Here is a 144,179-nt window from a genome sequence, read left to right on the forward strand (position 1 = left end):
AAACGTATCATCCATCCAAACTTACCTTAAAATGAATAAATTCATTGCACTAAAATTGGCATTGTATTCGAATTGAGATGTAAAATTAGTATAAGGCTTAAAAAGGTATCTAACTTCATGAGTCAAATTGAAGATTGTGACTAAAATTGTAGCTCTACGTGGGTGGATATTATCCCTAATCTTTTATAGATTTATGACGTGGTCCATTCCTGTCATGCATAACTAACTTGAGCTTATCAATGTTGAAGATGTCCAAACAATTACAATAGTTCATCATAGAACCGGAAATATTGCAACAATGCGGAGCACAGAAATGCGATAGTTGAAGCTCCCGATTCATCAAGACTACCTGTGAATAATTCCCCAACAATGCGTCATGAAGTTGAAATTCAAGAACCCCACATAGATATACCATCAACGTCTCAGAGGATATGATAGTGTGCGAGTTGAGTATCAATCTAAATGTACCTTTGGATGATCTATACGAGCCTATCACAGCATCAATATCTAGCACCATTCAGTATTCTGTATTCGACCATACTCGTTGAATGGTGATTCCTAATAATATGTATTAATATAGTGCACCTAATCTATATTTGGACGAGCACATGCAACTTTTTACTAAATTCATACGGGCATTATTTTCGTACATATATCATTACTAATCCCGATACATAATTTCTCATTTCATTTACAAGTTCTATAATCAATCAACTTTTACATTTTGCACGATGTATTGTTTCATAATAGTCAATATTCACATGACTTTTCAATTCAGTCCATTTTAAGCCACATGCCAAATTCACTAAATTCTACTTATAACTAAACATATAGATGAAACCAAATACAATTCACACATAATATAAAACAAGATGGCAACTTCTATATGAACTTACCTGTTTAAAATTTGAAAAGAGGATACTTTAGGGACTATTTTGTAATTTTAGTTTTTTCCCGATTAACTTCACTTGATCCATTCTTGATCTATACAATTACTTTATATCGTCAATGAATTCCAAATATTTTCATACTATGCTATGATATACATGATCTTATAGAAATTTATTTTTGATTTCCTCAAAATTTACATTTTATTCAATTTAGTCCTCGAACTCGGGATAAGCATAACTTCCAGCTTCCTAGCTTGGATTAAAATCGATTTCATATATTTTCATTAAGGACCTTATACTTTCTATTTCTAACATAATTTCATGACAAGTTTTACATTTATTCAATTTGATTCCTAATGTAACAAAGTTAACAATAAGCTAAATTAACTTTACAATCTAATCCTTTTCATATTCTAAGCTTAAAATCTATCAATTTCAAGCGTAATTCTTCAAGAATCAAAATGATAACTTTCTAAGTTACCATGACCTAGCTAAATTAAGTTCTCATTACCTCAAATCTATAAAAATTACAAGAAAAGGACTTGAAATCACTTACTAATTGATGGCCAAATATGGAAGCTTCAAAAATGGTTTCTTCTTTAGGTTTTCTATGCTTTTACGGTTAAGAGAAGTGAATAAGATGGTAACATTCCACTATCTTTTGTCTTTTACACCTTAATTAATCCTTAATTGCTTAACTTAGTTAATTTAATCATGTTTTAATTAACTTAATCCATCTTTAATCAAGTTTAATGGAATCTTTCATCATCATCCACCAATTCCTATAGCAAAATGGTTTAATTGTCATTTTAAACTTTTGGCTAATTTATATTTAACTCCCTAAGCTTTTGGCCAAATTAAAACCTATAGCGATTGAACTTTTACAATTTAGCCCCTGGGCCTTAATTAACTATTTAATTGACAAAATTGCTCAACCAATCTTTAATATATTTTTATATTAATATTTACGAACTCAATTTATGAAAATGGGGTCCCGAAATCATATTTTTTGATACCACTAAAAATCAAGTCGTTACATAAGCGGTGTTGTGAAAGGTGGTGATGAAAATAGTAACAAATATGATAAATAATTTTAAAGCTAAAAATAGTTACCACTTTCTCCAACTAGTCGCAAGTACATAAGATTGATGTCAAGTAATAAATTAACACAAAATGATTTTGTTGAAAAAAAGTATTCTGAAGATCGAACCCATAAAGAGATTTGTAACTCGAAATATAAAACTTACTTAACTAATTAAACTAAGTAAATATTAAATTTATATATTAACTAACTACCTACAAAAATAATAAAAGAGTAATACTAAAACTAATCTAACTAATAACACCGTAAAAATACTTTTGCAAGTAATTGCTAAAATAAATTGCAAAGAAGTAGTGGTTAAAAACTCTTTAGTTAATGGAGTTCAATAACCTATTTCAGTTGCCAATGGATCTAACGGCCACAGGTATTTTGAGTTGGTGTATGACTTACAGGCGTCTAGAAAATTCCTAAGTTGGTGTATAGCTTATAGAAATTAGCTAAACTGTCAATCCCCCACTATCCAGTGAAGTGCTTGATTAGGGTTTTATGGTTTATTTGATTAAAATAATTAATAATATTATTAGGTTTGAATTTTTTATATTTTTAATAGAATAAATTTAGTGTTAATTGTAACTTTATTTAATTTTATGTTTAATTTGTCAAATACAATCTAATGAATGTGATTTAATTTAGGTTTTAGGATTGATTTGATGAATTAAACACTAAAAGTTAACATTTTTATCTTCAAGTCTCAAAATTCTAGGAAAATGTCAACATCGCTATCTTATTTATCAAAGACTTTATAAAGAATTAATTGGTGAGTTAGATATTTGGGAATCAAAAACTCGTTAATTTAAAATTTTGAATTAGTCGATTTATTAGATTTTTGTTTTGAGTAATTAAATAAAAATAGTTAAGAGATTAAAATAGAATCAAGTCAATAATATAGTGGTCATTCTTATATTTTGCCCATTAATTATTATATGTATATTAAAATTTCAAATATTATTAATAATTAGACTTGTTCATGGCCAAGCCATCCGGCCCAAAGGTTCGTTCGAAAACTGGGAGAGTTTGAACAAAAGTATAAACTCAAAAAATGGGCTTAGGCAAAAAAATAAGGCCCGTTTAAAAGACAGGCTGGGCCTTGAGTAAGGTTTTTTGGCTCGGGCCTGGCCCGACCCGAATTTAAAAAAATGTTAATTTCTCACTATTTTGTTGCTGTTTTCCCACTGTTTTGTTGTCATTTCACTATTATGTTGCTACTATTTTGTTGTTATTATTTGAATATTGTATAACTCTTATTTTATTGTTAATTTTGCTACTATTTTAGAGGTATTTGTATATTAAGTTGCACATATCTTAGTTATTTAAGTATAAAGACTTTTTTTAAATTTATTTTCAATTTGTTGAGAAATATTTTTTAGTGTTTTTGATGTAATATATTTTTAAAATTTTTATATATAAAAAAATAATATAAAACTTTTTTATACTGATCGGACCCGAGTTTAATATCTATAATCCGAGCCAAGTTTGGGCAAAAAGTTGGGCCCATTTTTTGGGTTGAATCGGGCCTAGACCTATCAAACGAGCTTAAAATTTTATTAGGATCTAGTTCAATCCATGAACAGGCCTACTAATAATGATATATTAAACACTATTATTTTACTAAATTAAGGATATTTTATATTCATTATATAAAATTACAAATAAATTATCATACAAAATTATTAGTGAATGTTAATTATAATGTTTGATATGTTAAACATTATAATGTAATTATAATTTAGTAAAATAATAATTTTTAATATAGATAAATCTCAAAACTACAAATGAACTTGGTTTAACATGCAATATTATAGATGAATTTTAATTCTGTGTAATTTTATACATGACATTTTAATTTGATTCAAATTTCATAAATTACTAATATTATTATTGATATAACACCAATTTTTTTACTTATTATATACACAAATAATTATAATTTTCTAATATAAGAATAAGTTAATGTATTGTAACACCTATACCCGACTCAGTCGTCGAGCTCGAGTAACAAGACGCTACCACATCATCACACATTACACCACGTCTCATTCGCATACAAACATCATCATATTTAAACAATTATAGGAGTTTTACGTCCAAAATACCCTAGGTGATGTTAAAAATTACTAAACATACATTAAATGACCTTATAACGAGTTAGAAGCATGCTTTAAGACCACTTATGTAAAAGCTCATTTTTTAGTGGTGTTGGAAACAGTGGTTTTGGGGCCACCAAATCTGAGGAGTAAGTTTGTAAATATTATTATTTAATATTTACGATTCAAATATGATTTTTAAAAATTTTTTGATTGATAATTTATGTTTTATAAACGGTTTATTAAGTTCAAGTGGTAAGACCCTAAAGTCAAGTGGTGTTAGAAAATGAGGTATCGGAATTTCGTTTCTATAAAATGAGCTATAAATATTTTTATAAATATTTATGGAGTGTCATTAAGGCTGTATTAAATTTTTGTTAAGAAATTTTAACGTTTCGATAGTTAATTAATTAAAAAGGACTAAATCGTAAAAGATGTAAAATTTGATCACTATATGATTTGAGTGATTAAATAGCTTATTGAATAAAGGAAAAGAGACTTAAATGGTAATTAAACCATTCAAGGAGTGATTAAATAGCTTATTTGAACATCCATTTTACAACGCTCCCCCTTGGATGTCCATAAATGAAAGTGTGCCTCGTTAAAACCTCATTAGGAAAAATCTTGTGGGATAAAAACCTAATGAAGGAAAAAGAGTACACAATCTCCTATTACAAGTTGTCTCATTAAAAACCTTTACTAGAAAAACCCAGTGGGACAAAACCTTGGTTAAAGGAAAAGAGTGTAATGTGTATTTGACACAACCTAATGACAACATCATATTACATTTTTGAGTCAATGCATTTCAATGTCTATGTGTTGGAGAATAACTAAATCTTGCTAACAAGTTTATAGCGAAAGCTATATCAGGTCTTGTGTTGTTTGCAAGATGCATCAATGCCCTTATGGCATTTAGATATGGTACTTCAGGGTCAAGAAACTCTTCATCATTCTCACAAAGACAAAATTGATCTTTATTCACATCTAACGATCATACAACCATCAGGGTACTCAATGGATGTTCTTTATCCATGTAAAATTTCTTTAAGATTTTTTTCTTATAAGTTGACTGATGAACATGAATTCCATCTTTTAAATGTTCAATCTGCAAGAGAAGACAAAACTTTGTTTTTTCAAGATCTTTCATCTCAAATTCTTTTTTTTTAAATAATTTAATGCATTTTGAAGCTCTTTAGGAGTTCCAATAATATTTAGATCATCAACATAAATAGCAATTATCACAAAATCCGATCCGCACCTTTTATAAAAACACATGAACAAATTTGATCATTTTATAACCTTCTTTTAACAAATATTCATTACGATGATTGTACCACATACATCCGATTGTTTTAATCTATATAATTTTTCTTTAATCTAATTACCTGAGAAACTCTATATCTTTCTGGATTTTAAGTCCTTCAAGGATTTTCATATAAATTTCACTATCAATTGTACCATACAAATAGGCTGTAACAACATACATTAGATGCATGTCAAGTTTTTCACATACTTCCAGACTAATAAGGTATCTAAACGTGATTGCATCCACCACAGGAGAATATATCTCTTCATAATCAATGTAGGGCCTTTGCAAAAATAGATTTAAACTTAGAATCCTTATTTTCTTTTGCTATTTCAATAGCAACATTAAAAGTAAAATTATTATCAGCAACTATATTTTTCTGGTTCCATAATTTTCTTGAAGTAACATAACATATCAAGATCTCTTTGTTTTCACCATTTTCAGGTACTTGAACCTCTTCAGGGGTTATTATTTACATCTTTGGCCTCTTCTTGGGCACTTGCCTCCACAATATGGCTGTTTTGAATGTTTGCTCATTTTCTTTTACAAGGATTTTTATATTTGGAAATGATTGGTCTTCCACGCTTTAGGTGTGGATTACTTTCTTTTACACTAACATTTGGCCCTATTGGAACATCAATTTGTATTAGAGTATTTTTAGCTGGTATGTGAGATTTTGTAATTCTCTTTAGGTCAATAAATGAATCTGGCAGTTTATTTGTAAAATAAATTATCTATTGAACTTCTAGTTCACATTATTTTTACGAGGATCTTAGATAATGATAATTCATTCCAAGTATTTTATTCATCTAGCTTTACTCTCTCCCTCTAGTGTTGGGAAAAATTATCTTATAATAATTGACAAGTTATGTCATAACTAAATCTCCAATTAATATCTCAAGGATATTTTATTAATAGAAGGAGATTTATATCAATATACATTCCCAACCTCCTATGTGGACTCACTCATCATTGTGTGTTGTGGTGGAACAATTGGAACATATACCGCACATCCAAAAAATTCTAAGATGGAAATTATTTGGCTCCTAGCCAAAAGTCAATTGTAATGGGAAGTATTTATTATAAACTATTAGCCTGATACGCACAAGTGTTGTTGCATGCAAAATAACACATCCCCAAGCTGTAACAGGGAGTTTTGTTCTCATAAGTAATGACCTAGCTATTAGTTGGAGGCGTTTAATAAATGATTTAGCTAAACAATTTTGTGTGTAAAAATAAGCTACAGGATGTTCAATTTTTATCCCAATTGAAATACAATAATCATTAAAAACCTGGGATGTAAACTCACCAGCATTAGTAAAATGAATTGTCTTAATTGTATAATCTGAAATTAATTATTTAAACAAGTAACCTCACAAACGACAAGTTGCAAGTTGATATCGCATATGTAATTATTTTGCAGATGCATCTACCAAAATCATATAATATCAAAATCATCCACACGGTGGATGAATGGACCCATATTCATTTCAAAAATGCTAGACATTAAATCTAAACGTTAGCTAGTGAGTTTCTAATAATCAATTTTCATTGAGAACAAGCAACATAGGATAATTCTTTTAAATTAAAGAATCTTTTGGTTTTTTAATGAAAATCCATATGAATTCTCAATTAATTTTTGCATCATATATGATCTTAGATGGCTTAACTGGTCATGCCAAATAGTAAAAGTATGTGGTTCTACAAACATCTAGTTTGTAGTAACATGTGTCTTACTTTCACTAATATGTGTATAATCTAAATCGATGAAAAAGCGGTAGTCTTTCTAATACATATTTCTTTTCACATTCAATATATAGATATTCAATATTTTTCTCATTTATAGTCTCGATATGATATCCTTTTCGGTGAATATCTATAAAGCTAAATTTATGTGAGACTTAGATGAAAACAATGCATCATCTATAATATATTTTACCCTTGAAATAATATTATCATAGTTCTTTTGGAGCCTTATATTACTTTGGTGTTTACCTAATATGATATTAAATGATAATAATCTTTTACCTTTAAATATAGAATATGTAGTAGCAAAATCTACGTGACATATGTCTTTATTCTTAGGTTTAACGAAAAAACAAAAATTTTCATATTTTTCCTTAAAAATAAAACATTGTTTAAAAATATTGCAAATAGTCATAAGAATATATATATATATATATATATATAACTATTTCTTATGAAGGAAAATTAAAACATACAAATGAGCTATATCATTAAGACTTTTAAAAGCATCATCCTTGTATGCATGGTTAGCTTAATGCAAATTTTCATCTTTTGTCAAAAATTATCTTCCATTTTATTATTTTGGATAACGAAATTTGTCTCAATATTGTGTCCTTCTTCTTTTTAATAGATGCTTTGATAATTTTTTACTAGATGCTTAAATGTACGACATGTATGTGATCAATGATTTTCATACCACATCGGTATCTTGAATTTTCGATAACCTTCAAATATTTTGATCACCATTTTCTTGTTTTTTATTATTATTTTTTTTCTAGTGGTTAGAAGTACCATTATTAGAACCATCATGATACCAATTATTAGTATGTCTCCAACCACATCCTCAATTATAACGACAACCACAATTTCTATGTTTTCATTTTTCATAATTGTTATGTATAACATTCAACTTCAGGGAATGGAGCAGAACTAATGGAAAGAATTTCATGTTTTTTCATCAGTAACTTATTGTTTTGCTTAGCCACTAAAAGGTATGAGATCGTTTCAAAATACTTTTTAAAGTCTTTTTCACAATATTGCTACTGCAAGAGCACATTAGATATTTCAATCATATAAGTGTAATGTATTCTTTCAACATATATCTTCTTAATCTAAGAAATAATATTATATTTTACAAAATTCTGCATCACAAGGAGGTAAAATATTAGCTCTTAAAAAGCTTTTACAGTTTGATGTCATATTAGCTCTTCAAGAGCATGTAATCATTTTTTATATAACCTTAATGAATGTTTAATTTATTTTAAATAATGTACACTTTTGCACTTCTTTTCAACATGAATGATAAAAATTTTGATCTTTAAAAACTTTATTTATTCATATAAAATAAAATGAATAGGTATAAATAAAAACATATATTAAACATAACAAATAATAAATTTATAAAAATAAAATGAATAGGTACAAATAAAACATATATTAAGCATAACAAACTTATAAATTCATGTTATTAATAATCGCTATGGTTAGATAATATTTTTTATATACCATAACGCAGCAAAATATAAAATATTATAATGTCATATTAAAGTAACTTTACAAACTATAAAGGTTTAAACATAAACATTTTCTAACCAAAGTTCATTTCAAATTTTATAATAATCATGAAACTATCCAGACAAAGTGAATATCCAAAGTTCATGACAAGTACTTTTACTCTCATTCGCAATAATCATATATCTTAATCAAAATTAAAATTAAATCAATCACTTTTATTAAAATGAACCAAATAAAAATAAAAACATTTATCTCCACATAAAAATCTCAATAACTAAATGCGTGAAAGATTTTATAAATTCATAGAGATACGAATAGAGAATTATATAAATTGAATTTTTTAATAAAAATCAAATCAAATTTCAAAAGAAGTTGATTAGACTGACTTATGTTACCATGGATGAGAAGTAGTGATTATAAGCATCATTTGTAATGAAGAGAAAGTGATTATCCCAAGTAAATATCAAATAGCCATGATTCTAATGATTCTTAAACCAAACAATTAAATTTCAATGCTTGAATCCCAACAAAATTTTGACACCAACTAAAAACATATTATTCTTGAATAAAATCGTGCTAATATTGTATTATAAAACGAAAAAAAGAATACAAAGATTAAAAGAGAAAGAAAGACAAAGAAATAAAAGGATGATTCAACTTTCACTTGGGATATCAAAAAGCTTATACATGCCCTCTATTTATAGGGCCTCAATCACCATAGGTCACAAACATATAATTAAGGTACCCTATAATTTTTTAGGGATTACAAGAGCAACAAGAAAATGAATTCTTAGGGTTATGGGAGTTATATCGACATCCATTTTACAACAATGCTTTATATATTATGTGTCCAATGGTCCCCTATTTATTAAATGCTTCCCGAAGTGGAAAAATCCAACTTTCCAAAAAAAAAATTTAAAACTTTGAGAATATTTTAAAATTTTTTAAAAATTTATTAAGCTTTTTAAAATTAAAAAAATTAAATTAGACCTTTTATATTTTTTTGGAAATTATTATTAACTTCACAAATTTTTGAAAATTTTAATTAGACTCTCTAAAATTTAATGTCAAAAGCTATCAATGTTTAAGGAACACCAATGAAAGAGAGCAGTGATTTATGTTTTTAGTATGTGGATTTCTTTGTTCTAAGGACTTTCTCTTTAATATTGGGAATTTATTTTGGTAACAAAGCAAGGAACAATTAAAGGGTACATACAACTGCACAATTGTTGGATTGTGGGGTCTAAACAGATGGAATGAAATTTTAGTATTGGTATGGAAATTATAAATGGCTATGGACCCATTTTCCTGTATGTATGTGATCCTTATATTACAATGCAATTCCAAGATATCTTAGTTGTGATCAGAGTGGGGCATGCCGTATGCTATGCCTTGCAGTCTTCCAATAACAAAATTAATAGTTGGTAAAAGTCAAAAACTATAATAATTGGTTAAAATCTGTTGCTAGTCCCTATACTTGTATAGAATTTGAGGTTTGGTCTCTATATTTTAAAAGTTAAAAATCCAATCCTATTATTTTTCCAAATTAAAAATTCTAGTCCAATCATTATCGTTGGTGGTTTCTATAAAAAAATGTCAATTTAACATGTTTATTTTGTCAATAATATGTTACGTCATATGAGAATAGTCTAATCAAAATTTCAAGCTTACAAATTTTGATAGAAAATGCTTACACTTTTAATGACTGGACTGAGATTTTTAAATAAAAAAATAGGACAGGTAACTTTTTAAGTATAGGGACTAAATCTTAAATTTTATCAAAGTACAGGGACTAACAACATATTTTAACCTTTTACTTTTCCGTCTCTTACTTTCTCTTCTCTCTCTTGATGAAGTCTTCACAGGCATCAACCATCTAGCGATTCTAGCCATTGCCTTCTATTCTATTTCTAGGTATTTCACCCTTGTATCTAACTAGAGTCTATCAGATCTTTACTCTCAGGCTTGAAGGAACTACCCGTTAACTGGCAGTTCATTGGTCAATCATCACAAGCCTTTAGGCACTAGCTTTCTTGGCCAATTATGGTGTTTGACCACTTGGATCTCCAATTGGAGGTCCCAAGTGACACAATTTAGACTTGCTTAATAATAGGTCTGTAGGCCAAGTCTTTAGGGATTTTTAATTTTTTGTCACATGATTTTAGGAGTAAGTTAAGTGTTTGTGGCATGATTTTAGGAGTAAGTTTAACAGGTTTCTGTTTTTTTTCCTATATAATCTAAACAATACAATAGATTATAATGTACTTCCAATATATCTTTCTTTCACATTTTTTGTGTTTCATATTTTTTACTAAAATACCAACAATTGCTATCTAAGCTTTTATCTTAAGGGACCTATAAGTTGAGAAAAACGTATAAGCTTTAGACATGGAAGTTGACACAACATTTTCTCATATTGTTCCACCAATTTTTTATGGTGACAACTATCAAGCTTGGGTTGTTAGAATGACAGTCTATCTTGATGTGATGAATCTTTGGGAAGTAATAGAAGAAGACTATGATGTTTCGTCTTTGCCAGCAAATCCAACAATGAATCAACTGAAGACTCACAAAGAGAAGACAAGGAAGTCCAAAACTAAAGCATGCCTTTTCTCTACTGTTTCAAGCAAGATATTTACAAGAATCATGAATTTGGGGTCAGCAAAAGAAATTTGGGACTACTTCAAGAAAGAATACCAGGGCAATGAAAGAACAAAAAATATACAAGTGCTCAATCAGACAGAAAGTTTAAATTGATGAAAATGAATGAGATAGAAACCATTAAAGACTATTCTGACATGTTGGAAGGCATAGTAAACAAGGTAAGATTGTTAGGTAAGGATTTTTCCGATGATCAAATAGTGCAAAAATTCTTGTCACTTTGCCTGAAAAATATCAGTCTAAAATTTCTTCATTAGAATAATCTAAGGATTTTTCAAGTATATCCTGGGCAGAATTAATGAATGCATTCCAGGCTCCAAAACAAAGGAGAAAGATAAGACAAGAAGCATCAGTAGAGGGTGTTTTTCGGGCTAAAATTTAAAAATTCGGGAGGTAAAAACAAGAAAATTAAAAATAAGACCAACAAAAATAACAACAATGAGACAGGTCCACCATGTCCATATTGTAAGAAAGACTAATCACTTGCCAAAGAAGTGTTAGTGGAAGCCTGATATCAAATGTAGGAAATGTGGCAATATTGGGCACATAGAGCGTGTCTATAAGTCTCAACAACGTGAAGAGGAAAAAGCATCTATTGAGCAACAACAAGATGAGTTCCTTTTTGTGGCGACACGTTTCTCTACAAGTAATAGATCCAGTTATTCCTGGTTGATCAATAGCGGTTGCACAAATCGCATGACCAATGACCCAACACTTTACAAAGAACTTGATAAAACTATCATTTCCAAAATAAAAGTTGGAAATGGTGAGTTTATTCCAGTTAAGGGAAAAGGAACAGTGGCTATTGAAAGTTTAACAAGTTTGAAACACATAACTAATGTTCTATATGTGCCTAACATTGATCAAAATCTTCTTAGTGTTGGGAAATTAATTGAAAAATGTTTTAAGGTCATATTCACTACACCAAAACAGGCTTTTAGCAGTGTTTTTAGCGGCGTTTGGATAAAAAACGCCTCTAAAGATCGAGCATTAGTGGCGCTTTCTGGAAAATGCCGCTAACAATAAGCATTAGCGGCGTTTTTTAAAAAGCGTCGCAAAAAACCTAAGCCCAACGACGTCGTTTTGTGAGCTTTCGGGGATTTAACGGCGTTTTTGAGAAAGCGCCGCAAAAAACCTAAGCCAACGACGCCGTTTTGTGAGCTTTTGGGGATTTAGCGGCATTTTTAAGAAAGCGCTGCAAAAAACCTAAGCCAAAACAACGCCGTTTTGTGAGCTTTCGGGGATTTAGCAGCGCTTTTAAGAAAGCGCCGCTAATGCTCAGGGCTTTAGCGGCGTTTTTGAGAAAGCGCCTCAAAAAACCTAAGCCAAAAAGACGCTGTTTTGTGAGCTTTCGGGGATTTAGCGGCTTTTTTGAGAAAGCGCCGCAAAAAACCTAAGCCAAAACGACGCCGTTTTGTGAGCTTTCGGGGATTTAGCGGCGTTTTTAAGGAAGCGCCGCTAATGCTTAGGGCTTTAGCGGCGTTTTGGAGAAAGCGCCGCAAAAAACCTAAGCCAAAACTATGCCGTTTTGTGAGCTTTCGGGGATTTAGCGGCGTTTTTGAGAAAGCGCCGCAAAAAACCTAAGTTAAAACTACGTCGTTTTGTGAGCTTTTGGCGATTCAATGGCGTTTATAAGGAAGCGCTACTAATGATTAGGGCTTTAGCGGCGCTTTTGAGAAAGCGCCGCAAAAAACCTAAGCCTAACGACACCGTTTTCTGAGCTTTCGGGGATTTAGCATCGTTTTTAAGAAAACGCCACTAATGCTCAAGGATTTAAAATAATTTAAAATATTTGTTAAAAATGGAAAAATTAAAATACTATTATTTAAAATAATTTTAAAGTTTTTTGGATACATTACTGATTTTTTTAATTTATATATTAAATGATTTCTTATATAATCGTAAAAGAGATAGTATTAATTTTAAAATATTGAATTAATTATCACTATAGTTTAGGGTTTTTGGTTTAGGGTATATGGTTTAGAGTTTAAGGTTTAGGTGTTACCATTTTAAGGTTTATGGATTATGGGTTTAGGGGTTATGGTTTATGGTTTAAAGGCTGGGGTTTAAGGTTTAGAGGTTATGTGCATGTTAAGGGCTTATGGTTTTAGGGTTTAGGTTTATGGTTTAGGGTTTAGATTAACTAGTGTTTTCTAATTTATATATTAATTAATTTCTTATATAATTGTAAAAGAGAATATTAATTTGGTTCTTCAAAATCATGTGAAGATTTGGTTCTTCAAAATCGATATAAGCTATATCCAAGGATATCCCTATCTTATCCCATCCCGGTTCAGTATTTTTAGTGCTCGATTCAATTTTTTTATCCAGTTCAGTTTTTTTTTTGTTTTGCCTTGCCCCCGCCGTGACCAAATAATTATATATGGATTTAGGGATTATGGTTTAAGGGTTGGGATTTAAGGTTTAGGAGTTAGTAGTTAGGGGTTAGGGGTTAAGAGTTAGGGATTTATGGGTTAGGATTTAGGGATTTAAGGGTCAGGATAGGGTTTAGATTAATTAGTTTTTTAATTTTTATATTAAATATGTTTTTATATAATTGTAAAAGAGATAATAATAATTTTAATATATTAAAATTATGAGTATAGTTTATATTATTTAAGAGATATATAATAGATAGACTTTATGTATATTGAATGGCTAATTTAGGGTTTAAGGTTTATTTGAGATTTGTTAAATGATACAATATTTTTATACAATTAATTAATGCTTTTATATTTAAAAATATTTAATCTAAACCATTTGATATATTTGATATGGATATATAGGTAATTATTTAATTTGGATAGGACCAAATTATAAGAAAAAATACAAAAATAAAATGATATGGATATATAGGTAATTATTTAATTTAGATAATTCTAACTTAATAATTAATTACAACCATTTTATCATTTGTTTTCTTATTAAAATATATAGTATTTATTTTGAGAGTACTTGGTTTTTTTTATTTTATAAAAAATTAATTTATAAAAAATAAAATAAAAAATTTTTAACATAATAAAACGACGTCATTTTATTCAAAATAAAATAATTTTTTGTGGCGTTTTTTCATAAGCAATAGTAGCGTTTTAAAAAAAACGCCGCAAAAAATAATTTCACTTTTAAAAATGGCGCATTTTATCCCAAAATTCCCCTCTGAACCCCTAAACTTTCCCCCCTAAATTTGGTACCCTCAAAACACCCAAGTGTTTCTCTCTGCCACCACCGTCTTCATTATCATCTTCCCCTCTCTCCCTCTTTTTGCATAAATCTCAGAAGTGATACTGTTGTTTTTACTTGAAAGTAAGCATATCATAGCTTAAATGATCTATCATTTCCATCGTGCGTTAAGCTATCATAACTACCATTGATGTTAGATTGGATTGTCTTAAGCTTAGACCTTTTTCGAATTTTCCCTCTCAACTACTCTCTCTCAATCTCTCTTCTTCTTCAACTGTTTGGCTCTTTTATTGTTCCTCATTAGATCCAATTTCTAATTTCAAAGGACTTTCCTTTTTGTGAAACGCTTGCAAAACTCTACTTTTATCCACTCTTCTTCATTAATTTTTCTTTTTTTGTGTGCTTAATCTTGAAGAAGGGATAAAACCCTAGAAAAAAATTGGGGAATCCACGAGAATGATCGATGTGGAGAAGCTGATATCTTACAGTGACGACCTGGTGGACGTTTTGAACGACATTAACAACTTGACGCAGTGTTTTCAGCACTTTAACGATCTCCGCTCGCATTGCGACGCTGATTCCAACGAGGTTCATCGATTGCTTCGAGGTGTCTTTCCTTTTCTACTTATTCTTTTTTCCACTAGAAATTAAAAGGAGAACTAAGAAAGTAAAGCAAGATCTTTTATTCTTTTTTGAAAAAAAAAATGCAGAATATGAGGAAAAGATAGAAGCTTGCAAGAAGAAAACAGAACAGGCAAAATTTGAGGTTGCTGATGGTACTGAAATGGAGAGTATCTGCAGAAGGAATACCAAGAAGAGCTTGAAAAAGAACGTGGACTTGAAGAGGAGCTTAGATAAGTATATGACTTTTGATATATATATATTTAATGTTTTGGTGTTATGGTGTTTGATTGATTTGTTAACTCTTATTTTATAAGAACACAGCTGTTAGCAATGAGATAATTGAACTAGAGCGCCAGAGGGTTTCTATTGAAGAACGCAAGAAAAACCTAAGGAAATATGAGTAAGACAAACTCAAAGAACAGTAAGTATAGGAACTGATGTTTTTGTTAGCTTGAATGTGTTTTCTTGGACAAATAAGAGAAAGATCTTGACTTTGAGTTCCATGTCTTTAACATTGGTTATCTGAAATAACATCTGTAGTATCTTGGGATTTGTCGGAACTGTTTTTCGAGGAACTTGAGATCTTTTGCTATGTTCAACAACATTTTCTTATTCAAGAATGTGTTGCAATAGCTACCATACTTTCCCAAGTTGTCTTTTGCTTGGTTGATGTCTTGAAAACGGGGGAAACTTGTTATGTGTGTCTAGGACAGCGAAGAAACTTTGATTTCCATGTATATGCTCATTGCTCACACCATTGCTTTATGTTCTGTATGTGGTTAACAGAGGTTGTCTTTTGCTATATAATCAACAATATTTACTCATTCAAAAATGTGTTTTGACAATAAACATTTTAGCCTTATGTTCGGTCTCACTGTGGATAATGGCATGTGCATATAATATAAGACTAACATGCTTGTATAGAATATGACTAACATGCTAAAACTTAATGATCATGCATTCTGTCATTCAAAGAAAAATTGTCCCACGAGCACCTTTGATCTTTATTTTCTTTGTTACAATTCTCTTAGTATTATCAACTAATGCAGTCTTGTTGACTAATATTTCTTTTCAAATTCTCTTCTCTACTTCTTTTTTCCCTAATTGAAGATAATCTAATATTGATTTGTATTATTGTTTTCCAGCCAAGAGAAGGAAGAATCTCGGGTTTCAGATTTTAAGGTATGTTAAAATTAGAGTTACATGTTAAATTTTCTATTTTCTTATTATTATTGGCTTAGTTGATTAATACGTGAGGGTTTTGTTTGGTTCAACTGATGAACGTGGTGGAAAGTATTTTCATGTATATTTTTGTCCTTTAATTAAGACAGATTAATCTTTTCGGATTCTTTTTTCTTTTTAAATTGCATCGTTTCTTTTGCTATCATCCTTTACCATCTCGATATGGTGTGGGTGCTTGAAAGACGGTTATACCCTCGGCATGTATTTTTCAGGCTATCCATCTTTCACATTCACTGTTTTTCTCTTCCTCCTTTCTTTGCGGAATTATTATGTTCATGAAAATTTTGTATTATTTGAAACTGGATTAAACTTTTTTTTCTCTTGGAGAAAATCTATTCAGTTGTAAATACTTTTGAAAGTAGCCTATTTGTAATTATACGTTTATGTCATATTCCCCGAGCTTGCTAGTATAGGATTTAACTCATAAGATGAGCACCTGAGGTAACTAACAATTTCAAGTTTCAATTGTGCAATTAAAATCCATATTCTAAACTTTCCAACACAGTTTGGTGAAAGATGAATAAGTTAATATCAATGAAGCACCAAATATTTACGTCAGACTGCACTTGTTTTGATTTCTATAAAGTTGTTTATGATAAGCTGATTAGAATTAGATCAAACATGCTAAGCATCAGGAAGTAGAAATCTATGCAAACAAAATGGTTTAGGGTTTTGTGCAAACAAAATTTCCTGGATTGTTTGTACAGGAAATGAGAACTTGAACTCTTATTCTTTTCCTGCTTTGGCTTTATGCTCATTTTTCCAGTAGACTTGATGCAAATATGGCCGTGAGAATTTAGGCTCTTATTGGTTGTCACTTTTACTCCTTCGTTTCTCTAGTTGATTTTTACTTCCTAAAAGGTTGCTAAAAAATAAATCTAAAAGAGAGAAGCAAAGTCGTAATTGATTGAGAATATATAAATGACTAGAATACTATAAAATTTCTAGTATGATTGTCCACGACCAGCTTGTTGTGAAAGCATTTGTTTGCTATATCCCCGTTCATTTTTATTCTATAGTTAAGTTAAGTTGCTAATTTTATTTTCTTATCTACTTGTGTATCTGAATGATGTTTTATGAATACAGCCATGCTTCCAATAATGTGTTAGATGGGCTGAACATGTTTGATGGAACTGATGGTCATTACTTCTACACGGGGTTAAGGGGTCACCACTCGGTGTCGGATTCTCATCTTTTTAATTATGGAAGCTGAGAAGTATGTACTTCTACCTAAACATTTCTTAATGAATAGCTTGTTTAAAGATTTTGGCTTCCTCCCTTCCAGTTGTAAATATTATTTCTTAATTGTTGCTTTAGGTACTGAGGTATCTTCTTTCAAATGCAAGATGGTGGCCGGAGGAGTATAAGTTTGATGGGTACAAATTTGATGGTGTGACTTCAATGATGTACAAGATTTCCTTGATTAAGTAAATATATTATATCTTTTATTACCAAGATTTACTTGATTAAGAAAATGCATTGTATGTTTTATTATCTTGCATATGTATTATTTATTTTAGTTTTGATTCTAAATTTTTATTTTTACTTAAGAGTTCTAACTTTTGAATTTTAATTGTGTTATTAATTCATTATTTTAAATTCTAAATTTAAATTCATTAATTTTTATATTTAGTTTTAAAGTTAAAATTTTTGTAGAAAATTTAATTTAAATAATATTTTTTATTTATCCTTAAAACATAATATAATATTTATCATAGAAATAAATATTGTTTAAAAAAATTATTTTTTTAAAGATATGTTTTTAGCTGCGTTTGTGGGAAAAGCGCTGCTAAAAGTCATGACATATAGTGGTAAAAGTGCCGTTAAAAGTCATGATCTTTATCGGCGTTTGTGGGAAAAGTGCCGCTAAAGGTCTTGTTCTATAGCGGCGTTTGTGGGAAAAGCACCGCTAAAGGTCTTGTTCTATAGCGGCGTTTGTTTCTAAAAACGCCGCAAAAGTTAGCGGCTGTTTCAATAGCGGCATTTTTTACGACGCTGCTGAAAGCGCCGCTAAAAGTATTTGCGGCAAACGCCGCAAAAGTTAGCGGCTGTTTCAATAGCGGCATTTTTTACGACGCTGCTGAAAGCGCCGCTAAAAGTATTTGCGGCGTTAAAAAGCGCCACTAAAGGTCGAAAAAAATGTCGCTTAAAGCCTGTTTTGGTGTAGTGATTTGAAGATAAAAGGTGCTTGATCAAAGACTCAAAAGGTAGAGATGTATTCAAAGTAAAAATGAAAGCAAAAAACTTTGCTTTAAATCTAATGGAGGAGAAACCAACAATGAAGCAATTGCTAGAGACTCCTTAGTACTTTGATGACAACATAGATGATGTTCCAATTTGTGACACAAGATCTTTATCTAAAATTTATGAAAGGTGCAATGTTGTTGTATTTGAGTCTGCTAAGTTTAAAGAAGCTGAGAAAGATAACAAGCGGATTGAAGCAATGAGAGAAAATAAACTTGAGGCATTCCAAGTCAAGGAACAGGAGGAGAAGGTTAGCATGTTAAACAAGGCCTTATATAGTCTTAAACAAACTTCTAGGTCCTGGTACAGTAGGATTGATGAATATCATTTGGAAGAACAGAAGATTGGTGAAATCAAGTCTGTTTTTTGCAAGACTGAAGATCAAATAGCAAATATGTTAACCAAAGCCCTTCCAAAAGTTAGATTTAAAGTTTTAAAAAGTAAATTAGGCTTTTGCAATTACTAAGGCAATAAGGAGTGTTGAGAATGTGCCTTAGACTTGCTTAATAATAGGTCTGTATACCAAGTCTTTAGGGATTTTTAATTTTAATTTTTTTGTCACATGATTTTAGGAGTAAGTTTAACATGTTTCTGTTTTTTTTTTGGCTATATAATATGAACAATACAACAAATTATAATGTGCTTCCAATATATTTTTCTTTCACGTTTTCTGTGTTTCATATTTTTTTACTAAAATGCCAATATTTCCCTAGTTGTTTCATGATGGCTAGAAGTTTGATCATTGAATAGTTGGTCGCCATCACCTAACGATCCTAGCCATGTCTTGATGTCGATCTCCAGCCAATTTCTCGGCAAAAAGTACACATGTCGTCGGAATAATAACTTTGGTCCATGTGTTGGGTCGTGCTTAGGCTTCACTTGGTGATAGTTGTGGAGCTCGAGTCCCGTGATGGCTTGATTTCTCTAGTCATTAATGACTTGGTTTCTTGAGTTTCCAGTGAAACTCGTTTTTGGCTAGATTTTCATTGCATTTTTTGTTTCAAGTCAGAGATGTTCCCACTACTACAGCAATGATAATTTTCATAGAGACTCACCGCATCAAGGTTTTGATTCTTTGATCGATGAGAGGGTCATGAGTACGTGTCAGGGTTTCTCCTTGCTCCCACTTATCAACAGGGAGACTTGATTCACGTAATGTAGGCTCACTTGTATTAGGTTTTACATGCCTTTTGAGGCTTTCTCTTGTACAATGCTAAGGTCTCAACTGCTTTCTTCGTTGTGTAACCGGATTTGTGGAGTTGTTAGCCTTTGTTTATAAGAGCCAATTGTCCTCATTAATTTATTTGTAATTCATTTCTCTTTTTTATGGAATAAAATGAACATTTATTTTTTAAAAAGGAACAAATCTCAAAATTATACATGAACTTTAATTCTAATTCAATGTGTAATTTTATGCATAAACTTTAATTTGGTGCAATTATACACATGAAACTTTGATTGTAGTTCAAATGCATTAATTTCGATTCAATCATACACATTTAAAGAAATAAATACATCAATTTTTTAAAATTGGATGGATATAATTACTTGTGTATACAATATATAAACATAAAATGATGTTATATTAACAATTGCATTAATAATTTGTAAGAATTAGACCAAATCAAAATTTCATGTATAAAATTACACATTAAACTAAAACTCATATATAGTTTCGAGATTTATCCCATTAAAAAATAAAATTGATATCACAATATGTGAGATGCATATTGATTTGAGTGAGGATATGTTATGGTAGGCTAAAGAAATTTGGTGTTTGAGTACATGGCAATCAAAGCTGCCCCATTATCCAACAAGGCTGTTTGAGATAATTCCAAAGTTAAGGGATGGCTTGGTTAGTTCTTGTGCCATCTATATTGTGGCAACGCCAACCGGTGCTACAACAATTAAACATAGTTTGGTCTTTGTTTCCACTTTAAGATGCTTTAAAGCAGTTTGTGCCATTCCATTTAGGAGTAGAGAGTAGATTAAATTTGAAATTTATAAACAAAAAAATAGAATTAGTATAAAAAATATCATGTGATTTGGTAGTAGAGTATTGCATTCTTAAATTTATTGCTATTTTTCTGTAAATATGTGGAATCTTGAGAGAATTTTAGGATAATGGAGAATCTTATTTTATCTCTCTAATAAGTTTTTAAATTTGAGGTCCAATTTAGCATTATTTAAAAATGTTTTTAAAAATCCTGTAAAAGTTATATTTAAAAGTTTGATTTAATGTTGATAATCTCGTGACTCAGTGACAAGAGCAGTATGTTGTAAGTATGAGAGTTTGGGTTTGGTATCAAGCAACTTCATTTCCTCCCCAATTATAAAATTTTAATTTAACATTTAAGTGTTGAGTATTGTTATCAAAAAATGTTTTGAGAAATAAAATATTCATTAGAGATATAACGTTGTAAAGTAAAAAAAAATATATATTTAAATGATATTTAAATTTGTTAACATTGTAGTATTTTAATAAAATATAAAAATAATTTATTATAACTCATTATTAATATTTTAATATGTAAAATATAAATTTAAATATTTTTAAGCTATTAATGTTAATTGCTTGTAAAATTTAATTTGAATGTATAAACTATATTTTAAATATTAAAATATAATTATTACAAATTCAAGTATATAATATTATATATTTGAAACAAATTTTAATAAAAAATTGTATACCCATATAAATATTACATAAAATATATTGGATTCTAAACCAAGGTTAAAAATGTCGTTTGACTTCAAAAGTGTTTTTTTTTCAAATGCAAAAGCTAATAATTATATCTTTTGCATTTGAGTCCAAAACTATTTTGACTTCAAAAGTTATTTATTTAACGTTGCTTATGACTTCAAAAATACTTTTGAGGTTAGAATTTGCATAGGTCCATGTACTCTTCTAAATTTTAAAATTTAGTCCTTATACTTTTGTTTTTAGGAATTTATTTTCTACTTTTAAAATTTCAAAATTTAAGTTCAATTATTAACATTATTAACCTTTTCTTCTTCTTTTTTTTTGTTAATTTGTTAGTGAGACATTTTGAAATTTTAAAAAAATCACTTGGTAGCCTTGTAAAAAATAATTTTGTAATGAACATAAATTTAATAAAATAATTTTAACAGTGTTAACAATTAAATTTTAAATTTAAAAAAATAAAGGACTAAATTTCTAAAAAATGTATTTTTCAAAAGCAAGACTTAAGTTATATTTTAATTTGTGGAGAAGAGGATGAGATTTGGGGGATCTCCTTCTATTTCCAATCCAATCACTCATTGAGATATTTGAAGATCAAAATTTGTGAACTGGACAAGCCGGCAATTTCTATCACTCAATTTACACAAATACAATAGGACTCAACTAACCTTAGAGACACAACAACAAAGAGGTAGCAGCATTGGCAGTGCCGCATGACATGTTACATTTTACAAGTCATCAATTAATTGCCTTAACTATCAAATCACATCTACGTGGGACCCCCTTTTCACATGTTGCTGTTCCCCCTCGTGATCCTACCAAATTTTTGTTATTTTGAATTCCATCCCTATTTTATGAAAATTAATCATTTAGTCCCTTACAATTTGATCTTCATACTTTGGAAGTAGTCTAATTGAATAACATTGTTAATTCTTACTGTCAAATCATTGACCTAAAAATCAACAACTGAATTAACTTCTCAATTTTCAGATATAAAGGAAAATCAAAGGGCTAATTTCGTAATTAGACTCTCCAATGAAATCCTCACCCTCAGACCCCCAATCTCAGCCGTCCAATTCGGTCCACATTCTTCAATGTCATCGGGTGTGGTTGTCCCTCCTTTGTCCCCTTCATTTGGTGCACCCAAACTCGACACTGCCCCACATGTAACAGGCAGCCATATCTATAGTTGTCTGGGATCCCAATCCACGCGCTTTGCTCAACGTGTCCCCGAATCCCAAGTCATTGTGTCGTGGAGGAAGCGCGTAGTACACCGCGTTCGCGGGATACCATTTATCATTTCTCATCAATGAAATACATGCAGGAGAAAGCAAAGTCACCTACAGCTCAGAAATTGTCCCTTTCAAGCCCCCCTATAAAACTAGTTACCCTGCCCTCCCCATCTTCATCATCATCAACATACAGTTACAGCAACCACAAAAAAAGGAGAGTTAAAAGAGTTTTTAAAAAGGAATCTGCAAAAGAAAATTCATCAACTTGTACAAGATTTGGAGCAACATTGAAGGATATAGCAATGGAAAGGAGAGTGAATTACGAGAATGATCTCAATCTCATGGCAACTGAGCTAAGATTGGGATTGCCTGGTTGTGGTGATGATGAGCCCCAAAGAAAAACAAATCCCAGTATCAGAAATAATAAAAGAACTGCACCTGAGATTTCTGAGGTATCGAGTTCTGAGAGCAGTTCTAGCATTACAATGTCTGGGAGTGATGATCAAGACAGTCCCCCTCCTGCCAAGTAAGTATATATTTACCGGTGAATACTATAGGGTAAGGCTGATAACAGAATCTTAACGTAAAATTCCATGGATTAATGCAGGGAACATGTCGTAGGATGGCCACCAATCCGATCATACAGGAAAAATTGCTTACAAAGTTCCAAGAGAAATGAAGTTGAAGGGATGGGGATGTATGTGAAAGTAAGCGTTGATGGAGCTCCTTATCTCAGAAAGATTGATCTCAAGGTTTATAGGAGCTATCCTCAACTCCTCAAAGCTTTGGAAAATATGTTCAAGCTCACCATTGGTAAGATTTCCCTTGACAAATTAAATTAAATTAAATCAACCCTATGATAAAAAAGCTATAGTTCTGATTGGCTTATTGATCTGCAATTTTAAAGGTGCATACTCAAAGAGGGAAGGCTACAATGGATCTGACTATGCTCCTACTTATGAAGACAAAGATGGTGACTGGATGCTTGTTGGAGATGTTCCCTGGGAGTAAGTTTTTTTCTCCATACTTAAATATATATTGAATTCCTTTGGTTATAATTACCAATAAACTCATTTTTTTATTCTCTCATTTGTTTACAGGATGTTCATTTCCTCCTGCAAGAGGCTGAGAATCACGAAAGGATCAGAAGCTAGAGGGTTGGGCTGTGTATGAGCCACCAAATTATTTAACAAGAAGGAAAGTTTTCTTTGGCTTTGGATAATCCAAATTCTACAAGGAAGATCAATTTGGTCTTCCTGGAAAGTGAGGGGGCTATTTGCTAGAGCAAATTTTCTCAAAGATTTGACGACATGGCTGGCCTTTTTAGCCTCCTCTATGCATGTCAAATATCTATACTTGTTTTATAGCACAAAACCAAAAAGGCACGATATTAAAGAATAGTTAAGATCCAATCCAATTGTACAAAACGACATACACTATTGCTTTATCATTTTTTCCAGTATACGAAGAAGATTAAATAAAAAGGCAATAGAATACAGTTTATGCATTTACTGTTTTGATTAGAATTTTAGAGCAAACATACTATGGTTGTTTGTATGAAATCAAACTGGCTTAGTTCTTTTAACTCATGACATCCGCGTATTCTTTTTGTGGAGTAGAGAAACCATATCATCTAAAAGTAAGATTTACAGCAAAAAAAAAGCTGAAGGTTGAGAACAAGGACAAGGGCAGGTTCCATCTTGAATTCCTCATGTTTAAGTTGAAATTATCAATACTGTCAAATAATAAGGTTCAGTGCGAAAGCAACCTTTGAACAGTCGGCAGAATTTGGTTCTTTACCAACTGATGGCATAATTTAAAAAGTCGAGCAATTAAATAAAGGCATAATTTTGTGTCTAATAATGCAAAGCTTGGATGTTGCTGTAGGCTTCTCTAGAATGTATCTCGTTGTTGAAAACCTCATCATTTTCTGTATTTAATGCCAACATGGATGATGTTTAGTGGATTCCATACAATTTCAACTGTGGTATAAGTTATGAGATTGACCCAAGTTGCTTTGTACCGGATGATTAATGACCATTTTTTGGATTGTGACTTGCATGTAAGAAGGCCATAATTGTAGCATCGAAACGCCTATTGAAGCTGTGAGAAAAGGGTAAAAACATGTCTCACGCCTATTAATGCTTAGCATAACTAATACCATATCAACCCATAAATAGGAGGATAATACATTTCAGCGCACTCGAGCCCACATATTTCTGCACTGATAATAATGTTAATACCAATCAAACTAAAACTCAATTGGCAACTAAAACTTTTTTTATAAATATTTCGACTACTTTTGCTTTGACAGATATTTTTCTTGGAAAAAAACCTTAAAAGATTAGCTCTACCTTACTTTTTTTTGGAATAAAACTCTACTCATATCACCAAAAAAATATTATTTACTAAAGAGTTTTATCTATTAAGAGTATTTACTTCATTAATAAAATTAATATCTAATATATCCCATACTAGATTTTTTTGGTATAAAAAGTAGTCATCAGGTGACTACTACAGCCTATAAGGAACACTATCTAGCTCGATAAACCCATAACCTCGCTTCCACATACATACCGAGGGGGCTCAACGCATCAATACACTGCTGATGGCTGAACTGACACGATCGGCATGACTATACGCTGGAATAGCTGCTCTTCCCACTATTGAGAATATGTTGAAACTCCAGCCTTAAGAGGTTGCTGCTACTTCATACTTTGCCTCTGTTTTGAGAATTGGACCCTGTTTCGCTTCGGCAACTGCAATTATTTTGGTAAATTTATCTCCCCAATCCCTCTTAACTTTGAAATTAAGCAATTGTTTCCTTTCAAAAAATATTTAAAATTATTTAATCTTTGTCAATTTTGAAAGTGAGCAAACCAAGGCAATTTTGATTGGTATAATAATAACTTTAGCTCTCAAAATTTACACATTCTGTCAAGTTGGTCCTCATTTAACAAATTGCTACTGCAAGATTTATGTAACTATGTAAATGTTGAGGTTGAATTTGTTGAATTTTCTAAAATTAAGGTCAAAATGACAAAAATATGTAAACATCGAAGGCTAAATTTGTTACTATACCAATCAAAATTATGTTCAATTGACGGAAGATATTAATGTTGTCCTTAGTTGTTCACTTTCGAAATTAGTAGGGGTTAAATTACTCTATTTTTTTAAAAGACCAATTTGCTCAATTTCAAAATTGAGAGGGACAGAAAACATTTTTCACCAATTACTTTTTATGTTCTTTTCTAGATTAGTCTCGGGTTTTTTGGTTCGTTGTTTTGCTTGATGAACAATTGTAGGCCGCAGCATTTTGGACTTCTCTATTGAAGCCTTGAAGACAAGTTTACCATTGAAATTTAGAAGTGTTTTTAAAAAAAAATTTATAGTGTTTATCATTATTGTCCACAAATGCTTTTGAAAAGATAAAATGTCAATTTTAGACATAATATTGTAAAATAAAATATTTAACGAGAGGATAAAACGATAATTTTATTGAAAATACTTTTCCAAAAAAACTTTTAACATGACATAAAATCTCAGTTTAAAATTAAAATTTGATTTGAAAAGCTACTTGTTTATTTATTTATTTTTGTTGAGTATGCCTCATATTTCAGTCAAATAAGAGATTACTTGCAAATCAAGTTAAACAAAATATATTTTCTTTCTAGAAGATTTAGTATTTATTAGTATAATATATTTAGCATTTATTAGCATAATTTATTTGACCTACGAATTTAGCCTATAAATAGACTATTTTATAACCTTAGGAAATACACCTATTAGATATTAGAACTCATAACACTTTTGAAGAATTTTGTGTTTATGTTTTGAGGGTTCGTTGTTTTGGGTTCTTTGTTTTTGGGTTTCGGAGTTTAGTTTTTTCTTCATCTTTTGTACTCTTCGTTCTTTTGCCATTATAGTAAAATTATATTTGCTTGTGGTTTTTTATCCTCTTTGGAGAGTTTTTCCACATTAAATTTGTGTTCAATTTCTCAATTTCTTCGCTATTTTTACTTGTTTATTGCTTAATCGAGTCAATATCTAACAAGTGGTATCAGAGCTAATTTAATTTCTACAGATCAGCCCGTTCAAAGATGGCAACAAGGTTTGACATTGAGAAATTATGATGTCACAAATTTTAATTTGTGGAAAGTTCGAATGATGGCAATTCTAGTTCAGACTGAGCTAAAAAATATCGTTACCGAAAAAAAACTCGAGGATCTAGATCAGTCAAAATGGGAAGAGCTTGATGAAAATGCCTTGTCTGCAATCCAGTTGTGCCTCGCTAATAAGGTATTGCAAGAGGTATTGATGGAGAATACCTCATTCGCCTTGTGAAAAAGGTTAGAAACTCTTTATGCGACTAAGGGTCTGTTTGATAGGGGAAAATATTTTCCGGAATTGGTTTTCCACATTTTATGGTGTTTGTTTGTTAGAAAATGAATTCCCATAGGAAAACATTTTACAAACACGGGTAAAATCCAAAGCTTTTTTTTGGAAATTGTCTTACCCATTTCTCTAGCGTAAGACATTTTCCCTTTCTCCTTTCTCTTCTTCAACCTTCTTCAACCTTCTTCTATTATCTCTATCTGCTAAGGCCGGCATACCGCAAAAGATTCAGCCCTTTGCTAAGAGTGGTTCCAGTTGATTTACCTCCCCATTTTCGAGTTTTCTTCTATCCACTCTTTTCTTTTTTTCTCAATTTTCCTATGGTTGAATGGAAGCCTGGAAGGGAAGGAGTGGGAATTGAAATTTTTTAATTTAATCATTAAATTACAAATAATTGACTTCCAATGAATTTTTAATATGAGGTTAAGTCCATTTTGGTCTAATATATAATATTAAAAAAATTTCTTGTTTTCTCTTTTGAACTTCATTTTTAAAGTTCCAAAAGAAGCTTCGTTTTGAAGAAGGTTATATGTTAGACTAAGCTGGGTTTTATTTATTTATTTATTTATTACTGAGTTTTCGTTCTTTTTTCTTCTGTTAATTACGCGTTTAACTTTTTTTAAATTAATTTCGGTTTTTATTTTAATTGTTTAGTTACTTGAGTTTAAAAAAATCGTTTTCAGGCGTTTGATTTTGTCGATGGAGGATGGTGGTTGTGCGAGTCTCGTCGGAGCTGAAATTCATGGATTTCATACATTGCAAGGTATATTATACAGAATTTGTTTTTATTAGTTTTAATCTTTTTTTTTTCTGATTCTATGAATTGATCTTATAACGTGTGTTAGAATTTAATGTGCTGAAAATTGTTTGATCGCTGTAAATGGTCCATAGTATTTACTTGTTAGCTTTTTAGTGAGTAATTTCTTACTCTTTTTGTGGGAGTTTTTGCTCTTTGAAAGCTAGAGAAGTGGTTGATTTTGTTTCAAGCAAATATCAAATTCACATAAAAATTTGCTTGTGAAGTGTTAGTTGAGCTTCAGGGACTGTTAAATTTTGTTCATATCGTGCTTTGGACTGCAATTATGCAAATCTCTCTGTTTTGCTAATTTTTTTTCATTTTATTTTTTAAATTTGTTTCTGTTGGATATGGACAGATTTGGATGTTAAAAACATGTTGGAAGAAGCCAAGTCAAGATGGTTACGCCCAAATGAGATTCATGCTATAGTGTGCAACCATAGATATTTCTCCATTTAAGCGAAGCCAGTGAACATGCCAAAAAGTAACTATAGATAAAAATTAAATTCTGTTTGTTCCCCTCATCTATACGCCCCCACATGAGTGAACACAGAAGAAGTTTACTACTTACTAATGAATATAACTCCCTTGTCATTATAGGTGGTACTATTGTATTGTTTGATCGAAAGATGCTGAGGAACTTTCGAAAAGATGGTTATAATTGGGAAAATAAAAAGGATGGGAAGACTATTAAAGAAGCTCATGAACACTTAAAAGTAGGTTTTTCTTTTCGTATAACTTATATTATATTATTTTGATTTGGCCAAAATGTGATTACAATTGTATTTTATTTCATGAACCAGGTTGGTGATAAAGAAAGGATTCATGTATATTATGCACATGGTGAAGATAACTCAACCTTTGTTCGCAGGTGTTATTGGCTGCTAGATAAGTATGTATGATGTATTTTACATTTAAAGTTAACCTCACCTATCTTGTCCCTACTTGTTCTCTTTTAACCCAAGTTGCATTGTGGTAATCTCTTATCATGATTAACTTCTTGTTTCAGGTCTTTGGAGCAAATGGTTCTTGTTCATTATCGTGAAACAAAGGAGGTTGGTGTTTACTACAAACAAAAAACTTTGAGATACCATTCCCGAATAAAGCAGTCTTTTATGTTTCTTCCTACTCAGAACCAGTTTGTGAATGATGTTTGTGGATTTGTGCTACAAACAATTGCAGGTTTCACTAGCCACACATTCAAATTCAAGTTTGTTAACAGATCAGTCTACTCCTTTGCTTGTTACAAAAGAGTTTGATTCTGGAATTGCTAATACATATTCTGAAGGTGAGAGGAGTCTAGGTGATGTTGAAATTTTCCAGAGATTAATCATGTGAACAAATTCATCATGTTCTCATTAAATGCTATTGTGGAAAGTGAACAGAACCAGGTGAGAGTGTTAATGTTAGAAATCATGAAATGAAGCTTCTTGAGATTAATACACTTGAATGGGATGAGCTTCTGGTGGCAAATGGTGCTAATGATTCGATTGCATCTAGAGGAGGTATTGTATTAGTTTCCAGTATAAGCAGTAACACTTATTTAGTTGCTGAATTGTAGACATATTTTGGTCGTGATAGCAGACAATGTCTTACTTTGACCAACAGAACCAAATGGCAGTAAATGACTTCTCAAATTATGTAAGCAGAACCATTTCATAGCTCTTAAGTTCTTATATATTTTAAATTTGCTTTTGTTAGTTTTTCTTTTCTTTTCTTATCAGGCAACCTGTTAGGGTTGTATGTTGGCTAATAGCTTCTTTGCATGCCTGTAATACTGAAAGACTTTATGCATGTTGTGTAGAAGGCAGAAACTGAAAAGATGGACTTTAAACTAATTTTTAGACCTCCTTGGCATTTATGATTTAGGCTACCCTTTGCTATAAATATGTGTACTTTCTTACATCTGCTTGGGTGTTTTCATTTTCATCCTTATTTTTGTGTGTTCATCTTCTTTTTTTCAATTTAACGATTAATATTGTAGCTTAATAATTGAGTATTATTATAAATAAATCATTGCAATATATGTAAAAACAATTTAAAATATAAAAATTTATTAATATATATTAATATATGTAAAAACAACTTTTCCGGAAAATATGTTCAGGAAATCTGTCAAACAGCAGAAAATATTTTACACAGATTCAATCAAACACCAGAGTTGAATTTTACTGTTTCAATCAAACAGCAGAAAATATTTTACACAGTTTCATAAAGAAATTTTACTGTTTAAATGTTTAATTCGATAAAAAGGACTAAATTGCATAAAGCGTAAAAGTTAAATTCTAATAGCTAAAGGTATTAAATAGCTATAGGGCTTTAAAGTGGAAGTCCTTATATGATTAGCCCATTAGAGTTGATAGTGGATTTTAATGGCTTGGCATTTGTGTAATTTTTAAAGTTTATAAAGGTTAATTAAGTAATTAGGTAATTAAAGTTAATAATAAATAAAACCACATTAAACACCATTTTGTATCATCTTTCTTCAACCGAATTTCACAAAGAAGAAAGCCATTTTTTGTGTTTAACTTTCGGCAATCTTATATCCTTCAATTTGGTATGTATTTTTAATCCGTTTTTAATTATTTTTATGTTTTTGTGATCGTTGCAACTAGTATTAGCTAGCCCGTGTCTTCGATTTCAAAATTGTTAAAGATTTTGATAGTTTCCATTGATGAGCTTGTGTGTTCTTTGATGTTTAATGGTGAAATATGAATATTTGATGTTAGATTTTCATATTTTATAAAGTGATTTTTGATGAAAATGCAAATTAGGGATTAAATTGTGAAAAGATGAAAATTTAGGGTTAAAAGTGTGAATAAATGTGAAGATGGGTTGCTAGGGGCACTATGGTAATTTGGCCAAGCATGGGTCTTGTTGAATTTTATGAATTTTGTGTATTTGTGAAATAGGGACTAAATTGTTAGAAATGTGAAAGTTTAGGTCCAAAGTGCAAATTGGCTTAAATATGTGTTTTTGGACTGAATTGAATGATTATATGATTAAATGAGTTAATTTTGAATACATATAGATCAAGAAAAGAGGAATCCGGAATTAAATCTGGGGAAAAGCAAAATTATCGAGTAATCGATCCGATTCGTCAATTTCGAGTACGAGGTAAGTTCATAAGTAAATAAATGTTTTTGAATTAAAATGTATATGTTTTATACATTGCCGAATTTGATTCGTATATAGATATACATTGCCAAATTTGATTTGTATATGGTTATACATTGCCGAATTTGATTTGTATATGGATATTCATTGCTGATTTTGATTTGTATATAGATATACATTGCCAAATTTGATCCGTATATGGATATATATTGTCGAATTGATTTGAGCATTGGATGGCTAGTTTCGTGCATGAATTGATTTAATTACGAAGTCGAAAGCTCCGAATGAACCTTAGTAAATGTATTGGATATTGATGTTATGATATTAGGACTTCCGAGGTGTGATTTCATGTAAAACCATGTCTGGGACATTGGCATCGTATATGATTCGTATAAGACCCTGTCTGGGACAGTGGCATTGATATTCGTTAACATGTAAGACCATGTCCGGGATATGGCATTATACGAGTTTTATATGATTTCCATATGATCTTAACAATTCCGAATTTGAATTTGAGTTGAAAGGTTCAGGTATGTGTGAAGTTATATGTTCATGCAATATTAAGGTAAGTTTAGTACTTAATGTGATATTATGCAATTATATGAGTTAGTTAAATGTTTATGTGTTAGAGATTTATTTGAATTCGACCTAGTTGAATTGAATTATAAATATCATTGAGATGATTAAGAAAGAGGTTAGTACGAGACAATACAGGTACGTACAGAACTTATTCGAGTATTTAATAGAGAAAGATAATGAAATGGCATTTGATCATGTTTTAAGACATGAGAAAGGTTTTTTGTAATTGTATATATGGTGATGTTATGTACAATTAGTTGAATTGTATGTATTTGATGTATTGAATTATTCACTGACGAGCTTACTAAGCTCGGGTCCAAAAGTCGTCGAGAACATCATCACGCTATCGGACATCTAAATTGGTACTTTTGAATTGTATATATATATGGTATATGGCATGTATAGGCTAGTGTCATCTTGGTATGTTTTGAGTTATGATATTAGCCATGAGATTTGGCTTTTAAAGGTTGGTGTATATTTGGCCATATGAATTGGTTGTTTAAGTGTTGAGAAAATGCATGTTTGAACTTAAGATGAATTGATGGTTATAATAAGCTAAATTGATATACTTTTGAGTTAGTTTGGTACTAAAATTGAAATGAAATGAACGAAGTTTATTAGTTAACTTTTATATAGTATTATGAATGTTGTTGATCAATTTGATAAGTAAATGTTTTAGGTATGATTTAAATATGTTTGAATGTGAAAATGGGTTGGTTTTCATATTGATTGTAAATTGGTTGCAGTTGAGATTGCAGGGAAGGTTAGATATTTATAAAGGGGTTATATTGAGTTCGCAAAAAAAAATTTCCCGAGTTTCCGAATTAGTCCCGAATCACTCCTAACTCGTATTATGGACCTCGAGGATTTATCTAAGGGACTTTAAGATTATTTTATATTATATTTGATAATTATTTGTATATTAATTGTAAATTGTCTGATAGGTCTAGTAATGCTCCATAACCTTGTTCCGATGACGGACACGGGTTAGGGGTATTACAACAAGGCAGATAGGTAAGCTTCCGTTTTGGTAGCATCAAAGAAGCGAGACAAAATGTGTCACTATTGTAAGAAGTTAGGTCACGTCAAAGCAAATTGTTATAAACTACGAAATAAAAGGGTTGCTAAGAGTAACGAGGAAGATGTAGTTAGTGTTAATTTGGCTGACGAAAGCAGTGATTATTTCTTGTTAGTGTCAACGAGTAAAAGCTCCGAGCTTACGTCCGAATGGATCCTAGATTTGAGATGTTCTTTCTACATGTGTCCCAATAGAGAATGATTCTCCACAAATAGTTCTGTTGAAGGTGGAGTTGTGCGCATGGGAAACGATTCATCCAGTAAGGTAATTGTTATTGGTACTATTAAAATTAGGATGCACGATGGGATGATTAGGACACTTTCAGATGTTAGGTATGTACCTGATTTACGAAAGAATCTCATCTCTTTAAGTATTTTAAACTTGAAAGGTTGCAAAATCAATATCGAGTCGAGCGGCATTAAAGTGTCTCGTGGGGCTATTGTTTTGTTAAAAGGTAAAATGATCGGCAGTCTTTATATTCTAAAAGGCTCTACAGTGGCTAGTGAAATCGAACGTCCCTCATCCGTTATGGAGTTGAAGTCAACTTGTTTAGAGCGGAGGCAACTTGGTCATAGCAGGGAAAAAGGTATGACTATTTCGTTGAAAAGAGGTTCTCTTTTGGATGCAGGTTTTGAAAAGTTAGGGCATTGTGTTTGTGAAAATTAGACCTGAGTTAGTTTTGATTTAGCAATGCACAAGTTGAAGGCTAGAAGTCTTCCAGCTTCTAAGCACAAGTTTGACTCAATTAATTTCCTGCATAGTTCAAGATAGGCCCGTGGCGGGCTTTGACAAAGATGGCGTTGTGAAAATACGAGTCAATGTAAAGATTTGTTCAATATGTCTCATATTTCAGTCAAATAAGAAATTGCTTGCAAGTCAAGTTAAACAAAATATATTTTCTTTCTAGAAGATTTAGTATTTATTAATATAATATATTTAGCATTTATTAACATAATTTATTTGACCTACAAATTTAGCCTATAAATAAACTCTTTTACTTAATTTTGTGTTTATGTTTTAAAAATTCTTTATTTTTAGGTTTCAAGGTTTAGTTTTATATCTATTTTTGGACTTTTCGTTATTTTGCCATTATATTTAAATTATCTTTGCTCGTGATTAAATTTATGTGTTTAATTTCTCAATTTATTTTACTAGTTTTATTTTTTTCGTTGCTTAATTAGGTGAATCTCCAACAATATTAATCATAATTTAAATTGAAAAATATTTTTCAACCTCAATCATCGTTCATACTAGTATTGATTTCATGTTGCCAAAAAAGAAAATGTGAAACCCAGCCCTAAGCCCTCAGCCACCTGCCCATTATCTTTCTCCTCATTGTCAAAATGACTTAAATATCCAATAAATGAGTCAGTAAGGTTAGAAAGTCAAGTTACCCGACGAAATATAACTCACGCTCCCCCACTAAAAATTATAAACAAGCACACTATCAAGTATGAGTTGGACTATGTATAGCAACAAGCATTTTAGAAACATATATATATTGTTATTATAACAATATAATATCAATTCTTCTACTTTTGCATTCGATTTTATCTTCAAAATACATTGTTACAATAACAATATTATACTCTGGATCATCTCTATCCTTTTTTTTTTCTTTGCAGGTCCCACAATCCACTAACCACAAAATCAGAGCCCCACTACAAAAGTGCTCCCATCATTGTCCACTATCCCCCTTTTGATACAAAAAAGAAGAGCATATCAAGTGAAATTTGACAATTCTTCCCCTTTACTCGAACTTGTCGAGACATCAATTGCCTGTCTCTGATTTTTTTAAGGCATTGACATCAAACCCTGTTTTGAAAAATCGAAAAAGAGCTGGAAAGGAAGGCAAAAAGCAAGAGCTATGGCATCTGACTTTGATGGCATTTTCAAGCCAGAGAGGGAGGGAGTGGGTGTGTTAGAATAGGACAAATAAAAGGCGGGATGAAGGATGGACTGTGGGATGCCTACCCTTTTTTTCCCCTCAGGTCTATGCAGGAGGAATTGTTTCTGGCTTAACAACAGAGGAGGTATCTGGTACCTGTGTGTGGTAAATTGCAGTGGCTAGTGAGATAGGCATAATGCAAAGAGACTTTGATTGGAGGAATTGCATGGCAGCTCCAACGTTTTCTTCCATCAGCTTAGCTACCTGTTGCTCTGTGCCATCATTTGACCACTTCTCCCATGCTGGCTGGCTTCTTCCACCCTCACCGCTTTCATACTGATGGAAGCTCAATTTGTATTAATGAATAGAATATTGAATATAAAAATGTGCAACATATGCATGATTACTTATTTATTACCTCTACTGATGATAGTGGAATGTCTGTTACAAGCGGTGCCACTGCACCAGCTCCGCCCAACCTACTCATGCTCAAAACCTGTTAAATAATCAAATTCATTATTAGGGGAGAATATATCAAATGAAACAATCGTATATTATCTCCTTAAAAGCAACATGCCCTGAATATATTGACAGGAAACTATAGAGAGATTGCATACTGGTTTGATAAACATGAGCAGCACCACGATTTGCAGTGAAATATGAAAATCAAACAGTTGAACAGAGTTAATGATACCTTAACTTGGAGCCTCAGGAACTTGACATAATCTACAATTTCATCAAGCATGACTGCCCTATCAGTCTGCAAACAGAAATGTATGTCAGTACAAAATGAAGTTACATGCATCATACATGGTTAAACTTTCTCATGGTTTACACCCCAAGACAGACAAATCTACCATAAAGTCACCCATGTCTCAATGAGACCCCTATAACAATAATCAATTGAGCTTAGCTAGGTTAAACAACAATAGTCTACTATAATCAATAATCAATTGAGCTTAGCTAGGTTAAACAACAATAGTCTACTATAACATTATTAAGTTAATAGCTGAGGATTTAGGACATCAATCCATTCAATATATGCACGCTATTTAACAGACAATAAAGTTAGCTTGGGATTAAGGAAGCATACAAACCCTCAGACAATGATAGTGTAAACTAATTTTTCAGCCTTCACGTTTAAAGGTTAGTCATAAAACTATTGCAACGTTGGACAACAAGATTGTGCAGATCAGCGATTAGGGGCTGATAAGATAAGTGACAAATGGCATAAATAGATCCCTGCTGTCAGTAGGAGCGAGCTCCTTGCAATGCTAGTTTAAAGAATAACCAGTTAATAGTAATATCTGACCATTCCAGAAAAACATACTGGAATATGCAAGTCATTTCACAACTGAACTTACGAAGTGATAAAAAAAGGACTCACCTTGTTGACACTAGGAACAAGTTCCTGCAATGCCCTGATTCTTTCAGTAATTCTCTCCCTGCGCAACTGTAGCAAAGGAGAAAATTGAATGACTCAGAATGTTAACACAGTTGCAACATAGTTCAACAGCTACTCCCTTTATCCTACTCTTCACAACAACAACCAAACTCACCCACCCATCTTCCTTTTCATCTATGTTTTCTCTTTTCCCCTCTTCTCTTTTTTTTGGGATTTACAACTTTTGACTTTTATCTTTATTATCTTCTCTTTTTTCTTTTTGGATTTCTAGCATCTAGCCGAAAAACAATATTTGACGGAAAAAATTAATTGAAACCAGCATTGAGCAACCTCTGCTGTGAAGTGTCCACATTATTATTTGTCATGTTTGACACAGATCCTATACTGTGTTGAGGATTGTGTCATGCCGACACAGATACTCCTCCACTTTTGAAGGGTCCAAGTATCAGAGAGGTGGCAACCAAGTGCAGCTTTATGAGCTGCTAGATCCCCTCCTAAAAGATGATTACATGGGGTCTATATGTTTTCGTATTTCTATATATTCTTGCCTTTTCTAGATATGCACAAGAGGCAGTATAGTATTTTTTAACTTATTATAGTCCATAGCTCTTTTTGAAAGGAAAAAAAAAAAGATTTTTCTCAATTAGATGACGATCTACATTGCACGAACCAGTCACAATCAACTCAGTTTATCAGATTTCTATCTTTTCAAATTTTTCCTTGCTAAGAAACTTACTCATGCCTTTTGACTCTAGACCAGAAACACAAATCTGGATTACTGACATTCAATAAATTAAACCTATTCCCATGTTTGGCATGGTTATTTATAATAAATTAAGGGTACCCGTTCAGCAATGCTGTGAGGATCCGTGGCCTGTCCTCGTCTAGCGCGCACCCTTGGACGCATTGTCGGTGGATGTGGTGCTGCAGAAACAGTTGCTTGCATAGGTTGGCCATGGAAAACCTGGAAAGTTATATAAGTCACATCATCAATGATGCAAATTTATAGATAAGATAGAACTAACATCAATACCATTTTCTTTCCCGCCAACCCATAACAAGGAAAGAACGGTGAATGGAGAAAAATCACTTAGTCCATAATTGTTTCGATTTTATATAAAAGCAAGTTTTTGGAATCAAAGCATACAGCAATGGACAAACAACAGAAATCTTGCCAGATTTGGACTTTTAGAGTCTTAAACTTTTGCAGAACACTTCCCATACAATTTGTTGAATAACCTGACGGCATAAATAACCAAATACAAAAGCAATTACTCAAGTTGATAGAATGTCTTGACCACGGCTGAGACAGTGATACTTTAAAAACTATAGTAAATCAACAAATGAGAACACAGATCCATCTTTCTTCTGTCATAATTTTAACTTTCATACATATTTTATGATAATACCAAGAGAATGTTCTGAAATTTGACATCTTCCACCAATAACTCGACTCATATGATGTTGACAATTTTTGGAAGCTATGAACATGAAACCTACTAGACATTAAACCAGTTTCTCCTGGTAGATGGGGCCATTAAACAAAGACCGGTTTACTTAACTACAAATCAAGGAATCAACTACTAGTAATTTTACAGAAGATTTTATAGATTTTTATTTCACTACTATGACCCTAGCTTTCAAGTTCCAAATACATGCCCTTTAATTCTTGAAAAAAAAATTAACTTGTGAAGCACAACTCTTGTTTAATTTTGGATTCAGGTTTACAGCAAATCAGCAGTTGAATGGTCTTCAATGATTGAATAATCTTACTCTGCCAGTTAGTTTATGACTTAAGCAACTCTAAGACATTGATGTACTGTATCCTTTGTCAAATATCAAAACTTGGCATCCCACAATAGTAACTCCCACCAAACCCTGTCATGTTTTCCCTTGTCTTCTCTGCTATCAGACAGAAACAGGCATGGGATGGTAACATGATAAAAGATCAAACAGACAAATATGCTGTCACCCCAAGTTTGACAATCTAAAACTTAAAATAATCCAAAAAGGACAAATGAACATACTCCATTTACAGAGGAGAAAATTGACAATTATTAAAGATAATTATATTTAGTTATCAGCACCATAAAACCTAGCTTCTAAGTCAAGCTCCTGAAAGGAAATTCATATATAAAAAGGGGGAAAAAACTTTTAGAGGGAAAAAGAATTTTTTAAGTGATAAAGTACTATTTTTCTTACATTTTTTACAGAAGAAGCCCGGTCATCAACGACCCCGTTCCGAAACCGCTTCCCACTACCGGAAGCTTCCTCGGGTTTCAAAAACCCGCCTTGCCCTTGCTCCAAGCTCAAGCCCAAGGGGAAAACCTGCCCATGAAACGCACCGCCTCCACCGCCGCCGATTCCGCCGATATGAGCGGCGCCATCACCGGAGCTGAGCTGCAAAAACATTGGAGCTCCAGCTCCAGGAGCGGTTGCAGCCAATCCAGCGTCGGATCCAGCTAAGCCCGTTTCAGAGGGCGCAAAGTTAGGGAGGCCGAGGATTTGCTCGAGGAAATCATCGGCGGCGGGGGCCTCGTTGGTGTTATTAGCCATGAGAAAGCCGAAAAAAAGATAGCAGCGGAAAGTGAGTCCAAGTAGCGGCGTTAGAGACTAACCAAAGAGCATCTACATGCAAAGGAAATGGTGAAACTGAATTGAACCAAAAAAAATATAATATAAAAGCAAAATAGAAAGTTTGGAGTTTTGGCTTTCCTCTTCCTTTTTTTCTTCAGCTCTGGGAGAGAATCAGAAAAAGACAAATATATACAAAGAAAAAGAGGGAAGGAAAAAGGAGAGTGCTTTTATATTATTTTTCTTTTCCTCTCTTTGAATCGTGGTTAAAAGCATAACGCTTTCTGTAATAGGGCTTCGAGTTTCACCCAAATTACGTGGCAACCCTTTTTCCTCTCTCTGGTAAATCAAAGACTTTAACTGAGATTGGATAGACGTGCGACATATTTAACTTATTTTTTTTGTCTCACGCTATAGTATCGTTATGGTATTTAATTTCACTATCACTGCTGCTTTTACACTAAATACAGGTAAACTATCGCTCATCCAAACTTACCCTACATAACATATCATGATGTCTTGTTTGAATTTTGAATTTTGAATTTTTTTATCATTCTAAGATTTTAAAATAAAAAATGTCTTTAAAATATTTTATATTTTAAATATTAATATAAATAAAATATTAAAAATTAAAACAATTTTATGAACGAAATTCTTGAAAAATAAAAGAAATTTAATTTTAGTTTATTTATCTATTAGCACAATTTTATCCAATGTAGAACTATTTATTGTATCACCAAAAAGGGTGTAGTTTTTGTTTTTTAACTTTAAATAGTATCCATCATGGGATTTAAAATTAGATAAAATTGGTGGTTTTAAAATTAATTCAACAATCGATTTGTAGTATATTTATTGGAATAGAGTGGTTTTGAAGAGAGAGAGAAAACATATCACGCGTTTTCATCCTATGGTCAAATTCTCCAACGATCGAATTTTCAATGTCCATAAAAAAACAGTTAATTTTATTTCTATATAAACCCAAATCTTTGCCTTTTTTCTAGCTAAAACAATTAATAAATTAAACTCTTAAATTACTTTGCATATAAATATTTTAAATACATCATTTAAAAATAATAATTGAAATAATCAATAAAATAATATCTACTTATTTCTTGGATCCTAGATCAGCTTCTAACATATTAAATATCATAAAATCATTCCCTTTAAGATATTATTCTAGAAACTAAAAAAATTAAAGCAAAAATATTATAAACACTAATAAGAATATTAATCATTAAATTTGTATAATTATTATTATTAAAATTATAAAAGAATTTCAATTTAACTAAATTAATTTTAAACCATAATCAGTTTTAAATTATTTAATAAATTTCATTTATTCATTTTTATTACCATTATCAAATTCTCAACAAAATTTTATATATAAATAAAAATAAAAATAAATGTTACATTTAATAATAATATTGTTATTACACTTTGCTTACACTTATAGAACTAAAAAATCATTAATTAAATTCTTGAAAATATTATAATTTTGAAAATAAAATTAACTTTAAATATATAAATGATACTCAATTAGAATATCAAATTCCTTTTGTATGAGTAAATCATATTTTATTAATGAATTTAAATATCTAAAATGTTTGATTTAGTCCAAATAAATTTGGTAATCATTCTTTGATTCATATAAATTATGAATCAAATATTTGAATATTGACCTTATCATGACTCTATATACATTTGTATAAAGAAAAATATATAATCTCTCAATATAAATTAATTTACATTACGGTCTCTTTGCTCTTGCTAAATTTGGGATTCAGTCACTATATTTTAAGTTGACAAAATTTTGTCGCTTTATTTTTATAATATCATTAGTTAGTACAAATAATTAACTATTCGATTAAAATGCTTCATAGATTTTTTTCCTTAAAATCACAAATTCTAACTCATCATGTTGAAATATATAATTTTGTGTTGGAATGGTATTTTAAGTGAAATTCACTTTAGCATTCTAACTGAAGTAGTTCTTGATATTAACTATTTGAACCGACAAATGATATTATAAAAGTAAGATAATTAAGTTATGTCGATTAAAATATAAGGACTAAATCTCAAATTTAAACATGATAGAGGCACAAAACTGAAAGTCGACCATTACCTTATAAAGAGTAAAATTATTCGGCTAGCAAATTAATGACATTATAAAAGTGAAGCGATCAAACTAAATTAAATTAAAGTGTAAGGACTAAATTTTAAATTTTAACATAATAGAACCACCAAAACTGAAAATAAACCATACGTTGAAATGACAAAAACAAGGACAGCTGTCGCTGCCAATAAAATCTAAACAAAAGCATTATATGAATTTGAGATTTCAAAATTCTAGTTTTAACATTTAATTTTATCATTAATTTATATTTAAATTTATTCAGGAGTTAAATTATGTGTCTAAGTTCGAAAGTTATACTAAAATTTGAGAGTTTAGATAAAAATGAGTTTTAAAAAATAAAGTATGCCCATGTGAAATATGAGTTAGACAATTGAACCCGAAATGACTCGTTTCTAAGTTTAAAATATATTATATTATGTTATTTTTATGTAATTTATAATACACAAAATTAAATCTATAGTAATATATAATATTATAATGTAGACATTAAAAATGTTAAATGACAATCTATAAAATTTTAATGAATGAAGCATATATAAATTTATTAAATGTTAAATTAAAATAATATACATATTTTTCAAAATAAAAATAAAAATAATTTGGACAAGCTTAGACAAAATTTTAGGTTAAATCAGAGTTGGATAAATATAAAATGCGTTAATTCATATTTAGCTCGAGCCAAATTGGATCTGACCTAACCCATGGTCAACTCTATTTACAATCTCATTCAATTTTTTTATATTAATGTTAATTTGTTTAGATTAAAGAAAATTATTTTTTGATTTGAGAAAATAAAAAAAAAAACATGACATGTCTAATCCTTTTTGAATTTCGAACCATTTAACACATTCACTCTTATACCAAGTATAAAAATTCTATATAGAAAATATATTTTGTGGGAGGAAACACGGGGTTCTAGGGAGCGCTCCTTACTCCTTACAAACAGCTTTCCATGAGCTCAAAGAAAAAAAATAAAGAGAAATTATATATTTTAGTATCTGAATTTTATTTCAATTTTCAAATTGGTACAGATAATCGAATTTGGATTATATCACATATTTAGATCCATTTTCTTAACACCATTAAAATAAGATGACATGAAAACTAATAAATAATAAATAAAACACAATATATTTAATCTTATTAAATGTTATTTAGGATTGAAAACTAATTTTGTATATATTCAAATTTTCTAAGGCGATAAAACCAAAAGGATTTATAGAAATTTCTAAGTAGTTACCAAATTTCCTAACAATTTATCAAAATACCAGATTTTAAAATATTTATAAAATTTCAATGTAGTTACCAAAACTTCTAATAAATTATCGAAATTTATAAGGTTATACAAGAATTTCTAAAACTTTACCAATATTTCTAAGGCTCCACCAAAGATTTCCTTAGTGTCCCAAACCCAATTAACTCAACATTTTGCCATTTCAAAATGCATATGGATTTACCAATATTTTTAAGAGTTTACCAAAGATTTCCTTAATGTGCCAAACCCGACCAACTCAACATTATGACATACCAAAATTTCTAAGGATTTACTAAAATTTGTAAAGATTTATAAAAATATTTGAGGATTTATCAAAATTTCTTAGTTTATACTAAAATATCTAAGGATTTACCATAATTTGTAAAGATCACCAAAATTCTAAGGATTTACCATAATTTATTAGGTTATACTAAAATATCTAAAGATTTAACTATAAGGTTATACTAAAATATTTAAGGATTTACCTGAATTTTTAAGGATCTACCAAATTTCAAGAGTTTACTAATATTTCTAAAGATTTCTTTGGTGTCCCAAACTCGATCAACTCAACATTTTGGATACTAATCTTTTTAAGGATTTACCAAAATTTATAAGATTTTACCAAAAATTTTAAAGATTTATCAAAAATTATAAGGTTATACCAAAATATATAAGAGTATCAAAATTTCTAAAGCCTTACCAAAATCTCAAAGGGTTTACCAAAATTTCTAAAAATTTCCTTAGTGTCTCAATCTCGATCAACTTAACATCTTGGCATACCAAAATTGCTAAAGATTTACCAAAACTTTTAAAGATTTCCTTAATGTCCCAAACTTGATAAACTTAATATTTTGGCTTGCCTACCAAAAAAATTTAAAGATGTACCAAAATTTCTAAGGTTTTACTAATATCTAAGGATTTACAAAATTTCTAAGATTATAACAAAATATCTAAGTATTTATCAATATTTCAAAGCATTACCAAAATTTCTAAGGATTTAACAATATTTCTAAAGTTTACCGATGTTTCTAAAGATTTTCCTAATGTCCCTTACTCAATCACATCAATATTTTGGCCTATTAAAAATCTAAGAATTTACTAAAATTTCTAAGGTTGTATGAAAGTATCTAATAATTTACCAAAATTTTTAAGATTATACCAAAATGCCCTTAGAATTTTGGTAAATCCCTAGATATTTTGATTCAACCTTAGAAATTTTTTGAAATCCTTATAAATTTTGGTAAAGCCTTAGAAATTTTTTGAAAATCCTTATAAATTTTGGTAAACCTTAGAAATTTTGGTAAACCTTTAAAAATATCGGTAAATATTTAAAAAATTTGGTATGCCAAAATGTTGAGTTGATTAGGTTTGTGACACTAGGACATTACGGAAATCTTTAAAAATACTGATAAAGCGTTAGAAATTCTGGTACGCCAAATTGTTGAGTTGATCAAGTCTAAGACACTAAGAAAATCTTTAGAATATTAGTAAACACTTAGAAATATTGTTGAAGCATTAGAATTTTTTGTATAACCTTAAAACTTTTGATAAATTGTTAGGAATTAAAATTTCAAATATATATATAAAAAAATTGGTTCTCTCTCTTTTTTCTCTAAGCCAAAGGTGCTTCAAAGGTGTTCGATGAAATTCCCAATAGAGTAGAAACAAAGCTTCTTCTTGGTGCTCGGACCTAGGGATTACGTTAAGAGAATCCTCTCGGTGCACATTAGTTGCCTTTTGGCACATAAGAGTTCTCTTGGTTCCTTGTTGTTTCTTCTTGATTTTTTTTGGGGGGGAGGTTGGCTTGATTTTCTTTATTTTCTTGTTGATTTGTGTTTTTTGTTGCTTCTTGGCTTTGATTTTGTGTTATGTCCTCTACACAAGTTCTGGATTGGATGAAGTTTTTTTATTCGTCTTCTGAACAAAGTTTGGAGTTTTTTCCACCAGAAGTCCATGATGGTTCTATTATTGTCAAACCTCCGACTAGGGTGTTTAAAGAAATGGTTCGAAAGTGGCAGCACTCACTGATGGCTCAATTTCTTAGGCAGCCTCCCAATTTTATTCTCTGCAGAAGTTGGTCGATATGCTTTGGAGTAAATAGTGGGCTGTTGAAGTTAAGATGGTAGGTGAAAATCTGTTTATTTTTCAATTTTCTTCTCCTGCTGCTCAAGATTGGGTTCTGGATCATAGCCCTTAGCACATCCAGAACAAGCCGATGGTGCTGAGGAAGTGGGAGCTTAATCTCCAAAAATTTGATTTCTCCCTTAATAGTATGCTTATTTGAGTTCAGTTAAGTCGAGTTCTTTTATAGCTTTTTACTCAAAAGGGGTTTAACTACATTGCAAGTGCACTTGGTATTCCCCTTTACATGAATATTATCAAAGCTTTGCAACATCTTGCTTATGTAAAGGTGTTTGTTGAGGTTACTGTTGATTTTGAACTCTCTCATTTTATTAATGTTGAATTACGTGATGGTTCATTTGTTTTTATTGGAGTTGAAGTACCATGGCTGCTGATGCGTTGTTTATAGTATCAATTTTTCAGTCACTCTGATAAGTACTGTTCTAAGAAGAATGAGGTGAAAGTTTGAAGGGTTAAGCAAGATGGTGTAGACACTACTCAAATTTCTATTCTTGAAAAATCTGTTGCGATTCGAAATGAGAGTGCTCCTAATGGCGGTGTAGCTTTGACTTCAACTTTTGAAGTCTCCTCTAAGGGTAAAGCCGTGGTTGTAGATCTTCCCCTACTCTTAAACCAAAACATGTTTGTTTTGCGGGATCTAGTAATAGATTTAAGACTTTGAGTGTTGAGCTTGAGGATTCTAATGATGTCATTGGTGATGATATTAATGTTGAGCAAGATATTGTTAATGATGATAATGAAACTGAACAGCTTGAGTTTTTTCCTTTGAAGCCTAGGTTGGCCTCATTGGCAGTAGCTCTTCTTGCGAGATCATTGATTACTACAAAGCAAGAGAACCTTGACAAAGGTAAGCAGAAGATAAATAATTCTCCTACTAAAGGGCGAGAAAAAGGAGGTGGTAAGAGAGGTACACATTCTCCTCGTGTTCCATGATTATTCTCTTTTGGAATATTAAAGGGTTTAATAATCCTCTAAAGAAAAAACTTGTATTTGATAGGTTAGTTAGCTTGAAGATTAATGTTTGTTGTTTGTTGGAAACTAGAGTTAAGTGTACTAATGATTCGGTTATTTTGGAGAAGTATTTTCGGAGGTGAAACTTTTTTTGCAATTATGATCATGTTATTAATGGTCGAATTTGGCTTATTTAGAAGAGTGCTTGTATTGTAGATGTATTTTATGTTTTTAGTCAATATATTACATGCAGTGTGCAAGTGCAACATCAGAATGTCTTCTTTTTAGTCTTTTATGCTTGTAATGATAGTGTTTCTCGTTGAGAGCTATGGTCCCACTTGTGTTCTATGAATAGCCAATTTGGTGATGCTCTATGGTTGTTGGGTGGTGACTTTAATGTCACACTTTTGCCTGAGGAAAGTTCTCCTTTCAATAGTTATTAATCTTTTACTATTGATATGAAAGATTTCAAGCTTTAGTTAGGGAGGTTGAAGTCTTTGATCATGCTTATTTTGTTCCTATTTTCACTTGGTCTAATCATCAACTGGATAGGTCGATTGCAAAAAAAGCTTGACAGAGTTCTTGTTGATGCAGCTTGGTTAGGTTTCTTCCTCATTCACGGGTTGAGTTTGTTGTTCCTGTTATTCGAATCAGTATCCTCTATTGTCTGGTTGGAGTAGCTTGTGCAATCCTTGCCAAAACCTTTTCGATTTTTTTTATTTTTGGGCTAAGCATAATAGGTTTTTACAGCTTGTTGCTGAATCTTGGCAGCTTACTGTGGTAGGTGATCTTATGTTAAAGTTATTTACCAAGCTTAAAAGACTTAAGCCTGTCTTGAAGATGCTTAACACTGAGACTTTTGGTAATATTTGCTCGAGTTAAGGCTAAGGTTGAGGAGTTGGAGAGCTTGCAGCTTGCTTTGTTGCAAGGTGATCTAGTTAGAAATGGTCATATTGATCAGGGAAGAGCTGATCTTTTGGTTTTGCAAGAGGTCGAAACATGTTTTTATCGATAAAAAGCTCGGGTGCAGTGGATCAAAGAGGAGGATCAAAGCACTAAATTTTTTTCATAGTACTGTTGGAGTTAAGAGGAATAAGCACACTATTACTTCTCTTTTTAATGCAACTAGTAATTGGTTGGAATCTTTTGATCAAATTTCTGTAGAGATTTTGGGGTTTTATTAGAATTTTCTTGACGCAGTTGATTCTAATGTTGTTGAGTGCCCAAATCCTTTGTTTCAAGAGTTACTGCCTAAACTGTCTAACGATGCTTATCGTATGTTGACTAGCCTTATTAACAATGAGGAGATAAAAGCAACTAGTTTTGGGCAGGGGAAGGAGAAAGCCCCTGGTCCTAACGGTTTCACAGCTTTCTTCTTCAAATCTGCATGGGGTACAGTGGAACCTGATTTTCTTGAGGTTGTCCAGTATTTTTTTGCATCCTCCACACTCTCGACTGCCTTTAATACTACTTCAATTTCCTTGGTTCTCAACTGTGATAATTCTAGCTATGTAAAAGATTTTCAACCTATTTCTTGTTACAGTGCAATTTATAAGTGCATAACCAAGGTTTTGGTTAATAAAATGACTCATTTTCTGTCTGCTTTAATTTCTAATAGTCAAAGTACCTTTATTAGAGGGTGTAGTATCACTAATAATACCATGTTGGCTCATGAGCAAATGCGAGGGTATGGTAGAAAATATATTTCTCCTACATGTGCCTTGAAGGTTGATCTTTAAAAGCTATTTGATTTTTTAATATGGGGCTTTTTGCTTTCAGTACTCAGAGCTCAACAATTTCTTAAAAAGTTCTTGAAGTGGATTGAAGTTTGTTTAACTACTCTTCGGTTCTCTCTCCCTTAATGGAAGCCTTGTGGGGTTCTTTCGAGGGAGGAAAGGTATTAGGCAGGGAGATCCTCTCTCTCCTTACCTCTTTGTGCTTGCAATGGATGTGTTATCCAGGTTATTGAATGTTGCTACCATAAATGCTCTCTTTAAGTATCATCCTAAGTGCCTTCGAGTGCGGTTGACTCATTTGATGTTTGCTGATGATATTCTTATTTTTCTAAGGGTACTGCTGATTCAGTGACTGGTGTTTATTGTGTTCTCCGGTAGTTTAACTTACTTTTTGGGTTGCAACTCAATGCCTCCAAAAGTGAATTGTTTGTTGTTGGGGTGCCTTAAGAGAAGTTGGCTCTCATGACTACTTGCACAGGGTTTAAAGTTGGTAGGCTACCAATGAGGTACCTTGGTGTTCCTCTTGTTTCTCGAAAGTTATCTCCGTCTGACTGTATTGCTTTAATCAATAGGATTCTAGACAGGATTCAAAGGTGGTCTACTAAGCACTTGAGTTATGTTGGTAGATTGCAACTCATTAAGGCTATGATCTTTAGTGTGCAAGTCTACGTTAATTTCTAATGCCTAAGAGTGTTCTTAAAAAGGTTTATCAATATCGTTTTAGCTTCTTTTGAAAAGGGAAAGTTGGCTTGAGTCGAGGGGCTCGTGTTTGTTGGAAGGCGATTTGTTTACCTAAATCTGAGGGGGGCTTGGGACTAAAAATGTGGTAGAATGGAATCAAGCTTGTATTTTACAACTTATCCGTGTCTTGCTTGCAGGAGAGGAGTCTCTTTGGATCGCTTGGGTTAGTGAATATATGTTAAAGGGTGGGAGTTTTCTGGATGTGGCTCCTATTTCAATGAGTACCTAAAATTGGTGAAAGATGCTTAAGTTAAAGCCTTTAGTTGCTATCACTTCTCAACAGCTTGCTAATGCTAAAGTGAGTACTTCTCGATTGTGGGAGGCAATTAGAACTCGTGGTATAAAGGTGGAATGACACTATTTTCTATGGTTCCCTTTACGTTCTTCTACCAACCCGAGATCGTTTACTTACTTTTGGGATTTTGGTTGATACGTGTTGCTTTTTCTGTATAGATGCTACATAGAGATGTGATTACAGTTTCTTTGAATACAATTTTTCAAAGAAGGTGTGGCAGTCAGTTTTGCGCCTTTGCTCCATTCATAGGGCTGTGGGAACTTGGAAGCAAGAGTTAGCTTGGACGATATTGAAACTTAAAGGAAAGTCCTTGCTTGTTGTTATACTCAAGCTTGCTTGGAGTGCATATTTGTATGTGGTATGGGGACAAAGGAACAAGAAGTATTTTGGTGCATCTTTATTGACTGAAGATACTATCCTGGTGCAGATTAAAGAGATTGTGCAGGTTCACTTAATAGGAAGTTTAATCAATAGAACTAATCCTACTAATGCTTCACTTTGTACTTATTGGGGTATTATTGGCTAATTTGTTTATATAGCTTAAAATAATTGTACAATATTTTTTTGTTCTTTTGTAGCAATTTAATTGCATTCTTGGATAAATGAACTTCATTACTCATCCAAAAAAAAATTTTAAAATATATACGAAAGCCAATTCAATCCTAAATAATATTTAATTACGAATTAAAATATTATATTTTGTTAATTATATATTAATTTTCATGTCATCTTATTTTAACGGCATTAAAAAAATTTACTTAAATATATCATAAAAAAATCAAATTCGATTACCAATCTGAATAATAATAAAAAACCAAAGTACCATTGACAAGTAAAATGTAATTTTACTCTTAACCTTAAAATTAGAAAAGAGGCGGTCCGAGCAACCTACCAAGGCCGAAGGCCGACGCCTTGCCAGTGGCTATGAATAAAATCAAACATAGTATAAAAAATAAAATAAAAATAAAAAGCTAGTCACGCCACGTTTAATTAATGTAAACATTTTGAAGAACGTATATAGTAATTTAGAAACCTATACAATATTATTATGTTAATTTTGTTTGTTTAAATACATTATTGTATTGTTTATCTAATTTGCTATATGTAAATTTCCAAGTGCACTTTTCATGTGCCGTAAAGCCTTCTCAAACCAAAAGACTGAATCGTGTGGCCTAAATTGCTATTGTCAATTGACTTGATCTATTGATATGATCTTTACTATACACCAAAAAAAAAAAAAAAACACTCAGGTTCTATTATATTATAAATATTTTAAAATAAAATTCATAATCTATAATTTCAACTTTTTTTATTCAAGCAAAAAGCTATATGCTTATTGGCAGGTCAAGGGCAAATACAACCAAATTCCAATCCTCTGTTTAGAAAACGAACAAGATATCAAAGAGTAAAGGCTGCTTCTTTATATACATACATAACAACTGATATGGTAAAGAATAGTTCAAAAGCCACAATTGTAAGCCATAATAGAGATTGCATGGATGCATGTATATTAAGCACATAATCTGAAACTTAGAATTGTACCAATAAACCAAGTAGCAGTTGAAGAAACACATTCTCTAATACCATTTCGCATTCTAGTGGAAGCATTAAAGGACAAAGAAGCTCTTTTTACCTCTAAGCAACAAATTATGAAGAAGAAATTTTACATAGTAGCAATGAACCGTCACATAATGATTCAATTAGAGTTTGCTTCAAACATTGGCAACAAATTTAAAAAGCCATCCTGTTGTATCTTCGACAAGTTAGAAGACAACCTAGGGAGAGACTACATGTGAAGGAAATATAAGAGAGAGAGAGAGAGAGGGGGGGGGGGATGCAATTTCCATAGAGTCAAAAAAGGGATTTTTCCCTTTGACATAACTTGTATAGGAGACATAATCATATGATGGTGTTCTAGGGAAATATTTTTGGCAAGTGAAAATAGTTCTACAATTTTGCATAAGGTCTCTCTTCCCTGGATATTCCATGGCAACCAATGAAATTCATAGCAAAACAAAGTAATAGGAAGTAATAAATTAACAGCAGTAGCAGTGAGTGAGAGAATGCAAAAATAGTAGCAGCCCTTCACCGTCCCCACTAACTGCAGCCTCAAACACTGATTCATAAGATTAAATACATTAAGGAAAGCAAAGCACATAATTACATAATTCAAAATTTAAGGACAAAAGTTGTTCAGAAAAGTAGATTTTTTTACGAGGCAGTAGCAGTGAAACTGAGAAAGCAGCAACCATAAGCACTACCATACAATCAGCCTAAAGCAGGTTTACAAGTTGAACATAATGTAAAGCACAAGAATCTGAATGAATACCTCAATAATCCATGATAAAGGTGAGAAGAAAGTGGCTTGAAACTCTAACCATGGACTAAAACAAAAGAGAACTATTCAACAGAGATACAAGCGCTGCATTAAAAGCTGACACTAAGAAGAAAAAAAAGACCACTTGTAACAGCTAAGATCGTTCCACTCATCCTAAAGGAAGATTTAAGTTCAATCCAAATTGCAGAAACATAACAAAAACATGACAATTAGAAATGATTACCCAAAAGTAAAAACATGATACCCAACAATCTTTTCTTACACCTTCTCTTCCCTCTCACGGTTCCATTGTTCAATCCTGGCTCTCCGCTCCTCACTTCCTTCCCGAGCAGGTGGAGGGCTTCTGCTTCGCCTAGGACTCCCATGCTTTCTCCTACTCCCGCTTTCACGGTCATACCTATCCCTATCCGGTCTTCGCCCATTTCTATCACGATGATCATCTCGGTCTCGATCTCGAGACTTTTCCCTATAATCCCTCTCACGCCGGTGGCGAGGACTGGCGCTCCTACTCCTGCTCCGACTCCCTCTATACCTGCGGTGCCTCCCAAACAGCTTCCTTCTCAGCTCCCTTCCAATTACCTTGACATGCATAAAGTTACAGTATCCCCCCCGGTTACAGCTATTCTCCTCGTATTGCCGACAAGTTGCTTCGCGGAAATCGGTGACCGGGGAAAAATCCGCAATGATAGGACGACCAGAGTAGAACCTTCCTTGTAGAGCCTGGAGGGCGGCTGCGGCCTGGTCTTCCTCCCTGAACTGAACATACACGTTTCCAATCATGTGGTCGGCGAGGTTGTCACAAACGTTGAGGCTCTCGATCTCACCAAACTTGCTCAGCTCCTCGAAGATGTCCTCGTAGAAGTCCTCGAAGTGCTCCTGGATCTTGCGGGGATCGATGGGCTGGCCCTGGGCATCCACTCCGGGAGTGATCATGTCCGGGCGCTGGTACATGTTGGAAAGGAGGAGAGTTGGAGAGATCGTCGGCCGGTTGTGGAGCCGTGAACACCTGTCCCCGTGCCGGCATGCTCCAATCTTGAAATAGAAGGGGCAATTCACGCGGTCCTTCTCCGTACCGAAGATTGAGGCCAAGTGCTCCGCCATTGTTGCTTGAAATTAAGAACAATAACAAGGGAATATATTTTTGAACGAAAAGCTGTGATCTAATTGAAGGACAAAGGGACCCAAAAGATGTCGGAGTTGCAGGGGATATGCTGGGGTTAGGGTTATCGAAACCCTAATTCTGGACTTTTAGTTTTGTTGAAGAAGGGGAAATGAAAAAGAAGAGAAATTACGATTTATTCTTAGTATTTCAGATTTTAATTGAATTCCCATTTTACCCTTAAAAGATTAGAAAATATCAAATGGACTTTTTTTTGGTGGGGGGGGCCTTCGGGCCTTGAAGATTGAGGAAGGTTCTGGATAATTCCAGTTTCCCCTTTTAGATTCAGGATTTGCCGGTGAGAGCTTTCTATTTTCAGTGAGTTAAAAAAATTGATTTTACTTCGCTATACTCGATGGACAGATGGAGCTATCTGAATGGTTGTGGAGACTTGGTTAATTTTTATAATGTTGTTACTCGAATCTTTAAAATTTTACAACTAGGTCACCGTAATTCGGTAACATTTTCTTTAATTACTGTCTAGCACTTTCATTCCACACTAGCTTTGAAACAATTTAATATTTTTGAATTTTTCAAAATTGATTAAAGAAAACCCTCAGTAAAAATATAAAATAATGAATTAAACTTTCATACAAAATTTTCATAGGATGATGCCAAATGCTGTGTCACAATGTAGGATTTTGTCATCTTAGCAAAAATAATTTTAAAATTAATAAAAATTTTAAGAATTATTTAAAATTTGATATCACTATGGATAAATAGATTCATTTGTCTAAAATCATACCAACTAAAAATTATTTAAAATTATAAAAATATTAAAAACATATAGTAAGTGGATGCCCATCAAGATCAAGATTAGTTTTAATGTACTTTAAATTTTAATAGTCATTAGAAGTAGATCTCTACTGCATTTATACTTCTTATGCCTATAAATAAAGAGTTTGGAGAAGTTTTGTAAATATCCCGATTGATCAATAAAAATATGCTCTCTTTGCTCTCTCATTCTCTTTCTTTTATTTTATAACATGTTATCAGCACGATTCTTTTTTAATTGTTTTTCTCCATAAGTCACAAAAAATTTTCCCTTCCACCAAGCCTTACCCATTTCAAGCAACAACCAAAGCAGTAGTCTGTCACTAAAATTTACTACTCAAACTGTTATTGCAGAAAAATTTATATAATCCTTATATGGTACGTTTTTCTTCTTTGTTGATTGATTTTTGGTAAAATTATTTTATGAAAAATATTATTACTTTAACGTTTCTTTTAAACTAAGATTCTTTTATTAAATTATAGTATGTATGATATTTGGATGATTAAATTTTTATTATTAAATTATTGTTATTAAATATGCTTAAAATTATTGTATTATATCTTTTAAATTGAATTTATAAATATTTGATTAGAGCATCATAATATTTTATAACATATATGTGGTATTGAAATTTGATACAATGTATATAGGATAATTTTCAAGCATCATACACAAAAATTTTGATTTTGTTTATTAAATGATTTTTTACTATTATATTATAAATGTTATTACGAAAATAAAGTTGTTTTACTACTTGTAATAGTGCTCGTGATAATAGTCAAGATGATAACAATGATGTTAAAGAATCTCAAGTATATTTTACTATGATTTATTATATCATGTTTATTATAATTTGAGACTAATCATGATACATAGATTTTGATTTGAAATCTCACGTATGTTTTATGATGGTGATTATAAAATAAGGAATCAATGAAGGCGTTTAGAAGTTTGTCTTACCGATTTGTTGCATTTCTCAAGTGAATGAAAACATAAAGAAAATAAAAGATATAATCATGGATAACTAAAAGTGAGAACATAGTAATAAATAAGAGAACAATGAGAGTTCTCAAGATAACTCTTCAAAGGGTAAAGATAACTTATGTTATCAATGTGATATGAAAGACTATTGGTCACATATGTGGCGTATTCTAAATATTTTGTTTATGTTAATATTTTGAGGAATGATATAAGAATGCAATAATGAATTTTATCATTACAGATAGAAAATATTTATCTTATTTGGTATTGAAACAAAAAATATTATTCTAATATTTGATAGTGCAAAATTAGTTGAAAGCTCTAGAAGAACTAATATATCAATATCTAAAAGAACAAAATTTGTAATGGTTAATGCATTGGTTTTAAAAGATATTAATTGTAATAGCTCTCATATTGAGATTATGAATGAAGAAAAATTATATTTCATATGAATCACTATTGTTATAAATATCTATTTTGAAAAGATGAAGAAAAAAAGGAAGGATTGAGTTATTGATTATTCTTGTTATTAAATTGAATTGATTGTGACTATCTTTGTGATCTTCTTTTGCCATTATCCCCGTTAAGACGTTGAAAGTAAAATATTTGACTATAAAAGATCTACTTATGATGTAACACCCATATCCCGTTTCCGTTGCCGAAATAGGATACCTGATATTACTAGTCAATTTGGAATAGTTAATACGATTTACATTCAATAATCAATTCAATTCCATAATTACAAGTAATATTTAATATGAAAGAGATCATTTAGTTTCGAGTATTAAATCAAACTTTCGAAGCTCTACAAAAAAAGTTACAAACATTTAGGGGCCAAATCGGAACAAATAAGAACTTTTAGAAAAAAAAATTAAAAATTTTCAAGTCAGGGGTTACACAGTAGTGTGTCCAGGCCGTGTGACAGAGTCCAGCCCGTGTGGCTCCAAACATGGTCATGTGGTTAACCTATACGCCCACGTGTATGTAACATTTGAAATACCCTCACACGGTCATGTTGCAGGCTGTGTGTCTGCCCGTGTGAGAAATGCACCTATATTGTTTTTAAACACGTTCTGGGCACAAGCCCATGTGAGCCCAAAAATGACCAATTTCAAGCTAAATTTTCACCCATTTGCTTAGGAGCTTAAACACATTCAAATACACACTTTCATAGGCTAAAAAAAACCATCTTCAAACACATTCAAAACATGTCAATGGATTCAACCTGTATATCAAACCAATGTGCCCTCATTGACACCACAAATCATTTCATAACATTTCATCTTCAAGGTTGCATATACAAGATATAGTTACACATCAAAACACCAATTCATTTCAAACTATAATCTCACATATTGTCAATGTTTTCTACCATCATGCTTAACACTTAAACTTAAATGAAACATGCATAATTTCATTTTTCACGACACATAACACAAACTTAAGTAAACTTGCTCAAACTAGGATTCAACATCATACATACAAAGAGGTCCCAGTACATGCCATATATACCAAACTAAAACAAAGTCTACCAAAGATCTCCTGGATAGTGTGATTTCTTGTGTTGGTCCGATCTTCTAAGCCTTTAAAACGTAATCTACAAGATGAGACAAAAACAGGTAAGCTTGAATAAAGCTTAGTAAGTTCGTTTGTATATAATGTTAAACCTTTCCAATTAAACATAGAAATCAATTAAAATTAAAAGTTAAAATTCTATAAAACACAACCTTTATCAATAATTAACAACCAATATAGTAGTGCAGTAAATTGAGTGGATAATGCTCATTTGAACTTTACTCAGTAAATTAGTAGATTCACTCGATTGAGCTTCTTCAGTATATCAGTGGATAATGTTCCTTGAGATTTATTCAGTATATTAGTAGATTCTTTTACTCGATAGAGAGTTCTTTTTAATAGATTCAGTAGGTATGGCTCAAAAGCGCATATGTTTCAGTAGATTCAATAGGTATCGCTCGTTTGAGCACCAATCAGTATATTAGTGGGTAATGCTCGCTGATCTCATTCGGTATATAATATAACATTCAATAACATTCGGTATATAATATAACATTTAATAACAGTATATTAACAAAGAGTATAAGGATTATTAGAAGCATAAATAAATGTGTGAACATATAGGATTGATTCACAATAACGACTCATAGTATCTCACTCTGTGATCAATGTTATTTCAACTCATTATTTCCATTTCCAATTACGCATATCAATATAATCCAATATTATGCAATTAGGTTCCTATAATATATTTAAAAATGTTCTAAAATTAAACCGTATGAACTTACCTGACTATATTGCAGGAATGATAATGTATAGGGGCTATTTGGTTATTTTTTCTTTTCCTCGATTTTCCACTCGTTTAGGATCTAAAATATAATTTCATTCAATTCACTAATTCTAACATCAAAAATTAATTCATTTATGTAATTAAGTCCTTTTTGACATTTTTACAAAAATGCCTCCAACATTTTTACAAAAATGCCTCCAACATTTTATTTTTATTCAATTTAGTCCCTAAGCCCCAAACATGCAATTTAACCATTTTTTCTTAAAACCCAATTCAGCCAAATCATCTATGACCACCCAACATTCCACATTTTCAATTATTTCTCCTCAAGTTTATGTTATTTTACCACTTTAACAATTTAGTCACTAAACATTGAAATTATCAAAAATCACTTTACAAAATAGTCCTATCTAACAACCAAGCTTAATAATCTAACATAAAGCTTCATAAACATCTCAATTTCATCAATGCAATAATCCTAAACATTTGACAGTTTTACAAATTAATCCTTTGTTTAGCTAGATTAAGCTAATACGATCTGAGAGACATAAAAATTACTCAAAACGGATGAAATTTCACTTACCTATTGAGGATTCAAAGTTGGCTGAATGCAATACTCTTCTTAATCTAGGGTTTTGGCTTTCATTTGTGAATAAGATGATGAAATTAAATTTATTTTTAACTTATTTATCTATTACATTTAACTTAATTCCTAATTTACCAAATTGTCCTTTTTAATTACTCATTAATTTCAACATTTTAAAGCCCAATACTGTCCATTACCTCTTCTAATGGTTTATTTACCATTTAGGGGCCTTGCCTTTCATTCCCATTATCATTTGATGCCTTTAATCTATAGAATTCCACTTTTTTAGTTTTTACGATTCAGTCATTTTCACTTAATTAACTATCTAAATGATAAAATTTCATAATAAAATTTTAACACGACATTGAAAACCCTGTAAATATTAATTATTTAATATTTACGATCTGACACATCAAAATTGTGACCTCGAAACCATCATTTCCAATCAGACAGGAAAACGAATTAATTAAGAATTAAATGCAATTTACCAAAATCTAGAGAATTCATATCATTTCTACTATCAGGTCATTTAAGGAGGGTCCAATTACACCATTAGTCCTTCAATTATATTATATTCCAATTAAATAAACTTGTTTACAATTTGGCCTTAAACTAATTAGGACTAAATAAATAAATAAACCAAAAGTTAGTGGAATGATTAACATCCACCACTAGGGGTGAGTATTTGATCGAGTCGAGTCGAGTCGAATCGAGTAAAAAATTTCAAGTTAGTCGAGTTGACGAATCCTATTTTAGTAACCGAACTCAATTTGAATTTTTTTCGAATCGGATTGAATCAAGTCAAAAAATTTTGAGTCGAGTTAAAAAATCATATTATTTATACTCAATATTGCGTTTACATGAACCGATTATTTAACTAGTAAACGAAGTATATGTAACAACCCGATTTTAGCTAAATCAGAATAGTGGTTTCGGAACCACAAATCTGAGGTCGTAAAATTATTTTAATATTATTTTTGGTATTTAAACTATGTTATTTGATATGTGTGAAAATTTCATGACTTAATTTTACTGATTGGTTAGTTAATTTGATAAAAGGACTAAATCGCATAAAATACAATAGTGGCTTTCTAGTTGTTAAAGTACTTATTTGCTATGGTTTCTTGATTTTAAAGTCCTTAAAAAATTAAATTATGCCATTGAATATATGAGTGGACGGTATTGGGCATGCATTATATGGCTTTCAAATTAAATTATAAAGGTTAATTTGGTAAATGATTAATAAATGGTTAATAAAATAAAACATAAAGTAAAAACACATGCATATTCATCTTGTTTGGCCGAAACCCAAAGAAAAAGAAAACATTGGAAAGCTTTAAGGTTCGACACACTTGGGAGCTTGATTTAGGTATGTTTTGAACTCGATTTTTTGATGATTTTTATGTTTTTGAGATCGTTGCTTCGTATTCTAGCTAGCCAATGCCTTAATTTATGGATTGGTTGATGAATTTGTGAGTTACCATTGATGATAGCTTGATGTTTTTGTTGTTTGATAATGAAAAATAAATATTTGATGTTAGATTATCATGTTTTACTAAGTGATTTTTGATAAAAATGCTTATTAAGGATTAAATTGTGAAATTTGTAAATTGAAAGGTTAAAATGTGAAATAAATGGAATTAATGGGCTGCTAGGGACCTAAGGAATATTTGGAAAACATGGGTTAAATGAAATTTTGAGTATTTTGTGTTGTTTTGAAATAGGGACTAAATTGTGAAAATGTGAAATGTTAGGGGCTAAAGTGAAAAATGACCATTTATGTGTTTTTGGATGAAATTGGATGAATATGTCTTTAAATAAGTTAAATTTGAATTGATTTAGATCAAGAAAGGAAGAAATCGAATTTGGATCAAAGGAAGTCGAAAGTTGTTGAATAGTCGTTCCAATCCGTTCGTTTCCAAACGAGGTAAGTTCATAAGTAAATAAATGTTCTTAAATTCAATTATATATACAAATATATATGTTGCCAAATTGAACTGAGCATGGGATAATCTGTTTCGAGCTTGAATTGATTGAATTACGACGTCCGAAAGCCCCATACGAACCATAGGAATAGTATATGATACGTATGTCATGACATTAGGACTTCCAAGGTATGATTTCATGTAAGACCATGTCTGGGACATTGGCATCGATATGAGATTTTGTGTAAGACCATGTCTGGGACATTGGCATCAATATGAGATTTTGTGTAAGACCATGTCTGGGACATTGGCATTGTATATGATTATAACATGTAAGACCATATATGGGATATGACATTGTATGTGATATATGTGTTTCCGAGTATCCTTAACGATTCTGAATGGTTTAAAGGGCAATGTCAAAATGAGTCCGAATGTGAATTTGAGCTAAATGACTCAAGTACGTATGAGGTTTATATGTTCATTGAAAAAAATAAGGTAAGTGAAGTTACTTAATGTGGTAATTTGGATTATATGAGAAAAATGATTGTATATGTGTATGAGATTAACTAAATTTTGGCCTATTTCAAATTGAATTATATATGTTCTCGTGATGAATTATTTGCTTATGACTTACTAAGCTTTCAAAGCTTACTTTGTCTATTTTTTTTTCTGTTTTATAGTTATATAAAGCTAGCTCGAGTTCGGGGATTGTCTAGGAACATCGTCACACTATCAAGCGTTATTTCGATACTTTAAAAGTTTGTACTTTTGATATATGACATGTATAGGCTAGTTTCGATATGGTTCATTTTGATTTGTATATATATAGCCATACGGAAATGGCTTGATAATGATGCTAATGTTTGTATATAATCGGTCATGGTATAAGCTCATTTTGGGAAGTATGTTTCATGGTCTATATGTATGGTGTATTGGTTATATGTTTTGGTTGAGTAACGATTTAGTTTATGGATGTGTTTTTACTATAATGCATATGTTCCCATAAGCTAAGTTATGTATAAGTGATTGCTTGCATATTGGTTGCTTAGGTATGGTTTGTGATGGAAAAGTACGAATATGTTTTATAATTTATTGGATGGTTGTCTAGGTATAGACATAAATGGTAAATTGTGCATGAATTAGTAAAGTACAAGATCATATTTAATCGTTTGTTAATATTTGATAATGTCTCATGTACGGATGTTATTTAAGCCGTATGGTGTGTTTTGTTTTGACTTAATAATTCGAATGTGCATAGGTATGTAAAATGTACGTTTGACAATTTGCTAATGAAATAGATTTATAAAATTGAAGATCATAATCTATGTGCTAGGTACCACATATGAAATGATACATGCTTGGTTTTAATTTAGATAGTCGAATACCATGAATGTGATGTTCATATGGTTTGAAAATTATATTTATAAAGCACGTGTTGTATGACTTTGATGCATGTTAGTTGGTTCGAAAATTTGATTGAATATAGGATATTGATATGATTGAATTTGAAGCATGGTTCGTATTTGTAATATGATTAATAATGCATGTTTGAATTAATTGGTTATGTGCTTTATATATATGAATTTGACTTATATGAATGAGTGAATGGTTGCTATTTGAATTTGATAACTATTGTAAAGAAGTCATTATAATTTTGTGCATGAATTGTAATAAATGATCGTGATGAACTATGTTTTGTTCGGTAATGCCTCGTAACCCTAATTCGGCGACGGATACGAGTTAGGGGTGTTACAGTATAAAATATAATGATTTTTCCTTTTAACTTAATGAGTAAACATTTATCAAAACAACGTAGTTTTGCCTTTTAACTTAATGGTTTTGACTTTTAACTTTAGAAAAGGTAAACATTTATCAAAATGGCGTAGTTTTACCTTTTCTTATTCGGATTTTCGGATAACTCAAATTGTGTAATTCATATTTGAGTTAAACCGAAAAACTTAATTTTTTATTTGAGTTGATCCAAATAACTTGATTAACTCAAATAACTCAAACTATTTAATTCAAAATTTGAAAATTTTATCGAGTTTTTCGAATCGAATCGAATTTTGCTCATCCCTATCCACCAATGCTTGGACATTTTGACCATGGTTTAATTACCATTTTGATCCTTTTACTATTTTAAATCTATAGCAATTAGCTTTTACCTCTTTTACAATTTAATCCTTTTACCTAAGTTAAGCAATAAATCATCAAAATTACCGAACCCAACTTCAATTCACATATAATACGACTCTGTAAATATTTAATTAAAATATTTACGACTTTATATTACATAAATGAGGTCCTAATACCTCGTTTTCAATAACCACTTGACTTTTGAATCAAATCACTTATACTAACTTTAATTCAATTGTTTAAAATCATCAAATCAAAATTCAATATAAAAGTTACTATTGACTTGTATAATTTAACTATTAATTATACGAACTTACTCATCGAATTTGTGATCCCAAAATTAATTTTTTCGATACCATTAAAAAACGGGTTGTTACATATAAGCAATAAACTATAGTAATTCTATCTAAAGCTCGTTATGGTTGGATGCGTCTGAAGTTGCAAGTTTTTTAAAACTGTGAGTATAACTCTACAGTATTCAGAATAAGTTCTCAATTAAAATTATGTGGAAAAATATTATTGATGAGAACCTTGCAAGAGAGAACTTATTCAACTTTTCATGATTCAAATGTGCTCCTACGGTAGCAATATCATAAAAAAAGTTTACTTATGATTGAACAAAAGTTTTTAACCATGAAACCTAATCATTCCCTGAAGAGAATGTAACAATATGTAATAATTCGAAAGACATAATCTTTAACGTGGATGTAGTTAATTGGACCATAATAATAGTCATAGAGGATTGTCATAATAAATTTTCTCACCACTAGAAGTGGAAAATGAAGAAAGCAAGAAAAGAACAAGAATTTCCAATAACTTTTTAAGAAGAGAGACAATTTATTTATGAAGAGTCATTGGTTATGTACCTATTGTACACTTGAAAAATAAGATTCACTCTCAAAGTTTGCTATTAATAGATTTTGATTGAATTCAAAGTCTACTACTGAAGTTTAATTTGCTTACTTCTTATCATCAAGACTCAACGTAGAACAAAAAAGATACATCTTTAAATATTAAATCAACTTGATATATGGTTTAAAGATTTGAGATAGTCATCTTTTAAGTTTTGATTACATGGATTACATATTGTTTTAAGCATTTCATTTGTTCATGAAAATGAATAGTAATTGATTTATTTATGTCGTTATAGTAGGTTTTATAATTAAATAATATATTTGATTAAAACATATCTAGTATGCAAATTTATGTTAACAAACCAATGAACTTTATGGTTATTGATTGATTTAGTTCATACGTTTTATATTATTCCATTTGTTAATTATTTAGAGAAATGATATGAGCAATTGTAAATGAAACGTTTTATGAGCTTGAATGGTTGGATTTTGAATTAAATTTCATGCATGTTTATGATGATGGTTATGAAAAAGTTGCTAGTTTTTCATTAAGAATGACGAAATGAAAATGCCTTCTGAAGAACCCTAAGTCTATTATAAAGAAAGGAGCAACATGATGATGAAACGACAAAAGAAAAAAAAAAGGCCTCAAAAGAGAAGTAATTGTTGACCAATTAAAGGGTGCCACATCAAAGTCGAGCGATCATGCCCATTAAAGATGCCGTTTTGAAAGTTTTGAGAATACCACACAAGTAATCAATGCACGTCAACACTGGTATCTCAAACGACAACAACCTCTATCTTTAACAAAGAAAAGACACGTTATCACTCTAAATCATTAGTCTCAAAGATGCTCACTTTATAAACTTCTCTTCAATTAGAGGACAATTATTATACCCCTACGTTAGGATACCTCCCATGCTGGATGCCACACCATGACAAATGTTTAAGGGACATCATAGTAACACTATCAAGGCATTGCCATGACGAATCGTGACACAATTAAAAACAATTGTTACGTAAAATCCAATCTTATTTAATGAGTTAAACATTTAAATATGTTATATTTGGTCCATACTTTAAACTGAGCTTAAGATTGAACTTTAAAAATAAGCAATCATGAAATAAAGGTCTACATGTCGACTGGTAACACTTATATGCAATACCGAAACCAACCTTGTGACATCCGTCTAGACCTGTCCATGGGCCGGGCGGCCCAGCCCGGCCCGAAATATGGGAGGGTTTGGGTAAAAATATAGGCCCGAAATATGGGCTTGGGCAAAATTTTAGGCCCGTTTAAAAAATGGGCCGGGCCTCGGGAAAGATTTTTTTGGCCCGGGCCCGAAAAATATTAAATATTTATATTTTTTATTTTTAAAATATAATAGTTTTTTATTTTAAGTTTATTTACTTTTATTTCCTTAACTAGTGTTACAAAATAATAATAATAAAACATCAAGTTTGTTTTACTAATCAAATGATAGATTTTGTTACAACAATTAATACAATTAATAATTTGATAAATTTACTAATCAAATGTTAGATTTTATTACAACAATTAATACAATTAATACAATTAACAATTAATAATTTGATAATTTTACTAACAATTAATTTTAATAACAATTAGTTTAATTTTATTAAAAAATAATTTTAATTTTAATTTTAATTAAAAACGAGCCGGGCCGGGCCGGGCTCGGGCCCCATATTTTTTCTTCGGGCCAGGCCTGGGCAAAATCTCAGGCCCATATTTCGAACCGGCCCGGGCCCGGGCCTAGTAAACGGGCTGAAATTTTTTTGTGAGCCCGGCCCGAACCCGGCCCATGGACAGGTCTACATCCGTCTATCAAGTGGACATATAAATTTAAGGATGTTAATACTGTAGGTTACATGAATAGATCATATCTGAGAAATAAAACAAAGTAAAATACGAAAACGGAGTAGTTACTTTTCTTTTTGTTTAAAATAAAGAAAAGCTGATGGCATTTACGTCACGTGCAATCCAAGCCTTAATTGAAACGCAACTGACATGGATTACTTCTTGTGTAGGGATTGGATTGGCTTGTGTTATCATATAAGTTACAGTCCACATTTTAACGTAAAATATGCAATTTGGAAAATTTGTATTATCAAAATTTATTTTAGGTATCAATAATAATCACAACTCCAACTAAGGGTGAGTTTAGTATTATTTCTAAAAAATATTTTTGAGATAAAAATATTGCTAAACAAGATATTTTTGGGACAAAATGCGATGCAAAAGCAGAAATAACAAATTTTAGCTTTTACTCAAAATATTTTTTGAGATACTAATATAGAGTTTTAGACTTTTAATATTATTTTTAAAATCATTTTAGAATTATAAGTAAGGTTAAATAGATAATTTTAGAAATCAAAAGCTCATTTATAATCTAATGTATTCTATGTAATATTTATATAGTGTATGCAATTATTTCTGGGAAGAAATCTATTTATATCGGTATAAAATTAGAGTACTTTTACATATTTTAATCACATGCAAATTTTTAATTAATCAAATATCTCTATAATATACGTTTTCATGTTTTAGGAATTTAGTTATCCTAATTTGATTTTCAAAAATTTGACGTTGTTAATTTAATATTTAAAAAAATCTGATACCTATATTGACATGAAATTTACTGATAAAATAAAAGTTAGGTGGAATTTAAAATGTGAAATTTAAAAGTCAAACAGTTCAATACTTTTAATCTCATCCAGAAAAATCGCTTTGTCTTTACTCCATCTTCTTATCCCATGAAATTTGAATCGATAATATAAATTTTATGGGTTTTTTATTATCGAAATCCCTAACTCATTTCCAGTTGCCCTTACGGCCCACGAAATTCCTAACTTTGAAATCGAAAATTTCCTTCAGAACCTTTAACCCACGAAATCCCCAGTTTATAGCCTCCTTACCTTAATCGAAATTTGTGAAAGTTCATCCACGTATTATATTTTTTCAGGTTTAATAGATGAGAGAGATTATATTGGTGGAAGGTGTAAGAAGATGAAGAACATTGGTCTGGGTTTTTGGAAAATGAAATGAGTTTAGTGTTTTTTATTATAATTTTAAGGTTTCGATTTCAAAGCTTTCTACACCTAGGATCAGTGAAGAAGAAGATGGAGTATCTTTGGGTTGTCGTTTCGATTGTATGGTGGAAGGTGTAAGAAGAAGATGAAGAACATTGTTACTTTTTTAGATTTTTATATTTTTTCTTTTAAAATTTTACCTTCTAAAAGCCTTATTTTATTTATAAATTCCATGTCAGAATAGATAACAGAAACTTTTATTAAGTTATTAATTAGATAAGAATTTTTAAATTAACAAAGTAGAGGGGTTAAAATTTTGAAAATAAAATATGAGGATGAAAATTTTAAATTATGAAAAGTATAGGGACTATGAGTATATTTCAACTAAAATTAAATGAAAGAATAAAATGATTTTTTATAAAGTATGAGGGGGCAAATTACATATAAAAGCCAATTTTTTTAAAAATTTACCGAAATGGGCCCGATAAATAATTATTTACCGGAATGGCCTTATTTCCCCGAAAGCGCGTCCACGTCAGCGCGTTGTCAGGTGACGAAGCAGGAAAACGCGTCCTTGAGGAAGCGTTTTGCCTACGTGGACAAAAATCGCTCCCTTAAGGGTGCGCTTTATGTCCAAGTAGGCAAAATGCTTCCTCAATGACGCATTTTGCTCGTGTGTCATTTGGTTAGGGTTTTGGGTTATTGGTTTAGGGTTAGGGTTTTGGTGTTTTTAGGTTTAGGGTTTAGAGAAAAAATTAAATAAATAAGGCATTAGGGTCTAAGGTTTGTCAATTAAATTAATTATAAATTTTTCAAAATTGGATTAGGTTTCGTGTTTATTGTTTTTTAAGAAAAAATCAATTGAATTAGGGTTTAGGGTTACTTGAGTAATTTAATTAAAATTTTTAAAAAAATTAGATTAGGGTTTAGAGTTAAAGGTTTTTACGAAAAAATTAAATAAATTAGGGTTTAGAGTTACTTGAGTAAATTAATTATAAAATTTTAAAAAATTAGATTAGGGTTTTGTGTTTAGGGTTTAGGGTTTAGGGTTGCTTAATTTATTTGTTAATTTAAATAAGCTCTCACGTGGACGCGCTTTTGCTACAGTAGCTCCTGAAAAAATAATTTCGAGTAGATGTTTCTGAGCAAATGGTGTCAAAAACGCTTTAAGCAGGATGCTTTGTCAGCAATAGTACTGAAAGAAGCTCCCACGTGGATGCACTTTTGTTACAGTAGCTCCTGAAAAAATAATTTCGAGTAGACGTTTCTGAGCAAATAGTGTCAAAAACGCTTTAAGCAGGATGCTTTGTCAGCAATAGCATTGAAAGAAGCTCCCACGTGGACGCACTTTTGTTACAGTAGCTCCTGAAAAAATAATTTCGAATAGACGTTTCTGAGAAAATAGTGTCAAAAATGCTTTAAGCAGGATGCTTTGTCAGCAAAAGTACTGAAAGAAGCTCCCACGTAGACGCGCTTTTGCTACAGTAGCGCATGTTTGGCCTGAGGCTATAAATGAGGCAAAAATTTTTCTTAGATTGCATAAATTACAGCAAAAAAAATTTAGAAAAGCTAAGAAGGATAGAAATTGAAGATGAGTGAACATATTAGTGCTGTTATTTACTATGATAGTGAGGTTTGCCACACCGAGAACGGTGTTTTTTTTATCGGAGAATATAATGCGATTGGTTTTTAACCAGAACATAGATTTGACAGAACTTCGTAAAAGAATTAGGCGTAAAATATTCAGAACGACGCCAATGAAAGTTCTGTCTATTACGTATCGATTTTGTTCTTCTGTTGATCCTGTGACTATGACTCGTTCGACATAAAAGGTGCTCGTAGCTTGGAGGTAATGGTGCAGACTCATCTCGCTAATGGAGCACCCTATATTGTGTTATATGTACAATTTACATCCCCAAATGATGCACTTGCGACTGTTGTTTTAGAGGTATACGCGACCCCTGCTCGACACTCGGTTAGTGGATTACAAAACACGGAACAACCCATGTTTGGTAGCGGTATGGAATACACATCCCCTGCACGACACTCTGTCGGTGGATGGGACATGCACCTCGGTGGGTCGATGTTTGATGCTGGAAATACGTACTGGGGAACGGAATCAACTTCTAGTGGTGGCAATCTACATCCAATTGGGGATGTTATGAAACGCCTAGAAGAAGGAATGATGTACTCCCTACGACGTCCACTTGTGAGGGGACCTCGTACGTTGCAGATGATTGTAGGTTAGAAGATGACTCCGATGTAGATCCACCTCGAGAGCCCGGGCCCGATGGTGCAGAAGTTGCATTATTTTCTGAGCCGGAGCCTATTCCAACCGAACCTGAAGATGTTGAAAGGGGTTCAGATGAAGAAGAAGATCCATGATTCAGGGCATACTCACCTCCAACCTACATGCATAATGTCAATCTGTCTATAGATGATGCGTTGGAGTTTTCAGATCTACCATACTGATTGCGTGATCGTACAAGCTTTGTACTAGATTTGGGTGAATTTGAAGTTGGTAATCAGTTTTCCAACAAGGATAGTTTTATTGGTGCTTTGAAACAACATAGCATCAATAACGATGTTAACTACCACATCGTTAAGTCCAAGGCTGATAAGTTTGAGGCGAAATGTGCAGTGCAGGACGATACATGTTCATGGAAAATCTACGCCTCGTTGAGGAAAATGACAGGGTTGTGGGAAATAAAAAAGTACAAAGGTCCACATACATGTGCTGCAGGTACAATATTTAGGGTTTCTAAATAATATTGTTTTTATGTAATGTTGTATTATTTAATATACTCTGTTTATAGGTATTTCACAAGATCATCCCAAGATGAATTCAGCTATGTTAGCTAGCTTGATACTATCCAAGGTGAAGGCAGATCCCAGGACTTCAGTGCCGGTCTTAATTGCCAATATTCATAGCCAAATGGGGTAAACGCCCTCTTACTACAAGACTTGGATAGCTAAGCAGAAAGCGTTGGAGAAGATGCATAGTGGGTAGGACGCTTATATAATGAAATATAGCAGTGGTGTCAAGTGCTAGAGAGATACGTCCCAGGTTGCATAACAGACCTTGAAATGGAACATGCGTACTACATCGGCCGATTGCTACGTGGATGCCAAGTGTTCAAACCTCTGTTTTAGACCTTTAAGCAATACCGAGTCGCATTTCCATACTGCAAGCCATTGGTACAAATTGGCGGTATCTTTATGTTTGATAGATATACCCATCGGCTATTGCTAGCAGTGAAATAGGATGGCAGTGGGAGAATTCTTCCAATTGCGTTTGCAAAAACACCGGATGAGTCAGCTGATGACTGAGATTTCTTTCTATCCAGGTCAAAGAGGCATGTGTGCCCCCAACCTGATATTTGTGTTATTCCGGATCGGGGCACCGGCATACTAGCTGTAATTGATTCTAATTGAAAGAGTGGTATGTAATATTCGCTATGAACTCTATATTGGATGGGTATGAAATAAATAAAGATCGTTTTTATGAGATGTTAGAAATTTTGCGTTCAATTAATGGCGAAGGCGCGGACTACCTTTGTAACATACCTTTCGAACAGTGGTCACAAGCATACGACGACGGCCTATGATATGGTCATATGACCTCAAACCTAGCTGAATGCATAGATTCTATTCTAAAAGGAACACGCCATCTACCGATAACATCGATTGTGTGAGAGACATATTTTCGTTTAGCGGCGCTATTTCCAAAGCAAGCAGGGAAATTAACAAGGCCAAGGCGTGGGCGAACACCATGCACACAGTTTGTCACGATCGGGACAACTTATGGTTTCGCGTGACAGAGTTTGACAGACCGCACCAAGGTGTTCTTGGCGGACAATATCGTGTACACTTGCGAAATAGGACTTGCAACTGTGGGATGTTTGACGCACTTTGTTATCCATGCGCTCACGTAATTACAGCTTGTCAGAATCTTCGTCTGGATCCGATGAGCTATGTCGACGAAGTGTACAAATTAGAAAACATGTATAACATCTGGAAATACGTATTCCCACCGGTCCAAATGAACGTAAGTGGCCATCTGTATCGCTTGCTCCCTTTAAGCTGTTACCGGATAGAGATTTACGTCGCAAACCAAAGGGTCGACCTTGCTCGACTATAATACGTAACAATGTGGATATCCGAGAAACAGCCAGCCAACAGAAGTTGTGCGGATGGTGTAGGAACCCAAGCCATACAAGCCGATCATGCCCAAATCGCAATAGTTGAACGTTATTGTAAAAAACGTTGTATTATTTATATTTTTAAATCAAAAATTGGTACAAATATTCATAATATTGACTTATTTAAAAGAAAATCTATTTCATTAAAAATATTAAAGTAAATTACAATTACTTTATTCAAAATAACGTTTTATTTTATTAAATGAAATAATATAGAAATATTCAACATATTGCCTTATTTAAAAGAATTTCTATTATATTAAAAATGTAAAAATAAATTTCTATTTTATCACATCAAATAATATCAAAATATTCAAAATGTTTTTACAAATATATTAAAATAAAAATCAATCTCCCTGCCCGCCGAATTCAGTACCACATGACGACCGTCGACGGTTACACGCTGGATTCCTCCTTTGTCCAGCTTTCGGCAGGGGTTGTGGTTACTCCGGCAGGGATTCTGGTTCTTCCGGTAGAGGATCTGGTTGTCGGTGTTGGGACGATGAGCCACCTTGATAGAATAGTGATTGTGGAGGTGTTTGCATTACCAACGACGAAGCTGTTTGAAACTCATACGATGATGTGGATTGGTAAAAAGAAGAGCTCCCCAACGGCCCCTCTTGGGATCCCTCGTGCGGCGCTAGCCTATACATCTACGATCCACTCGGCGTAATTGAAAATGGAGATGAACCGGGCCATGGACTCCAACCTGCCATAGGACTAGAAAAAGGAAACATATAAGGGTTAGGATACATAAAAGGGCTAGGATACGCACCTGGCATCATCTGAAAAGGCTGTGCCGTGGGTATCGTCGATTGAACTGCTGGGTTGGGTGACTGTATTGGTGCTGTTGCTGGGCCTGGTGATTGTATGGGTACTGATGATGGGCCGGGTAATTGTCTGGGCCTTGTTGATAAACTGCGTCGTCATCCCTGCTTCTTGGATTTAAAGAGCCACGTCATTCCCTTTGGACACGCAATTTTCACCGCCTCTTCTCTGCCGACAGTAAATACTGCTTGCCATGGATCCTAAACCATGGCATGTATTCCGGCACGCACGCTAACTCTGGAACGATGATCGGTTCCTGAGTAGGTATATAATCATACCGATCTTCCCACATTTGGATGTAGTATGACCAGAATCTCGGCCAATCCGTATGCAATTGCCGTAGGTCGATTTTGTGATGATCATCCAACACCTCAGGTGCCACGGAGATCGGTTGTCGGAATTCAAATTACCGTAATACTTTGTTCGACTAGTGCATCTCCACGGTCGCATTGTTGACTAATGCGACTTTCACATGCCAAGCGTTTGGATTTTGGAAGTACTCATCCGGAATTACTACTCGAATTGCCGGATCTTCGTATGGTGTCCATTGAAACTATATGAACATGATGGAAATATTAGTTATATACATAATACATAATACTAAATACCAAATACCAATCGACTAGCTCGTGATGGAAATATCTATTTTATTTAATACTTACTTGTGCTTCCGACTGTTGGTCTAATAGAAGCCGTATATCTTCAAGAGAGGTAGGTAATCGAGCATAACTTGCCGAATGGTTCCACCTAATTAAATAAATTTTTAGCATACTATTATATTTTAAATCTACATAATAATTGTAAAATCTAATATAAAATTTACCTCGTTATGAGTGGGAGTGTATATGGGTGGTCCACTCGATGACGTAAACATAGAAAGCGAAACCGTGTCCATGACTGTAGTAGTGAAAGGCAACCTTCGATTTTCTCTTTATTCGGTCGCGTCTCCCTGCACATCTCCCAGTACAATGTGGCTAAAACGGCAGACCCCCAACTAAATTTACAAGCTGCTCTAAAATCAACGAATTTCAGCAGCCATCTTAGATGTCCAAGGTTCCGTGACAAGTCCGTCATGAGATAACCTCTAATTATCTGAAGAATGTACGCTCGAGTATATCAGATTCTTTCTAGTTCGGTAGAATCATCATCTGGCTCCGGGAATGTTTCTCGTAACTAGCCCATCTCGATCCGACCTCCGTTAATATTCTCCGGAATAGTGCCCAAAAACTCGTAGCATACCGCTCCCCAATACCAGATTGAACAAATCTGGTGACTGCGTACCCGTCCACCGACAATCCCAATTGCAAATTGACATCTTCCAAGGTGATAGTACACTGTCCACATGGAAGATGGAATGTGTGCGTCTCGGGTCTCCACTTCTCAATCAACGCACTGATGAGTTTCGAGTCCAACTTGCATCCCCGGCCTACCGTCGTCACGTGCCAAAAACCCGCTTCCTGCAAGTAATTCTCTACCAACGGTGATGGAGGACCATGAATATTACGGATATAGCATTGCAATATCTGATCTACAGACTTTTATAACAAATAATAAAGTAATAATTATTTAAAATTACATAAATAAAAAATATCTTAAATAATATTTAAAAATTAAATTTAACACTTACCATTTTCATTTGTTTGACGGATATCATCAAGACGAATTAATTCTCTGACCATTACTAACACGATCAAATTTTTACGATTTAAAAAAAATCAAAAAAATAAAATTTAAATTTTTTTTAAAAATAATTAAAAATTAAAGCTTTTTTAAATAGGAATTTGAGAGAATATTAGAGAGAAATTGAGAGAAAGGATTTAGTTGTGAAAAAAAATTAAGGGGGTTTATAGTTTTTTTTTGACCATTGGGGGTCACCAACGGTAAAAAAGTAGCCATTGCTACTGTTGACACGCAGGCAAAACGCGTCCCCAGGGGAGCGCTGACATGGCAGGAAAACGCGTCCTTGAGGGCGCGCTTTTTTGTCCACATGGACAAAGCGCTTCCTTGAAGAAGTGTTTTCCTGCCACGTTCCCTAACATCGTGTTGACGTGGACGCGCGTTTAGGGAATTAAGCCATTCCGGTAATTAATTATTTATCGGGCCCATTTCAGTAAATTTTTTAAAAAAATGGGCTTTTATTAGTATTTTGCCCGTATAAGGGGTTCAAATATAATTTTTTTTGAAAAGAAATATAAACTTCATTTCACTAGTTAAGATTACAAGCAGATGGGCTAAATAAGCTCAAGAGATCAAGCAGTCAATACATGGGTTTAACCCAAGCCCAAACCCTAGCCGAATTGCCCACCACCTGCCGCCAACAGCCACAGCGGGAGAAGAGAAGACCATTGGAGATGCTTGAGAGACAAGGAAGTTGCCATGCCTCCAACACCACTAAGGGAAAGCTGAGACTGCAGCAAGATCGGGTAGAAGAAGCACCGTCATGACCGTGGAGACCATCAGGACCACTAATAAAAAGGATGCCACAACCTTGGTTACCGGCATCAGTCACCAGACTACAAGGATTTGGTTTCACTAGATTGGCTTCACCATATTCGAGCTTGCGAAGACTGGTAGTTGTCTGCGACGACGGTTTACCCAACAGCCATTAATCTTGTCAAGAGCAGTAGCAAAAATAGGCCGAAGGAATCCTCGATCGAAGAAAAGGTATCAACTCCATAGAGAAGTTGTGGAAAGCCACGAGGTAGTTGAGTTTCTCTCCCTCCCTTCAGGCGCCAAAGTCCATAGGGAAGGAGTGAGCTTGGGTTATTTTATGGAAATGGGTAGGAAAAAAAGCGAAAAAGAGAAATAAAGGGAGATATGTTGACAACGAGCGACCCAAAGGCCGGACGTGTCGGCATGGCGGTAAGAAGGCAGGGAGAAATGTTTGTTTGAAAGCGAAGGTACGATAAGATATACATTGCTTAAGACATAGGGAAATAGGATATTACGTGTGAAGCCGTACAGTAAAATGACTGGGTCTATCGTCTTGCTTTCTTTCTTTATCATCAATGACACCTACAATCTTTATTTACTTTTTGCCCAAACCCAAGTTGAAAGTTGAAACTCCCCACCGACTGGGCCCTATTTTCAACTTTTCCCTAATACGTACGCTACACCTTTTGCTCCCATCTTCTCTTTTTTACTATCTTAGCCCACGCACATCATCTCTTTTTACGCTACACTTTTTGCCCAAATCTTTATTTCGGCTATTTTACCAAAATAGTCAAAAAAAATATTATATTTACAAAAATAACCCAGATTTAAAAATAATCACCAAAATAACCTGAAATGAACAGTGAAATGAGGTTGTGACCTGTCAATGGCCAGAATTACCTCGTATTTTGCACCCATGATTGCCTGATAATTGTGTCAGACTTAAAAAAAATAATTTTTTGGGTTTTGACCTGTTAATTGCCGGAACCCGTGTATTTTTTTAAAAAAATTGTATAATACTGATATACAAAAAAGAAAAAAAAATTTTGGGTGCTGGCCTGTCAATGGCCGGCATACCTGTACAGAAAAAAAATTCGAGTTTTGGTCTGTCAATGGTCGGCACCAGAGTACGAAAAAAAATTTTTTTTTGGGTGTTGGCCTGTCAATGGCCGACACCCATGTACAAAAAAAATTCGAGTTTTCTGTCAGTAAATGGTAGGCACACAGTCTGAAAAAAGAAAAAAAAATTTTGGGTCTTGGCTTTGTCAATGGCGGTACCTGTCTGAAAAAAAAATTCGAGTTTTGGTCTGTCAATGGCCGGAACCAGAGTACGAAAAAAGTAAAAATTTTTTTGGTGGTGGTCTGCCAATGGCCAGCACCACCTTTTTTGGTGAATTTTTTTTTACTTTTTTCGTGTCAATAGCAGGTATCAGTATACGAAAAAAGAAAAAAAAATTGGTGGTGGCCTGCCAATGGCCGGCACCACCTTTTTTTGGGGGAATTTTTTTTACTTTTTTCGTGTCAATAGCAAGTATCAGTATACGAAAAAAGTAAAAAAAAAATTTTTTTTGGTGGTGGCCTGCCAATGGCCGGCACCACCTTTTTTGGGGGAAATTTTGTTTTTTTTTTTACTTTTTTCGTGTCAATAGAAGGTATCAGTATACGAAAAAACTCGAATTTTTTTTCCTGTACAGGGGTGCCGGCTATTGACAGGCCAACACCCAAATTTTTTTTTCTTTTTTTCATACTCTGGTGCCAACCATTGACAGACCAAAACTCAAATTTTTTTCCTGTACAGGGTTGCCGACCATTGACAGGCCAGCACCTAAAATTTTTATTTTTTTTCTTTTTTGTATATCAGTATTATACAATTTAAAAAAAATACACGGGTTCCGGCCATTGACAGGCCAAAACTCAAAAAACTAATTTTTTAAGTCTGACACAATTATCAGGCAATCATGAGTGCAAAATACGAGGTGATTCTGGCCATTGACAGGCCACAATCTCATTTTACTGTTCATTTCAAGTTATTTTTATGATTATTTTTAAATCTGAGATATTTTTATAAATATAATAATTTTTTTAACTATTTTAATAAAATAACCGGATATTACGTGTGAAGCCGTACACTAAAATGACTGGGTCTATCGTCTTGCTTTCCTTCTTTATCGTCAATGACAACTACAATCTTTATTTACTTTTTGCCCAAACCCAAGTTGAAAGTTGAAACTCCCCACCGACGGGCCCTATTTTCAACTTTTCCCTAATACATACACTACACCTTTTGCTCCCATCTTCTCTTTTTTACTGTCTTAGCCCACGCACATCATCAAGTGTTTCAATTTCTACCAATAGCCGCTCTCCCCACTCATTTATTAACTAACACGTGTATTAATTGTAAGAACTGATCAAATTATGGTTTTGGTACTTTTTATTGTGCTCAAATTTAGGATTTTATCCCTGAGTATTCTTTTTAAAGTTTCACTAGTTCAAAAACATCACAAGATTGGTACAAATATATGTTGCATGGACAATAATATAGATTTCAACCAATACAATACAAAGAGGATGAGGACTAATTCAAAACGAATCGAACACAACTCATATAAGGCATACCCACAAAGTAAAAAGGAGACTCACACATCACAATTACTCAAATCCGAGTCTACAAGGGTTTTATTTTCTTTATACTTTTATGATTTTATTAATCAATTAGTCTAATTGACTTCTGTTTTTAATAAAGACACGTTTTTCAACTTATTACGCTAATTTATTAATTAAAATATATAAATACTTGGATTAATTAATTGTGTTACTAAAATACAGAGATTAAAAAGTAATATCGAATTATAATATATGAACTGAATTTTTAGTTTGATTATAGTAAAAGGACTAAAATCAAAATTTGACCAGTGGAATGTTAGTGGATATATTCTGTTTCTTCCCGCATATAATTTTAAATGATAAAAACAAGCTGGAATAAAGAGAGAGGAAGGCTAATTGCATCGTGGAGAAAAAGAAGGGAAAAAGATTTCACTGAAAACGATGCATACTGAGTTCTCAGTTGACGATTTCTCGGACTCCTTTTGGGCGGCTCCGCCGGGGATGAGCCGAAGCCAATCGGAGTGGGCTTTTGACAATTTTATTGAAGAGTTTTCTGGTTCGGGCGGGGCGATCCCAGTGTCGCGTTCGGGCGAGAGTGTGATCGGTCCATCCTTGGCGGAACCTCGGCCGTCCGTTTCGAAATCTGAAGAAGCCGATGGTGAAGGTGACGTGGTGGAGATCAAAAGACCTGGTAATCAGAATCATAACAGTCCGCCGTCCGATCTGGCACCGACGTTCTCGATTGACTCGGATGAGTACCGCGCGATCCTCAAGGACAAGCTCCATCAAGCCTGCGCAGCTGTTGCTCTCTCTCGTGTATTCTTCTCTCTCCAATCTCTATTTCCAATTGGATTTATTATTAAATATTATAAGTCGTATTTGATATTTTTTCTGAAAAATAAATATTATTCAGGCATCATCTGTGAAGGCAGAAGTTTTCTCTGCGCAAGCTGAAGATCAAGCGCTTCAATCGAGATCCCAAGTTCAAGGTAAGCTTTTTCTTTGCATGCCTCTGATTTGACTTGTTCTTTTTAATGAATTCGAGTTTTCTAGACTTTCCTTTTTTCTCAAATGCAATAGATCGAACTTGTTTAGAGTAAGGATGAAGGACCGTTCACGTTTCTTATTGACTCTGATATTTGAATGCAACTTCTGTGATATAAGCATACGACTTACGCAACCCTGTAAATTAATTTAAGTTATTTCCGTACGTTTCAAATTTTAAGGAGCCGATTTCATGTTAGTTCAAAGGGGTAATTCTATTCCTGAGCAGTAGTTAGATTTTAAGGGAGTCAATTTTTATTTGTAATATGTGTTTCTTATCCAAGGAGAGCTAGGATTTCTGTAAAAATTTGCTCTGAATACTTGTATTTCGGCAAACTGATAAAGGCATTTGCCTTACTCAAATTCAATTGGAGTTGGAGTGCAGTTGGGAAGATCACTAGTCTTATACTGGGAGATAAGCAGTTTCTATCCCATAAGCATGTTTCATTGTAATAGGAGGCTGCACTGCTTCAACAGGTTTAATTTTTCTGATGGCAGTCAGGCCCTTCTATACTATGACAAGTCTATATGGTTTTGAATCAAATGTAGTTCATCTAGTTTGTGATTTGTTGAGGGTGAGATAGTAGCAGAATGAATGACATGAATGTTTCTGTAGTTTGGATCCTTTAAGTTAACTACATCAATGATTTTTTTTGCTTCTTGGTGAACTATAGGAAAGCATTGTTTTTCATTTAGTTTTTATTGGAGCCATCCTGCACATATCATGCATGATTATTCCTAATAAATAATAACTGCTAGTTACTAATGTTTTCTGTCTTCACAAGGTGCAACGTAACTCAATCTTTGATTCATGTTTGTTCTGAAAGAGTGAAGGAAAGGAAAATGAGAAGAAAGATGGAGGGATACATAAAAATGGAATTAATTTTCTTTACTAGATTTGATAATTTTTATTAGTTTCTTATAAACTTTACATAGGCATTCAAACAAGAAATGAAATATTATCCTGTTTATTTTCATTTTTCTCCACTTCTCCATTTTCCTTCCTACTTCTTTTTCTTCACATTTCCTAATAACTAATCTGTAGAAAATATTGTAAAGATCTTTGGAGCTCTTCTTGCATTAATTTCGTTCTCCTTTTTCAATGACTGCTTTACATATAATAATATCTAGCTGATACAAATTCTACCATTGTAGGTTCCTCAAAGGCTCAAGGACAGGGTGAACTAGATGCTACACCTAGTGAAGTCTTGGCTATGTCTACTACACAAACAAAATCAAAGGTACAAATGAGGCAAACAACAAGTGTGTCATCAGGAGAAGATTCAGATGATGATGAACTCAGAGATACTGAAACTACTGATAACATGGATCCGGCTGATGCAAAACGTGCAAGGAGGTAATCATGTTTTCTATTTTTGACTTGTATTATTGATTGTTTTGAGGAGTTTGAAATGCTTTCTGTTATTTTCTCTTTCGCTTAACATGTTTGATTTCCTTTTCTCTTCTTTTTATCCTAATTAAAAAGACTAGCATCTCTTTTAAGTAACAGCTATAAGAACTAATTTCTTATCTTTAAAAAGATCAAATATTTATTTTGCAAATAGATCTTGAACTTACAATTCTATACCTCAGCTCTTGGCTCAGGGATTTTTCTTTTTGTGTTTTCTTAAATCAATATATTGGTTTAAAGCACAAACATTCTAAGCAGTAATTACTTATCTCACTACTAGACATGTGAATTAGTAAATTCTCACTAAATTCAATCTTTGATTTGGTGATGAAATCACAAAATTGCTCTGAATTAATTGGTATATTGTTGATGGCTCAGAATGCGGTCAAATCGAGAATCAGCTAGACGCTCAAGGAGAAGAAAGCAAGCACATATGAATGAACTTGAAGCGCAGGTTTTACTACATCATTCCTCCTACCCCTTAATGGTCTGGTGCAGTTTGTTTTATTGTTATTTTTAATCCTGTAAGTGATTTTTTCAAGGTTGGCCAACTAAGAGTTGAACATTCTACATTACTCAAGAGTCTCACTGACACGAATCACAAGTATGATGAAGCTGCTGTGGACAATAGAATTCTGAAGGCTGATATCGAAACATTAAGAGCAAAGGTAAACCATCAGCATCAGTTCGTCATCATCACCATTTCCTAATTTGCCTTTTCTTACTTTGGTCCAGTTATTCTTCAGTTAGTTTGACTTATGGTTCCTGCTGAAAGTTCAAAATTTACTTCCATATAAATGACAGGAGAATATGTTATTGTGACATCATGAAGTTTGTGAAGATTAGTCGGTCAAATTCTGAAAAGCCATGGGTAATTCATTTTCCTTAATCTAGGATTAAAGGATTAAATAGAAAATGAGCTTTCAGAATTTAGTAGCTGCAATTCTCTCGGTGAAGGGAGGTTATTTGGTTTTGGTGATCTGTATGTGCTCCATTTCAGGGATCTGCTGGACTTGTCCAGTACTGACACACTCAGTTCTATGGTGTGTTCGACTGTTAATATACTTGAAATTATTTATGATTTGTATGTCTCTCTGAAATTTACATAACGGATACTGACATGATCTGTCGTGTTAATACACTGGAGTTACCTTGTTGGACATCAGATGTTAATGTCAGTGTTTGGACCGTTGCAAACTGTGAAGCACAGTCTTGCATCTTTGATGCCTGAAACTGCTGCGATTGGTTGTAGCTATTTTACTTTTTTTCTATGAATCACTATTGATGCCGATTGATGCAAATTTAATTCCGTGCCTATCATGTTGATTGTTATACTTGAAATTTTCAGGTAAAAATGGCTGAAGAAACAGTTAAGCGGGTGACGGGGATTAACTTTAACTCTGGTCTTCTATCTAGGCACAATGTAGCAAGTGTTGGCATGCCTTTTGTTAGCAGCCCATTGGAAACATCTTCAACTGCTCCTGTTCCATTGCAGCCAAACACTAATCAGTTTTTTCACCAACCAGTTCCCTTGCATCATCAGAGAATGGAAAACGGTTTCATGGGGAACACCATGGTTCCTCCTATCGTGAATTCACGAACCGAGGGAGTGAAACATGTCAATGAAACATCTGCATTGCAGCACACACCCAGGTCGGAGCGCGTTCAAGATCAGATCGGCCCTGGTGTCAGTCAGCGTATGTCTGGGTGGGAGCCTCAACAACATGCAGCTGCTAAGAACAAGAAGCAAAATTGAAGGTTGGTGGTGTCCTTCCCGTCCTGTTTTCTGAGATGGGGTTCAAGAAGCATAGCTGGTGGTGGTGGTGTAGTGTTAGTTAAAAAACCAGTGACTAAATTTTTGTATTTAACATCTTGTCATCATAACATCGACTTAGTTATCAGTCCAGACAGTGAACTTTATTTTGGTAAATTATTATGTATGAAAATCATATTAAGTTCATACTCCACTCCAGTGTTTCAATTATTAAGTAGTTAAAAAATCATCCACGACTGCAATCATTTTATCATTATTGTATTGAAAAAGGGAAAGGGGATGACAAAATTTGAATCCCGGAAAACGTGAATGTAAGATTGTATCTTCTTACCTTAATATCTTTGGTTTTTTTTCTTAAGCGGGGAAGGCATATTTCACATTTTCACCATTTTTCTATGGGTGAGTATTAGCTATGTACTACTTTTAATTCTATAAATAAAATTATAAATTTGCCACCTATTCTATTTATTTATCTTTATATTTTAAATTTTTTATTGTATGTAAACTTGTCATACCCCAATTTTGCTTGTGAAATTATTTAATATAGGCATAATGATTTTTTTACCTTCAAATTTCATAAATAAAAATTTATTTTAGCCCTCTATTTATTTATTTTTTTGGCTTTTTAGTATTTAAATTTGTATTTTTTGTCTAAACACCTTAAAATGGATGAAAAAATTAATGTTTGTTAACTTTGTTGACATGACATATATATGAATGACATGTCAATATTTAATTAATTTTAAAATTAAATAAATTATTAAAATTTAGTTCAATTAACCTTTTATTTGATTCAATCGATTCGGACTGATTCTTGAATTAACCGTTTTAAAATTTCTCTCTAAAATCCAATTGATTTTACCAGTTTAAACAACCTCGTGGGACTGAATGCATTGCAGTGCAGCAATGCCAATAGTTTGAAACAAGACTGCTGCTCGGTCATGAAGCATTGCTGCAGCCCCACAGTTGCTGTCAGGCAGCGCATATTTCGAATAAAATATATCAATTTGGTGATTGAAAAACTGTTGGTGCAAAATAAAAATGAAGAAATATTGAAGGAAATAAAAACAATTGTAGATGGTAATGTCACAGAAACGTCAATTGGAGCATTTTATTAGTTTTTCAACTTAATTTTTTTCTAAAATCATATTTTAAGAAAATGAAAGGTAAAAACATGTAAAGTTATAGGATTTAATGATTAACTCTGAAAACCCATTTCTAATTATTAAGCAAGGAAGACAAGAAACAAATAAAGAAAGAAAAAGGGTTAAAAGAATGAATCTGAACTATTATGAAAAAATAAATAACAACGTTAATATACTATATCGTACTTATATCTAATTTTAATATTCAATTTGGCATTTAAGTTTTTTTTAAATTTTAATTTGGTACCGAGTTTGACTTCATTGTTTAGTTTGGTAATTGAGTTTTTTGTCCTATACAAGTTCCTAAGTTTGACTTCAATGTTTTATTTAGTACCGAGTTTGCTTTTGTCCAAATTAAGTATCTATATTTTTACTAGAACACATATGTTAAATATTTATTGGGCCACCCGATATTGTTTAGTTTGAGTATCAAATTGAACATTGAAGCGAATATAGATACCAAATGGTATATTAATTCTTTAAAAATAAAGAAGTTTGTTACTAGTATAATAACACAAGGAAAAGGCTTATTCAATACAAGTGTTAAAAAGTTAGATATAAAATAAAGAATAAAAATTTAAATGTGAAATTAGAATGATGGGTAAGAACTCTTAATAAAAAAAATAAGATCTCTTCAAAATAAAAATAAAAACTTTTTCTCTTTGTCACAAACAAGTTATGTGTGTTGCTAAAAATTACCAATTGTAATTAATTTATACCTAACTCGTGACTAAAACATGTAAAAAAAAAAAACTGCTACCAGACGTAGCATAAGTGATATTTAAAATCTATCTTAACATGATTGAAAGCTAACATTCATGTCGATTTAGTTTTAGCTCTATTGGCATGACATTGTTGCCAATGCAGGAGGACGTGAGTTTGAGTGCGTTTAAGCGCATTATCCTCTTATTTATGGGTTGGGGAGGGGCTTTGGGTAGTTTTAGGTATTGTCTAACAAAAAGAACAGACATGGCCAGTACTTATAATGAGATTATTCAAAAAAGAAAAGAAAAGAAAAGAAGAAGCTAACATTCATAACTGATAAAAGAAAAAGAAGCTTAACCCATAAATTGGTACTTAAACTATATCCTTTTTCTCATCTTGGTACCTAAACCTTTTTTGTTTTTGTCGTGAGTGGGACCAAAACAACTTTTTTTGTTCGCAATCCAATATCTCCAATAGTCCAATGTTAGTCAACTTGTTAAGTCTACTTTAAAAATAAATGCTTAACCTACAAATTAGTACTTAAACTATACCATTTTCCAAGTTAGTACCTTAATTTTTTTGTCCTAAGTAATACCTAAACTATTCTTCCATTACCTATTTTACACCAAAATGTTATATCCATTAAAAAAAGTTCCAACCAATAACAGACCGATCTCTCATATAAAATTATAAAAATATATATTTTAATCATTTTATTTTCTTTTATATTGTTTGACCGCCTCGCCAGCCTCTAGCGTGCGGACACCATGACTGAGCGAGAATCAATACTAATACAACAATCAAATAAGAAATACTATGTGCGGTGTCTACAAGTGTGGCAAATCAGTTAAAATATAATTTGTACAACAGGGTACAGGAATACTCTGAGGATCAAACTTATAGGAGTTAGCGATTGGGTGAATTCTAGCTACAAACATGCAAATAAAGAGTTTAAACAACTAGTCGCTAGATAGCATAGTACGACAAACCATGAATTTGAGTTTAATTAAACTAATTAATTAGCTACTTAACAAAAAGACGAAATCGTAAAGCATGAAAAGTTATAAAACTATCCATTCAAATATGAATGGTGGTTGCTTGACTTCAATGTGGTTCATTAATAATCGAATTAGGGATCTAAATTGCTTGAACTCCTGAAGTGGCTCCATTTTACCTCTTGGTCTCAATTTTACCAAATTAGACAAATTAGTCCGGTTTATCTCTTGATCTCACCTGACTAACCTGGGACTAATGAATTGGTGCCCAATAAGATTACCTCTTGGTAACTTATCTTGATTTACCTTTAGGGGCGTCAATCCTAAGTTTTGAGGTTCATTCAACTTAGTCCAACTTATTGCAATTTAGTTCCTAACCCAGAAATTTTGTTACCCACATTTCCATCAACCAACCCCCATAGGGTTTAGTTACCCATGCCCATTTTTAAGCTAACAAACATCAAGGAAGCAACCAATAAATCCATTGACATAAAACTCAATAAAAAGATGAAAGTTTTGATTTTTACTTGGAAAAATGTTAAGCCAAACAACTAGAAACAAAATAAATAACCAAGAACACTAAAGTTAAGATTTTTGACAGATGAAAAGAAAGCAAATTGAAATAACATTAAACTAGAGATTAAAATGTGATTACAACCAAGTTTAAGGTAGTAAACAAGCAAATAAACCTAAGCTACAATGTTAACTAACTTAACTAACACTAAGAATGCAAAAAAAAAAAAAAAGAACAAGGAAATTGCATAAAATTAAAATCCTAAGCTATGGAGGAGAAGAACTAAAACCCTAAAAACGAGAGAAACAAAAAAGATGAACTAAAATTGTGTCTAATGCCTCTTCCCACCCTCCAACCAGTTTTTGGCTCTTTTTAGCAGCAATTTTGACTCCTTTTTCTTGACCAAAATGCCCCACAACCTGTCTTTTTTATTGGTGCTTCAGTTGGACAAAGACTACCTCTGATGTCAATTTTTGTCCTCCCATGACAGTGATATCACGATACCCATGGTCTGGATATTGCAATACCGTTGGTAGTTTCAAAATTGGGAGTTCCCTTTGAAGGCTGGGTATCGCGATACCTGAAGATATCGTGATACCACTATAGGTGGTCTTCATTCTTCTTTTCATTTCAAGACTGTTGAGAATATCATGATACCCGGTTTTTGATATCGTAATGCCCCCTCCTTGGTGATGTTTTTGCTTAAAACCACGCCACCATTGAATTTCTATAGCACTCAATCAATTGTTAGGGCCCAAATGATGCATTTGACCAATTTGGGTCTTGAAATGAGTACAAAAACACATTAAACATTTATTAAATAGAAAAATTTAAAACTACGCTAAACTACAGAAAATACACTAATTTACTAGAAAAAAAGCTCTTTAAGTATAACAGGGAAGCCTAATTTGACATATCAAATTACGGTAGATCAAACTTCCCCACAATGAAGCAAACACAAATCAATTCAAAAAATTAAAAAGGCTAAAAAATCTAGAAGCAATCCAAATGAGTATATGTACAATTGTGTTATCCATAAAAATGGTCTATGTGGATACAATACCAATACATAAAGCAAATTGAAAGCATTCATCCAAAATAATGAAACAAGTCAAGAGAAACGTGCTAGTGGAATATTCAGGTTCCAAAAAGGTCTTCTAATCTTGTAATGTTCAGACGCATAGGACGGCTCGAAATTCAAACAAAATGTCGCTCTAAACAGTTTTAAGAACTAGAAACAGTGAAACACATGACATTGTCTGTAACACCTCTAACCCATATTCGTCTCCGGATTAAGGTTATAGAGTATTACCATACAAATAGAACGTTTAAATGTACATTTCATACATTATCCAATACACATTATAAATTAATAAATCACATACGTAATGTCCCTAAATCGAGCCCTCGAGGCCCAAAAATTACCTTAGAAACAATTCGGGACCAATTTGAAATCATTTGGAAAGTTTATTCAAAAGTTAGAAAAATTTGACTGCAGGGGTCACTCAGCCATGTGCCTCATATGACTGAGACACACGCCCGTGTCTCAGGCCGTGTAACAATCGAATTAGGGACACATGACCATGTCCCAGCCCGTGTCCTCACCTGTGTAACTCACTGAGTAGTGTCACACGCTCGTGTGCCAGGCCGTGTAACTCCAAAAATAGCCCCACACCCCCATGTGCTGGCCGTGTAATTGCCTGACCTGCATGCATTAAAACCTAAAAAGGACACACGACCATGTTGTTAGGCCATGTATCACACACGGCTGAGTCACACACCTGTGTCTCAGAGGCCGTGTGGATCCAAAATGAACCTTAAGCAACAAGTTTACCATTTCAAGCTTACTTAGACTCTAAGTAATCCACTTACCAGCCAAAAGACCTATTCAAAGTGACTTTAAACAAGCCAGAACATGCCAAATCAACATTCTAAGTGCCTAACCAATGTATCCTTATAGATACCACAAGTATATACAACTATACATCAAAATAAAACTTCAAACACAACTTATCAATTCATCCAATCTAACATCTAACCAATGTACCTATCATAGGTACCTCAATCACAATATATCATTAACACATATCATTCATATTAGCACTGGAACCTTACCTCATTCACATGTATCATATAAGTTGGCAATTTACACAAAAGATCATACTTAATATTTACATATCCCAAAACATTAGTAATAATAACACAAAAGCCTATTACATGCCATATAATTTGAAATGAATATTTCAAAAACTACCAAGATTTAGGGATAGTGTGACTCGTGCATCGATCTAATCATCTAACCTTCCGAGTATCTATAAGAACAATAAATACACAAGTAAGCTCAATGAAGCTTAGTAAGTTCGACGTGTTAAAACAATAAATCTTACCGAAGTAAGTACAACAATTCAAATAATAATTCAACCATGAATGTTTCCTGTATATCCGCAACCTCAATCGATAAATCATGAAAGTTCAAATCAATACTCCAATATATATAATAAAAACATCATAATCATAAAACAAGTTACCTTACCAAGATTTTCAATTTGTTGAACAACTTATGGATATGAGTACATTAATAATCTAACCAAAACACACCAGATGCTCACAAGAGCCAATTCATCCGACACAACAATGCTCATAAGAGTTAATCCATCTAAAGCACACCAATGCTCATAAAAGCTAATTCCTTCGAAACATACCAATGCTCATAAGAGCTAGTCCCTCCGAAACACACCAATACTCATAAGAGCTAGTCTAACCTAATCATATGAAAACAAAGAGTATAATACGAGAGTTCGTAACAAATGCTGAACCTCGATCAACTCTGGAAACATTCTCCACAAAAATCTCCATTCTAAACCCCCATAACACACCATATCTCGATAATACTCTACCCCGCGTTCAATCCGATCCAAACATCAAAATTCGATAACATTTCTCAATTAACCTTTCATCAACAACAATTATATATATCTATTGTATCATCTTAAATTGTTCAATGATTCATATAGATGTTAAAATTTAAACTGTACGAACTTACCTGGACTGAATTGTAGTAGTTGTAAAAGTGTAGGGATTATTTTGTAATTTTTCCTTTGCCACGAGTACCTATTGATCTTAATTTAAAATGTAAAATTTCTCAATTATCAGCTTACATTTCACATTCCAATTCATTTTACATTTAATACCCTTTTAATTTCTAAATTTACACAATTACCCCAAACTTTTATAATTTAACCCCTTAACCCGAAAATCATCAAATTAACTGTTTTTCTCAAGTCAAAATTATAGCCGAATATACTAGGCCTTTATACAGTCCCTACTAAACATCAAATTCACTATCAAACCCTAAAATTTTGACATTTTCAGAATTTAATCCTAAAATCAAAATATAACAAAAATCACTTTACAAAATCATCAAACAACACAATCAAAGCTTCAAATATATGTTATCATAAAAAAAAATTTAAGATTCATCAATTGCAACTTCTAAAACTTTTAACAGATTCAAAAATAAAGGTACGGGTTAGTTAGACCTAGTTGCAACGATATCAAAAATAGAAAAAATTATAATAAAACAGGTAAATCTCCATACCATGCAAATATAAGAGATGAGCAAAGCTTCCAAAGTCTTCAATGGTGAGGTTCGGCCAAGAAGAAGAGAAAAATGGAAAAAAAATAAAGCCTTTGATTCAATTTATTTTATTAATTTTGAATAATGTACAAAATTGCCATCAAACCAATTTTCTTTAATTATTAACCCCATTACCGTCCACTACTAACTAATAAGGTCTAATTGCCTTATTGGTCTTTTCACATTCATTAATAATATATTAAATAATCTAAATACAATAATTACTAAGTTTTACATTTTTTTTCAAATTAGTCCTTTTTCTTTAATTAACTATCTAAACGTTAAAATTTCTTGACCAAATTTTAATACAACTCTAATTACCTATAAATATTCTAAAAATAATATTTACGAGTAGACACTACGAAAATTTATCGTCTTGAAACCACTGTTTCGTTACCACTGAAAATTGGGCTGTTACAACTCTCCCCCCTTAGGGAATTTCGTTCTTGAAATTGTTATCTGAGAGTAGATTCGGATACTATAGTCTCATTGATTCCTTGGTTTCCCAGTTAGCTTCTTCTGTTCCATGACGATGCCACAAGACTTTTATTAACGGTACTCATTTATGCCGCAGTTTTTTAACTTCCCGGGCCAAAATCTCGTACGGTCCAATAAATCTCAGACTCAACTTTCTTTTCCTGTCAAAACATAACACTTTCTTCCATGGAGAAACTTTTAGAAATACTCAATCGCCAACTGCAAATTCTATATCTTTTCTTTTTAGATTCGCGTACTATTTCTGACGATTAGATGCAGCTTTTAAACAATCTCGAATAATTCAAACTTTGTCTTCAGTTTCTTAGATCAAATCAATTCCCACCATTTTAGATTCACTCAATTCAGACCAATGCAACAATGTTTTACACTTTCTCTCGTAAAGAGCTTCTAATGGTGCCATTTTTATACTGGACTGATAATTGTTATTATAAGCGGATTTAGCTAACGGTAGATACTTTTCCCAACTACCTTCAAACTCGAGTATACAACATCTCATCATATCTTCCAAAATCTGTATCACTCGTTCTGGTTGCCCATCCGTCTGAGGATGAAACGCTGTGCTGAAATTAAGCTTAGTGCCCAAAGACTCGTAAAGTTTACTCCAAAATCTCGATGTAAATCTCGGATCACGATTAGAAATAATAGATGTCAGAACTCTATGCAATCTCACAATCTCAGAGATATATAATTCCGGTAATATCTCAAGAGAAAAATCTGTTCTAATTGGAATAAAGTCTGCCGATTTAGTCAATCTATCAATAATCAGCCAGATTGAATCTTTTTTTCGGAGTTACAGGTAAACTAGACACAAAATCTATCGTGACTCACTCCCGCTTCCATTCAGGAATCATAATAGGTTGTAGTAAAATTGACGGTACTTGATGCTCTGTTTTTACCTGCTAATATATTAAACATTTAGCTACGAACTCACAAATTTCACGTTTCATACTTGGCCACCAATACATCTGTTTCAAATCACAATACATCTTCGTGCTTCCTAGATGAATAGAATATGTACTACTGTGAGCTTCAGACAGAATATCATGTTTCAAATCTAGATTATTCGCAACACAAATCCTATCATGATAACGCAATGTACCATTATCATCAACACTATACTCAGTACTCAAATTATTCTGAACCAGTTGTCATTTCAACATCAACTTGGAATCATCGTTTTGCAATTCCTGAATTCGTTGTAGAAACAAGGGTTTAGATCTCAAATTTGCCATAACAGAACCATCTTCATTCATAACTAAATGAGCATTCAACGCTCGAAGTGCAAATAATAACGACTTTTGACTGAGTGCATCCGCAACTGCATTGGCCTTTCCTAGATGATAATCAATAACCATATCGTAATTTTTTAGTAGCTCTAACCAACGTCTCTGTCTCAAGTTCAGTTCTTTTTGAGTCATCAAATACTTTAAACTTTTTTGATCTGTAAACACGTGACATTTCTCACCATATAAATAATGTCTCCAAATTATCAAAGCGAATACAATCACGGCCAATTCGAGATCATGAGTAGGATAATTCTTTTTATGTGGCTTTAATTGTTGAGAAGCAGAAGCTACTGCTTTTCCTGCCTGCATCAGCACACAACTTAAACCGTTGAGAGACGCATCATTATAGACAGCATATGCTACCTTAGACTTAGGCTGTGTCAACACTGGGGCTTCTGTCAACATGTTTGTCAGCTGATGAAAGCTCTGTTGGCACTTATCAGACCAAACAAACTCAACATTTTTCTATAGTAATCTAGTCATCGGTGAAGCAATGAACGAAATTTTTTTAACAAGATGACGGTAGTAACCTGCAAACCAAGGAAACTTCGCACCTCAAAAATATTTTTCAAAGTTTTCCAATTCATCACAATAGAAACTTTACTCGGATCGACTCGAATCCCGTCAAATGATACTATGTGACCCAAAAATCTAACTTCGCGAAGCCAAAATTCACATTTATTAAACTTTGCATACAATTGTTTTTCTCTCAAAGTTTGTAATACGATTCTCAAGTGTTGAGCATGCTCAGATTCTGTCTTAAAATAGATCAGTATATCATCGATAAACACAACCACAAATCTGTCCAAATGAGGTTAAAAATTAGATTCATCAAATCCATAAAAGCAGCAGGGGCATTTGTCAAACCAAATGGCATTACCAGAAACTCATAATGATCGTAACGAGTTTTAAAAGTAGTTTTTGACACATCACAGTCTTTAACCTTCAATTGATAATATTTGGATCTGAGACCTATATTTGAGAGCATTGTGACACATTTTAATTGATCAAACAAATCGTTGATACGTGGCAATGGGTACTTGTTTTTTATCGTGACTTTGTTCAATTGTCTGTAGTCTATACATAATCTCAAAGAGCCTTCTTTCTTTTTCACAAACAACACAGGTGCACCACAGGAAGATATGCTGGGTCGAATAAACCCTCTGTCTAACAACTCTTACAACTGTGTTTTCAACTCTTTTAATTCAGCTGGTGCCATTCGATTCGGTGGTATCGGTATCGATGTAGTTCCAGGAACCAAATCAATCACAAACTCAACTTTATGATCAATAGGCAAACTCGATAACTCTTTAGGAAACACATCAATAAACTCACTAACAATCGGTAACTCATCTAACTTCGATTCTGAATCTCTGGTATCAAGAATGTATGCTAAAAATGCTTCACTACCTTTACGTATTAATCTCTGTGCAGAAATAGCTGAAATGATTCTAACAGCACTATTCGGCCCATCAGATTCAACTGAAATCATCTCTCCTGTTTGACATTTCAAATCAATCCGCTTTTGTCTACAGTTTACCATAGCATTATGCAATCCAATCCATACCCAGAATAATATCAAATTCCCGAAAGGGTGATAACATCAAATCAGCAGAGAATTCACGGCCTCTAACTTTCAGCGGACATTTATGACAAAATAAGTTAACTATCACACTTTGACCTAGCGGATTAGTAACTTGAATATCATATTCAGTTAATTCAACAGATAATTTCTTTTCCATTACTAATGCAATGCAAATATAAGAATGAGTTGATCCATGATTAATCAATGCATACACAGTAACATCAAAGAGATAAAATATACTAGCAATCACATCAGGTAAAGCAGCTTCCTCTCTGGCTTGAATAGCATATGTACGAGTGGGTGTTCTAGCCTTTGACCGAACAACGGTGTCTATTGCTCCCGTACGAGTAGTCCCAGTAGTACTGTTCTAGCCCAGGCGTTTACTTTTCTGAGATGTAGACATTTGTTTTTCATTCTATTTTTCATTTTCTTTTAACTGTTTAGAATAATTCTGGAGAAAGTGTTCAGTCGACCCACATCTATAATAGGCTCTCGACTTAGCTATACATTCTCTAGGATGATATTTTCCACAATGTCTACAACTGGGCTTTGGAGCATTTCTTACACTTCCCACACTATCAACTGGTTTGGTAGGAGTTTTAATATCATGCTGAATCGATTTATTTCTTTTCGGATACTCAGACATTGAAGTAGATTGACTAAAATCTTATTTAGTCTTCTTTGCTGGTGATACAGAAACTACTTAGAAGAACTTCTCTTGTGAAACTCTCTAATCCATCTATCTCTTTGTATCTTGCGGTTGTACACTTCTTCTATTTTTTGTGCATGATCGAATAAAAAAATAAATTCTCGAATTTCATTACTGCCAATCATCATTCGGCTTTCATCATTTAGGCCATCTTCAAACTAGATACACATCTCTTCTTTAGTAGGCACAATCTCCCAAAGTATATTTACTAACATACACAAACTCTCTCTCCTACTCAGCAACCGATTTATTTCTTTGTCGTAAATTAAGAAATTCTCTTTTTTTCTTGTCCAGATACCGTTTCTCGACATACTTCTTTTTAAACTCAGTCTTAAAGAAATCCCAAGAATTTTTCTCTCTCGGTACTATAACTACCAACGTAGTCCACCAACTATATGCTTCCTCTTTTAATAATGAAACGATACGTATAAAAAAAATCATCAGGAGGGCACGCCATTTCTTCAAAAACTCACAAAATATTTTGAAGCCAATACTCAACTTTAACCGAGTCATCTTCCGATTTACCTCTAAATTCGTCGGCACCACACTTTCTAAGCTTCTCTATCGGAATACGTCGACTAGGCTCAATCAAAAGAGAAGGTGGAGGTGCAACCGGAGATATAACAGGAGGTATGACAGGGGGTGGAGGTTGTTGAGCCAGAGTATTCATTTGTATAAATTCGTTGAACCAGTGGTTCATAAATCCAAAGAACATGTTTTTAAGTTCATGTTCCTATACTTGTGGAATCCGTATATTATAACTCGTCCCATGATCAAAAGTCGGTACATTACTATTAATCTCATCAGTGTTAGCACGATTAGATCCGTCTAACATCTTTACGATCTAAAAGATAAACAAAGGTTAGATCAGATCAAACACGTCACACTATCACATGTTATATGGCATGTAATTTTAAACATTTCACACGTTACGTTCTGTCCGAGAACTGACTAAACGTAGCTCTGATACCACTAAATGTAACATCCTTAACCTATATCTGTCACCGAATTAGGGTTATAGAGCATTACCGTACAAACAAAATGTTTAAACGTACATTTCATACATTATCCAAAACACATTATAAATCAATCATTCACATACGTAATGTCCTTAAATCGAGCCCTAGAGGCCCAAAAATTACTTTAGAAATAATTCGAGACCAATTTGAAATCATTTGGAAAGTTTATGTAAAAGTTAGAAAAATTTGACTGTAGGGGTCACACGGCCGTGTGCCTTACACGGCTGAGACACACGCCGTGTCTCAGGCCGTGTAACAATCGAATTAGGGACACATGGTCGTGTCCTCACTTGTGTAACTCATTGAGTAGGGTCACATGGTTGTGTCACACACCCGTGTTCCAGGTCGTGTAACTCTGAAAATAGCCGCAAACGGCCATGTGCTAGGCCTGTGTGCTAGGCAGTGTAATTGCCTGACTTGTATGCATTAAAACCTACAGGGGATACATGGCCATGTCGCTAGCCCGTGTGTCATACACGGCTGAGTCACACATCCATGTCTCAGGCCATGTGGACCTAAAATGAACCTTAAACAACAAGTTTACCATTTCAAGCTTACTTGGACTCTAGGCAATCCATTTACCAGCCAAAAGACCTATACAAAGTGACTTTACACAAGCCAAAACATACCAAATCAACATCTTAAATGCCTAACCAATGTATCCTTATAGATACCACAAGTATATACGACTATACATCAAAATAAAACTTCAAACACAACTTATCAATTCATCCAATCTAACATCTAAACCAATGTACCTATCATAAATACCTCAATCACAATATATCATTAACACATATCATTCATATTAGCACTGGAACCTTACCTCATTCACATGTATCATATAAGTTGTAATTTTACACAAAATATCATACTTAATATTTACATATCCCAAAACATTAGTAATAATAACACAAAAGCCTATTACATGCCATATAATCCGAAATGAACATTTCAAAAATTGCTGAGATTTATGAATAGTATGACTTGTGTGTCGATATGATCATCCAACCTTTCGATTATCTATAAAAACAATAAATACACAAGTAAGCTCAATGAATCTTAGTAAGTTAGACGTGTTAAAATAATAAATCTTACCGAAGTAAGTACAACAATTCAAACAATAATAATTCAACCATGAATGTTTCTTGTACATCCACAACCTCAACCGATAAATCATAAAAGTTCAAATCAATACTCCAATATATATAGAAAAACATCATAATCATAAAACAAGTTACCTTACTAAGATTTTCAATTTGTTGAACGACTTATGGATACGAGTACATCGACAATCCAACCAAAACACACCAGATGCTTACAAGAGCCAATCCGTCCTACACATCATGCTGATAAGAGTTAATCCCTCTAAAACACACCAATGCTAATAACAACTAATCCCTCCTGAACACACCAATGCTCATAAGAGCTAGTCCCTCCTAAACACACCAATACTCATAAGAGCTAGTCCAATCGAATCACACGAAAACAGAGAGTATAACACGAGAGTTCGTAACAAATACTGAATCTCGGTCCACTCGAGAAACAGTCTCCTCAACAATCTCCACTCCAAACCCCATAACATAATATCTCGATAGTACTCTACCCCGCGTTCAATCCGATCCAAACATCAAAATTTGATAACAATTTTCAATTAACCTTTCATTAACAACAATTAAATATATCTATTGTACCATCTTAAATTATTCAATAATTCATATATATTTTAAATTTTAAATTGTACGAACTTACCTGAATTGAAATGTGGTAGTTACAGAAGTTCAGGGACTATTTTGTAATTTTTCTTTTTCCACGAGTATCTATTGGTTCTTGGTCTAAAATGTAAAATTCTCAATTATCAGCTTGTATTTCAAATTCAATTCATTTTACATTTAATCCCTTTTAATTTCTAAATTTACACAATTTCCCCAAACTTTTATAATTTTTGTAATTTAGTCCCTTAACCCAAAAATATCAAATTAACTATTTTCTCAAGTTAAAATTATATCTAAATATACCAAGCCCGTATGTAGTCCCTATTAAACATCAAATTCACTATCAAACATTGAAATTTTGACATTTTCATAATTTAATCCTAAAATTAATATCTAAGAAAATCACTTTACAAAATCGACAAACAACACAATCAAAGCTTTAAATACATGGTTATCATAAAAAAAATTCAAGATTCTTCGATGAAAACTTCTAAAATTTTTAATAAATTCAAAAACATAAGAATTATAATAAAACTGGTCAATCTCCATACCATACAAGGATAAGAGATGAACAAAGCTTCCAAAGTCTTCAATGGTGAGGTTCGGCCAAGAAGAAGAGAAAAATGAAAAAAAAAAAAGCCTTTGATTCAATTTGTTTTATTAATTTTGAATAATTTACAAAATTGCCATCAAACCAATTTTCTTTAAATTTTTCTTTAAATTCTTTATTGGTCCTTTCACCTTTATTAATTAATCTATGAAATCATCTAAATAGAATAATTACTAAGTTTTGCATTTTTTCAAATTAGTCCTTTTTCTTTAATTAACAATCTAAATGTTAAAATTTCTTGACCAAATTTTAATGACTCTAATGACTATAAATATTTTAAAAATAATATTTACGAGTCGACACTTCAAAAATTTGTGGTCTCGAAACCACTGTTCCATTACCACTAAAAATTGGGATATTACATTGTCCCCCATTCGCCCCCAAATTATTCGTAAATCTCACCTCCTTATTTCTCCTTCTCCCGCCTTCCTTATCTCTCCAGAAACTTATAAGATATTACATTATATTGGCACGTATGGTAAAATACAAGTACTAATGCATTATGTCATGAAAGGTTTCTTTTGAAGCTCGAATTTGATTTCTTTTCTTCTAAGCTCTTTTTTTTCTAATTGTTACACTCTTTCACTCAATGCTTTTATTCTCACATTGCTTTTATTTAAACAATTTATATTATTATTTTATACGAATTTTCTTAGCAAGGTTTTATACATACCATATCATATAGTCTTTTCTTTTTCTCTCATGTACAATTCGAAGCCACTATAATGTTCTTACCTACCTTTAATATTTATTGTCTACCGTCCATTTCATAGTGCATTTTAGTACAGGACAAAAAGGGTGTATTTAGGCTCAAGGCTTCCACGATAAGGCTCATCAAGAAATGGATACTTGAGGCGCAAATTATGGGAACTAATGGTCAAGAGTATAAGGGTAAATCTTTTTGGCTCTAGGCTTATCAAACAATGCCTAAAGTCTTTCCCAAAATATTTCACAAGTTACATTCTCTATCATGCTTACAATTATTTGAATGAACAATTAACAATTCAAGCTTTATTTATCTACAAGTATCTACATAATCCATTTATCCTATGACACAATTTACACATTTTTCATTAAGAACGGTTGCCTCTAATCTATTAAGCAAATTAACTTATTGAGCTAATTTGTCTACTTTTAAGAATGCCAAATTATCTAATATCACTCAAAGTTTATATGCTCGACAATCCAAAAGTACTTATTTAATATTTATAACCAATGGCCTATTGCTCAATTATTGTCCAAGCACCATGCAATCACCAAGAAAATCAAAGAAACAAAAGAACAACATTTTTTATTTTTTTTTGAAAATTTAACCTAAAAACGAAAAACATGCAATTAAACACACAAAAACAAAATAATTAAAAACAATGTGCATCGCCCTACACTTAAGTTACACATTGTCCCTAATGAGTGCCCAAAATAAAAAATTAGAAGGTACCAGACTTCCCAAAAGGAGCATCAAACTAGCATGGGTTGTCCCTCTTCTCGTTGAAGCTTGAAAGTTTTGTGTAACCCTGGGTGAGTGGCTGCACAAAAGAAAAAACACACAAACACAAACAAATACTAATAATAAAAGCAAATAAAAATAAAAAATAAGTTCAAATCCAAAAAAAAAAATTCAGTAGTTTAATAATTACATGCTGCATAAAATTAAATAAAAAAATGCAAAAACATATAACTAATCATCATGAATCCCAAATCTAGTCTAGTTATCCATTTCCCTTTGCCATTGTTAGCCAAACTTTTGTAGTGTTGATGCGTCGGTGGTCTCAGGCCTTTAAAGACTACCCTTGTTATGGCGGGTCACTCGAGAGCAAACACCACCACAAAATTGTCAACATACCGGTGTGGGGTCTTTGTCCTCTGTCTATTCATCATCTTCATCTGCTTCATTTTTTTCTCTTTCTTCTTCTTCCTCCTTACTGCTAGTGGATGCATCGCTCGACCGTTTGAGCAACTGTAGGCCCTTTATCCCCTGACTTGTCATAAAACTGTCCATGAATGGTTTCATCCCCTCAAGCAGTCGAGCGTTGTAGCTCACCTCACAGAACAACTTATGTTGCCACTATATGCCTCATCGACCTTCTTTGTTGTGGTTTTTTTCTTTAGGGTCAGAGGCATTTCCATTTTGTGTTTGCGTATTTGATTCCACTTCTGAATTTGTTTCTATTGTAGCTTGCGAAATTGAAGCATCTTGGTATCACCTATAATACTCTGTGTAGGGCGGTGAAACTACAAAGTCACGCCCATTCTCACCCATTTCTTACGACACAAGTCTGTAATCAGATGAGGGAAATAGATGCCGACTTTGATTCACCCAACACACTTTTTCATATCGCAATGGATCCATCTCCCCAGAAAAACCCGCTTTCACTGCAAAATCGAAAACAAATAAAATTGCTAAAAAAAACGTTAACTGTGTTAGGGTTGAGCTTGAGACTAACACGGCTCGAGATAAATTGCATCCACATTTTTACTAACGAGAACATTATTGCTTGATTAAAAGATAGAGGAATTTTTTTGTATTGTTCTCACTTTCGTTCCCCTCTACCTTCCATTAAGTAAGCAAGAATGACGTCTATGTTAATATTTTTATAAAATTCTAAATCCATCTGTTTAATATCATCTTGTTAATACCATGGAACACCATAGTACTCGCTAATAGCACTTGGGGAAATGTCAATCTCTTGTCCCTAAATCGGTACACAATTTCCACCGTAAACTTTTAAGTTTGCATAAAACTCAAGAACAATGGGGATAACCATGGTCGATTCTGGGACTAGACAAAAATTGAGCCACCCGTGGTAATAAACTAAGTCCCAAATATCATTAGAAAAAGAGGTAGCCGCGTTGAAACCACATTCAAGAATGAACATCTGCCTTTGGATTGATATAAAATAGTTTCTATTTCTTTATTTGTAAATTGCTCCAGAACCACCGTTGGTGGCAAAGAAGGGTTTGATTAGGACCTTATTCTTTTAGTTTGTCTAGGCGGCATTTTAACAATAAGATTTCCTCAAACTTAAATCAAATAATATTATCAAAATAAAACTCTAACCAACAAGCCAACAACAACAACAACAACAATGCAATAAAAAATAGAAATAACAAAAACAAAAATTTCAAAGAAAACAAAAGAGAAGAAATTTTAAACTGTAAAAATTTGTTGAAGGTGATGGCAAAATGGATTGAGAAAAATGTATCTCCGTCGTTCCCAAAGCAAGAAAAAAGAAAATATGCAAATAAGAAGAAAAGATAACAAAAATAACAAAAAGGAGAAAATTTGAGAAGACATTAAAGGGAGATTTGAGAGAAAACATGGAAGTCGTGATACCCGTGACAATGCTAAAATAAGGAGAATAGAGGCCACCTACAGTAGTATCACAACACCGAGGATGGGTATCATGATACTGAGAACCTTAAGGCTTCAAATTTTAATACTGACTTGGGTATCGTGATATCCAAAACAAGATATCGAGATATCGAAGCTTGATGCAACAAAAAATGACTGCAATGGTAGTTTTTTCCAACGGCCACACAATCAAGATTAAGCGTTTAGGGTAGTTAAAACCATCTATTTAAAGCCACTTTTGACTAAATGAAAGGAAAGTGTTTTTCACTTTTGTTTCTATCATCTTTTTCCTTAGTTTTAGGTTAAGGTTAGGGCTTCTTTTCTTTTTCTTTTCATTTTTAGATTAGGTTTTCTCTTTTCTTTTTAGGTTAGATTTTAGTTTTTTTTGTTTACTTTTTTACTTATTATTAATTATTTTGTAAACAAAGATGGACAAACTCTTAGGCTTCAATGGAACTTCATCAATTGAATGAACATTTTCTTAAACCTTTTACTTTTGTTTTATGCTTACAATATGTTTGATAAAATGCTTGTTTGGAATTTGAGTTTGAGTATGTGCTAAAATTGGATGGTTGGTTGATTGGTTGTTTGTTAGCTTAAGTTAATGTCTATTCTTAATTGATTGGTTGTTCGATTATATTGAAATGCTTAATACGCTAGAATTTATGCCTTTAATGAAAAACCTAGATAAACGAGATCAAGAGGAGAGTTTATCCTTAGATAGTTCAATATGATTGTGCCAAGTAGTGAGATCGAGAGGTAATCTATATACCTAGGTGAGACCGGGAGGTAATCTTAAGTGATACCTTTTAGTCTAGGATGAGACCGGAAGGAGATTCTTAACTAAAAGTGGCAACTAATATAATCGGTATAGCTTCATTAGTTTAAATAATATTCAACTAATCAGTGGACCATAATTAATTATTTACATTTTCTAAAACATTAGGAAGAAAGTTTCGCTTAGTTAGTTTAATTAATAGTTCAATTTTAGTTTATAAACAATTTTATTTGGATTTGCACAATAATTTCTGACTCGATTAGATTAGTAATTTCTTAACTTGTAATTAACTTGATAAACACATTTACTCACTTGGCAATCCTTTGGGTTCGACCCCTTTGAAAACTTCGTGTTCCATCGAAACTATAAATATTACAACATACACTGTCTGTTTGCAGTTAAAATCGCACTTTTAAATTGCTTTAGAAAATTATTTTTTTGTGCACATGAGCAACACGGTCAGTACCGCGATACACTGGGTGTTTTGCCAATTTTTTTATTTTTGAAATTACTCGAAATATTGCGATACCAAGGGATCAGTATTGCGATATCCAGAAAATTTTTGGCCTCCCGTCGAAATTGGTCATCATATCGCAATATCCCTATTTGGATATCACGATACCATTGTATGACACCCCAAAAACTTTTAAAAATTCCATCTTTAACTCCCAATTACACAAAATCTAACCTACTAAGTCCAAAAATTAAACTTGCAATGAATTTAAACCTAAACTAAACAAGAAAAGTAAACAGAGTCAATGCTCGAATCATTCAAATATTTATGATTTTAGTTTGAATTGCCTTCTCGACAAAATTATAAATTAACTTCGGGGTGATCGGTTACGCCCTCGAAGTGGTACTGATGTGGTGTACTTGATACTTTGATGCTTCTCTTGTTCATGACCTGACGGAGCCTACTCGAGGATCGCCATGGCTTAGTGAATTTCTTTAGTTTTCTGTTCCTTTTTCGTATTGAGCTAAAACCTGCAAGTTTACACCATTTCACAACAACTGCATGATTAGTGACATAATCAGATGGTATATAGACAACTTGACACTCATGTCCCCAATAAGGTGACCTTTCCCTAGAACTAGACTCAGGGTCGACGCACTTAAAGATTTTCACTTCACTATCTATATCCACGGTCAAATCCCCTTTCCCTATGTCTATAGTAGCTCTATAGGTGGCAAAAAATGACATTCCTAGCAATATTAGAATCTCAAGATCCTCCTCGAAGTCCAGTATAATAAAGTCCACCAGGAGAATAAATTGTCTAACTCTCATTAATACGTCCTCAAGAATTCTCTTGGGACAGACTAAAGAGCGGTCAACAAGTTTCAAAGTCAATGAGGTCTCTCTAAGATCCCCTAATCCTAACCTCTAATAGATCGATAATGGCATAAGGTTGATACTAGCCTTTAAATTGCAAAGGGCTTTCCCAAAGTTCACTCAGCCTATTTCTATAGGGATTTTAAAGTTACCCGGGTCTTTAAGTTTTGGGGGAACTTTTCTAAACACAACCACACTACACTCGACGTTAAGAGTTATTTGCTCTCCTCTCTTGATCGTTCTCCTTCTAGCCATAACTTTCCTAAGGAACTTAGCATATTTTGACATTTTCTCTAGGAGTTCTGATAACGGGAGATTAACATTCAATGCGTTAAACATGTTGAGGAAACTTAAAAATTCCTCACTCTTTAGTTTCTTTCTTTCCTCTAGACGGGTCGAAAAAGCTACGAACACTTGACTTGGTAGTACGACCGGCTTATCCTAAGGCTCGGGTTGTTTGGCTTCAACTTCCGCTTCTACTCTCTCTCCCACCCCATCTCGAATACTAGGAGTGCAAGTGCTCTCTTCCTTCTCTACTTCCTCCTCTCCACTCACCAGTTTAATAGGGTTTTTAACCATTACTCCACATCTAATGGTAATGGCCTTAGCGTGTTCTTTCCTTTCCCTCTTCGGGTTCAGTTCAATATTGCTCGGTATACTAAAGGAAGCGTTGCTTTGTAGCATATGGAAAATTTGGTCTAATTGACCTCGCATTAGGCGCACATCTGCTTGCACCAAATGCAAGCCTTCTTCTAGTTTTCTCACATGAATAGGTATTGAAGGGTCGCTATTGTAAGTGGGTTTTCTCTCATATGATACCATATCCAAGAAAAAGAACAAAACATATTAAAATAGATTGTCATTTTATAAGAAAGAAGATATAACAAGGATTGACACAAATGCAACATGTGCTAAGGAGCAACTAACACACATTATGACAAAAGCACTAGGAGTTCAACAACACAGTTATCTAGTTTCCAAGTTGGGGGTAAAAGATGTTTTTCACCCTCCGGAAGAGTGTAAAGAATTCAATTGTTAATCAATTAGAAATAGTTAATTACAAGCAGTTATTGTTAGTTTGTTTGTTAATGCGTAGTTGGTTAGTACAAACAGAAAACATTGAATGTAGGTTAATGCATATGCGAAGAGATTTTGCATGATTCTTCACTGTTTCTTTCAGAGGCGAATCAAGGGGGTTGGTAGGGGCCCAGACCCCCTAAAATGGAAAATTGCTATTTAGGCTTAGTAAATGTAAAATTACACTTTGGCCCCTCTAAAATTATAAAAAATTGATTTAATCCTTTCAAAATTATAAAGATATAGACTATTAAAAGTTAAAATTTCATTCGAACCCCCTAAAAAAAATTTTCTGGCTTCACCCCTGATTTCTTTCTCGCATCATTTCAAGCTGATTTGTAATGGTTTTAGTTTATGCATACTAATATTAAGTAAAAGTGAAAAAAATATTAATACCAAAATAAACTAAATTACTAAATGCACCCATACTTTATAATAAAAAAAAATTATCACAAACGGTGTTATTGGCTGCAATTTAACAAATAATTTCATGATGTACCCCTCAAAGAATAATATACTTTGATTAAGCGTAATAGGAATTTGGTTTGATAAACTGGGTCATTTAGAAGTACCAAACATTGACCCTTGTCATTTATGAGCTGGGTGTGGTTGGTTGGGAGCCATTTTCGCAACTAGACTCAACCGATCTTAGTGAAACTGTAGATAACCTAGTAAATGAAATATATAAACATTGAAAAGCGTTTCCTGTGTGCAATCACCTTTATTAGAGCCGAAACCCATCATCATAGTCCAATAAATACCAACTGATGAGTTCAAGGAAGCCATATCGTATCAATTATTAATTCCCAAACGTAGGGTTCAGTTTGTTCTTTATGCAAACATAGCAATTCCTTGTGTCTAGTGGTGCCCGTAAAAAAATTATAAATATTTTTAAGCAAACATATCACTTTAATATAACACAATATATTGTAAATACACACAGGTAACAGAGTTACGGAAATTTATTTACCATATGCTGTAGGCTCATATATTAGGAAATATGAATATGAAAAAAATTGAAATATATTTGCTTACGACAAGAGATCGACATATAAGGATTCCAATGGGTAGAGTATAAAAACATCTTGAAGGTTAAGTAATGTGAATCGAAAAATAAATTCCAATTGGCCAAAACATTTGCGTGTTAGAAAAAGTAATAAAATGGTTGGAAGGTGGGTTACTTGTGCATGAGGGCAAGGTCAAGGTTTGGTTCTTTCACCCAATCTAAACTATATTTATAAATATTCGAAAAGCCATCCTCTTTTTAAAAATATTCTTAATTTTTCTAGTTCTTTTAGTGATAAATACTACAGGCTATGATTAAATAAAAAATAGTATAAAAGTCTTTGTTGTAGGTGACCCATACCATTCATGTTATGAATAATTAGGTATGTAACTTTTAGGTAATCCTATAATTAAGCTCTAAGTAGGAATATTACAGTTAATCTGGGTTTTTTCAAAAAAATAATGGAGGCAACGTTAAGCAATAAAATGCAGTGAGAACAAAAAAGGACAAACATGAGAGATTCACCTTATAGTGTGAGTTTATGAGCTTCATGGAAAGACTGAAATCTTAAATGAGAGGGAGAGTGGACGCAACACTTCCACCCACCCTTTCTCTTATTTTGTTTCTAACTTACTTAATATTTCCTTTATAAAAATAACATAAAATTTAGAAACATTTATAGAAATTATAACCTTGTTTCTTCCAGATGCCGCTGCATGCGAAAGCTTTTTGAGGGAGTATCTTCTTCTTCAGACTTTACAACCGCAAGTCTGCTTATTGACTTAAAATAAGGAGGGACTCCAGACTTTTTATAGACAAGAACCAAATAAACAAATAAAATATTAGTAATTTTAAAACCCAACTACTTTGTGCTAAGATTTTCGGTAATCCTATAATTACTACTTTCTGGTTTCATTTTCAACACTTGCTATGGATTATATCACTATCATTCTCATCTTTTAAGTAAATAAAAGAAAATATATATATACATTATGTGTAAAGCTTTAATTGTGTTTGTGAAGTTATTAACATAATTTTTCATTTGATATTTAATTTATAATGTAACTTTTCATCATAATTTAATTTATTTTAAATTCCATCTTTAATGAAAGCTTTAAAATACTAAAAACAGAATGAGCCACAAATAAAAGACACTCAAAGACAGATATAAAAAACCAATATTATGACAAAAATAAAAGGAATCAGATTTGTCTTTTCTTTTTACAAACTAGTTATGATCCCATTTTTTATATTTAGAGAGAAAAAAAGAAGAAGAAGTAAAGTCACCTGCAAAACCAACCCACTGTGCATCCAACGACAGCCTAAAGCTGATGCATATCAACATATAGAAAGAGATAGAGAGCAGGTGCGAGGTTACTTTCACAGATATAAATGTAAAATAAAATAATATGTCGCGTAATGTCGAGCTTTGTACATAATAAATAACACAGCTCAAACGTAATGATTGATCCTGGAGTTTTTAATTAAAATAAAATATATAATCAAACGGCCTTCCTCTACTGCAATTTCCAAGATACTATGTGGACCTCCCCCTACATCAGTACGAGGCACATAAATTAATAACTGAAACCAAAGAAAGGTCCAATTCTGCTCCGCTTTCAAATTTAATGTCTTCTCTTCTCTTTTCTTTTTTTAATTTCTTTATTTGCTTAATTTGAAAATTAACCATAGATTTATAATTGCTTTTGTGAATTGCGCGTAGTTTCAGTTTCATCCATTTTGTTAATTAATTTTATATATTTATAGAAATATGGGGGAAAAAGAAAAAAGAAGTCAACAAGTATATCCGAAACAATAACTACATACAATTACAGGATCACAAAATTAATATGTTCTTGCAGGTGGGAAGCTTCCACAAGTCACAGAACTGCAAACCGATTGCCCGACTTGCAAGTAAAAGACATTTTGTTTTTACAAAAAGCAGCACTCCCACTATCCCCACTGTGAAATTAGGTCCTTAAATTCGGGAATTATCCAAAAAGTTAAAACGAGGGAACTTGTGGTAAAAGCAGTTTCAGAAATTCACATTCTTATGGATATCTTTGGACCAGTTAACTAAAGGTAGGAGCTGAAGCACGACTCGTAGGGGACCAACAACACCCACCAAAGCCACAAGGTGGCTCCACCCCTCAATAGCTACAACTCAGTTGATAGATAAAATCCATTATTCAAATGGAGATTATGCTGTTTTCAGTTTCACATCCTTTCCTTCATATTGGGCGACAAAAAAATAGAAGAAAAAAAAAGGGAAAAAGAAAAAGGTAAGAAAACCGGCACTAGGCCACATTCATATGGGCATCTGGCAATAAATCAAAGTCAGGATAAATATATAGAAAATCCCCAACTACTAGATACACAGAAATGAGAAAACTTCATTCAGAAGCCAATATTAACCAAATATTAAATTTGTACTACAAGAAATGAACCCAAATTAATCTGGAATTAGAATATCTTATCTTGTATTCTTTTAAAGCAAGAAATATTACTATCAAAATCATATCCCTTTAAACTTTAATTACCGTCAATAGAAGTTTTAAAATTTCAACGCTTTATCTTAACACCGACCAACACAACCACAAATGACCGTTAGGTTCACATATCTATCTTTCTAAGCAAACGTAATTAGGAAATGGACTTAGTCCAATGATGCGAAAGTAAGGTAGAAGGAGCAGCTTAATCGAAAACCATCTAGCCAGACAAATAATTGCAAAATTATTTCATGCCATCAATAAAATAAAATAATGCATAGAAAAATGTAATGAGCAAAGAATCAGTTGAAGAAGCAAATAAAAAATAGCTTAAGAGTCAGGACTAACCTCACAAAGCTCGAGACCACACGATGCTGCTCCCATCATTATAAAATTTAGTTCCTCTGCTCCTTTAAAGATAAGAACAGTAAATAAAGATCGGGAAATGATAAATTCTGTAATATAAAATGAAATGGAAGGGGGCGAAATGACCTTTTCCTCTTTGCTTTGGTTCCACACCTGCAGAGATAATATATATATATTTTAAAACAAACCCCAACAAGAATACAATTACATGAGAATACAAAAATGAACCTGAAATGGAAGAAAGAATCAGAGGCACCAAGGGAAAATAATATATATTTTTCACTTTGTTCTTTACTATTTTTATAACAAAAATTATTCATATTAGTAAAAATCAGATCAACCCTTACATAAAAAAACTGAAGGGGATTCAAACAGTTAAATCATGTACCATAGTGTATTCGATTTTCCAATAACCCAAATGGGAAAAAAAGTAAAAGAGAAAAAAAGAAAAGAAAAGAAAAGAAAAAAATAGTCCAAAATTTATTGTTCATCTTCAATTGCTGAAGCCAAACCAGCCACGATCTTAACCCCAATCTGTGAGCTCCTGGGATTTATCTGAGGTGGCTTCCTTTCTTCTTTCTTGACATTTTTTTCATTCCGTTCTTCTTCAGAACTCTCCGACAAAGCAAATATGGGTTCCCCCAAATCAGCATCGTCAACGGAGTTTTTACCCTCAGGATTCAATTCAAACAAAGGTTGGCATTGTTCTTTAGCTTTGGGATCAAGCTCAAATTCTTTGAGCGTTCCGGTTATAGATGTTGATGTTGGAGTAGGTGAAGGTGAAGGTGAAGGTGAAGGTGAAGGCGTGATTCGATTATAAGGAGAAAGCCATTTGGCCTTGATATACTCGGCCTTTCGCCATGGAGGAATATGCATTCCCTTCTTCTTCAGGCATTGCTTTACCGCCTCGGAAACAGTAACAATTATCTTCTGGAGACGATCAGCTTTGCCAACGAAGATGAAGGGAAGCATTTGGAGGATTGATTTGTAAGTCTTCGTTGATCGGGCGAGTTCGAACTCTGATCTGAAATCGGTGTCGATCAACAATCGTTCCCCCTCAATTATCACGTCTATGTATTCGTACTCCCCTGCTAAACAAAAATAGAAAGTGTGATTATTTCTAAATTGTTAAAATAAAATAAAATCAAGCCATTAGCATAGGAATCGGATACTAGCATAAATATCTGTATGACAAATTTGAAGACGGGTTAATAATACAAATAAAAAGGGAGAAAGAAAGTACCGGCGGGGCAAGAGGGAGATTTTTCCCAGCAAGATTTGCAGATAGAAGCATCATATCCAAGGGTCAGTAATCCATCAGTCACTATTTTCCTGCAAAAATCATCTTTACTCTTACAGATCTTGTTCTTCTCCACAATCTTCGCCGTATCCGCTAATAAAATCTTTTCACTCACACTCATAGGACAAATCAAATTCTGTTCCATAAAAGATGAGCTACACATTTAAAAAATAAGCTACAATTTTACAATTTAAGGAAAAAGGCGGAAAATATTGTAATACCTTTAGGATTTCAGATGCTTCAGCGGGAGAATTAAGATTGGAGTCACCAAAGAAACTATCCATATCGTCTTCGGAGCTGTCGCTGCAGTTACGGTTGAAGCAGTTACAGCGGTTACGGCTGCATCTAACTGCACAAGATTGTTGTTTCTCGTTGTTTTCTTCTATGAAATTCTGAACCATCTTAGCCAAGCAAACAGAGCTCGGCTCGAACTCACCGGCGCATTCCTTGCTTAAAGGGAGCTCATCGGCGGCGACGGTACCGATCTTATCCGTCGTGGAATTTCTTAGAACGCTAGGGAACGGCCGTTCAAACAGCCGCTTGAACCGCGATTTCACCAACGGCTTTACTGTTTCCGACCGCGGCAGCGCTGCCTCTTCTAGCGTGTTGAAATCGATCGGCTGGATCTTCATTGGGAAAGGCATGTTTCTCAGTCTTCAAAAAAACAAAGCCGCTTCTACCTTTACTACGGCAACACTTCAAACTCTCGTTGATTCTTCTCTTTCTGATGAGATCAGCACACGCAATTGACACAGAAATTCATGTTGGAGAGACAAAAAATAATGCAGTTAATCAAGACACGAGACTCTTAAGTCTTAACGTTGATTATAATATACAATTATTTGCTTCTCATTTGCCAAACAAGGGATGGAATAACTTCATAACTCTGCTAAGTAGAGTCGCTTTGCTTACGAGTTTTTTTTTTCTTTTTCTTTTTCACCTTTTTTTTTCAGATACGGTTAAAGTTACCGAAACACGCAACAGCCCGAGAACATAATGTTATTGCCATGGGAATTCAAGCGAGATTGTGAGTGACCAGCGAGTCTATTTTTCCGGCAACAACTCGCCGGCGAAGAGAACGAGAATTAAGAAAAAAAACCGATGAAACAAGAGGTGGTGAAAAGGCCAGAAAATGGAAACGAGATGAGACTGTTAGCAGGGGCAGTGGTCCAGGGCTTTATAAAGGGTGGAGGGGTAGGGATCTCTGACGTGGACCTGTTGACAAATTTTTGAAGACCTACGTGGCGAAATATTTAATCCGTTGAATTTGGGCTACGTGTTGAACCGTGAACCCGGTTCGTTTTTAGTGGTGTTTACACGATGCCACGTAAAGGAGCGTGACGATAAGGTACCGGTTTCCGTGATGGAGTCCCATGGTACTCAGGCGCTGTGAATTAGTGAAGTTAATTTAATAGGGTTATTTTAATATATAGTCTTTAGATAAAATTACCTAATTGGACGTCAAAGGTTGTGGTTAATTTGTTACGTCAATAGTCATCATGACTAGGAAAAAGCAATGAGTGTGGGTAGGATAGTCTTTTCAGGAAATTATGGTAAAGTAATGGGAAAGTGATAGGGGAGGTTAAAACTGGAAAGTACAAGTACATGGGAAAAGGTGAGGTCCACAAATCAATCACAGTTGGTTTTATTGGGATTAAAGGGGGGTGTTAAAGTAAAACGGGAAGACTGTGGGAGGCTAAATAGGGAAATCAGTGGACTTTTCCTTCTGATGCATTAAACCAGTTACCTGATGTCGTTTCGGATTAAGGTGGACACGAGTTGTTTGGGTTACGAATGAGAGGTCATTTATTGCGTGGTCAAAATGTATTCCCAAGTCGCTATACTTTTAAAAATGTTTAAGATTTAGTCCTGTACTTTAAAAATTAAATTATTTTACTTTTTCAATTTAAATATCCTAATAGTTAGTATTTTTTTTGTAAAAAAAATTGTCATCATATTATATTTATTTTTTAACAATCATATGCCTTATTATAGTTTAAATAACATGCTATTATGGTAAATTTTGATAAAAATATTAATAATTTTAATGGTTAGTTCAAAATTTAAAATTGAAAATTGAAAATTGAAAATTGAAAATTAATTTTAATTTTTAAATACATGGGCTTAATGTCAAACTTGATCAAAACACATGGATTGTATTTGATGGAGTGAGATGGGGTTTGTGTATAAATTATAATATTAATAGGATAATACATACATATTTTCTCCAAGTTTTTGCAAATAAGTTTGATTTGACGTAACATTTTTATTAAAATTTTATGTAGTCAAATCGATTTTATCTTTCTCTCTCTTTTTTTTCAAAGTCAAAATAAAAATTGCTTAAAAGTTGTCAGTAAATAAAAGAAAATACAATTTAATCATTTTAATTTTAAAATTGTGATTTGGGGTTAAATGGCACATTTTTTTATTAGAAAAGAAGAAAATCAATTATTATATTTGTATGAATAATATAGGTGTGAAATGCATGTATTCATATTTATATATCTTCTTATAAAATAATGTTATTGAATTTTATTAAAATTGGGTTGATTATTGTTTAAAATATATTTGGTTTTGAAGGACAATCTGCCACCTTTACAAACTGTTGATCTTCTTTCTACATGTTTGGGAGTAATTGAGAATGTGATGGGCCATTGATATATGATTGTGTGGGGGCTCCAAGGAGAAGAAAGGAGAGCCATCTGTTTTGATCCCAACACACATCTCTCTCATTATGGGCCTTGTTAAGAGGGCTACAAATGAAATTAAAAAAACCCTCCTACCAAGGGGTAAAGAGGTAAGATGTGTGAGTTTCACCGTGTGGACCCCACAAGAAAGCCAAGGGTATGTTCATTTTAGTGCCGATAATATTGATGTGCCTTCCGCAACATTTGGGTTGTACAACATGGTCAGATATCATATCGATTCCAAGTCTAGAGAGTGTGGAGTGGAAAAGAGAAAAAAAGCAAATAATTATTAATTTATTATCATTATTTTGGTAACTGCCTACACTTTATTTCAATCCACCAACCTTGGTCTTAGTTTTACCCTATCACCCTAGTTAGGATTTTCTTTTTCTTCACTTGACTTTGTAGACAAATGAATATAAATTCCACCACTTAATGTTGAAATAAAAGATTAACTAAAATGAATAAACTAATCGAATTAATTTTATTTGATTTAATTCTAAAATCTTTTGCTACTTTAACCCCATGCCATATGCTTATTGCTTAAATTTTTGTTATCTTTATTGTTTTATTTGGGCAAATCCAAATTTATTATTTAATAATAGTGAATATCATTTGAATTTAATTATAAATGTTTATGTATAATTTTTAATAAAAAAATTCCAAACACAATTGTAAAGTCGACAAAATAGGATTAAGCCCAAAAGTATACCCTTAATAATTTGAGTCCCAAAAAAATCTTAACTTTATAACGATGAAATTCCTAGAAAATTTGAGCTAAATAAATTTGAGCTTAAAAGAATTTGAGCTTTAGCTTATTAAAGTCTAAGAAAACCGACGTTGAGCCCATAAAAATTTAAGCAAAGAATGATTTAGGTCTGAGATAGATATGATCCTAAACCCAAAATACTCAAATTTATAACTAAATAGACATTGATGATAAATATAATTATATGATAATATTAAAATTAAAAATAAAATATAAATAAATGACAATTATTCAATTTATTAAAAGGCATTTATAAATATTATATAATTATATTAAAATTATTAACAATAAAAGTATTTATATGAAATTTTTACGTTAAATTATAAATTTAAATACGTTTAAATAATATTAGTTATGAATATAAAATATATTTTAATACAAGGATTATGTATGCATAAAAATATGAAAAATTAATAATTAGTCAAATTTATAAAGTTTAAATTTAATGATTATATAAAATATATAATTATACAATATATTATTTTAACAATAAATTTTATGTGCAAGGGAAATCTACCTCCAAACCCTTTTTATATAAATATGCTTGTCTAACTATAACCTACCATGATTCCAGTCACCCTTATGTTCCTATCACTTCTGAAAAGAAAAATAAAAAAAATTGAAACAATGTGGAATTCTAAAGCTACTGGCATGTAACAGTCCGTTTTCTAGTGGTTTCAGGGCCATAATTTCAATGTGTGAGTTCGTAAAATTAATTAGTTAATATTTACAAAGTCATTTGTTGTATTAAAATTTGGTTAGGTACTTTTAACGTTTAGATAGTTAATTAAGTAAAAAGGACTAAATCGTAAAAGTTGCAATAGTAATTGTTATTAGGGATTGTATGAGAATTGGTTATGAATGTATAAGTGGATGGTTTCATAGGGAAATTATGCCATTGTTAAGGTTAATGACCGGCTAAACTTTAGTGTTTTTATAATTTATATGTTTTGAATTAATTAAATAGGTTAAAATAAAATGAATATAAGTTGAAAACAAAAATTAGGTGGTATCATCTTCTTCTTTCTCTCATTCCATCGTCGAACACCATTGTTAGGAAGAAGGAAGCTTTGGCCTTGTCCATTTCTTTGCATGTAAGCTTATTTTCACCCGTTCTTAGTAATTTTTATATTTTTGTAATCGTTTTAGTTTAATCTAGCTAACTCGGGGGTTCATTTGTAAAACTGTTAAATGTTTTGGAAGGATACCATTGATGAGTTTGGTGTGTTTTTTTAAGTTTAATGGTAGAATATTAATCTTGGTTGTTGATTAAGACTATTTTGTAAAGTGATTTTAGTTAGTTTTAGTTAAAAGATTGAATTGATAAAATATTAAAATTGACAAGAAATTATTGTGAATTTTGAATAATTATGGGCTATCTGAATATGAGTGGAAATTTGGGTAGCATAAAATTTATAAATTTGTGATAAATTTGAATGTTTTGAGTTTAGAGACTAAATTGTATAAAATGTAAAAGTTTGAGGCAAATGTGAAAAATTGTAAATAGGAAGTCAAATGCATTAAATTGAATATTATATGAAATTGAGGCTAATGAATTGAGATAAATTACTTTATAAATCAAGAACTAGTAGATAATCGAGGAAAAAGGAAAGTTGCTGACTAGCCCCTGAACTTTACTATCTCTATAGTTTAGCTCTGGTAAATTCGTTCGGTTTAGTTTAGTATAATTTGAAATGTTATATTGATTGTGAAATTGGTTATGAATTGAGTAAGTATTTGTTTTGAATGATGTTAAATGATGATATGTTTTGAGCCGAATGAATGTAGGATAGAGTACAACTGGCATGCCAATAGGTTATAATGTGCGTGGTATGGGGTTAGCTTGTGATAAGATGATGATTATTGACTTGATACTGTCCACTGAATATACTGAAGTCCAACATTTTTTGTGGATTATCATGTTATATTTACAGTGATTCTGGCATGTTACTGGGAGTGGATGTAATGCCTTCGGGCTCGGCAATTGGCGTCCAGGCGTGTTTTCGGAGGGATGATGTAACACCCCCAACTCGAGTCCATCGCCGGATTAGAGTTACGAGGCATTACAGATCAAAACCCAACTCATTTTTTTTTATAAATTATACTAACTCAACCACGAAATTTCATTCCATATATATATATATACATATATATATAAACACATAACCAATTAAAATCAAACATGCATCATAAATCAAATTACAAATACTAACCATGTCTCAAAATTTCAACCATATCATTATCATTTACCTAATCAAAATTTATTATCATTCAAATTCTTAAAACATTTCCAAACATATATGATTATATATCAAAATCCAAGCATATATCCAAACATTTATTTGTACACATATTTCATTTCAAGTTACTAACTATACTACATATTACAACATAGGTGGTCTACCCTATTTGGACAACTATTATACATCAATTTGAACAACATTTATATACCAAACTAGATAGCATTTTCACACCAAAATTTGGGCAGCATATATACAAAATTTGGATTGCATTTATACATTAAAATTTGGCAGCATATACATATATAATTGATTGCATTTATACATCAAAATTTGACATATACATAAATAATTGGACTGCATTTGTACATCAAAATTTGACAGCATATACATATATAATTGACTGCATTTGTACATCAAAATTTGATGACATATACATATATAATTGGACTACATTTATTCATCAAAATTTGACAGATATACATTCATTTACTCTATCAATAAGCCAAACGTAATTAATCACCAACATTTACAAGCATACTTCAATTTATAAATCATCCCCTATATTCACTTAACTACTAAATCCAACCAAATCATATATATTTCATATATAATACATAACCTAGACACTTAACTTAACATTACTTATCTTAATGAATATAACAACTTAATTACTTCAACCACACAATTACCGAAACACTTGAATGAAATCACCATGCACATATATATATACATTACCATATAAATACTAACCATAAAATACTAATCCATGATTAAAGTATGCTTAAACCATAATTCAGCCCAAAACCGAACATAGACAAGAAAATTAAGCCATTTTTGCATGGCTTAATATTACATAATCTAAATTCAAGCATTTCAGCTACGCTATACATGCCATAAGATCGAATTCAAAATTTACAAAATACTGAGAGGAGTCGATAGTGTGATAATCTTCTCTGACGATCCCCGAGCTCGTAACCAACTTCCAAAATCTATAAAACGAAGAACAACATACACACAGTAAGCTATTTAAGCTTAGTAAGTCATAAGCAAACATTATTCATTTTAACATTAATGTTAAACCAACCAAATCAAATATAAATAAACATTTAACTTTAATAGCTTAATGCACAAATACTCCAATTATTGTATACTTATCAAAATATAATTTAAAAACTACAATAATAAGCCAAACTACCAATCACTTATAAGCACAAACATGCTCACATATTGTTCATATATCAAATAACTTTGTATCATCAATTCAATATACAACTTACCTTAATTTCATAGCATGATATAAATACATACCTGAACACTATTATTGTTCCGATTTCACATTCGGTCTTCAGTTAACATTGCCCATTGAACCGTTCGAAATTAAAAAGGATACACGGATAATTAAAAAGCTAGTACAATGCCAACGTCCTAGACGTGGTCTTACATGTAATCACATACCGATGCCATTGTCCCAGACAGGGTCTTACACGAAAACACAAGTCGATGCCGACATCCCAGACGTGGTCTTACACGAAACCAAATATCGGAGTCCTATGTCATGACATAAGTATCCTATCTATTCCTAGGGTTCGTACGGGGCTTTTAGGCGTTGATTATCGATCGAATCGAACTCGAAAGAAAATTCCTATCTTAATAATCATTTTCGGCCAAAACATATAACAAATAAATAATTTAATTTATCACTTATCATTTATATATTCTTGAATTTAACAACATTTAAATGCTTATCGACTTACCTCGGATGTAAATCATCGCTAAATCGGCTACTCGACCACTTTTGTCTTTCCCGATCCAAATTGATTTCTTTAATTCTTGATCTAAAAATATTCAAATTAAGCTTATTTAAACACCATTCTATTCAATTTACCCTAAAAACACATGAATGGGAAAATTACAATTTTGCCCCTAAAATTTCACACTTTTTACAATTTAATCCTTTTTGCTCAAAACACAAAATACACAAATTTTGACTACACTCCTTAAGGGCCGAATACTCCTAGTGTCTATACAAGCTCATGCATTTCATTTACTTCGCATTATAGTCCTTCAAAAATTTATTTTCTCAATTTAGCCCTAATTACTCAAATTCACCAAAAATTCAAAGACAAAACATGTTAATCTAACAATTATATTTCATATTTCATCAACTAACATCATGAAACTCAAACATTCATCAATGGCACATTTCAAAATCATCAACAATTCACAAAATTAAGACATGGGTTTTGAAGTATTCAAAGCAATGATCTCAAAAACGTAAAAATTATCAAAAAAACAAACAAAATTCATACCTCAATCAAGCTTGCAAGTGCCGAATATATTAAAGCTTTTAAACAATCTTCTTTGTTCTTAGTTTCGGCCAAAAGATGGAGAAATAATGCTTTAATTTTAATATATTAAACATACACTAACATTAATAATTAGTTTACTTTATTAACCTTTATATAAATATATATACATATGTATAAGGCTATACTTGTACTTTGCCACCCACTAACTATATTTTGGCCTTATTACATCATAAATCCTCCATTTAATAAAGACAACAACAATTTGGTACCTTTAGATTTAACCCCTAAATTTTTATTTTACGTGATTAAGCCATTTTCTTTAATCAATCTCTCAAAAGACAATTAAAACACGAAAATTTCACACAATTAAATTCACACATCATAAACACACAAAATAATATTAAAATATTTTTTTCTAATTCGGATTTGTGGTCCCGAAACCATTGTTCCGATTAGGGTCAAAATTGGGCTGTTACAGATGATAGCCTAGGGGCTAGGCATTTGGTGCCGAGGCATGTTTCTGGTTGGATTGGCTCGTTTGAGCTTTTTGGTGTGTTTCAGGTGGATAATTGCGTACTCGTATCTGTTATATCATTCATCAGGAAAATTTTCAATGATAGTTGACTTATTATTGAATTGTATAATGGATTGCATGATTATTTGATATTATCATGACTTGATATTGAATGATCTCATGTGATTGAACATATTATGCAACTCATAAATGTATATGTATAAACTCACCTGTTGAATGACTGTGGTTGACATGATTTATATATTTTGTTAATATTGTTAATGAAATTGCTATGTTTATATGGTAAGTTTTATCATTTTAACCGTTGAACTTACTAAGCTCTATAGAAGCTTACATGTGTCATTTTTCTGTTTCTTTGTAGATATCGTTTTGTGGAATCGGACGATCGGATAGCCTGAAGATCACACTATCCAGAGACCTATCGGTAGATTTTGACATGTTTATCTTAGGTTTATATGTCATGTAATAGGTGTCTTGTATGTGTTTTGAATACTTATCCCTTGTGATACGTTTTGTACTTGGGACAATGTTATTTTAACTTGGTTTTTGGTTTACTTGTTTATGTCTTTAGCTTTTGTTTTGTAAAGTTCCGTATATTTAAGTTTAGTCATTTTGGTTTATGCTATTTATGAATGAATAGGTTATGGTAGAAGTAGATATGAATGGACTGGATGAAATGTTAAGTTTGAAATGTGTTAATGTATGAACTTGTGAACGTTGAATGCAAATTAGTTTGGTATGAAATGTGGTTTTGGTTTGATAACTGAATTGTGGTGTCAATGAGGGCACATTGGTTAGGCACTTAGGTTGGATGTTTTGATATGTTTTAAACAGGTTTCAAGTTGTTTTGAATGTATGGAAATGGTTCTTTTTGGGTTTGGCTTGGTGCCTAAGTTTGGATGAATTTTTGCCTTGTTTTGAAAGCTATTTAAGGTGCACACGACCTGGGACATGGGTCGTCACACGGTCGTGTGTCATCTTGATTTTAAGTGTAGGATTTTTTACGTGACAACAGGCTGTTACACAGCCGTGTGACCTTATTTTGATTTGTACACGAGAGGGTACATGGGCTGCGACATAGTCGTATGACCTTTACTTCGAATTGTACAAGATTTTTCCACACAGCCATGGTTCTGAGCCACACGGTCTAGGTTCTGTCACATAGCCATGTAACTCCTGTTTCCAAAATTTTCAAGTTTTTTCCATTTTTTTGTTTTGTTTCATATTAGTCTCTGATTGTTCCTAAACTATTTTAAAGGTCCTGTAAGCTCGATTTAAGGCATGTTAGTGCATTTATGCTATGCTTAATATGTGGATCGAATATTGATATTTAATTTAATATTGAGATGGTTTAATAACATTATTTGATTTGATTTATGCTGTAATACTTTGTAACCCTATTTTGCCGATGGAGACAGGTTAGGGGTGTTACATGCAGATGTTGCAGATGCTATCAGGAAGGAAGAAAAATGTCTGGTTGAAAAGAGGAACCAAGTGTTCCTGAACCATGCCTGTTCAAAGAAGTATGTCTCTATGTTAAAGAAAAGTTTTATTAAAGAGTAAAACATTGAGAAAATTACTCTCCCTGAAAACAATGAGTTAATAGGTTTAGTTAGTTTTGTCAAACCCTATGTCAACAGTAGTGTCTTGGAATTCTATGCTAATATGCTCCGCAACATCAATGATGAGAACAAAAAAATCCATCACAAAGACTTTTAAGGGTAAGTGGTATGATTTTAGCCCAACAGTAATTAGAAAGGTGTTCAACTGTTATTGCCAAAACATGGTCAAGCTAGATGAGACCATGGATCAAATTGCTATTGCCATCACCAACATGCATCTGACCTAGTCTAAGAAAGGTATTATTCATGCTTCGTCCCTCCCTACAATTTATGTCGCTCTATATTCTATTGAACACAAAGAATTGGCTTCCCAACAACCAGGGTGAATCAATGTGCAAGTTACTGTCTTTCTAAGAAAAATTCCATAAATGGTAGAGTTCAATCCAAGCCAAATGATTTTTGATGAAAAAATCAAGCATGCAGAAAAGGTGCGTGGAAGATATCTATTGCCATTCCCTTCCTTGATCTTCTAAGTCCTCCATAAACAAAACCCTGAAATTGTCTATACCACTAAGCACTATGAAAAGCCAATACTTGAACTTAAATTTTCCCAAAAGTGGCCAAAGGGTAAACATACTATTAATGAACTAAATGAGTTACCAATAAGCACCGAGGATGATGATTAAGAGGAGGTGCCTCAGGACAGAGAAGTGACTGATCTGCCGTAATTCGGTATAGAAGATTAAACTAGTTTTTGCACTTGAGGAGCTTGAATACAAGTACTTTTATTATGTTTTAAGTAAGTTTTCCTAGTTTCGTTTACATTCAATAAGAAGTGTAATTTGAGTCTTTTATTGACCTTAGGGGCTGAATGAGTCCTAAGGGTGAACTAATATACTTAGTGAGTGTGTAGGAGACCATCAGAGGGCCTACAAACTCAATACTGGTTACTATGTTGCAACATGGGGAGTTTGATGTCACAACATAGGGAGTAGAGTACAAGAATTCCGAGACTACCTTCGGTGTAGCGACACAGCCAAGGGATGTTGCAACACACCCTTGAAGCCACCCTGAATTTGATCGTACTACCTTTGATGTCGCGACATGGGTATTAAGGTGTCGCGACATCAGTCTTGTACAAGAAACACTTATGAGTTAGGGGCATTTTGGTCCACACAATCAAATGTTCAATACGACAGCGACAGTTGACCTAGGTTGAGGAAGAAAACAACCCTAAATCTATAAACAGGCTCATTTAACACTTGTTAGGGACAACTTTTCCTCCTTTAGAATTTTTTTTTATAATTTCAATTTTTAGTTTTTCCCTTTTCTTAGGTTTTAGGTTATTTCTAGTTTTTATCTTTGTGTTTGTCAGGGGATTTGATTTGTAGACTTGACCAACTCTTTGTGGATTATGCACTTCATTCAATACAATTCATGATTCTCTTAAACCTTTTTTCTTAATTCATTATTCATGTTTATCTTTCGCATCAAGTTTATTGTGTTTGTGGAATCCATGAGAAACTAATCCTCCTATGGGGGATTAGCGAGTGGAGGTATGACTAATTAATTATCGTGTAGGGATTTCTTTGTAGATCAACTATTTGGGAGAGAACTTAAACCCTAGGCTTGACCATCCTAGAAAGTCATTCAGGTGGGAATTAACCCAAAATTAGTATGGCTTATCCGTTAATACCTTAGCCTCGAACCAATCTGGACTGTGAGGTCGAGAGATAAGTAGTTCTTGCCAACTCGTCAGTTTAGTAGAAGATCGGGAGATCCTGCTAGGGTGATGACTAGTTGATTGAATAGAAACTCAAAGCGACAATTAATTATGATTACCAAAGCAAGCTAATCGCCCATGCTTAAATCTTATTCAGTTTACATAATTAGTTTCCTAAATTCTCTTTATTTATGTTATTTTTTTATTGTTACAAAAACCCTAAAAATCTCTCTTCATGTTTATTCATAATATAATTTATTTAAAGTACTAATTAGATTTATCTATATCTAGATTAGGATTAGTTTAGTATTCGCTTCTCTTGGGTACGATCCTTGGAGCACCCATTTACTTCGTTGTAACTATATTACAACCTGACTCGTATACTTGCGGATACCGCTTATTTCATATCTTTTGTACAGGTTTCTTACTCTGGATGTTGGTACGTCCGGAGGCGGTCAGTGCCCACTTCCCTAGTGTAACAACCCGGTTTCTAGTGGTGTCGGAGAAAGGCTGAGTTATTATATAGGTGAATCAAATTTTAGATAAGTAATTTAGTCAAAATTATGTTCAATTAGGGTTTAAGGACTAAATTGTAAAGTCCAACCTATATAGATTTTTAATTAGAAAATGTCTTGAAGACTTAAATTGCAATTAACCCAAGGTCTAAAATAGTAAATAGACCATCTTAGAAATAATAAGCTAGATTAGTGGTAAGATTAGTTTATTAATTAAATAAAATTTGACCTTAATATATGTATATATATTAATTGTAAATAGACCATCACCTCAATTTTTTTAATCTCCTTACATTCCATAATAGAAGAAAATCTAGAGAAAACTTGTAATGATTCAAAAGTCAGTGGTGTCAGAAAATACGGTTTTGGGATCTCGTTTTCGTAAATCAAGCCCATAAATATTTAATAGAAATATTTACAGGGTTATTATATAGGTGAATTGATTTTTTGATAAATAATTTGTTGAATTAGAGATTAATTAGTGCCCAGGGACTAAATTGTAAAGTCAAACCGCTCTAGATTTTTAAATAGAAAATGAACTGAGGATTTAAATTGCAATTAACCAAAAGACTAAACTAGCAATTAGGCTATATTGAATTATGTATAGTGGATGCTAAACATTATATATATATTATAAAGTTTTAATTTAAATGAATTAAATTATAAAACATAAAATAAAATATGGTTTAATAAAAAAATAGAGAGAAAGAGAAAGAAAACATTGTCTTTCTCATTCTCACCACTGAAATTAAAAAAAAGAGGAGAAGAAAACTTTTGGCCTAGGGTTTCAAACCTTAAATCTTTAATTGGTTGGTTTGATTTAGTTATTTTCTTGTAATTTTTATATTTTTGAAGTCATGGGAGCTTGATTTGGTTAGCCCATGTACCAATTTGTGAAACTGTTAACGTTTTAGAAGGTTTCCATTGTTGAGTTCTTGAAGTTTTAGCTGTTAAATTAATGCATTTTAAGTTTAGACATAAAAAATGAGACTAAATTGTGAAGTTAATTGATAGTTTCATACATTAAGTACTAAACTAAATAAATTATAAAATTGAATGTAGAAATGAAAAATAGGAACTCCCTAATAAACAGTAGTGAAATCGAAAAGCAAATTGAAGTTCTAATTTGAAAGTTATGCTAGTCTCGATTTTAGGGACTAAATTGAATAAAATGAAAAATTTGTATAAAATGACAATTGATTGTGGATTTGGTTGTATATTGATGCTATTATGTGTTTATGTTAATCCGTAGCTAACATCGATCCGAATTCCTCAAGAGGGAAACGAAAAGCTAAAGTCATCTACGAATAGCTTGGAGTTTCTGGTATATATTCCTATGATTTAATTCTTATGTAATCTTCGTACTTTCATGTTATGTACATTATATATATATTGTTGAGACAAGGCGTCAAGGATAAATTGATTCAATTTGGAGTAATTGAGATTGAATTGAACTATATTGGAATATATGTTATTTGATAAATTGATGATGAATTTTAGATAGAAATGAAGGTGATTTAGTTATTATATAATGAAATAGAAAAAACAATTTAACCATTATTCATATGGAATGTGTTGGGAATAGCTAATGTGTTACAAGATCGAAACTTTAAGTGAAGTCATCGTTGTTGGGTAACCCGAGATGACAGATTCATTGAACTGTGACAACCATCATTATCGAGAAATTTAGGATGGTAGGTCATCGTTTCTGAGCAACTCAAGATGACAGATTCGTTGAACTGTGAAAACCATCATTGCTGGACAATCCGAGGTGGTAAACCATCGTTCCTGGGTAATCTGAGATGGTAGGTCATCGTTGTCAGGAAACCTGAGATGACAGATTTGTTGAATTGTGAAAACCATCATCGTTGGGCAATCCAATGTGGTAAACCATCATTTTCGGGCAATCCGGGATGGTAGGTCATCGTTCTCAAGCAACCTGGGATGATAGATTCATTGAACTATGAAAATCATCATTGTCAGGCAATTCGAGGTGGAAACTTATCATTGTCGAGGCACCCTAAATGAAAAGTTATGGAATTGTGAAAACCATTGTTGTTGGGCAATCCATTCGTTCAAACCCCACTCAAAGTGAGTGCACATATCAACTTCGATGGGAATTATCTCTCGAGCACATTTATTAAGTCGAACAAAATCTCTCTCATACTCATTAATAAACACCACTACAAATTGATCTAAATATGATCGAAACACCCTGTTCATTAGATCCATAAACATAGCAGGGGTGTTGGTCAAATTGAATGACATTACTAAGAATTCAAAATGTCCACATCGGGTTTGTAATAGCCTGATTTCGACCCTAATTAGACATAGTGGTTTTGGGACCACAAGTCTGAGTTAGAAAAATATTTTAATATTATTTTGTGTGTTTATTATGTGTGAATTTGATTGTGTGAAATTTTCGTGTTCTAATTTTATCGTTTGAGTGACCGATTAAAGAAAAAGGGCTTAATTGCTTAAAATGAAAAATTGGCTAATTAATGTGTAAAGTGTTAAATTGCTAATGTCTTTTTTATATGGAGTCCTTAATAGGTAATAAGCCCACTATTAAGTGAGTGGGTGATAATGGTCAAGAATGACCTTGTATTATAAAGTATAAATATTTAGAAACAAAGGTTAATAAGGTAAATTAATAATATGTTAATATATGTTAACTAATATCTATTTATAATTCATTAGTCATATCTTCCTAAGGCCGAAACTAAAGAAAAGAAAAAAGAAAGAAAGAAAAACTCAAGCAAGGTTCAGCCATTGTAAAAGCTTGATTCAAGGTTAGTTTTGTTTCAGTTTTTGATAAATTTTACGTTTTTTTAGATTGTTGCTTCGAATACTTCAAAACCCATGTCTTAATTTTGTGAATTGTTGATGATTTTGAAATGTACCATTGACGAATGTTTGAGCTTTATGATGTTAGTTGATGAAATATTAAAGATATGTGAAAGATTAACATGTTTTGGTGAATTTTTGGTGAATTTGAATTTTTGCCGATAGTTATAAATTTGATATTTATTTTATAGCATGTAATAATATGGTATGGATTAAGTGATATATATATATAAAAAACCGGAAATGAAATGCTTAGTTTGTATGGTAATGTAATGAAATATAAACTTTGGAAGTGGTTTAAATATGAGAATTTGTGCGCATGCATTTAAATAGGTAGTTCGATTATATGTATTTAAACAGGTAAGTGATATGTCATATATGCATTGGTATTGGATGATCAATATGGTTAGTTTGATGTTAGATTTATTTTAGGCATATAATGCAATAGATGAACTGGTATTAGTTTAGCCACTTCAATTCGATTATTTAGTAAAGAAAATTTCTATGCCTGGGTTTGCATTCGGTTTTAAACAGGACAAATTAGTTTGATCACATGATTTTATTATAAGCCATGTATATTCGGCTATGGTAGGAGTTTGTGGTAGCTGATTAAAAATGATGCAAATAGATTCGGATTTGTATTTTGATTATAAGATTTGTAAATGTTTGAATGTACTTGGATTATGGATCAAATGATATTAAATTGTATGTGTATGAGTTTGTTAATGAATTTGATTAGTTTCAAATCGTGTGTATATAGGTAGCCAAGTGGAAATGACCTATTTTTCTTTATGCTTGCGTTCGGTTTGTTTAACCATGATGTTATGCTTGGTTTTGAAGCTTCTGTTAAATTTGATTAAAATGGTGTTTTAGTTTATGCATATTCGGTCATGGGTTAAATTCATGTTAGTTATTATATTTATTAGTATAAGAATATAATTTGTTATTCAAGTTGTATTTATATTTGATTAATTTATGTATAGGTTGAATAAGAATTTTGAGATTTAATAAATAGGTATAAGGAAATATTGTATTTTCAAATAGATTATATTTGTTTCGTGTTTAATTCAAAAGTGTGGTTGACTATGAAATTTAATTGAGTGTTATATTATCTTAATGAATATATATAATGTTTCTTGGAAATGGTAATATTCAAATTGATAAAATGTACACCTTTATTATATTTGAATGGTTAGTCTATGTGTTCAATTTGATTGTTAAGCATGCAAATTTGGTTTATTTGAATTGTTATATTTGATTTTGCTAAGCTAAATATATATATAAAACATAATGCTTGATTCGTTTTTTTTTTGGTTTTACCATTTATTGGTTAAAATTAGAATTAAGCTTTTGGTTCGGTAATGCTTCGTAACCCCAATCCGGCGACAGTCACAGGTTAGGGGTGTTATAATTTGATTCGTATCAGAGCTACGATTTAGTCGGTTCTAGGACTAACGTAGCGCTTGTGAGTCTAGCTATATATGCCATATTTTATGCTGCGATAGAGTGATGACTTTTGACATCTGAAAATGTGTTTTTGTATAGTAATTGATCTCGATCTCAAGTAGAGAGTATAGTGCCTGTTTCCGCACAAAGGACAGAGCCGGTAGATTCTAGACCGACCTCAAGTAACCAGGAGGTGGAGGTTAAACAAGCCTTTTTCCAAATGATGAACAACTGGTTTACTCAATATATCTAGACTAATCCGGCTGCACAGCAACCTCCACCCCCGTCTAATTCATCTTTGATATCTGTTATACATCAAGTGAGTGATCCGTGGAGATTGCTTAAGCCTCCTGCTGATAAAATCAAAAAACACGGGTGAAGAGTTCAGAGCTACTAATGATGATGATGATGATGATGAGCGAGCTGAATTCTGGCTCGATAATACTATTCGAGTGTTTGATGAGTAATCTTGCACCCCTGATGAGTGCTTAAAATGTGTCATATCTTTGCTACGAGACACTGTATATCATTGGTGAACTACACTAGTATCGGTCGTTTTGAAAGAGTGAGTAACCTGGGAATTCTTTGAGACAGTTTCGTAAGAAATACATCAGCCGGAGATTCATTGATCAGAAACGTAAGAAATTTCTTGAATTGAAACAGGGTCGGATGACAGTGACAGAGTATGAGTGAAAATTTGTGAGACTCAGCCGGTATGCCCAAGAGTGTGTTTCGACCGAAGCTATTTGAAGATGAGTTGAATGAAGACATTAAACTGTTAGTTGGCATTCTTGAGATAAAGGAGTTCGTGGTACTTATTGAATGAGCTTGCAAAGCCGAAGAGCTCGGGAAAGAGAAAAGAAAAGTTGACTTTGAAGCTAGAGATTCCCGTAAAAGATCATTCAGTAAGTCATTTCAGTCGACCTCAAAGAAGTTCCGAGATGATACTAGTCGTTCAAAGATCATTCAGCTAGAGATGATACTAGTTGACCTCAACAATGATACACTCCGTTTGATGAATTCGCGATCAATTAGTTCTTGCAACTGAGCTTTCAACTCTTTCAATTCTTTTGAAGCCATTTTGTACGGAGCAATTGATATTGGAGCAGTTCTAGGCATTAATTCAATTGCAAATTTCACTTCTCTTCTCAGTGGCAACCCCTATAATTCTTCTGAAAATACATCTATAACTTGCTCAATTTTTGATCCTGTCCCTCTTTTGTCTAATACATAAGCTAAATATGTTTCACATCATTTTCTGACCAGTTTTTGAGCTGTCAACTCTGTTATAATATTGGTAACACAATCTACTTGATTAGTTTCAACATTAACAAATTCACTTTTTTGGCATTTTAACACAATCCGTTTTTGTCTATAGTTAACAATGGTGTCATGTATGGTCAACAACCTATACTAAGGATGACATCAAAATCGTCAAACGATAATAACATAAAGTCCTAAAGGGTTCGATACTTTAACATCAAACTTAATCAATTTTACTAGCATATTTTTCTCAGTTACTAATGCAATGTATATATACGAATGTGTTAATCTAGGATCGATTAAAGCATAAATAGCAACATTGAAAAGAGAGAATGTACCCCCAATCACATCAGGAGAAACAACTTCTTCTCTGGCCCAGATCGCTTATGCTCTAGCCGATGCTCAATCCTTAGACTTCACAGTCACCTCGCATATGGTGTTGCGGCTAATTCTCGCATTATTTTTGAATCCTTATTTTCTACCTCTCTACGAAGTGGTCGTTGGTTTATTAATCTTCTCTAAGCTAATTTCAATTTTATGTGGACAATCCTTCAGAAAATGGTTCGCTAATCCACATCGAAAACATGATCCAATCTTCAATCGGCATTCACCAAAATGGTTTTTACCGCAATGCTCACATCGTGGTTTATTCAAATTGCAGACACTGCCCGCACTGGAGACTGATGTGGTATGGGTCTCGGATTATCATGTCGTGATCAATCTTTCCCTGCATATCTAGAAGGAGGCACAAACCTATTTGGAACATCTCTATACCTTTTAGGTAGAGGAGTGGGAAAAGACCTAGATGAACTCTACTTTCCTGAATCCTGATATTTCATTTCAACCCACTTCTTTGCACTACATATATCTTCCATTTTTTTTTGCTCTATCCGCCAGAGTAACAAACTTCTTAATTTCAAGAACTTCAACCGATATCTGAATTCTTTCGTTCAAACCCCACTCAAAGTGAGTGCACATATAAACTTCAGTGGGAACTATCTTTCGAGAATATTTACTAAGTCGAACAAACTCTCTCTCATACTCAGCCACTAACATGTTTCTGTGTTTTAACTCAAGAAACTCTCTCTTCTTCTTCTCCAAATACCTTAAACTGATATATTTCTTTTCAAATTCAGTTTGGAAGAATTCTCAATCTACTCTAGAGGTGATAATGGGCTGGGCCTCAACAAATTCCAGGTCGATTTTCAAGGCCCAGACCCGGCTTAACTCAAAAAATGGGCTTGGAAATTTGCCCAAGCCCGACCCGAATTATAATAGTTAAGCCTGACTCGGCTCAACCCATATTAAATGTTTTTAGATTATTTTATTAGATAAACAATTTTTAAAATAATATATCCAATACACTTAAAAACATTAAAACAAATAATAAACAACAAACAAATTGAAAATACAATAAAAAGTCATTATATTATAAGATAGTTACAACTAAACTTGTAGCAAAATTAATAAAAAAAGTGGCATAATATCCAAATAATATTAAAATGACACTCAAATAAGATTAAAAATGACAGCTAAACAACATAATAAACAATTGCAAAACAACAATAAAATAGCACAAAAACAACACCAAAAATAGTACCAAAAACAACACGCAAAATGTAATCAACCAACCAAAATATCTATATATCAAATAATCAACATATTTAATTTTATAACAAGCTATAAATCCTAAGCTAAATTAAATTGTCAACAATTAGGAAGGTAACCTAGAAAGTAAGTGAAGAAACATCATCCTTATCGTCATCATCATTCTCATCATTCTTGCAATAAATTTCTAATATGAAATAGGAATAAAGAGTTAGTGTAACAACCCATTTTTCAGTGGTGACGGAACAGTGGTTTTGGGACCATAAATTTCTGTTATGTCAGCCCACAAATATTAGTTATAGAATATTTACAGAGTCATTAGAGTCGTATTAAAATTTGGTTAAGAGTTTTTAAAGTTTAGATAGTTGATTTAAGAAAAAGGACCAAATTGAAAAAGGTGCAAAACTTAGTGATTATCTCATTTAAGTGATTAAATAGCTTAATTACTAAAATTAGGAAGGAACTATGTAGCAATTAGCCCCTATTTATTAATGTTGGACGGCATTATGAATGAAAATCATAAAATAATACATTTTAATGGCAAAATGGTAAATAACATAAAAATAAAACAAAATTAAATGAAGAGAAAAAAAAACATTTTCTTCTTCATTTATTCATATTGATGCCAAAAAACCATTGAAGAGAGCTCCAAGCTTTGGTTTCATCTTTCCTTGAGCATGTAAGCTCAATTCTCATCTATTTCTTGTAATTTTTATGTTTTTGAGATCGTTGCACCAAGGTCCAGCTAGCCCGTACCATCGTTTTTAAATCTGTTAAAAATTTTAGAAGTTGCCAGTGATGAATCTTGAATATATTTTTTTTTGATAATTATGTGTTTGAAGCTTTGATTGTAGTATTTGATTGTTTTATGAAGTGATTTTTATTAGGTTTTGATTTAAGGATTAAATTGTTTAAATGTCAAAATTTCAAGGTTTATTTGTGAATAAGAAGTGTTTTGTGGACTTTTTAGAAGCCTTTAATTTTAGCTATAAGCTTTGACTTGAGAAAATGATTAATTTGATGATTTTCGGGTTAAGGGACTAAATTACAAAAGTGTTAAAAGTTAGGGGCAATTGTGTAATTGCAAAAAATAAAAGGTATAAAATGTAGAATAAATTGGAATGTGAATTGTAAGCTAATAATTGAGAAATTTTACGTTTTAGATCAAGACCTTGTTGATTTATGTGGAAAAGGAAAAATTATGAAATAGTCCCTAAACTTCTACAACTATTATAAGTCAGTCAGGTAAGTTCGTACGGTTTGTAATTTAATATCCATATAAATTGTATGATGTTATGATATAAAATAATGGTCATAAATTATTCTATTGATAATGTAAGCTCTATTGGAAAATGTGATTAATATCAATACTTGGGCCAGTTGAACACGAGATAGAACACAACTGAATGACAGCATGTTACGTGGGGCTGGAGTGGAGATTGATGTGGTGTGATATATATATTCCTGAGTATATTAAGGTTTAACATTTTTTGTGAACCCTCGTGTTATACTATCCCGATTTGGTGTGTTATCGGGTGGATTAGCTCTTATGAGCGACTGGTGTGTTTCGTTTGGATTACTGGTGTAAGTCGTTCATCAGGTCGTAAATCGTTGTATTATAACTTATTTACTGATTTTGAATGGCATGGCTTGTATTTGACATCTTGAATTGACCCAGTTGTGGATATATATGTTTTCCTGGAAATTACCATTTGAGCTTTGAATTGAATTATACAATTCACCGGTTTGACATTGTGGATGACATGAAACACTTGTTGAATTATATTTGATTGAATTGTGATATTTACTTTGGTAAGATTTTTTTTTTGTCAAACTTACTAATCTTCAATAAGCTTACTTGTGTAAATTTATGTTTCTTATAGATACTCTTGAAGGATGGACGATCGGATCAGCACTCAAGTCACACTATCCACTTGATTTCGATAGCTTTTGAACGCTTTTTTTGGATTATATGGCATGTAATATGATTGTTTTGTCATTACTTTTGTTTTGGTATGTATATATGCAAAGAGTGAGTCTAAGTACAAGTTGATAATGTAACACCCCTAACCTGAATCCGTCGCCGGAACAGGGTTACGGAGTATTACTGAAATTTACAAATTAATTTTCAGACATTTCATTTCATCTAGTATTCATATTTGAAACCAACCAAAATCAAAATATTAATGAGCCAACATTTGCTAAATTAACTTATACATGCATTTATAACTAGAATTAAATCATCCAAAATTACCGATAAAACCAATGGATAGTGTGATATATCTCCGACAAGGTTCCAACCCAATCGAGCTTCCGATAATCTGTAGGGTAAATAAAAAAACAAACACGTAAGCAATGAATGCTTAGTAAGCTCGTGTAGTCTTTAATCATATTAGTTCTTTTAAAATATGAAATCTATACATATCAAGGACAACCCAATATTGATACCACAATACCCATGAAGCTATATTCATCAACTTACAAGGTGAATAAATCCACAGTATCACTTAAACATATTACCCCGAGCTTAGTAGGATTTTATATAACTTTAATTCTTGATAATTTCTTTATTTTCATTTGCATTTCTTTGCTTTCCACGCTTGTTCCATATGCATGTCACACAAGTCATAAACATATCATTCAACCATGGTCACAAGCTAGTGCATTTACCCAAAGCCTTTCCCGAACTGATCACATGATAAGTCATTTCATAAGAAAATTGCTTAATTTAAACCTTAATACTTTTTCATGAGCAGTAGCATATTTTCACTTAAATACTTACCAATTCAATGCATCATATAAATAATTATATTACCATTCAAGACAACTCCCGATATTTTACCTTTCGAAGAACAACTTACGGATATGAGTACATCGTTTTCAGAAGCCCGAAGGCTGAACTTAAGCTTATGAGAGCTAAACAGATAGTAAACACGAAAGTCCGCAACAAATGCTGAACCTCGGTTTACTTGGGTAATTTTCCGACAATTTATCCTTTACATTTGTAATGCCATAACCCAGTTATGGTCTTATCCGTCAATTCATCCTTTGGCACAAAACGGTTGTACTCAATCCCGCGTTCAATCCAAACTGGGTATTAAATTCGATAATATATTTCCAATAATAATTCAATTCCATGTTTTCTATTACCCTTATTATTTTCCATATTTATCCCGTTGAATTTCTCAGAAATTCGATGGATTTTCAAAGGTACACTTTTAGTGTACAAATCCGGGTCCGTCAATTCATATTCATGTGCTCACATTTCTATTTCAAAGAGCACACTCCTGCGAACCTTATCTTTACAGCGAGATTGCCAGTCCAGGCTAAATCCCCTGTAATATAAACTCATAGAGTATTGTCGGGATTACCAGTCAAGGCTAGATCCCCTGAAACGACAATTACTTTAATGAGCTTGGATCTGAATTACCGCCAAGCTAAATTCGGTCCCTAATTGGATTACCGTCAGAGCTAAATCTATTTTCCACATATTCTTTGGGAGGGCTATATCAGGATAGGATCACCCGTCCGGGCTAGGTCCTTTTTACAGTCAATTCCTTTTCAGAGATCCATCGAATTTTCCTTCCATTCAACCGGGATGTCTTTTCCCTTTTTATCAAATATATCAATGTTTCATCAATTTTCATACAATGAACATTCAAATCATATTCACATCAATAATATACATTTCAACCATTTAAGAATATAATTCAAGTTACACGAACTTACCGGGCTAAATTGCAGAAATACCAAAATTCAGGGACATTTTGGTAATTTTGAATTTTTCTCAAATTTCTACCCAATCTTGATCTAAATTAATATTTCATTCAATTTATTAATTTAAATAACAAAACAATTCATTTCATGCAATTTAGTCATTTTTGACATTTTTACAAAATTACCTTTAAAATTTTACTTTTATTCAATTTAGTCCCTGAACCTAAAACATGTAAATTAGCCATTTTAAAATAAACTCATATTAGCTGAATATTCACATATATTTTTCCTCCTCGTCCACTCCATTCCACATTCTTGATATATACATAATACCACTATTTACTTGTTTACTCATAACAAGTCGTTCACTTGAGTCATAGTCACTAAATTAATTATATCTTAAGCTACAGAACTCCGAATTGAGATCCAAAAATTTTATATGAAATTATACTCACATACCTTCTTACCATAAAATTTTTAGAATTTTTGGTTTAGCCAATAAGTACAGTTTATTCTTTAAAGTTTCTCCTATTTCACTGTTCGATTCCGACCCCTCTTCACTAAAAATTAATTATCTCTTTGTACATAATTTGGATGATGTCTCCATCTATTTCTATTGAAAATAAACTCATTCAGGATTTTAAACATATAAATTTAAGCCTCTAATTATTTTTATTCAATTTTTGATGATTTTCCAAAGTCAGAACAGGGGAACCCGAATTTATTCTGACCTTGTCTCACAAAATTTATTATATCTCATGATTTATAACACCCTTATTTTCTTTCTCTACACTATTTCTCATCACTTTCTCTTATTTTCTCTTTACTAACATATCAAGAACATAGGACCATATATACGAAAATTTTACATTAACATCATTTCCATACTTTTCAATAATATCAAACTTAAAAATACATTAAAATCTTGATGTTCTTACCTTGTCATATCGATTTCAATCTTTAACTTGATTTTCTCTCTCTTCCAGCTTCTATTTCTTGAATCTAACTTGATATTCTAGCTCCCCATAGTCTCCTTGTTATCTTTCTCTCTTGATGGATATGAAAATTCTTTTGATTTCTAAGTGAAAATGGTGAGTATTTGGTGAAAGGACCAAATTGTAAAGAAAAGAAAGTTTCTTTCTTTCTTTTCTCTTCATACGTTGGAATGCATGGGAGAAGATGATGATTCTTCATCTTTCCTTCCATATATATATACTAAATAAAATAATAATAAAATAGTAAAATGTAATTTAAAAATTAAATTAAAATATTAATAAACTAATATTTATTTAATCTAAAATATCTCCAACATCATCATTATTTTCTAGATTTCTCTTTCTTCTAATTGACCATTTTACCCTTTAGATCTTTCAAAATTTCGTCCTTGAGTCATCACTTAATTTGGTAAAATTACGATTTAGTCCCTCATAATTCTTCATCTATTCAATTTGGTCCCAATTCATCCATTTTCCTTAGTTTCTAGATTATTCCACCGTTAAAATATTTACACTATTGGTCCTTCAATTTTTTCATATTTACACTTTAACCCCTCAAATTTTGAGTATTTACTCTTGGGCAACAAAACTTTTCTCACTTTTACTATTTAATCCTTTCTTGAACTAATATGTCATAATATACTTCCCAATGTTGACATAACTCCAAAATTTCCCCTTTTTGTGACTTTATTTCCTTATTTTATTATATCAAAGATAATATCTTACTGTAAAAATTTTTGGGGTATTATAGATAACTTGAGCATCACTACATGACCTTGATGTTTACTTGGAAAATGTTTAGATAATGACTGGTTATGGATTATGAATGTTGGGAGATGTTTTTGGTTAAACTTGTAGTATATGTATGACTAAAATGTCTATTTGAATTGTTGTGATTTGAGGTGCCTATGATAGGCGTATTGGTTAGAAGTTAAGTTGTGTGAATTGGTAAGTTTTGGTTGATGATTTATATTGTTGTGTAAGTGTGTATACTTGTGGTACCAATGAGGGTACATTGGTTAGGCACTTAAGATTAATGAAATAGCATGATTTGAGCTTGTTTAATGGGATTTTGAATAGGTCTAATGGCTGTTAAATAGGTTACTTAGTGTCCAAGAAAATTTGAAATGGTAAACTTGATGTTTAAGTTTCATTTAGGTACACACGGCCTGGGACACGCCCATGCCACCTTGCTATGTGCCACACATAGTTTGAGACACGGCCGTTTGTATTAGCTCAATGTGTTGCACAGTCTAGCACAAGACTGTTTGTATTAGCTCAATATGTTACACGGTCTAGCACACGACAGTGTGTTACTAGACAAAGAGTTACACGGTTTGGCACACGGCTTGCGTCACAGTCTTGTGGCCTAACTTAGTGAGTTACACAGGCTGGGACATAGCCGTGTGTCCGTATTTTGAAAGTTACACGTCCTAGGGCATTCACATGGCCGTGTGTCCCCTATTTTTGAAATTTTTCATATTTTCTTGAAATTTTTTCTTTATTTCAAATTAGTCTCGAATTGCCTATAAGCTATTTTTAGGGCCTCGAAGGCTCGATTTAGGGATTAAATGCTTATATTTGATATATTTTGAATGAGATTAAATTAATGAATGTTTTGATGATAAATATTTTCTGATTGATCGATAATGCTCCGTAACCTTAATCTGGCGACAGAAACGAGTTAGGGGTGTTACATTTAGATAATCAAATTGATAAAATATTATAAAATTATAACAATAAAATGATAATAATAATTACCTGTTGAAAATCACTGATCTAGCATCCAATCATCAAAGCAAACAATGACTTGAACTGTTTTTGGCTTGAGTGAATCATCAAAGGTGTGATAACTTTCTTCCTCATGCTAAAAGCCGAATCGAAAGCTACATTTGATATCAGAATTGCCAAAAGATCACGAGCTAATAATGAAAGCTCATTATTTTGAATTGAACTTTTGCTCCAATAATCCAAAACATCTATTTGGCTATTCAATTCAAGCTCTAGTTCTTCCAAATAAATGTCCAACTGTGACTTTTCACTCTTAGTGCTAGATTCATTTAAGTATCGTTTATAATCATCACCCTCATCATAATCTCCCCCCAAATCAGCCATATTAACATTGTCTTGATGCAAACTAGAATCAACAGGATCATTATCCGAAACATTAGAACTCCCAACCAAAGGGGAAGACGTGGATTTGAATTTCTTAACATACTCATTAAATAAGAGACTAAGTTTGTTAAGAATGGTTTCCAAAAAATTTGAAGCATGAATACAATAGATTGTAGTAAAGCAATACTGCACATAATTTAACTTGTAACGAGGATCTAAAATTGCAGCACATGACAATATCAACAAATACTCCACCCAATATGTATTAAATTTCTCTTGCATTTGCTTAACCATTAGAGTTAAAAAAGAATGAGGACCTTTAAATGTATCAAGCAAAACCTTGTGAACCTTCCAAACCCCTCTAAAATAAAGATTAGTCGTTGGATAATTAGAACTAGAAAAAAAATAAGTCCCATCATAAAAGACTTTCAAAAATTTGCAAAGAATAACAACATTTCTTCACTCCTCATTAAAAAGTGCACATATTTGATAACTTTTATCTCGTTGGCCCCAATAATCTAGTACATCTTTATAAAAAAGAAAAGATTCAAGCATCAAATAAGTAGAATTCCATCTCACACGCACACACATCTTGACATAACTTTTTGGTCAAATTCAAATGAAAACTTTTGTTGGCCACATTATAAAATCTTTTCCTACGAATGTAACATCCCAGTTTAGACCCTAGTTGGAACAGTGGTTTTAGGACCACAAATTCGAGTCAAAATAATATTTTCTATGTTTACAGCATGATAGGTGATATGTGTGAAAATTTCGTGTAAAAATTTTATTGTTTATGTGCTTAATTTGATAAAAGGACTAAATCGTGTAAATTATAAATGTGGCATGCTATAAGTTAAGAGTGTTTAATGTCCTTATAATGTTATTAGACCCTTGATAGTGGAATTTGGCATAAATGGGCATGTATTTGATAATTATATAAGGTCATTATGGTAATTAGTAAAATAAAATATGGTTTAATAAAGTCAAACTTGAAAATTCATTTATTCTTCCATATTTTAACCGAAAATAAGAACCAAATTAGAGATTGGAGAGCTTTGAATATTTTGGCACTTCAAGGTCTTGATTAAGGTATGGTTTGAACTCGATTTTTGATGATTTTTATGTTTTTGAGATCGTTGCTTTGTGTTCTATCAAGCCCATGCCTAAATTTCTAATTTTGTTGATGATTTCGTGAGATGCCATTGTTGAATATATGAGTTTTATGATGTTTGATGATGAAAAATCAGTGTTGAATGATAGATGAACATGTTTTGTATAGTGATTTTTGGGGAAAATGTGTATTAAGGATTAAATTGTGAATTTTGTAAATTTAGGGGTAAAAATGTGAAATAAATGAAATATATGGGCTTCTAGGGACTCCCATGAAATTCGGCTAAGCTTGGGTGTAACGAAATTTTGTGTAATTTGTGATTTTTGTGAATAAGGACTAAAATGCAAGAAATGTAAAATTTTAAGGGTTAATGTGTAAAATGCCCAAATTGTGTGTTTATGGATTTAATTGAATACATGAATGATTAATTAGTCAAATTTTAATTTATTTATCTATGGAAAGGCAAAATACGGACTTAGATCAAGGTAAGAACAAAGTACTCGATTAATCGACTCATTTTGACATTTTAGCATCTGAGGTAAGTTCATACGATATAATTGTTATTTTAGAAATGTTTATTTTTTATGAAAGGACTGGAAATGTGAATGAAAAGTATGATTATGCTCAGAAATGATTCTATGATAAATGGCACTAAGTGTGCGGGAATGTATTAACTAAGGCTAATTAAAGGCACTAAGTGTTCGAGACCGAGATAGTTTCGATATAATGTGATGGCACTACGTATGTGATATCTTTATAGCTTCGGCTATATGTTGGCTAAGTTTGCGATATCATTACAACTTTGAGTGTTAAATTGACACTAAGTGTGTGAGTTCTTCGAATGTTTAAAGACTACAAATGAATTAGTGTATCGAGCTATGAAGTAGTAAAGTGATAGATAAATACGTAATGGTACATGTATGTACGAAACTTATGTGGTTGGTGATAAATAAGGCAGATGGGAGATTATGAGAATGAATAATGTTTATTGAGTTGGATTGAGTAGTAATATGAATGCTTGTTTCCAAATTTAATGAAATGAAATGAAAGTGATTAATAGTCATGACAGAGTTTGAGTATTGATATGAATTGTATTAAGTGTTGGTTAATTGATAAATTTGCATTTAATTGTTGAATTAAATTTATTATATTACGAACTTACTAAGCTTTATAGCTTACTACGTGAATTTTTCTCTATTTATAGTGTATTAAAGCTATCTCAGATCCAAGAATCGTCAGCGACTCAATCACACTATCAGATATCTATTTTGGTATTTTATTTTTGAAGTTGTATATATGGTATATGGCATGTGTGTCTTGATGATGTATTTTGTGTTGGGACTCATTCCATGTGATGTGGCTTGAGAATGATGGAAATGATGAAATGGTTTTGGTTTATGTTATGAGATGAAATAATGTATATGTGATATATATAGTCATTTTGGTATGGTTGTCTTATTGGTAAAATAATGTTGTATTGATAAATGAGAAAGAGCATATCATAATATATTTAGTAGTTGATTGAATTGGGGAATTGGTATGATAGATGGGGTTGAATTGTTGTGGAATGGATGTGAAAATGCTTAGTTGAATATAAGTAGAATTGGTATGTTTTGGGAGTAGGGTTTGTGTATTGAAATGTTTGAGATTGATAGTATGAATTATGCATGAAATGGTCATGTTTGAGTTGCCTAAATAATGTAAATTTTGGTACCTATTGATTGAAACAGGAAGCATGTTTTAGGTCTCGTAAACCATTTAAAGGGACACAATGTGTATGAATGACTATGATATGATGATGATCGAACTATGTTTGTGCTATGATTGTTTAACAATGTGAAATATCCGGTAATGCCTCGTAACCCTAATCCGGTGATAGATACAAGTTAGGGCTGTTACAATGAATTCTCAACTTTTTAATGTATTTAATTTCATTTAGAATCTTACCAAAAACATCATTAACAAGTTCCAAACAAACTTTAACTATAAGATTCAATATATGTTCACAACATCTAACTGAAAACACACACCATCACACAAAAGAGCTCGGTTCACACGAAAACAGTATTTAAGAAAAGAAACCATAACATTATTATAAGAAGCATTATCCAAAGTGATGCTCAAATTTTTGTTGTCTATACCCCACTGAGATAAACATAAAACAAGCTCACCCGCTATGTTCAAACCATCACACGGAGGAGATAATGCTCTAAACCTTATAATTCTCTTTTGTACCTTCCAATGTTTGTCAACCCAATGAACAGTAATGTAAATGTATTCATCATTAGTATGCTCAGAGTTCAAGTTATCAGAAGCTAGACAAATTAAACTAGGTGCTTTAGCCAACTCTTCTTTAATATGACCTCTTTCTTTTGCATAATACATTAGGATATCCATAGCAATTGTATGTCTATTTATATTCTTAAAATTAGACTAAAAATGCTTATCATGTAGCTAAATCTCGATTCTTCAACTACCGTAAATGAATGCTTTCCACACACAAGAAAAGTAGAAATAGCTCAACGAAATTCATCAGCATCAAACTTGTAGTTTTTTTTTTATAAATGGACCACCTACTAAAGATGGTTGAGTGGCTATGGTATATTGAATGATGCCCTTATTAAAAATTTTCAAACAGCTATTTAGATTGAGCAGAGAAAATACCCTTATAGTGATTACATTGTGCCTTCAATTTGTTTTTGTTCTCACATTCAAACTTTGTCATTTGATCCCCCACATTTGAAGTAGTAAACTTTTGACGTTTGAGAGCACTTTCATATTCATTAAACCAATCATCCTTAGATATTGGAGTGTTCAAAGTAGCCATCATCATAAAAACTCAAGTCTTAAAATCCAAATAAACCAAAATATTTTCAAAGAGAAGGAGCTGATCAAATTTCAAAGATAAACCAAAATATTTTCAATATTTTTAAAAGAGAATAACAAATAATTGAATAATCATGAATTTTATTTTTAGCATAATTTGATTGTCTGTTTTTTGATTTACTCTAATTATTTTAAATATGATAGCAAGGTCTAAGCTATATCTTTTTTTAAAAAAGAAGAAGAGGATTTGGGTTAAATATAGTGTTTTGGGTTAGCTATAGTTAACAGCTTCATTCATAGGCAGTTGTTTGAGTTTGATATAGTGTTTTGAGTTAGATATAGTCTTTCCACACATTTTCCTGATTCTTTAGCACCTAATATAGATTTGCATAAATATCAAGCTTCTGTACAAAATTACAGACATGAACATTAATAAAATGGGTGTCATTTTGATGTCTTGGTATTTCAAATGCATGTTTATTTTGATGTGAGAAAATCATAATTAAAAAATGGATGGAATTCATACAGTTTCATCATTAGAAAGAATACTTTATTGAATCAATGTTGCTATTAGGGTCTATTGACAATAGCTCCTTAAGTATTTAAAAGATTCTTATACATTTGAATTGATATTAAATCTAGTATTTAAGCTTTTATCATTCGATCCGTGTAAATGAAATATGCAAGCTCTGCAATTTTAATTTCTATATGATATATCTAATTTTCTACAACACAGTAAAATAAGAGGACTATTAATGCAAATAAAAAATGCCTTAAAACAAACGAGGGTGAGAGCGGGAAAAGAAAAAATGATTGCATTTTGGGAACAAAAGAGGATTGAAAGTATAAGCAGAGCAAGGAGATAAAGAAAAAAGAATGAGAGGGAAAGGGAAAGGGAAAGGGAAAGGGAGAGAACCTTAAAATTTTAAATTTGGGGAAACTAAATCAAACGGGAGAACAACAATGAGAGGGAAAGTGAGAATCCTAACTTGAATCTGGTTCAGGTTCTCAGTCTTGCTGCAACTATGGTGAATGACGATGGAGCGGTGGGGGCATGACTGTGTGGCGGAAGAACACTGACGATATAGGAAGCAAAAGCTTGACTAAAGGAAGCGGCAGTGTCTTGATGGAAGCACTTCGGGTAATTAATTTCTTTTACGATAAAACCTAAAGAAAGGATTTTTGGGTTTTTATAAATAAAGAAATAAAAACTGTATAAATAAAATAGACTTCGGGTAATTAATTTCTATTTTTGGTTTCTATTCAATTAACTAGTTGTTACCCTAATAGGATATCTTGATCTTCCACTAAGCTAACGAGTCGACAATAACTACTTATCTCTTGACCTTACAGTCTAAACCGGTTGGGGCTAAGGTGTTCACAGATTGACTATACCAATTTTGGGTTAATTCCCACCTAAACGACTTTCTAGGGTCATGAAGCCTAGGGTTTAAGTTCTTCCTCTCCCAAACAGTTGATTCGCTAAGAAAACCCTACATAACAATTAGTTAATCACACCTCCACTCACTAACCACCCATAAGAGGATTATTTCCTCATGGAATATGTAACTCATGGAATATGTAAACATCATAAACTTGATAATAAAGATATGCATAAGGAATAAATCAAAAATAAATTCTAGAGAATTTTGATTGTATTTTATTGATGAAGTGCATAAATCCACTAACGTTTGATCGCGTTTTCAAACCAAGTCCTCCGAAGAACACAAGTGAAAAGAACTAGAAAATCAATCTAACACCTAAAAGAATAGAAAACTAAAAACAAAATTATAGAGAAAACTAAGAATATGAAAAGTGTCCCTAATCAAGTGTTTGAAGAGCCTATTTATAGAGATAAGGTTGGTTGTCGCCGTCCTCAACCCTAAGTTAGTTGATGTTTTCGTGTTAATTTTTGTTGTATGAACCAAAACACCTTTGCATCATATTTATTTCTCGTGCAAGGCCAATATCGTGATACCTAGTGCCTATGTCGCGACATTAGAGGTAGTATACTCTGGTTTAGTCTTGGCTTCAAGGGTGTGTCACGACATCCTATGGCTATGTCTCGACACCAAAGGCAGTAATGCAATTCTTGTGTTCTGATCCCTCTGTTGCAACATTGAACTTCCCATGTTGTAACATAGTGACCAGTCTTGAGTTCCTATGCGTTTGAATGGTATTCTGTACACCCATTTAGTATGTTAGCTCACCTTTAGGTCTTATTTGGCCCTTAAGGTCATAAAATGACTTAAAATACACATTTTATTGAATTTAAACCTAATATGGAAAACTTCACTAAAACATAATAAAAATGCTTGTGCTCCTTAAGCACGAAAGCCAATTTAATCTGCTACACCATATTACGGAAGATCAAGGACAGGACACAAGAATTTAGTATTAATAATTACTAATTAGTATGAAAATAAAAAATAATATTAACATCAATATTACAAATTTGGCTTGGGCTCGGGCCAAAAAATCGTACCCAAGGCCCGACCCATTTTGAAATTGGGCTTTATTTTTTGTCCGAGCCCATTTTTCAGGCCTAAATTATTAACCAAACCCTTTCACTTTTTGAGCGGGCCTTCGGGTCGGGTCAGGTGGCCCAACCCATGATCAGTTCTAGTCTACTCTTTCTTTTGGAACCACTGATACACCTCATCATTCAATAACAAGATAACGCACCTCAAACAATCATTTGGCAGACATATAAACTCATCTTGAACCCATTGTTTATTTTCTAGCCAATATTCAGCCTTAGTTGGATCGCCATCTTATTTCCCTCAGAATTCCTCAGCTCCATATTTTCAAATTTTATCGATTAGAGGCATGTGAACATTTACCGGGTATAAAGCTTAAGGATGTGAGGTTGCTCGGGGAGGCACATTGAGGGGTGGAGGTTGCAGAACCACTGGGTGAGTTCGGAAGAACTTTGCATACCACTCATTCATCATCTGGAAGAAGGCACAACGCGTCTCACTTTCATGCCCTTGAGTTGAGGACACACTCAGAGTAGCTCTTTGCTCAGGACCTGGTACATTACTATCTACTTCATCAGGTGTAGCATGATTAAACTCAACAAACATTTTTTATCTATATAAAAAACAAAAATCAGATCGAATCAAAAGTCATCACTCTATCATTAGTTACAAGTGGCATGTATTTCTAGACTCATACGCGTAACGTTTCAGTCCTAGAATTGACTAAATCATAGCTGTGATACCATTAAATCTAACACCTCTCGTCCAATCCAATCATAAGACCTAAGCTACAGGAGGTTACCACACGAGACTCACATAACAAACACATACTTTATACATACATGGCGGACCGTGACACTGACAAATATGTGGTGGACTGATCCTGTAAGTTGTCCAACTGCATAATGAAGTTCAGATGGCTAAACTGCAGATTATCTCGCAGACACAAATATTACAGAAAGTAAGGCAGACATCTAATTTCATAATTTCCTAAGAATACTTAAATGGTGAACAGTTTCATGGATACCCCACACTGTGATAGGTCCCACGAAACTTAGCAGAACCTGAGTTCATTTTATTTCCATACATTAAGAGAGTCTAAATTAAAGACCTTCAATATTTAATATATTTGCTTACAATATAACCAATTGTTTATATACATGCCACTTAAACGAACCAAAAAAAAATCAAAAGTCTACCACAATACTTGGTGTATAGTGTGAACTTCTTGCTGATCTAATCAACACGCTCTGGACTTTCAAAATCTACAAGATAAAAGCAACCTAGGCGTAAGTATTAAGAATACTTTGTAAGCTCATACAAATTCAATAATTAACTTACCTCTCAGAATAATTATGTGATAATTTAATATGCAAACATGTTTTACCTATCAACCAACACAATTTGTCAACAAGGCAAGTGCATATACTTCATTCACATACTTTTCTTTGGTGTGGGCTCCAATTATAATAGTCAAGTTTTTCTTTACTCCTCATTCCGTAACTCGTCAATTTCACATCTCGCATATTTTATATTACCCAATAAACATCGTAAAATAAATCAAAACACATGTACACTTCACATCAGAGGCTCGTCTAAACTAATCACATACAGAGTTGTCAGGTTACCCGTCTAGGCTCAACCTTTATCGACACAATGAAAGCCTGACTAGAGCTGTATATACATGTAAGGTTACTAGTCTAGACTAAACCTTTAAAATGGCCGCAGATTACCAGTCCAGGCTAAATTTTTGTCATATGTATCTTCAAGTCTGCAAAAAATGTTGGATCTCGGAACCATCAGGAAATAACATTCAACCATGTGTATGAGTCTTTTACTAAGTTCATCAGGATGCTTTCATTTTGTGATCTTATTCACATTCCTTTGTAGTATAATTAAATATTTCCTCTCTCTATATTTAACAAACCAAATCTAACTTCCCAAATTTTCAATTATATGATTAAAGAACAAAAGAAAATAGAGTTAAACAATGTTTTTATTGTATGAGCTTACTTGGCGGAATGATAACACACCACGGTAGAGTCTATTCAACAACTTTTCTTTTCCCGGGATCTTCTCTTGCTAGATTCAAATCTTGATCTATAACATAATTTAGTTTAATTTTTATCAATTATTATCGTTCATCAGCTTATGGAACATATAATTCAGTACAATTCTATTACTCTAAATTCCCTTATAACTCAATTCTTTTTAACAAAGTTTATAGAAATCTTAAGTTGGTTTTAAAATGTATACACTTTAGTCTTGATATTCGAAACTAATAAATTCTCACTTTACCAGGTGATCCTTTTTCATAACTTATCTAATCTAATCATTTAACATCACAATCTCAAGCATTTGATAATAGTAATTTCATCTTTAACAATTTTGAAAGCAAATACCACTGCTCTAGATTGAAGCACAACAATCACAAAAACATCAAATCCAAGCTAGAAGGTGATGAAGAAGATGAAAGAAAGAAAAATGAATTTTTCCTTTCCCCCTATACTCTATGCTACGATATATATATGTCTAATCTAATTATTAATTAAAATTAGCATCATTATAGGTAAGGTAAAGCCAACACCTGTCCAACCACTATTTACAAAAATGGCTAAATTATCATTTTATTCTTTAATCGATTAACGTATTATCATTAGCAAAATAAACCATAATAGTCAACTTTTACCACCTTTACGATTTCATCCCTATACTATGATCAACTCTCTAATCAATTAAATTTTTTGAACTAATATGTCATATAACACTATATTGAACAAATGATTATTAAATATTAATATCTACGGACTCGATCATCGAAGATGGTGTTCCAAAACTACCAGTTTTGGTACCACTAGAAATGGGTTATTACATGAGGTCACGATGTCATTTGAATGTCGTTGCGACATGAAAAGGCCTGTAATGTCACGTTGAGACGAGGACCCCCATATTCTCAATAACGCCAAATAGTGAGTGACATCATGACGTGAAAAACTATTTTGGCAAAGTCACGACATGATAATATTGACGCCATGACGTCAACCCTGTGTTTTGAAAATTTTACAATTCAATCCTAATTTGATCTCAAATAAACTTTAAAGCTTTTGTAAGCTCGTAAAAGACCTGAGAATGTATAATTATTACATTTTTTTATCAATAAATCTTATATTTGCATGATTTATTATGTGTATGTGTATATGTATCTAAATTGATCATAGTTGCTTTGGCAACGAGTGTGACACATTATAGCTCAGACTTGAGGATTGGGTCAGGTATAGGGTGTCACAAAACTTCAAAGTATTCGACCTTCATTTGGTATGTGATTTCAAGTTATTTTCTTACAATTCTTATGTTCTTGAGGTCGTGGGAACTTGATTTAGCTAGCCCATGTACCAATTTATAAAATTGTTAGAGTTTTAGAAAGTTTTCATTGTTGATTTCTTGAAGTTTTAGGTGTTAAGTTGATAAATTTTATGCTTAGATGTGAAAAAGAACTAAATTGAAAAGCTAATTGATAGTTTCGTACATTAGGGATGAAATTGAATAAAATATAAAATTGATAGCAAGAATAGGAAGTAGGAGGAGCTTGATGAATATATGTGAAATTGGATTTCAATTTGGAGCTGTAAATTGAAAGTTAGGTTAATCTCAGTTTTAGAGACTAAATTGAATAAAGTGTAAAATTTTTATAAATTGATAATTGATTGGGAATTGATAGTACTAAATGTTTTATGTTAATTTGTAGCTAATGTCGATTTGGATTTATCGAGAGAATAAGGAAAATCCAAAGGCGTCGAAGAGTAGCTCAGAATTTCAGTGTATGTCATTTTATGTTAATTTGTAGCTATTACTTCAGAAATTTGTAGCTAATTTCTATGATTTAGGAACACTTAATTTTTTGCATGTGTATGTCATTTTGCATTATATGGAATTCGAGGTGAGTTATTAATGGCTACTTGAATCGAATTGATATGTTTGAGATTGACTTTAAGACAGAGACTAAATTGAATAAAGTATAAATTATTTGATATTAGGGCAAGAATTTGTATTGACACATGTTGTATATGCTTTGAAATTGTGAAATGTAGTTGAATTGGGTTTAATGAAATATAGATTGAACTATATGTAATGAGATGGAAATTAAATACCCTATTAGTTGTTCGGGTCGAGTTAGATATTGTGTATTAAGTCACTGTTTTTAAGCAACCCGAAGTGACAGATTGATTCAAATGAGAAAACCAATATTGTCGGACAATTCGGGGAGGTATGTATCATTATAGCGTCGTCGTTGCTGGGCAACTCAGAGTAACAGGTTTGGATATCCGTTCTGAGTCCATGTCGAGTTAATAGGGTTATAAACATGTGAATTGGTTGAATGGTAAATGAATGGAATGGGATGTAAAATATGGCAATATGTGAAATGAACTGAAAATGTGCCTTGAGGGCCAATTGAATCAATGAGCTCTTAAGCTCAGAAATGATTAAAGGAAATGAAATAAGATTGAGTAGGGATGCATAAAATTGAAGTACCTAAATGGTTATGCATATAATTAAACTGTAACATGAAATTTGAACAACTGTGTATATATATGATGGTAGGATGAAATGATTATGTACCTTTCAATCTATAATGTAGAATGGTGTGAAACTATAAGAAATGGAATAATGGAAGATCTTTATAAAAACTGTATGTGTAATGTATTTTAATTTGGGCTTGAATTAAATGTATGAAATTTCATAATTTTTTTATATTATCTTGAATCGTAGATCTACCACTTTTATCATTTCAAGTAGAGAACCGAGAATTTCCTCCAGATGTTTGAGTAAGTTACACAAAGCTTTAGCCATGAAATTGAATTTCAGTACAACCTTTCTTCCTCAGACTAATGAGCAATAAAAAAATGATTCATATATTAGAAGTAATTTAGTGATGTTGTATAATTGAATTCGAAGGCAGCTATGGAGAAATTTCTATCGTTAGCTAAATTGCATATAGTAACAACTATCAGTGAAGTATTAAAATGGCATCGTACAAATCTTTATACAGACATAAATACAGAACTTCATTGTATTGGTCAAAGTTGAATGAAAGAAAGTTAGCAGGAATTGATCTAATACGAGAGACAGAAGAAAATATCAGAGTTATACAAGACTATTTGAAGGCTACCTCAGACCGACAGAAATCGTATGTTGATTTGAAAAGAAAGATATCGAGGTTCAAATGGTGAGAAAATGTTTCTCAAAGTTTTGCTCTGGAAAAAAGTTCTGCGTTTCAATAGGAAAGCAAAGCTCAGTCCAAGATTTATAGGGCTGTATGAAATTCCCAAAAAGATTGGTCTAATTCCTTAATCTTTTCTCGAGTGAAAAAAATTTCGAGGACAAAATTTCTTAAATGGGGAAAGTTGTGAAAACCCATTTTTCAGTGGTGTTGAAAACAATGGTTTCCCCATTTTTGATGTTCGAGTCTGTAAATATTAATATTAAGGTTAGTATAAAGTTTAATTAAAGTTTGACCCCTTAATTTTGTTAATATGATAGTTAATTAAGGTATAAGAACTAAATTGTAAAAATGGTAAAAGTTAATCACAATAGATTTTTAAATTAACTGAGGAATTGAGTGACCAATTGAGCAATCAGACCCTTTTTATTATGCCAAACAGTGGTGGAGGCTAGTTGTAAGCCATCCACCTTTATAATTAAGTTTAAATTTAGTTAATTAAAGGTTAATTAAACTAATTACAATTAATTAAAAGTTAAAGTAAATATAAAAGTAAAAATAAAAGAAAAAGATGACAACTTTTGTTCATCTTCTACCTTTGGCCGAAACAAGAAAGAAAGAATAGAGGTTTGGGTTTCAAACTTTAGTCCCCTAATTGGTAAGAAATTTTAAGTCTGTTTCTTGTAATTTTTATGTTTTTGAGGTCCCAAAAGCTTGATTTAGCTAGGCCATGTACCAATTTGTAAAATTTTTAAAGTTTTCAAAAGTTACCATTATGGAATACTTGATGAAATTGATGTTAATTTGTTAGATTTTAAGCCTAGAAGTGAAAAAGTACTAATTTGTAAAGTGAAAGTTGTTAGGTTTGAACATAAGGACTAAAGTGTAAAGAATTCAAAATCGATGTTAAATTTCTATAATTATAGATATTAGAGGGTTGTAGAATGATGTCATTGAGATCAGTTTTGTAATCAGTGGTGCAAAAAATAGTGGTTTCGGAACCTCATTCTCCGGTAATCGAGTCCGCAAATATTATTAATTAATATTTACGAGTCAGTTATAGTGTTATATTGAATTCTGGATTGATGAATTTGTTAATTGGATAGTTAGTTAAGTAAAAGTGTTTTGACCCTAAAGTTAGTGGTGTTGAAAATGAGGTATCGAGACCTCATTTTAGTAAACTGAGCTCGTAAATATTTTTATTAAATATTTACGAAGCTATTGTATAGGTAAGTTGAATTTTGCAGAGGTAATTTTTTTGAATTAGTGATTAATTAAGGTACAAGTGTTGGGACCTCCGGTACGCCCAGTGGCATAGCGAAAAAATTATTCTAGCGATCCACAGCCAAGGATCCATGTACGAGGAATGAATCGGGTTGAAATAGGGTTGAATATATACCTTCTTTATTGAAAACATTGAAAGGATGATGTTGATTCGAGCCACAACGAAAATGTCCCGACCTCTACGTAGTCAAGCACGTAAAAAACGAACAACCACTTTCTTTTAAACTTTTTAGAAAGAATTAAAAATGGTAGCTAGACCTTTTAAATTATTAAGTTGGTAACCTTAACACACTAAGGGATTATCATCCTTTTATCCTCGTTGATATCACATATTAAAAGGAAAACCAGGATTATTCCCTTATTAATAGAGAAGGCAAATGGAAAGTTAGAAAAATGAATTATATTCTTTCCAAAAAAATGTAGGATTGTTCCTTATTAATAGAGAAGGCAAGTGGAAAGTTACAAAAACGATTATATTCTTTCCAAAAGAATATTAATTTCCATGTCTTTTATATTTTGATCGAAATTAATTAATATAATTGTTTATATTAATAAATTCGGTAAAATATATACAATTAATATTTTGTATGAACCAAATTCATATATTAATTATTAATAATTTGTATGACTCAAATTCATATATTAATTAAATTCTTTCCAAAAGAATATTAATTTTCATGTCCTTTATATTTTGGTGAAATTAATTAATATAATCATTAATACTAATAAATTCGGTAAAATATTTATACTATTAATATTTTGTATGAATTAATTTCATATAT

General features: G+C 32.4%; 7 protein-coding genes across 20 annotated transcripts; 4 read left to right on the top strand and 3 right to left on the bottom strand.

The window, feature by feature from the left end:
- Positions 1-14,460: 14,460 nt before the first annotated feature.
- On the top strand, positions 14,461-17,976 carry LOC105790669 (uncharacterized). 4 transcript variants are annotated; one of them, XM_052634160.1, is made up of 6 exons: positions 14,461-14,607; positions 14,900-15,091; positions 15,195-15,336; positions 16,252-16,290; positions 17,437-17,566; positions 17,668-17,976. In XM_052634160.1, the coding sequence occupies exons 2-5, from the start codon at positions 14,941-14,943 to the stop codon at positions 17,561-17,563; spliced, it is 459 nt and encodes a 152-aa protein (XP_052490120.1). In that variant the 5' UTR covers positions 14,461-14,607; positions 14,900-14,940; the 3' UTR covers positions 17,564-17,566; positions 17,668-17,976. The 4 variants fall into 4 exon arrangements, 3 of the variants coding, with proteins under 3 accessions (XP_052490120.1, XP_052490121.1, XP_052490119.1); XM_052634161.1 differs by having other exon boundaries at positions 14,468-14,607; positions 14,903-15,091; XR_008198355.1 differs by having other exon boundaries at positions 14,472-15,091; positions 15,195-15,529; positions 16,254-16,290.
- Positions 17,977-22,601: 4,625 nt separating this feature from the next.
- Positions 22,602-24,037, top strand: LOC105790666 (auxin-induced protein 22D). The gene is made up of 4 exons (XM_012618377.2): positions 22,602-23,056; positions 23,138-23,343; positions 23,438-23,537; positions 23,631-24,037. Exons 1-4 carry the CDS (start codon positions 22,608-22,610, stop codon positions 23,701-23,703), a joined length of 828 nt encoding a protein of 275 aa, XP_012473831.1. The 5' UTR covers positions 22,602-22,607; the 3' UTR covers positions 23,704-24,037.
- Positions 24,038-26,437: 2,400 nt separating this feature from the next.
- Positions 26,438-31,035, top strand: LOC105790667 (calmodulin-binding transcription activator 5). 7 transcript variants are annotated; one of them, XM_052634380.1, is made up of 8 exons: positions 26,438-26,879; positions 27,609-27,688; positions 28,080-28,205; positions 28,322-28,437; positions 28,525-28,613; positions 28,731-28,776; positions 28,904-29,009; positions 29,107-29,421. In XM_052634380.1, the coding sequence occupies exons 3-8, from the start codon at positions 28,196-28,198 to the stop codon at positions 29,280-29,282; spliced, it is 543 nt and encodes a 180-aa protein (XP_052490340.1). In that variant the 5' UTR covers positions 26,438-26,879; positions 27,609-27,688; positions 28,080-28,195; the 3' UTR covers positions 29,283-29,421. The 7 variants fall into 7 exon arrangements, 6 of the variants coding, with proteins under 6 accessions (XP_052490340.1, XP_052490337.1, XP_052490338.1 ...); XR_008198522.1 differs by lacking the exon at positions 26,438-26,879 and adding an exon at positions 30,753-31,035 and having other exon boundaries at positions 26,981-27,688; positions 29,107-29,362; XM_052634377.1 differs by lacking the exon at positions 26,438-26,879 and adding an exon at positions 26,981-27,449.
- Positions 31,036-34,013: 2,978 nt separating this feature from the next.
- On the bottom strand, positions 34,014-38,582 carry LOC105790665 (transcription factor UNE12). The gene is made up of 6 exons (XM_012618376.2): positions 37,991-38,582; positions 36,633-36,752; positions 35,771-35,836; positions 35,078-35,143; positions 34,802-34,879; positions 34,014-34,719 (listed from the first exon to the last, which is right to left on the bottom strand). Exons 1-6 carry the CDS (start codon positions 38,342-38,344, stop codon positions 34,489-34,491), a joined length of 915 nt encoding a protein of 304 aa, XP_012473830.1. The 5' UTR covers positions 38,345-38,582; the 3' UTR covers positions 34,014-34,488.
- An 11,352-nt stretch (positions 38,583-49,934) lies between these two features.
- Positions 49,935-51,233, bottom strand: LOC105790670 (splicing factor U2af small subunit B). The gene has a single exon (XM_012618387.2). It carries the CDS (start codon positions 51,053-51,055, stop codon positions 50,213-50,215), a length of 843 nt encoding a protein of 280 aa, XP_012473841.1. The 5' UTR covers positions 51,056-51,233; the 3' UTR covers positions 49,935-50,212.
- A 22,913-nt stretch (positions 51,234-74,146) lies between these two features.
- Positions 74,147-78,218, top strand: LOC105790671 (light-inducible protein CPRF2). Its single transcript, XM_012618388.2, has 6 exons — positions 74,147-74,612; positions 74,710-74,785; positions 75,996-76,197; positions 76,630-76,705; positions 76,794-76,919; positions 77,600-78,218. Exons 1-6 carry the CDS (start codon positions 74,238-74,240, stop codon positions 78,005-78,007), a joined length of 1,263 nt encoding a protein of 420 aa, XP_012473842.1. The 5' UTR covers positions 74,147-74,237; the 3' UTR covers positions 78,008-78,218.
- A 23,545-nt stretch (positions 78,219-101,763) lies between these two features.
- On the bottom strand, positions 101,764-105,301 carry LOC105790672 (uncharacterized). Of its 5 annotated transcripts, XR_001132561.2 has the most exons (5): positions 104,363-105,301; positions 104,085-104,277; positions 102,968-103,932; positions 102,824-102,879; positions 101,764-102,215 (listed from the first exon to the last, which is right to left on the bottom strand). XR_001132561.2 is itself a non-coding variant. In XM_012618390.2 (3 exons), the coding sequence occupies exons 1-3, from the start codon at positions 104,783-104,785 to the stop codon at positions 103,322-103,324; spliced, it is 1,224 nt and encodes a 407-aa protein (XP_012473844.1). In that variant the 5' UTR covers positions 104,786-105,301; the 3' UTR covers positions 101,764-103,321. The 5 variants fall into 5 exon arrangements, 2 of the variants coding, with proteins under 2 accessions (XP_012473844.1, XP_012473843.1); XR_001132559.2 differs by having other exon boundaries at positions 101,764-102,879; XR_001132560.2 differs by having other exon boundaries at positions 102,824-103,932.
- Between the last annotated feature and the right edge of the window lie 38,878 nt (positions 105,302-144,179).

This window comes from Gossypium raimondii, chromosome 8 (assembly GCF_025698545.1).
Source record: "Gossypium raimondii isolate GPD5lz chromosome 8, ASM2569854v1, whole genome shotgun sequence".
Taxonomy (NCBI): Eukaryota; Viridiplantae; Streptophyta; class Magnoliopsida; order Malvales; family Malvaceae; genus Gossypium; species Gossypium raimondii.

What these genes read in the sequence shown, in the direction of transcription:
- LOC105790669 (XM_052634160.1), top strand. Translation starts at nt 14,941, where the DNA reads ATGATCGATGTGGAGAAGCTGATATCTTACAGTGACGACCTGGTGGAC. An exon ending in GGTTCATCGATTGCTTCGAG is followed by an intron (nt 15,092 to 15,194) that starts GTGTCTTTCCTT and finishes AAAAAAATGCAG; the next exon opens with AATATGAGGAAAAGATAGAA. An exon ending in CTCGGGTTTCAGATTTTAAG is followed by an intron (nt 16,291 to 17,436) that starts GTATGTTAAAAT and finishes TTATGAATACAG; the next exon opens with CCATGCTTCCAATAATGTGT.
- LOC105790666 (XM_012618377.2), top strand. Translation starts at nt 22,608, where the DNA reads ATGAAATACATGCAGGAGAAAGCAAAGTCACCTACAGCTCAGAAATTG. An exon ending in GACAGTCCCCCTCCTGCCAA is followed by an intron (nt 23,057 to 23,137) that starts GTAAGTATATAT and finishes GGATTAATGCAG; the next exon opens with GGAACATGTCGTAGGATGGC. An exon ending in TATGTTCAAGCTCACCATTG is followed by an intron (nt 23,344 to 23,437) that starts GTAAGATTTCCC and finishes GCAATTTTAAAG; the next exon opens with GTGCATACTCAAAGAGGGAA.
- LOC105790667 (XM_052634380.1), top strand. An exon ending in AAGCTCATGAACACTTAAAA is followed by an intron (nt 28,438 to 28,524) that starts GTAGGTTTTTCT and finishes TTCATGAACCAG; the next exon opens with GTTGGTGATAAAGAAAGGAT. An exon ending in TGCTAATACATATTCTGAAG is followed by an intron (nt 29,010 to 29,106) that starts GTGAGAGGAGTC and finishes GAAAGTGAACAG; the next exon opens with AACCAGGTGAGAGTGTTAAT.
- LOC105790665 (XM_012618376.2), bottom strand. Translation starts at nt 38,344, where the DNA reads ATGGCTAATAACACCAACGAGGCCCCCGCCGCCGATGATTTCCTCGAG. An exon ending in CTCACAGCATTGCTGAACGG is followed by an intron (nt 35,837 to 36,632) that starts GTACCCTTAATT and finishes CCTTTGCTACAG; the next exon opens with TTGCGCAGGGAGAGAATTAC. An exon ending in TTGTTCCTAGTGTCAACAAG is followed by an intron (nt 35,144 to 35,770) that starts GTGAGTCCTTTT and finishes TTCTGTTTGCAG; the next exon opens with ACTGATAGGGCAGTCATGCT.
- LOC105790670 (XM_012618387.2), bottom strand. Translation starts at nt 51,055, where the DNA reads ATGGCGGAGCACTTGGCCTCAATCTTCGGTACGGAGAAGGACCGCGTG.
- LOC105790671 (XM_012618388.2), top strand. Translation starts at nt 74,238, where the DNA reads ATGCATACTGAGTTCTCAGTTGACGATTTCTCGGACTCCTTTTGGGCG. An exon ending in ATCGAGATCCCAAGTTCAAG is followed by an intron (nt 74,786 to 75,995) that starts GTAAGCTTTTTC and finishes CTACCATTGTAG; the next exon opens with GTTCCTCAAAGGCTCAAGGA. An exon ending in TCGAAACATTAAGAGCAAAG is followed by an intron (nt 76,920 to 77,599) that starts GTAAACCATCAG and finishes TGAAATTTTCAG; the next exon opens with GTAAAAATGGCTGAAGAAAC.
- LOC105790672 (XM_012618389.2), bottom strand. Translation starts at nt 104,785, where the DNA reads ATGCCTTTCCCAATGAAGATCCAGCCGATCGATTTCAACACGCTAGAA. An exon ending in AAGCATCTGAAATCCTAAAG is followed by an intron (nt 104,278 to 104,362) that starts GTATTACAATAT and finishes TTTATGGAACAG; the next exon opens with AATTTGATTTGTCCTATGAG. An exon ending in ATCTCCCTCTTGCCCCGCCG is followed by an intron (nt 103,933 to 104,084) that starts GTACTTTCTTTC and finishes ATTTTTGTTTAG; the next exon opens with CAGGGGAGTACGAATACATA.